The sequence below is a fragment of the Marmota marmota genome, unplaced genomic scaffold (genome assembly GCF_001458135.2).
Source record: "Marmota marmota marmota unplaced genomic scaffold, marMar, whole genome shotgun sequence".
Classification (NCBI taxonomy): Eukaryota; Metazoa; Chordata; class Mammalia; order Rodentia; family Sciuridae; genus Marmota; species Marmota marmota.
In genome coordinates this window covers 26,157,427-26,301,227 of record NW_026000185.1, presented here as the reverse complement: position 1 = coordinate 26,301,227, position 143,801 = coordinate 26,157,427, and the positions used below count along the sequence as shown (strand labels likewise).

General features: G+C 49.7%; 2 long non-coding RNA genes across 2 annotated transcripts; both read left to right on the top strand.

The window, feature by feature from the left end:
* Window positions 1-46,900: 46,900 nt before the first annotated feature.
* Window positions 46,901-99,648, top strand: LOC125612378. The gene is made up of 4 exons (XR_007342744.1): window positions 46,901-47,510; window positions 55,605-55,736; window positions 95,007-98,241; window positions 99,528-99,648. It is a non-coding gene; the product is annotated as an uncharacterized LOC125612378 (long non-coding RNA).
* Window positions 99,649-127,241: 27,593 nt separating this feature from the next.
* Window positions 127,242-131,679, top strand: LOC125612379. The gene is made up of 2 exons (XR_007342745.1): window positions 127,242-131,121; window positions 131,278-131,679. It is a non-coding gene; the product is annotated as an uncharacterized LOC125612379 (long non-coding RNA).
* Window positions 131,680-143,801: the final 12,122 nt, after the last annotated feature.

Here is a 143,801-nt window from a genome sequence, read left to right as displayed (position 1 = left end):
AGGAGGCCATACATCACAGTTTATGCTGTGTTTCTGTGTAATTTTAAACAATGTTCCCTTTTCTTCTTTAAGTGACCCTAGGTAAGGCAATGGACTAAATGGTCACTTAGTAGACATTTTCCAGGTGCCACGCCCTGTGCCAAGCACTTCATATGCACTTCACATTTGAACTTGACAGCGGCCAGTGCTACTTTAATTTTCCTTCCTTTGGAGATGAGGAAATTGAGGCATTAAGAGTCAAGTTCAAGGTCAGTTATGTGTATAAAATCACAGAACTGATTAATGATAGAGCTGGGCTTGAGCCCGGGCAGCACCATCCCTGGTCCATTCTTTTTCTGCTACACTGAGCTGAATATCAATCAATGTTATGATTTCAAAAACCTGGACCAAGAAATTTCCACAAGATGAGTTATTGGGTGAAAATAGCCAAAACACTATTATAACTACAGGAACATTGAATTGTTTTGTTGTTGTGGGAACTTTGTTATCATGAATAAGCTGCAAGAAATCACATTTTTCAGTTGTTAGGTTTTGTAGAGGAAACACCAATTTTTATATTGAATTAGCAAGGAGAACTCTGCTTTGAAAGCCAAGGGGCACCTGAACAGGATGTGTGTAGACCTCTCAGCTTGTAATAGCTCAGTTAGAGAAACTTGTTGATTGTCAACAGCCGTGATTATTCCTGGGAACCCACACAGCCTTAATACAAACAGAGCACCCCAAGAAAGGAAGGCTGAGTCCCCTGGATGCTATGTACAGGCAACCACAACTGGTATGCTGTGTTCATCTTGGGATCCTCACTCTAAAGGAGCCATGGATGAGGTGGAATATGTTTGGGAGAGAGTGACCTGCTTGTGAAGGGGCTAAAAGCCATGTCCCCCTGGAAAGCTTGGGGATTTAGGGCTGTTAGGTTAGGGGAGGAGGAGAATCAGGGCAGGTGGAAACTCAGGAAGTGGAGGGACTTCCTTTGTGTGACCTTGGGGCTATAACTGATGAGGAGATGACAGATGGAGGGAACAGTATCATCTCCATCTCTGCAGATGGGCAGGATAGAGTCTGGATGTCTTCTGGGAAAGGGGTTTGGTGGATAACTGGCTGGATTGAACGACCCATGGTGGCTTGCCTCACCCCCAGATGGTGTAAACATTCATGCCATTAGCCATTGGCAGGAGTCTCCAGCCTTTCAGACTAGAGAAGATTGGTTCAGCCCCCATTTGTCTATTGTGACTGTACATAGTGATTGCTAAGATTTTTGCAAGCTTATAGATGCTTGCATCATTATGCTTTCCTTTGGATGTGACATCTTCTTTCATGCAATGGCTGGGCCACCTTTGGTCTCTCTTGCTCTCTGTTCTGTGTGTACCAGAATTAGCCCCAATCAATAGTTATGTTATTTAAACACACAGATGACCTGTTACTTGCAGAATGAGGCTTATTTTTGTTTCCTTTTTATTTTTATTGTTGCATTATTATTATACAAAATATTGGGATTCATTATGATGTATTTGCATATGCTGGTAACATAATTTGATTGAACAGGGTCTCACCATGTTGCCCAGGCTGCTCTTGAACTCCCGGGCTTCAGCCATCCTCCTGCCCCAGTCTCCCAAGTAGCTTGGACTGTGGTTGTGCTCCATTGCATCCAGCTCAGAAAGGGTTTATGTGTATGCGCTGGTCAAGGAAGGGCTGAGTGTGGTTTAGTGGGCTTTAGAAGTCTTTCTTATTTCTGCAGAACAACCTCAAATTGAGCATCAGGCATCTCATTCTTAAAATGTCCTCAATGACCCACTATGAGGGAACTTTCATAACCTTTGATCCTAGATCACTCACTTTCTTTTTGCTCTCTTCCCCTCCCCACCCAACTTACTTTTTCCGTGTTGATTTTGGGAGCAAATTTCTTATATAGGACACTTTAGCCAACTCCCTCATTGCTTTATTTTGTGCTGAGCTCCAGATTCTAGGACAGCAGCCTTTGAATGCTTTGACAGTGACCCACAGTGAGAAGATGCTGTGGCTCAGACACTCCTATGGGGCTTACTCTTAAACCTCAGAGGGACCGCATCTGTTTTCTATTCTGTATGGTGTCATGCTGTGCAGTGCTGTCCCCTCTCACACCATTCCATTTGTTTCTAAATTTTAGTCACGTTTCACTAAATTGATTACAACCATCCGACATATTAGAACTTGAAAATTTCAAGGCCCTGTTCCTGCCTTTCTAAAGTGATTTGCCACGTACTTTTCTCTCACCATGTTGCTTCTGTGAGTCCTGGACCACAAATGGTTCAAGGGCAAGGTCTTGCTTTTCAGTTCCCCACATCAACTAACTCAGTCCTAAGCACTTAGCTGGGCCAAAGAGATATTGAGGAGAGATGGTACTTATTGATCAATGGAATTATGGGGGCTCTCTGAACTACATTGAAAGCTGAAGGTGGCTGTCTCAGAGCAAGAAACGCTGGGATCAACTCCATCTGTAGCCACATTACAGGATGAGCAGATAAGCCCTTTGTAAATGGTAATGTATTCCTTAGACACCAGTTCATTCAGCCAGGTGCAGTGGTCCACACCTGAAATCCCAGTTGCTCAGGAAGCTGAGGCAGAAGGATTGCATGCTCAAGGCCAGCCTCAGAAATGTAGCAAGGCCCTCAGCAACCTAGAGAAACCCTGTCTCAAAAATAAAATGGGTTGGGGATGTGGCTTAGTGACTAAGTGCCCCTGGGTTCAATCCCTGGTGCCAAAAAACTGGGTCCCCAAAAAACCAAACCAAACCAAACCAAACATACAAACAAAACACACCAGGTCATTTAAAAACATTTGTTACAGAATTTGTGCCAGACTTTTTCCTGTAGTCTTTTCTGTAGAAGTTAGAAACACAAGGCATACTCCTGTCCTTGAGGAGCTCAGGAATTGACAAAGAATGAATTTATAATGCAGTAGATGTGTTTGTAAGGCAATGTGAAACTGGTGTTGTGCTAGAAGCATGAACAGGGTAAAATGGGGACCCAGTGGACGAGGTGTCAGGGAGCAGGTGCTATTTGGACTTGGTTCTGTAGGTGGACTAAGGACTAAAGGGAGGAGCAGAGCCGTGGGACCTGTAAGCAGTGTGTCTGGGGACGGGGATTAGTTCCACACAGCTGCAGTATGGCTCATGATGCACAGTGGTGGAGATGAGCGATGGGGTCCGATTGTCTGGGACTTTGAACTGGGACAGGAAGTCAGCAATAGTTGTAAGCAAAGGGATGTGGAGGATGGACCACAGGCAGAGAGGGGGTCTTGGGAACAGCAGCAGGGTGGGAGGTGAGAGAATTTCACCTTCTCATCTGCTCCAGCGAGGCAGTGACATTGGGGCGTGGCTGTCTTGTTTGCAGAGGGATCAGGTAGTTTCCGTGGTCACACTCAGGGCTGCACCCTTTAACCAGCGAGGCCTTGATCTGGAAGACTCCTCAGAGGTCTCAGCTAGGAGTAGAAGGTCCCTGCCTGGCCTCTGTCAATTCTCCCAAGAGGGAGGAGCAGGGAGAGGCCACGCGGCAAGGTGCTTTGGCTGAGATGGGGCAGACATCAGACTGCGGCTCAGTGTGGAAGGCGTGGCTGACGATACCCCTGCCTTGACCATCAGGGGACACTTACAACAGCCATCTGGACGTGGCCACACGCAGCTTGGTCGTGCCACGTGAGGGATTTGTGGGATCTCAGTGTGACATTGGAGAAACAGGAGGAATCATTAGTCCAATTGTCCTCAACATCCATCACTGGACATTTTTTTAGTTAGTCCACGGAAAGTGAGAAAAAATAACATTCATCAGACATGATACCACATGGTATTATAGGACGTGTTATACACGACATTACCATTAATACGGGCCACCCTTTCCCTCCCGTCCCCACCCTGGCTTTCCTGAGTGGGTCTCAGTCCACGCCAGGGTCTGCGGCTCAGGCTTCCTGCCCCTGATTTCCATAGCAGCAGAGGGAGCATCGGGGCCACACGATGCTGCATCCAAGCCCCTGCTGCGGCATGTCACCAGATTTGGTGGCACTGCCTTGGGATCTCTACTGTGATTCCTGCTGTAGGCACCAGGGTGAGGCTTGTTGAATCACCCCCGTGGTCCAAGGTGATGCAGGAAGTGGGGAGAGGATGGGATGTGACCCTTCACCCAGAGACTTCCCATGCTCTCGGCCCCATGCCGACCTGGGACTTTGCAACCTTAACACACGAGCCAATGGCATACCTCCTCCCCGGCAGGACAGATGCTGTCCCTCTTGAAATCGCCCTTGTTGGTCTGTTAACTGGGAGGGAGGGCAATGGGTGGAAGAGGGAGAGGGGGAGGGGAATGGGGGTGGGGGTGGAGAATGCCCTGGGTGACTGGGTCTCGTTGGGCTTTTCCTTGGGCAGACAAGGGAATTTTCTGGCACCGTTTCCATTAGGAGAGAAGTCTTTTCCTCACTGTCCCCCTCTCCCACAGCTGCCCTGTCCTTGCCACTGGCTCTCACAGGCCCAAACCTCACAGCGCCTCTCTCATGAAGTCCTACCTCAACGTCTGCACGGCCCACCTCAGGCACTGACTAGGGGCTCTGTCTCGGGAAGGAGAACTTAATCCTTCCTACCAGGGAAGGCCTCACTTTGATGAAACGATGGGGCCATGTTCTGCCACATTCTTCCCTCTCTACCTTTAGAGAAGAGGGGACCGACACCAGAAGCTATATGGCTGGTCAGTCCCTGGAGATTGACAGGAAGCTGGCTCACCATGTCTTTATGACTAATGTGAAGAAGCTTGAGTTACTTTGCGTCTCAAACTGCCCTTTCTTGGGTCACTTCTCCCTGGGAGTGGTGAAAAGTGTGGTGCTAACAGTAATCCTCGAATGGCCATTCTCTGCCACCACTCATGGGTGGGACCTTTGATGGCTCCTCAGGAGAATGGTGAGACCACGGAGGGCGTCTTTGTGCACACGAGTACCACGAGCCACCTGCCAATGTCCTTCCTCCTGCTTCTGCAGGCTTGGGAGAGAGGTGGCAGGTATGTGGCTGATGAGGACCCAAGGGTCCTCCTCTCTGGCTACTGCCTAGTGGTCAGTACATCCCATTGCAGTTTAGTGCTCACTCTCAACTCTTCTTGTTGGCACAACATGACCCCCAATAAATCAGGTCTTTTCCCTTGGAAACTTATTTGGAAAATGGATATGTGCAGATGTGATTTAATTAAGGACCTTGGGTGAGACTGTAGTGGATTATCAAGTGGACTCAAGTGTAGATACACGTAACCTCAGAAGAGGGAGGTGAAGGGAAATTTGGCACTCAGAGAAGGCTCTATGAAGAAGGGGCAGTGGAGTCCAAGGAGGCTGGCCTCAAATCCTGGCATGACGCTACTTTTAGCTGAAAAGTGCCATCAGCCAACGCGAGCCAGAGGAGGGGAGGAGGAATATCGATTTTGGACTTCCGGCCTCCAGCACTGTAGGAGAATATGTTTCTTCTATTTGAAACCATCCAGTTTATGTTGATGTGTCACAGTGGGCTTTGGAAACAAATGTCTTAAGAACTCTCTGCCCTGGGGATGCCAAGACCAAAGTCCAGGCTCAGGCTTTAGATGCCTGAGCTAGGGTCTTTCCCAGGCAGCATCCACGGCTCCTGGTTGTCTTGAAGACAGAGGACTCGGATCCTTTGGCTACCAGATTACTAGTAGATTTGACGATCTACAGACCAGGGTAAATATCACGGAAGACAGAGCAGGGCGTGCGGTGAGCATTCTGACCAGGGATGGTGAGAGGAAGAGATGCCCTGCTCCAGCAGGCAACAGCCCGCACCCTCCTGACACCCCCAGCCAAGTAAGGGAGTCCCCCTGATCAGGAGGAGGAGCCGCGTGCCTGCCTTGTAGCACAACCTCACCCAGCAGGTCTGCCCAGGAAGGCTCTCAGTCTCCGGTGTGCCGGATCCTGACACCCAGCCTGACAGTGGCTCAGTTGTGTCCTCCCCCAGGGCCAGCAGCTATCATCAGCAAGGACCCAGCACTATGCAGAACTTGGAGGCCAAATCAGGGAGAGGTGCAGTAGCTTTGGTGATGTGGGTGGAGACGAATGTGCCTTGGTCAGGGAGAAGGGGTCCTTCCTGACTCCAGGTTGGGCTGGCCAGTGTCTATTGGCCTTTCAACTGCAACTCCCTCCCCGCTTAGGACAGAGGCAAGAGCCAGCAGGGCCCTGCGTGGAGGCCCATCAGAGTGACAGACGTCCGGCTCTGCTCAGAAGATCTCCCCACCTCTGAGCCGATCAGTGCCCTGGAGTCGGCTTCTGCAGTCCTCTCCCAGGTGGCTTCTCCTAAGAGCCCTCCACGCGTCGTCCTTGAATGTCCTGGGCTGTGGCTCAAGCTGGGATCCTTCTTTGGCATCTTAGAGATGATTTGAAGTTCTGGCTCTACAAATGGCTGCCACTCCGGTAGTCAACCTGATGCTCAGACCACATTCCAGTTTTACCCATTGTGCCAATCCCATTTTTGAAGCCAGAACCCTGCCTGCACCAACAGGCTGGGTCCTTTAAGTCTCCTTCCGCTCCGGATGGCTCTTTCCAGTCTTTCTGGGACTCCCATGTAAGTTGACACTTTGACCCCATCCCATCCTCAGACTTTGGTTGTGGTGAGAAAATCTGAAACCTTCTCCTCGTGAGCGACAGGGGGAAGCCCTGCTCTGGGAGTCGGGTGCTGGCTTTGGTCACTGGGAATCCAGCAACTTCTTTTGCTCCGTCGGTGGCTCCCTTGTCATGCTGTCCCTACGGATGGCATTTATTCCCAGTGAGATCCCAAGGGTCTCCAGGGCCTGTCTGGAGACCCTGCATCTCCTGGCCTGTCCAGCACAGAGGAGCTGCCAAGGACAAGTCATTAGGGAACGTGGCGTCCGCGTCCCTGTAGTGTCCAGGGACAGTGCATCCTTCCTCGGAGGCTGCTCCCTCTTTTCACATCACAGACACTGGCAGCTGCCTCGGCTTCCTCCTCCTCAATATCATGAAATTTTGGCTCATCGTAGGAGCGTGTGGGCCCTTCTGACCTTTCGATGTTCCATCTGCCGGACTCTCCTTGTTTCTTGTCCTCCCTCATCCGGCATCATCTCTATACTCTGTAGATAGGCCACGCAGGTTTCCAAGATAACGGGCAGATGTGCACGACAAACAGATGAATCCTAACGTATGATATTCTGCACATCAGCTTCTGTATCTGTAAAATTGATCCATTTTGGGTTTTTCCTCTCAAGATGGCCAGTGCTGGCACTTGCCCAGCACACGTCCAGAGGGTGGTCCTGTGCCACTCGACGGCCACAGTGTGGGCCTTCAGCCTCACTTGCCCGATACTCGATACAGCTGGGGAGTCAGTTAGTTGTTCCCCAGCTGAGGCAGGATTGTGATCAAGTGGCCGTCACGAGGGGACTGCAGTATCCCACTGCGTCTTTCCCTTATGGGCATCTGCTCTCAGGGAACCTGCCACCAAGCTGCTCTGCCTGGGGCTCTCGTTTTGTGAGTCTTGTGGGAGGCCAGAGTTTACTCTATGCCCAGTAAGGAGCGGGCGGAGGTGATGGACAGACCACACTGTCTATCAGGTCTGTCTGTCAAACAAGACTGTCACCCAAGCACAGCCATCATTTTCTTCCACAGAATTCCAAATGCCACACATTCTGCTACCCAGGGCCTCCTCTCCAGTGACAGAGATGCAGGGTGCCATCACCATGAACTTGGGATGTCTGCCTTGCTTCTCTCTCACCCTTGAAAGTGTCCGGAGGCAGCTGTCATGGCCAACTCAGAGGCCAGGCCCCGGATGAGCTAAGGTGGATACATCAAAGCTTCATGCTGCGTCCACCTGTGGACTAGGAGTGCCAGGCCAGCTGTCCCCGACCTGCCAACAACACAAGACAGACAGCTGGACATAGCCAGGCAACCAGACCCAGACAGGGGTGGGAGCAGGGTAGTGAGGTAGGGTGTACTAGCTTCTGGTGGCTGCGGTAACAAATCACCCCAACCTGCGTGGTTTAAACAGCAGGTACTTACGCCCTCACAGTTCTGGAGGCTAGGAGTCTGGAGTTGAGGTATCCGTAGGGCCATGCTCCCTCTGGGGTCCTGGAGAGAAGCTGTCCTTGCCTCTCCCAGCTCATGTGGCTCCAGGCAGTCCTGGACATGTGGCCACATCCCTCCATTGACCACCATCTCTGTGCTTGTGGTCACACTGTCTCCCATTCTGCGTTAGTCCCCCAGCCTCTTTGCTTCTTTCTTTTACATGGAGAGATGTTCAGGAAAAGGCATTTAGTGTCTGCATAACCCAGGACGAGGCGCTTTTCAGGTCCTGAACTTAATTAGGTTGTTTTCCACATAAGGTACTATTCACAGTTCTAGGGATCAGGACATGGCTTTATTTTTTTTCGGGGGGGGGGGGCGCACCATGCAGCCCCTATGGAAAGGGAGTCTCAAATCTTGTTGACCAAAGACAATCATGAAGGTAAGAGGATAATGGGGACGAGCATCACTGGTTTAACATGGTCGTATTTCAAGGGTTCCTTTCAGGAAGTGCCTTCGACTCTCCAATATAAATTAATGTTCAGGAAATAAGCAATTGCATTAGATTTGGTAAGGATAGTAGGTGGTGGAAAAACAGTAGAAGCATTCCCCGTGACTTATTGAAGATTCTGACATCCCTAACCATCGTTAAAATCATGCAGTCCGAAATTATAAAGCTCACTATTTTGACCAGTATTTACTGCGTGTGTCTAGCAGTACCACCAGTCACATGATTAAACAATTCTGTTTGTTCTGGACTCATTCAGAGTGGGAATCGGTGTCAGGCTTGCTCTTTGACCACAGCTTGGACTTTTTCTTAGGTATGCCGTAGCCAGCACGGCTTGTCCACCCCCGGGCTGCAGGAGAGCTTGCTTGCTTGCTTTTGTGCAAACCTCACCTCCCAAGTCATCCTGGCTGCTTCTCTCAAAAGAACATTTGGTCATAGGTCCATGACTTGTCCAGTCAGATGGCTTGTATTGAAGTGTTCAGTTTGTCGAAAAATCATGCTTTGTTTTTGCTTCAAACTTTCAGACTTTTTAAAACAGGAAAAGCATGTGTAATTGGTATTTAGTTTCTTAAAAGTACTTGTTGACTGCATTTATTTCATATATGTATACACACATATAACTGTAAATATACATATGTGTGTGTATAGAAACATTTCATATATATATATANATATATATATATATATATATATATATATAGTTTTTTATTTTTTTATTTTTAAGTAGAAGATTCTCAAACTGTGCCAGGGAAGTGGCCAGAGTGGGCAGTATCATCCCACCTTACTGGTGGGAACCTGGTGCTCTAGAAGCTCACGGGCTGGCCCCCACAGGTCAGCAATGGCCTTTAGTGGCTGAGGTGGGCCTGGGATTTGGCCTTCTTGACCTCAATCTCATGTGAGATTCTGAGGGTTTGGGGACACCTCTGAGAGCTCACTCTTAGCTCTTTGCAGGGCTGGACAAAGAGCAGAGAGATCTTCCTGAGCATCCATTGAGAGAGAGAGAGAGAGAGAGAGAGAGAGAGAGAGAGAGAGAGAGAGATTTCCTCTCTGGTCCCAGGACTGACAGGCTCTTTCCTCTCTTGACTCATGTTAATTGATAACATCTGCCCGGCTCCTGCTTCCTGGTACCCTTGGCCTCGGTGTGCGTGCAATGGGGGACATGTGAATAGGTGGATGGAGTGCCCTCTGGGGGACTGGGGAACAGCTCACCCTCTCTCAGGCCAGCTTCACCCTGCTCTGGTCGATGTGGCTGAATTATTAGCTCCGTGCTGACTTGTAAGTGGAAATCCATATCTCGCCCGATTCTGCCTGGGCCACCCTGGTCTTCCCACCTTGTGAATATTGATTGCGTTTAAACAGGCTCTGTGCCCCAGGCCTGGTCACGGCAGCAATTAGAGGCTGGCTCTCCCACGGCTTGTGCAGGGCCACGTGTGGTTGTGAACACGGGCCTGGCTCCAACGGGCAGCCCTTTCTGGAAAGGAAAGATGCTTCCTCCTGAATAATTTATGGGAAACCCATTTCTAACACAGAAACAAGACCTGAGTGAGCTCACCCAGATGAAAAAGCAATTCATCAGAACATCTTAACTTGTCATCCCTGATCCCATTCTGTCTCCTCTCACAGGCCCATTTTTGCTTAATGAAATAAATCACTTTTTTTTGGTTTGTTTGTGGGGAGCTGGGGTGGAGAGGTTTTCTCAGGTGACGCTCCAAGTTCCCAGCAGAAATGTGGAGGCTTTGATTCAGTTGGATGAAATCAATGGCTGAGCAGACATTTGGTGGGCATAGGAGGGCTTCTCTGGCTTGGCTTCTTGTACTTATTCTAAGCTTGTGAACTTTAAAAAGCAAAAATAAAAAAAAAACCCAAAATTTAAAATCAGCAGAGGGCTGGTGTGTGGCTCAGTGGCAGACAGCTTGCCTAGCGTGTGCGAGGGCCTGGGTTCGATACCCAGTACGGCCCTGACCCCAAAAAGCCAAATGTGTTTTTAAAACTTTCCTTTTGGCTATTTTAAAATTCAGAAATATTAAATATTAAAGATTAAGAAAACATAGAGGATAATTTAACAAAGAATGATTCACCCACAACCCATTATCAACAGATCTCACCATAATTTTTTTTTTTTTTTAGATATTAAAACCAGGACAAAAAAAATGTAGATCTGAAGGGCGAGGGTATCAGCATCCCTCCCTGATACCACTGCCCTCCTGGAGCAGGGGTGAGTCCCTTAGAGAATGTCCTCTCACTTCCTGCCCCTCCACAGTCAGGATTCTGTGTCTGCAGATTCTGTACCAGCAGATTCGACCAATCTCGGACCGAAGAATATTGGAAAAAATCATGTCTGTACCGAACATGGGCAGATTTTTTTCTTCTTCTTGTTTTTTTGTCTAACTAATGCAACGTTGCGACTTTTTACATCACAGGGACATTGTATCAGGTGTGATAAGCAGTCTCGAGGTGATTCGAAGTATACCCATTTCTCAGAAGGAGACCCACTGGGAGAGCAGGGTCTGATGACTCTAACCACCAAGGAACTGGACACTTCATAGACCTCCAAGGTGACATTCTCTCCCTGAAAGCAAGCTCTGTGGGAAGCCAGACACTCGTGGTGATGTCTCCAACGGAGCGTAGACTCTGAGCAAAGAGTTTTTAAATTAAGTGATCTTGAGAGTTCAAGGGTCACAGAGTCTCACAGGTTGCTGAGCCCATGTCCGTCACGGGGCTCCTTGGCCAGTGGGACCATCATTCAAAAAGCTCATTGGACTCGGCCTCCCGTGCGGCGGATGGAGCTCGGGTATCATGGCTCCTGTGGGTCCTGCATCGAGGCAGGGGTGTCGCAGGGCCTGGCCCTTATCTTCAGGACACCAGGCCTGTCTCTTAGGCCCCTGGAGCGTGGTTCTCCTGAAGAGAGCCTGGTGGTCCTCTCCGCCCATTGTCCACTGTGCGTGTGGGCAGGGCTGGTCAGTGGTCAGGCTTTGAGGATTGAGACCACCTGCATACACACAGCTCGACTGTGGACGGAGAGCGGAGACCACCTGTGTGTCAATATGACTTTATTAAATTGGTCCAGGAAAATCTTTGCTCAGAAAGATAAGACTGCAAACTGCAAATATCTTCACTGCTCAGATCAGAACGTTTCTAAAAGCCAATTTATTCTGGCTCTCGTTTGCTCCTCTGGGAAAACAGCTCAGTGATCAAACAACCCAATGCTCACCCAGACTGGGTGCGTGGCCCCCACACTATTATAGCATGAATCTAGCCCAGGCCATTCAGAGGGCCACACGGAAGACCTGTTGCCAGAGCCCAGACCCCCAAATTTTATACAGTCAGCCCCTGGAATCTCTTGGTTTCACATCTGCAGATTCAGCCAACCTCAGCACAAAAATAAAATCTTCAGTGGCTGTATCTGCACTCAGACTGGGCAGACCTTTATGTTGTCATTCCTCAAACATTATAAAGGTGACTTAAAGGAGGATGCACATAGGTTACATGCAAATACTATGGCGTTTCCCACAAGGGACTTGAGCATGTTTGGATTTTAGTATCCACCAGGGGTCCTGGAACCAAAGCCCATGGAAACTGAGGACAATTGTGTCTGTCTGGGACGTCCCTCGGTTATGCTTCTGGGATGAGCTCCTGCACTGTGATGTCATTTGTCATATTGCTCTCACCAGAGTTGAGCCAATGCGAGTGCCGAGTCCTTGAACCTTTTGACCTGTTTGCTCAATAAATCTATTTCTTTTAAGCCATAACCTACCTCAGGTGTTTCATTATAGTAACTGTAAATGAATGATCAGGGGCATATTGGACACCCTAGGGGGAGGGACTGGGGGTTGCAGCCTCTGCAGCTCTTCACACTTAGCATTAGTGACTCAGATTTCGAGAGCTGAACTGATGTGGCAGGGTGGTGATTGTCCTGTGAGGGCCTGAAGGTCAGACCAGTCCTTGGATGCTGTTGAGCTCCTTCAGAGGGAATTGATGGCCCCACCTTCAATCATCCTGGGAAGAGATTGGCAGCTCTGGGATGGAAATGCAGAGTTAGAAGACAGACCTGATATCTAAAGGAGAAAGGGTCTTCTTTCATCTAGGGCCAGAAGTAAGCTTGGCCTGACCTCCAGGACATTGAGAGGACTCTGCGCACATTCCACAAATGGGGTGGAGTGTCCCGGTCAGATGTCAGGTAGCAAGCTAGGGACAAGTCAGGGTGGGTCTGGACACTCGCGGTACCTGCTGCTCTCCTTCTGCGTCATCCTGAGTGTCATGAAGCCGAGCCTCAGCTTTACTGTAGCGAGTTCTGCAAGAGCCTCTTCCACATGTGGGAGAAAGTGGCACAGTGGAGGAGGCAGTGTCTCCTGAGGCCACAGCCCCGATGGCAGCCACAGCACTGGTGCAGTCTGCTGTGCCCTGAAACCTTGTAGGAGCTTTGGCAGCTGCAGTGTGGGGGCTCACATGCCCACAGAGGGGTGGCCCCAGGAGGGTAAGAAAGTACATGTGGGGGCTCGAGTAAGGTCCCCAAGCATGTGGTTAAAAGCCCTGTCCCTGTCTGTGTCCCCAATTGCTCCACCCCACTCTTCCTGCTACGCCACAGCTGGACGGATGGCCAGTGGTGAACCTGAAGGTGTTGGTCATCCCTTCTATAGATCTCCTGCATTGGGTGGACTCTTCCTCCTTGGTGGCACCAGGGACCAGGGAAGCTTTCTAGACTATTTTTGCTTTTTGGTATCAAGCCTGGCCATGTCAGAAAAGCCATTGTGGCGGACACCACGGACTGAGTACCAGAGCTCCCTTCATGTCCCCCGCTTCCTGATCCCTGATTGTTTAAGGTGGCATTTTCCTTGGTTGAAACCCAGTAGCCCAGCCTTGCTGTCTGGCCAGTGAGACAGGGTGTGGGGCCTGCTGCTGGGGGTGTCCGTCCTTCTCTTCCCATGATTCTTCTTGCCTTCAAGTGACGGTGTTGGAATTCAGATCAGCATGTTCGCTGTTCTCAGGGGGATCCACTTATTCAACAAATATCCCCTGGGTGCCCAGGAAGCGCCAAGCACCAGACCCCATCTCCACATGCAGCCCTTCTGAGGTGCCAGGAGCCGTGATGGAGTAAGTACCAGGGGCTTTGACAAAATGGAGGGGACAGTGGCTGCATCTGCCTGGGTCATTGGTTTTGAAGGCTCAGGTCTCCTGCGGACCCTTGGACGCTGTTTGTAATAGGCCACGATGGCTGTCCTGCCTCCTTCTTCATTGCACCGAGGAGCTGCTTGTCAGAGGGGCCCGTTCCGGCAAGGTCTCTGCTGGCCTTGTCTACGCGCCCAGCTAGAGAAAGGCTCTCCTTGCTCTCCTCCTCCCCTTCCTAAAGGCTCATGGTCTTATCAGCCTGTGACCGTCAGGGTCCTGTCCAGTGTGTCCCGTAGTCTGACCGCCCTGCACTTTCACCTTTGCAGGACTGATTCTTGCACTTTATTTAATTCCTTCAACCCTAAGTTCCTACGCCCTCCTGACCCTCTGTGTGATACCCCTAGCTACAGCATCTCACGATTTCCACTCTTTCCACTTGGTCAGCTACGTGTACCTTCCATGAGGTCAGTCCCTGTGGAAGGTTTTAGTAATCATGCCCTTGGAGAGGACCTGAGTCCACTGTGGAGTCAGGCAAAACTTCTGGACGCGTGTCTGAGGTCACAGATCCGTATTGTCATTTGGACAAAGATGGAGACACAGAAGTTGAATGATGCAGATGGATCAGGGTCACCTATCCTGGGTTGGGCGCTGGGTTGAGCAGTCACACCAGGGCCAACTTGGATCTGAGGGCAAATCTGTTTCTGTGAATAGTCTGACTGGAGCGTGGCTGCGCCCACCCACGTACCCGTGCTCTGCGGCTGCTTCTACTGCCAGTGTAGCAGCACAAGTTGTCGAGAGCGGATGGTGCATAAAGCCTAGAATATGGTCAGTTCAGCCTTTTGTAGAGAAATCTGTTGATGCCTGGGTTATAGGACTGAACTTCTCGGACCCCACTCACGGCCCCATGGAGTGACAACGTCAGGATATCCACTCTACAGAGAAGGATCAGAGGTTCAGAGATGCATGTGGTCACCCCAGGTCACGTAGCCAGGCTGTGTGACTGGAGCGTTTCCACTGGTGACCTGCAGACAGGACCAGGCACCAGCCTGGGGTTAGGGAAGGTGCCAGGAGTCAGAGGCCTTAGCCGTGGACTCTCTGTCAGGTCTTGGGCCTGGGGTTGCTGGGTAGCGTGACTCTGCTGCCCTCGTCCACACAGGTGGACCTCTACTGTGGTTGGCCTAGGCCTGCCCTTGCCTGCGGGCATGGTTGATGCTCAGTCCAGAACGCATCTACAGATCAAATGACAGCTCCTGTTTGTCTTGGCCAGTGCCCTTCCTGACTGGCCACCAATAATTTCGGGGAGGAAGGGCAAATCCAGGGATGTGTTCTCATTTCCAAGAGATTTCTTAAGACAGGGAAGGGTCAGGCTGGAGGGATCTTCTGAGGTGGTGGGAGCCTCCAGCAGGTCCCCCGAGGTTTCCTTTCTGCACTGGACCCTGGGCTTCTTTTGCAATGATCACCCTTGGGCAAGTCTGAGGCCAGGCTTCTGTCCTGGCCATGCAGGAGAAATGCATGCTACTCCTTGGGCGGAACCTCTGACCCTGGGGTATCACTGGTGAGGACCAGTGGCCACCCCAGTGCACTGGCCACTGGAGAGACCCAGTGAATGAACGAAAGGCCAAGATGCACCAATGACTCTGGATACACCACCCTCCTGGGGGTGAGGGCTGCTGTGGATGCCCTGAGCACCCAGGGCCCAGCCAGGCCGTGACCTCTCCATCACCCCCAGCCCCCTGTGTCCTCCTGAAGCACTGCCCACCACTCCTCCATCCTGCGGAGCCATGTGAGCTGAGTGTATGTGTCCCCAAGGTTCCCGTGTGCTCTTCTCACCCGCTCTGGAAAGCGCCAGTCTTGCCTATGTGGGGGACGTGACCACATATGTGGCTGTCACCCCGAGGTGCTTTCTTATTCTTTTAATTTTTTGAGTGTATTTTTTTTTTAAAAAAAGCTAGAATCTTAGACTTTTCACATGGTATAAAGTTAAATAGGTGCTGTCTCCTTGGATGGGCAGTGGAGGTACCCAGCGTTTATGGGAATCGCACAAACAAGGACATGCTTTGATGAGACATGCTTATTTATTCCAAAACTGGTATTCAGATGGAAACATAAACGTGGTTGTTTTTGGTCTCCTGAAATCTGTTATGACTCTTGGGTGTTTTATCTAAGAATCAAGAGAATGTATTTACCAAGAAAGATGTGATAGAGTCAATAAAATTATTTAAAATTGGGATTTGTTTTTTTTCTCTTACTGATGAGAATTAGTTAACTTCTGTGGAATAAAGTGTACTACCTCAGGTGGGCTGGTCAGAGGTCCTTCAACTCTGAAAGACAAGACAAGAACAACGTAGAGGTAGGAAAGTCTGTTGTGGCTCATGGTTTCAGAGGTCTCAGTCCATGGTCAGCCGACTTCATAGCTCTGGGCCCAGGTGAGGCAGAGCATCATGGCAGAGAGAAGCAGCTCAGGACACGGCACAAAGTCACGCTGCCAGTGACCTCCTCCTCCAGCCACACCCTGCCTGCCTGCAGTCACCACCAGCTAATCCCTATCAGTGGATTAATTCACTGATTGGACCAAGGCTCTCAAAACCCAATCATTTTGCTTCTGAACTTTCTTGCAGTGTCTCACACATGAGCTTTTGGGGGACACCTCACATCTAAAGCATAACAATCAGGTATAGTTGGTTCTAATGTAAATTTCTTCAGGGTGGTGTGGTAGATTTTGCAATCGCAAAAATTGCTGCAAGTTCTTCCCATCCTTGCATCCACTGCTCCCTTGAAGACTCTGTGATTCTCTTTTTGATCAATGGGATATTGGCAAAGGAAAAGAAAACAGAAGCTAGAACAATGTTTTACACCTGGATTTGCCCTCTCTTGGAAAACTGGGACCATCACCTGTAAAGAAGCCCTGGATGAACCATTGAATGTTGAGAGATGGCACATAGTGCTCTTGCTGTGTCACCCTAGCAGATAGCCAGACAGCTGTCAGACATGCTAGTGAGACCATCATTGGCAAATTGAACTCAGAGGCATAAATGAGCTCATGCAAGATTAGCAGAAGAGGAGACTCTTAATGTCTCCTGGAAACTTAGAGGTAATGTAGCAGGTAGAGCAGCCACATTGTGTCCATGAGGCAAGAAGTACTCAGTAAGGGAAAACTGAGAAGAAATAGAAGCAGAAACCGGGTCTCTGATGGCCATGGATTTATAGCACCAGTCCTGGAAAGCTTACCTCTGGATTTCTTCTTTCATGAAAAAAGAAAATTTTATTTTGTTCAGCTGGTGTAGGTTGGGTCTCTGTTTATAGCCAGCCAATATTATTTCTAACTGAAAAATTGGTTGATTAAAAATACAATTTTCCCTGAAGTACTTTATGCTCTTCCTTACCTCCCCCCCCCATTAATCTGGACAAGGAAAAGGAGATTGGGGGCCTTGGGGACTTACAAAAGACAGAGAGGCTTTCTGAGTTGATCAATAAAATCAAAGCAGCTTTCAGGGTTGAGCAGAAATCCAATCATGAGAAAGTGAGTTCCTTTACACTGGTAACCAAAACAAAAACCCAGAATCTGCTAATGCAGATCAGATGCAGAAGCAGAAGCAGGGCCCAGAAAAAGTCAGTGAGAAACACCTGGAAGAGGTATTCTACTAATCAAGGTGTCTTGGTTTGATTTCTATTGCTGTAACAAAGTACCTGAGGCCAAGTGATTTGTAGACAATAAAAGTTTATTTGGTGTATGGTTACAGAGGCAGAGGTGTCCAAGAACATGGTGGAGCCACCTGCTCTGGTGAGGGCCTTCTTGCTCCATCATAACATGGCTGAGGGCATCACATGGAGAGACAGAGTTTGGTCTCTCTCCTCTCCTTCTAAAGCCACTAATGTCACCCTGGGAGAACCCACCCTCTTGATTTCATCGAATCCCAACTACTTCTCAAAGTCCTCACCTCCCAACACCATTAAGTTGACTCTGGGGATTAGTAGCCAACACCTTCATGGGGGGGGGGGCAACTTCAAACCACAGCTCAAGGTGACAGGGCTTTTGAGTGACGAGATAGTAAATGGAGACCTACAGACTGAGGCGGCCGGGGGTCTGCCGGCGGCCTGGGGGTCTGCCGGTGGCCTGGGGGTCCCCCAGCTGGGGAGCTCCTGGCCTGTCCAAGTGGCGCTTGGTTTTCTTGGGACATTTACTGGGAAGACACTGGGGGAGGAACACCCCTTGGTTGCTCAGAATCAGCCTGGGGTCCAGGATGCACGGTCCCCCACACCAGAGCCGCTAGGCTCTGCCTGTCTCCCCTCCTCTCCGTCTGCCTTCGAAGTGGCAGGTGCTTCCCTTCCCACTTTGTTTTGTGACATAGATCTCACTTCACTGCCAAGCCTCTGTGACTTAGTGCATGGGAATGTCACGGTGGGGCAAGAGTGACGTGCTGCGTTTTCAAACCTGGTGCACGAGGAGCCATAAAAGCAAGTCCCCAAAGTCAGACTCGAGCGCCTCTTGACTGAGAGTTAAACTGCGGATAAGACTGTCTCAATTTGAGCTCGTGGAAACAAGGAAGGTTGAATGTGTGTGATCGGCAAACTCATGTTTCCACCTCTCTCGTGTGCACAGGAACCTGCGTGGAGGTGACAGAGGTCTGAACTTGGGGGTGGGTGGAGGGGAGTGGGAGATTCCAGGGTCCGACTCACTGGCAGGTTATCTTTAGGGAAATGGGAGATAGGAAGTTCTTCTGATGTTGCTTCTGATTAAAGGAACTGTCAGCAGGCTAAGGGGTGAGCTTGAAGGTGCTGAAGGAGCATTCTGGAAGGAATGGGAGGGAGTCCAGATTCAAGAGGACTGGTCTTGACGTTGCCACTGATGAGCTGTGGGAATCTTACCTAAGGACATGCATGGTCTCTTGACCTACACAGGGAGGTGGGCTATGGGACATGGAGACCCTTTTCACTCATGTAGGAAAGACGGAGAGGTTAGGAAGAAGAGGCAGTGGGAATAGAAAGTATTTCAGATCCATTTACCATGAAGGGGAGCTGAGAGTGGGCCATGAGATGGAGGGGGATGAGGAGTCAGGAATAGGGTGGCTGAAACACCAGTAAAACCCATGTCCCTGCTTCAGAACTGAGGAATCAGAAACATAGAGGGTGATTGTGGTAGTAAAGTCCCTGAGTGGGAGAAAGGGGACAGAATGGGATGCTCAGGTGGACTTCAATAGGACCAGGGTACTGCATCCCTTGCACCTAGATGGAGGGCTGGGTTCATATACAGGAATGTTGAGGGCAGCTGGGCTTGATGGCTGCTTAGGAAGTACTTCTCACTCCATAAGAGATGCTGTCCACCCCCAAGGTGGGGAGATGCTTTGGGTAGGAAAGAAGTGGTGGCAACTCAGAAAGTGACAGGGCGAAATTGCCAGGGTTAGCAGAAGTTGTTGGCCAGGGTGGAGCACTGATTTGAGACACATGATCACGGATTTGCAGTGAGACCTGGTGGTTTGATTGTGGGACTCCTTTTCTAATGGTGTTCAGCTACCTGGGTACAGGTGCAGAGGAGGTGGATAGTTGGGCTGGGTATGGGATGGAATTTCCCAGATGCACAGCTTGTAGGGAGAAATGGGCAGAAAAGACATTTGTAAAGGGGCCACTAAAGGCTTGTTCCCCAGTGTGATGTTACAGGGAGGGGGTGGGAACATTAGGAGGGGCTAGTGGGAGGTCTTCCGGTTATTAGGTGGTGCCCCTGAAGGGGATGGTGGGACCCCAGCCTGGCCTCTTTCTCTGTTTCTGGGGGCCCTGGCCCTGAGGCACTTCTCCACATAGGTTCTGTCACCATGTGCTGCCTCCCACAGGCCTGGGGCAGTCATGGGCAGAACCTCCACAACTGTGGACAAAAAGGATCCTTTTCTCTTTACAAATACTTAAAAAAAAAAAAAAAGTCTCAGGTACTTGTTACAGGAACAGAAAACTGACTCACACACCCGGCCTGAAGTTACATCCTTCTTTTTTGACTTTTATTTCTCTGATTACTAATAGGTCTAAGTACTTTATTTTTTCATATTTATGTGCCCTTTGATTCTACTTCTTTTGTGAATTATCCATACATGTTTTTGGCTCCTTTTTTCCTACTAGGTTACTTACGTTTTGTCTGCTGATTTTTGGAAATCATTTACATAAGCTTATTGACAGTCTTTTTAATCTACAGAGCTCATTTCTTCTGTCTGGGTGGCTTTAGCTTTGTTTAGAGCGTCTCACAAAACGGTCTGAAACATTAATGAGATCAAATCTCTCCAAGATTTCAGTTGTGATTTTTTTTTTGTTTTGTTTTTGAGACTAATTAAGAAATCCTTTCCTACTCTAAGAACATAGAGTTTTAAAAGAAAACAAAATTTAAATTTCACTGTCATGGGATAACCCATGGGCTGGTGCTATTTATTATGTGGTTCTTTTTCTTATTGCCTTATGATGCAGGCTGTGGCCTGTTTCAAGGTCTTCTTCATACAGAGGTTTGCTTATGAGCTATTTCCCTGCTTATGAATCAATATTTTATATACCAGCAAGCATTCTTTCAACACTTTGGTATCTTGATTTCTCCATCACCGAATATAGTACCTGATTTCCACTGTGTCTCCCCTCCACCACGCTGACACCAAACCCTGAGCCTTGTGCCTGCTCCACCTGCTGCCTCTTGTGTCCCTTCTTAACCTACCAGGAACAAGTGACATGGCAAATTATGAGTCCCCTTTAAAGCCCTTTCCTCAGTGGGATTCCACAGGATGGAGCTCCCCCAAATCTGTCTCAGTGGTTCCCTCTCCTCTGCTTACAGCAGGACTGGGTTCCTTTGCCCAACCGCCTCCTGTTTCAGAGACCCAGGGACCCCTCTTCAGATCTCCTTTTTTATCTGGACTTTCTTGCAGCCTTCTGATCACATTCTGTGCAATGGCTTAGAAATGACACACATGGAATCGAGCAAGGTGACACACGCCTCTGAACTTAGCAACTCAGGAGGCTGAGGCAGGGGGATTGCAAGTTCAAAGCCAGTCTTAGCAACTTAGCCAGACCTTGTCTTAAAATAAGAAATAAAAAGGGCTGGGGATGTGGCTCAGTGGTTAAGCACCCCTGGGTTCAGTCCCTGTTACCAAAAAAGAAACCACACCTAGTTGGCCCCTGTGCACTGACCTCCTTGGGTCTGACCTGCTGGGTGCCTAACACCTTCCTGCAGTTGGCACTGTGGTGGCCTCCTTCCTAATTCTCCTCCTCCCTCCTCCTCCCACTTCCTTCCTCCTCTTCCTACCTCCTTCCTCCTCCTCTCCTCCCCCCTCCTCCTTCCAGTTCCTTCTCTTTCCTCTTGCCCCCTCCTCTCCTTCCTCCCCCTCNGTGCCCCTGAGTTCAATTCCTGGGACAAAGAAAAAAGAAAAAGCCAACCATGATTGCTCTACTCAACAAAACTTTCCCCTCTCCCTCCTCCTCCGGAAGCGGAAGCGGAAGCAGAAGTGCAGGTCCCTCCAGGGAAGACGTTGGCCTGAGGCATGGCGCCCGGCACCTCCCAGCTCGGACTCAAAAGCTCAGCGAGGAGGTGACTGGGGTCCTGGGGACAGTTAACACTGGACTGTGACAGGCGAAAACAACCCGAGCCTATGGTCATCCCGGCGGAGGGAGGAGCGTTCCTGGGGAGGCAGCGAGGGTCTCCCGGAAGGGGCGTCGCTGGTGGGTGGATAGGACCCGCCCTGCCCAGAGAGGCTGCGACGGGAGGGGTGGTGCCCCAAGGGCACCGTGCCACCCCAGCAGGGTTGACCCGAGCCCCACATGGCCATGGCCCCTCCAGCTCGCACCGTGGAGCCCCTGCAGCTGACCGGAATCCCCAGGGGGCGCCTGAACCAGAGGCGGCAGTAGGCACAAAGGCCACGCGCTGGCACTGAGGCCCGCGTCCAGGGAGGAAGCGGCCAGTGGCTGGGGCTGCAGCGGCCGCACAGGACGCCCGAGCTCCTCCTCCTCTGGGCGAGGTGTCCCTGAGGCTCCGCCCCTGGGCCCACGACGAGTCCCGAGGCCCGGTAGAGAGGGCCCCCTGTCCAGCAGGGGTGTGGAGCAGTCTCCAGGCCCACCCCAAGGGCCAAGTTCAGTCCAGACTAGGCCGCAACGCTGGATTCTCTGATGGGAACAATGCAGCCTCTGCCAGAGAAGCACAGTTGGTCTACACCCGCACTGTGCTGCTCCACCGTGTGTGCCCAGACCCGGGCTGAGGTCTGCTGCAACCAGCTGTGTCCCCAGCCAGGAAGGCAGCAGGGGATAAAGGAGTACAATCCCCAACCTGACCCAGGGGCCCCAAGGCCCGACTTGGACACCAGGCCCACGGCCACCCTTGCCAAATGTTGGTCACTCAGTGGAAGTAAGCCCTTTGTTTCTCACCAAGATTTTGATTGTTATTCTAATTACCTTTTGCTTTTTCCCATTGTTCATAATTGTTTTTGGTGCGTGTGTGTGTAAAGGGGTGTGTGTGTACTCACTGTGCAGTTAGGTCTGAAAGATATATATGTGCACTCATATAATTTTACTTTCACCTAATTGCTTTTTTCTGCACCTGTTTGGTACTTAGCCCTGATTGGCCTTGGGTGGGTTTAATTATACATGGGTTTGAGCTGTGTTAACTTTACAGTTGTTGGTTTGTCTATTTTCCCGTTCCCACATCCTCCTTTTGATTACTTCCTGTAAATCTTTTATTCCTTCTACACAGCTGACATCTGCCAACTACCACCTGCCTCTCCTTTGATCACTTTTTAAAAATGCTTCTAACATTCTCTCACCTTCCCACGCTATTTTCTCTTTGCTTAAGAAACTGTAATTCCCCTAACTAAAAGAATGACACAGTTTACGTAATTCATACCCCATCATGTCATGGTTGTTTACACCGTGGGCAGCATAGGAGACACCTGATGTTGGATATCTGAGCTCGTCCATGGTTTGGTATTGCTGATGTGAAGTGCTGACACCACCATTTCTATACAGGTGACAATTAGTGTTACAGATGTCAAAGTAGACATTGGATAGTCATCTCAGACTACATGTCTGCAACTGACATTTGTGCTACTCCTGGCTGGCCCTTCCTCTAAGAGGGGCTGGAGGTGATTGGACACTTCAGGACCCCAGAGTAGAGATCCTGATACTGAGAAATGCTGAAAACTCAGCCAAGCAATAGTGATTCTCACCCTCCACATGATTTAATGCCCCTCCCAGCCCAAACAGTATTTCAACTTACAGAACTGGGGAGACAAAATCCCAAACCAAAAACCAGGCACCCAGGAGGAACAACCAGAGGGGACTTCAGGTTCATCACGACTGTACTCATATACCCCAAACACAGAGAACTTCTGGAATAAAAAGCAACCACACACATAAAGGCACGTTTATAAAATAGGAAGGGAAATCCATCTCAACTCATGCACAAGTCTAGGACCTCTGAAAATGTGGAAACGGGCAAATTAACCTCTCCCCCAAATTCACAATCCCCCAACAAAGGGTCCCACAGATAGAGAAGAGATTGAAATTCCAGAGAAAGATTATAAAAAAAAGATCATTAAAATGTTCAATGAATTAAAGACAATCTAAAGAATGAATTGAGAGCAAATACCGGACACGAAAAGAATATTTCAGTAAAGAAATAGGTATTGAAAAGCAACCAATCAGAATTCCTGGAAGTGAAAGATAACAAACAGTGAATCAAATTAAAAGTTCACTTGGGAGCATCACCAACAGCTTCGATTGCATAGAAAATAGAACTTCAATGCTTGCTTGAAGGCAGAGCCTCAAGTTTGAGTACACAGAATACAATAAAGAAAAAAATGGAACAGGGTTAGGATCTACAAGAACCCTGGGACAACATCAAGAGACCAGACTGAGAATCACTGGGATAGAAGACAATATGGAGATACAAGCTAAAGGGATTGTGAACATTTTCAATGATAAAGTCAGAGAAAACTTTACCTCACATTAGAAATGAGATAGGTATTCACACACAGGAGGTGTATAGGACCTTGTATATACCTAATCAGAAGAGAAGTTCTCAAGACATACGTAATCAAATGCCTAACCTAAAGATAAAGAATATTAAAACCTGCAAGAGAGAAACATCAGGCCATGTTTAGAGGCAAACCAATAAGGCTCACTTTGAATTTCTCAACTCAGACAGCTTTCAAAGTAAAGGGGCTTGGAATGAGATATTTCAAGTTCTAAAAAGAATTGCTGCCAGGCACAGTGGTGTGTGCCTGTAATCCCAGCAGCTCAGGAGGCTGAGATAGGAGAATCGTGAGTTCAAGCCAGCCTCAGCAATGGTGAGGCACTAAGCAATTCAATGAGACCCTGTCTCTAAATATATAGAACATAGGGCTGGGGATGTGGCTCAGTGGTCGAGTGCCCCTGAGTTCAATTCCTGGGACAAAGAAAAAAGAAAAAGCCAACCATGATTGCTCTACTCAACAAAACTTTCCCCTCTCCCTCATATTCAATGGGGGGAATAAAACCCTTCCATTACAGGAATAAACTAAAAGAATTAATGACAACAAATCCAGCACTATAAGGAATTCTCAAAGATGAACTGCACACAAAGGAACCCAAAAGCAAATCCCCAAACTCCCAAATAGATGAAGATCAGTATAAGACTAATTATCTAAAAGAGAATTAAAACATAACAAAATCAAAATGGAAGTAAACCAAAAACCCATTTCAATAATAACACTGAATATTAATGGTCTCAATGCCCCAATTAAAAGACATAAATTAGTAGAATGGATCGAAAACCCATCCAACTGTATGCTATCTGCAAGAGACTCAGCTCCTAGGCAAGGACACAGGCTGAGGGTAAAAGGATGAAAACAATGTTCTATGCAAACAGAGCCCATAACAACCTGGAGAAGCCACAGTGCCTTTGCTCCCCGAGCTCGCTCATCCCAGGCTCTGCCCTGGTTTCTGGGGATTTACTTCCCCAAATCAATTACCTGCGCGTAGGCCCTCACCTCACGCTCTGCCGTCTGGGAGAATCCAGGCTAAGACACCTGTCCAAGTTCATCAGGAGACTGGATTGTTCCACATGAGTAGGTAAGAGCTTAAGTAGATAGATGAAGGTTTAAGTGCTAATGGTGATGGGAGGACATTTGTAGAGATAAGCTAGTGAAACCAAGGCCATTTAGTTTGCAGACCTCTTCATAATTTATACCATATCCTTTCCCAAAGAGGATATGAGATGTCTTTATAGATAAAAAGGATAGTTAAAAATCATTTAAATTACATAAGCTTACAACCAACACCACATATAAAGCCTAGAATTTGCCACGTTGGTTGCGCTGGGATCTACTGAGTGACTAGAAATCTGTAACTGGGGACCCCTTAAAGGAAGGCCTTGAAGAGGCAGCCATGCAGTGTTACAGCACATGATAGATATTAGGAGCGTATCCCCCCACACCCACCCTTCTTGAGCCCCGAGGAAGTATAATTTGAGCTCCCTGCAGTTACCCTGATGTGGTAATGATGAGGACAGTCAGCTGGGGGCTGGCTTTGCAAATTTCTGGTAATCGGAGGAACATTTATCTCACTTGCCTGGGTGACCAATAAGTAAGTGGCCAGGGTGTTCTCCATCTCAGCCCCCACAAAAAAACTGGCTGTAATCGCAACGTTAAAAACCTGGACATTGGGATCTGATAATCACCTTCTGACATTTTGTTCTGGGCTGTGCTGTGCAGATCAGAGGCCAGATGTGTGATGGTTATGCTAAAGCCAGGACAGGGCTGTTCCAGGGTCTCTGAGAGGCTACCCAGCTGTGGGCGACCCCCACACTGCTCCAGTTATAACTGGCTGAACTTGGTGCAGAAGTAATAGCTCTCCTCTTCTTTCAAGGCCCAGTGGGTGGAATTTCCATTTGACAAAAATTATATAAAGGAAGAGTCAATCTGCATGAGCTGGAGGGGAGGAAGGGGGTCGAACACTGACCTGTTTAAATCAGCAGCCCATTTACAGTGCCCCAGTGGACGTGAGCTTGAGCAGACTGCTCGGCACGGGACAAAGTGATCAGAGATGAGAGCCTAGAGTGGCGAGGGCAGCTCTAGGGGAAGACAATGGTGCTTCAGTCCTGCAAAAACCCATGTCACTGAACACGAGATCAGAGCACATAGAACAGGAACAGCAGTCAGAGAAATCACAGGATGAAACACTTCTGTGCTAGAGCAAGACCCACATCTGCAGATCAGAAGTGTCGCCAGGCAGCCGGCGAAGGGAGGAAAACAGATCAACACCGGGAAATTCTCCAGTGAAATTCGAAAACTTCAAGGACAAAGAAATAATCACCCACGCACATTCCCGAAGAACAGACTGAGGACGAAAGATGAGTTCAGCTTACCTCGATGTTGTTCAGCTCTAAACAGGAGTCAACGTAGACAAGAGAGGGCGTTTTATGAAGGGAAAAGGAGTTGGACATGATTCTGCTCACATGGGAAGGCACGAGGAAGGCATCCTTAGGTAAATAACTCAGAAACTCCAGCAATCACTAACCCACGCTCAGGAAGCACACAAAGAGGCTGGGCACAGTAGTGCACACCTGTAACCCCAGGGACTCATGAGGCGGAGGCAGGAGGATTGTAAGTTGGAGGCCAGCCTCAGCAATTTAGTGAGGCCCCAAGTAACCTAGCAAGACCCTATCTCAAACTAAATTGAAAAGGGCTGGGGATGCGCTCAATGTTAGAGCGCCCCTGGGTTCAACTCCAGTACCAAAAACCAAACCAAACCAACCGAACGCTAATAAAGTATCATTTCCAGTCACTCAAAGGATGATTCATGGTAAAGGATCAAATAACAAATAACCAAATTGGACATAAAGAAAATGACAGCAAGCACCGAAGTCATTTAAATAACTATCATAAATGTGTTTTGAAAGCAGAGTGCAAATGTCATCATTAGTTCTGGAACAAGAAGCTGTTAAAAATAAGTGGCCCCAAGTTTCAAGCTGTGCCTATGACAACCAGGAGGTGGGAATGGAGCGCTCGTTTTCCACCTTGGATAGCAGTATTGGTGACCCTTGTGGTGCCTGAGGGAAAGCGAGGAATGAGTGAGGGAGACCAGGCAGAGATACACACTAGAGTTTATTGTCAGAGCTGAGAAATAAAGGCCATCTCTCCACAGGAGAGAGAGGCAGAACAGGCTTGGGGTTCTGGGACTTTTATGGGAGAGGCTCAGAAATGGGAGCTGGAGGGCCCTAATGAGGGTGGTTAAGGGTGGGGTTGGTATGAGGGAGTGGTGAACCTTTCTCAGAAACGCCCTTGGGCAGGAAAGCCATACTTTTTCCTTAAAATGCCAGCTGTCACTTAAGAAGGCCATCCAGACGCTAAGCAAGGATCTCATAGGGCCAGACATCTGTAATGAGGACGAGGGCACCTGCTGTCCTGTTGATGGGGACAGTTCCACTCCTTCCATTTAGGTCTGCCTTGCTCAGTGGCTTGCTATGGTTTGGATATGAGGTGTCCCCCAAAAGCTCATGTGTGAGATAATGCAAAAAAGTTCAGAGGTGAAAAGATCAGTTTATGAGTGTCATAAACTCATCAATGGATTAACCCAGTTGAATGGATTAACTGGGTGGGAACTGGAAGCAGGTAGGGTGTGGCTGGAGGGGGTGAGTCAGAGGCAGCATGCCCTTCAGGGTAAGGGTGTTCACAAGGGATATTTGTCAGGGAAGGCTGTTCCCCAAACATCCACCACATTTACAGTTTGTGACAACCATGATTGTCACACTGGTTTCCATGACCTTTTATACTGTGTAGAGCAGCATACACAATGAAACAGGGACACAAGCAATGGTTTATCACAAAGCCCCCCACTGTATACCCCTGCCTGTGCCCAGAGGAACAGCTTTTTCAGTGCCCAGCGGGCAGCTTGGGTCTCTTCCCAAGACCCACACCCTCCCTCACAGAAGTGCCACCTGACTTTGTTAGGAGTCTCTTACTTGCTTCTCTTCAGAATTTCACTACTTAAACATGCACCATCAAACTTGAGTTTGGCCTTGAACTTTATGTAGCTGAAGCTGTAGTCTGTGTGTTTATTTGAGGGCCCAGCAACTTTGCTCAGTGTGGCCTGTGTGATTCATTCATGCTGAGCACCCGGCTGGAGCTCATCTGCCTGGCTCGCTGTGTGGCACTCCATTGTGCACACTATCATGGGGTTGCCCAGTCCACTGCTGATGGACATGCAGGCTGTGTACAAGTTTTGGTCATTAGAAACAATACTGCTAGGAACAGTTCTGTTCTGGTCTCCTGGTGCTCATACACCTGCACATGTGCTGGATGAGTCTCCTTGTGCAACAGTGCAGCGTACGGAATGGTTTTATTGCCTTTCACTTCTGCAGCTGAGTTGTTGATATGAGGAGGTGTTTTTTAGCCCTGGCACTTGCATCTTGACTTATGAATGCTTGAGTGACATTGTTACAGGACATGAGGCATTTAAAATTGTAACACTAGTAAATGTTGAAATAATATGTTAGGCATCCAACACATGGGTAGCAGTTTTCATGTATACAGATTGTAGCGGGGCTTAAATAGCTTGCCCCATGCACTGGTGATTGTTGCAGTTGACCAGGTGAAGTCAGTGGTCTTGAGGCAACAGTGTGAATGCACTCATCTTCTTGGCATACCAGTTTGAACTTGTGCAGTTTTTAAATTTTCTTTTTGTTTTCAATTTGACCTGATATTTATTTATCTATTTATTGTGCATAAAGTGAGGCTTTATTAAGATCATACATTTAAAGTGATGTTCTAAAAATTTCAAGGCCTGAATAATTCAGAAACGCATTAAAAAACAACTGTGCTATACCTCTGGGTGGCCACTTCCTCAGCCACACAGATACCCAGCAAAAGGTCAAGACTGAATCATGAAGAAACAGTTATGAACACACTAAAGACAAGTAAGGAGATGGGAGGAGCAACTGGAAAACTCTCCCATAAAAAGAAGAGCCCATGTCAAATGTGTTTATGGGTGAATTCTACCAAATGTTTAAAGAAGAATTAATGTCCAAACTTCTTAGACTCTCCCAGAAAGTTGAAGAGGAGGGAACACTTCCAAACTCATTTTACAAGGCCAGCATTTTCTTCATACCATAGCTACAAAATGACACTACAAGAGTAGAAAATGCTGGTCAATATCCCCGATGATCATAGATGCAAAAATTCTAAAAATAAAATAAAATAAAAATAATCTAGCAAACTGAATCCTACATCGCATTAAAAGGATAATGCACTATGATCGAGTAGCCCTTATCCCTGGTATGTAAGGGTGGTTCAGCATGTGCAAATCTGTAAGTATGAAATACCATATTAATAGAAAAATCATACAATTATCCCAATAGATGTAGAAAAAGCTTTAGCAAAATTCAACATCTCTTCTTAGTAAAAGCTCTCTCAACAAATTAGGAATAGAAGGACTATATCTCACTGTAATAAAGGTCATTTATGACAAACCTGTAGCTATCATCCTACTAAATGGTGAAAAGCTGGAAGCTTTTCCTCAAGGATCGGGAGAAAAATGAGGCCCCCCACACTCATCATTTCTAATCGATATATTATTGGCAGTTCTAACCAGAGCAATTAAGCAAGGAAAAGGAGAAGAAAAATAGCATCCAAATAGAAGAGAAAGAAGTCAAATTGTCTCTGCAGATAAAATGATCTTATTATAGAAAATTCCAAAGATCCAACCAGAAAGTGATTAAATTTAATAAATTGATTCAGCAAAGCTGCAGGATACAAAATCAAGACATAATCAATTGCATTTCTATACACTAATGATGAGGTATGTGTAAAAGGAAATAAAGAAACAAATCTCATTTGTATTAGCATTAAAAAACAGTATATAAATGTAGCCAAGGAAATGAAAGATGTGTGTGATGAAAGCCATAAAAACATTGATAAAAGAAATGGAAGAAGACAGTTGTTGGAAAGATATCCTATGTTCATGGATTGAAAGAATTAATAATGTTAAAATGTCCATACTGGGCTGGGCTTGTGGCTCAGTGGTAGAGTGCTTATCTTGCGTGTGTGAGGCACTGGGTTCGATCCTCAGCACCACATAAATAAATAAAAGTATTGTGCCCATCTACAACTTAAAAAAATATTTAAAAAAAAATGTTCATACTACCCCAAATGATCCTTGAGTTCAATGCAATTCCTATCACAATTCCAACAGCATTTTGTAGATAAATAGAAAAGGCATTGCTAAACTTTTTATGAAACTAGACAGATCCAGAATAGTCAAAGCAATCTTGAGAAAGAGCAAAGCAGGAGACATCAGTCTTCCTAATTTCAAAATATATTGTAAAATGATAGTAATCAAGAACTATGGACTGGCATAAAAACAGAGTAGAGATCCCAGAAGTGAACCCACTCATATGAGGCCAGTAATCTTTGACAGGCCACCAAGAATACACAATGGGAAACGACAGTCTCTTCAAGAAATGGCTGGGAAAACTGAAAATCCACATGCAAAAGAATGAAATTGGTCTTTTATACCATACACAAGAATTAATGCAAAGTGGATTCGAAGCTTAAGCTTAGGACTTGAAACTGTGAAACACCTGGAAGAAAACAAAGGGAAGAACCTTCTTGATTATTGGTCTTGAGAATGACTTTTTGGATATGACACAAAATCATAAATAAACAACAAATGGGACTACATCAAACCAAGAAGCTTCTACACAACCCTGGAAATAACCAACAATATTAAAAAGGCAACCTTTTGAATGGGAGGAAATGTTCTGTAAACCATATATTGATAAGTGGTTAATGTAAAAAAAAATATGAAACTCATACAACTTGGTAGCAACACACCAAATATCCCAATTAAGAAATGGAGATTTTCCCAAAGAAGACATATACAAATGGCCAACAGGTACATGAACAGGTGCCCAACATCACCAATGATCAGAGAAACATGAGTCAAAAACCTAATGAGCCTGTAATCCCAGTAGCTTGGGAGGCCGAGGAAGGAAGATCAAGATCAAAGCCAGCCTCAGCAAAAGTGAGGCGCTAAGCAACTCGGTGAGACCCTGTCTCTAAATAAAATACAAAATAGAGCTGGGGATGGGGCTTGGAGGCCAAGTGCCCCCGTTTAGGCCTTGGGATCACCCCTCTAAAAAATAAAAAAGCCTAATGAGATGCCATCTCACTGCTGTTAGGATGGTTACTGCAAGAAGATGGTGTTGGTGTTCCTGTTCCTGTAGGTGTGAAGGTCAGTGTGTACAGTCTCTGTTCTGAGGAACCTCCTGTTCCTCACAGCCTTATTCACAATATCCAAGATATGGAAACAAATAAAATGCCCACAAACAGATGGAAGGGCAAAGAAGTTGTGGTTGTGTACACAATGGATATTATTCAGTCATAGAACAGAAGGAGACCTTGCCCTCTGTGAGAACCCGGGTGAAACTGGAGGGCATTATGCCAGAGACAGAAGACACTGTGTGATCTCACTGAAATCAGAGTCTCAACACAGAAGCCACAGAAGGGAGTGGAATGGGGTTTCCTTGGGGTGGCGGGTTAGGCGAGGAGGAGAGGTTGGTCCAAGGGTTCACAATCAGGCTGTCTAAGGTAAGTAGATTCTGGGACACTGATGTATGGCGTGGTCACTATAGCTAATAATACTGCCTGTAGTTGTTCAGTGTTCTCACTACACACACACACACACACACACACACACACACAAACAGAAGAGAAAATCAAGTGAGGTGACAGACATGCTGATTTGCTGGGTTGTGGTCTGGTCATTTGACAACCTAAACCCAATCATTACACCTTAAATGGGAACAATTTTTATTTTTCAGTTCTATCCTAACAAAGTTGAAAAAGAAATTGCCCTTTGGTAATGACTCAATTACATTTGGATCCAAGGGCCATTTTGGTTCACGATTGATTTTGGAGAACTTGGGTGGTGGGAAAGAAATGGAGGAGATTTTATTCTTTTGGTAAATACATAAATGAAAACACCAATTTAAGCTTTGCTGAATATATTTATATATAATTGGGAATAAATATAATATTGGAAGGAATGGACCAAAATGTTTTCTGGGCTGTTTGGGGGTGAGGGAGAGGTGATATGGTATGAGACTTTTTTTTCTTTACTTTCTGTTGTTTGCCTAAATTTCTGAGTTAAGTATGTCGACTTTCTAACTAGAAAAACACTTCAAAAATATCATCAAAAGATGAAGCCATAAATATAAAAAAGAAACTATAAAAAGGGGAGGACATGGTTTCACTGGAAATACAAGGCTACATGCTTACTGTGGTTGAGCGTGAAATTCAGCTCTCAACTCCGTGGCAGCTGAGGTCACCTGAAAATCTCCAGTAATGTGTGAACCTCGTCATCTGATAGAGGAGACAACCCCTCCTCTAGGAAGCATATGTTTTCTCCCAGTCATGATTTGCCTAGGGATTTTTCAGGCGGTTGGGTATTTTCCCAGAGATATTGAATCGCTAATGGACGGTGCTCAACAGTAGTATTTCATCTCCCAGATGGTGACCCTCACACTCAAAGACCTGGGCATGAAATTTTCTTTCGGGGAACATGTTGGATGAGTGTCAGTTAACCTCATAGGGTTTCCTTATTTCTGTTGCCTCCCTTGGATCAAGGATGGAAATGAGGAACCTTGAAAATGATTGGCATATCCCCAAGCATGGTCAACAGTGTGATTTCTACAGAGTAACTGCTGCTTCTCTATCACATCTAACCCATGGCAGTGCCTTGCTCTGCTTTCTGTGAGGGGAGAATATCTTCTACCCCATCCACATCAAACCTGGCCCTGTACCTGTTAAGGGCAACAAAATGTGACCCAAAGTGGTGAGTGCCATATCCAATTAGAAATGTTAAAGAACATGGTGAGGTTTGGCCCCGCTCTTGCTTCTGCAGTCAGACCAGTATGTCCAGAGAGGGGCCGTGTTCTTGGTGTAGGCCCTGAATGAATAAGGAAAACAGCAGATGAACAGGAAATGCATGAAGGACAAGTAACCCAACCCGAGAAGAGGCCCATGTTGGCAAGAGCCCCAGAGCCACATGGGCCGCTTGTTACCATGTGTGACAGAGCCAGAGCTGACCAAAACATAGGTGGCTCATGTTGACCAGCTCACTGACTGAATCCTTTAGTAAGTTCTTGCAGTGTGGATATAATCAGTTCATTAAAGCAAAATTCATCAAATAATGGCATAGCAGATACTGGATGTGAAAGCTTTGAAACGGATGCTTGTGTTTGGAAGTCCCCTGACTGTGCTCACCCTGAAGGGGTCCTTACAAGAGGGTTTATTTTTCCTTTCAAAGAAGTCTGTCTGTCTTGGGGTCTGGACAAGTGTGTTTCTGACATGGGGAAGCCCCATGGAGTGCTTCTGGCCTGGAAAATTTCAGGGCAGGTGTCGTCATCCACCCAAGTCACAAAGGAATATGACTTCTGCCAAACACGTCACTTTGAGAAAGCTGGCTTCTGGTGGGAATCCCAGAAGGAGTAAGTTGTACGTTTGAGTCTCAGGCAGCCGAGCGCATTGGCTTATCGGATGGAGTTGTTTAGACCAATCCATTTCACTTTGAGGGTTGCCATTAATGATCCTCCAGATGCCAATTTCCCAACAAGTTCAGCTGCTTCCAATGGCCCGTGTCTGCAGTGACACAGCCACATCCTAACGCAGAGAAGGTGCATGTCATTAGTGCTGTGCTAGAGGTCATGCATCTTGGTCACCTGTCACTGCGTAAAGCACGCAGCTCTAAGTCCAGCAGGCCCCCTGCTGGTCCACCTTCACCACCAGGCTTAGTTCCTGTCTGCTGGACTCCAGTGGTGATCTGCAGTCCCCCCAGTGGGACGACAGTGACACTGCACCTTGGTACTCTCTGCTTAGTCTGACCCAAGGGAGACTTTGAGTCAGGAAATGATATGCTAATGACAGATTAATTTAGGGTGCTCAAATTAATAAAAAAAAACCCCACTTAGTTAACTTATTAATAAAAAGAAGTACCACACAGCGAAAAACACTAATGTGACTACCGGACCTATGGCTTGCTCCTCAGGACAGCATGGGACCGGTATCCCAGTCTTGTGATTATTCTGAGATGAACACTAATGGAGTTTTTTGAAGAGGAACACACTAGTTCTGGGCCACTCTGGTAGATCGTGGTCACCCTTGGAAGGACTGTCACTCCATCTTCCCTTCCTCACAAACAGTGGCCCTTGCCCAGTTACTCTAGCGGAGTCTCCGCCCCTCATCCAGGACCCCAGCTGGAAGGAGATATTTGATTGCTGTTAGAGTGAACATGTCTCAGCCATCCAGGTTCAGGTTTATATGGGGAAAGCTAGGTTGTGACAAGGGAAGACCCTTCTAGGCTCATCAGACTCTTTCCACCAAACTGCCCCTTGGGGACTCCCAGGAAATCCCAACCCCTGCCACCCACAGACACTGGTCTCCCACATGCCTTTGTTCTTCAACTCCAGGAGGAGGAAGTTCCTCCAACGCAGGTGGCCGTCACCAACACTCTTCTGCTCAACCTGTGTTCTCACTGGTGTTTCATAAAGGAAGCCAAAATCATCAGATGCCTCCTTCAAACCCCCTCTCCAGCCCCTTCTGGCTCTGTGCTGAGTTCTCCTTCCTTCTTGTTCATGGCTGAGGGCGTCCCCTGTCCAGGCTAAGATCAACACAGCCAGCCTGGATCTCTTCCCCTTATCTGGGACCTTGCTCCTGGGAAACCCTCTCTCTTCCCCTTTCCTTCCGGGAAACCTTATTTAGACATGCCCCCAAATCAGAATGCTCCCTTGACTCCAGCTCCCTATCCTGGATTCCACACATCTTTCTGCTCATCTCCAAAATTCTTGGAAGAATGGTCTGTGCTCATTCTCAGCTCCCTGTTAATCCCCTTTCTCCTCAGATCATTGCTCTCGGGTTCTTGCCCATCACCCAAGAGAAACTGCATGAACTGACACCACTAGTGTCTAGTTTCTTGCTAAGTTCAATGCACTCTTATCAGTCCCTTTTCTTGGAGTTTTCAAATGCATTTGACGTTGTTCACTGACGGCTCAATCTTACTGAAAACAGCCACTTCCAAGTTTTCTGGTTGGTAATTGTGTTACATGTTTGTGAATTGCATACATTCTAGAGACCAATTGCCAGCATTCAAATTATGGCTCCAGTCCTTTCTAGCTGTGTGACCATGGGAAAGTTCCATGACTCTCTGTGCTCTGACTTATAGGTTTGTTATGAGGATTAAATTAATTCAAACATAAACAACTAGAAATAATGTCTGGCTTAAAACGTGCTAAATAACTGCTCACTGTTATTATCCCATTTGTATTCTTGTCTTTTACTGCTTTCTCTATCCAGTTTACCATTATCTTCCCTTATCTGTGATTTGTTTTCTGTGGTTTCAGATATTTGAGGTCTGAAAATGTTAGGTGGAAAATTCTGGAAATAAACAATCCATAAGTTTCCAATTGTTGCTGTTCTGTGTAATGACATAAAATTTTGTGTCATTCTGCTTTATACTCCCCCAACACAAATGATCCCTTTCTATGGTGTATCCATGCTGTATATACTACCTTCCCATTAGTTACTTGGTAGCCATCTTGGTTATGAAATTGGTTATTGCAATGCAGAGTTATATGTGGAATTTGGTACTATCTGGAGTTTCAGGCTCCATGGGTTCTGGGACTGTTATGATTTGGAGGAGAGGTGTCCCCCAAAAGCTCACATGTGACATAATGCAAGAAGGGTCAGAGGAGAAATGATTGGGTTGTGAGAGTCTTAACACAATCAATGATTTAGTTCCCTGATAGGGATTAACTGAAGAGGTGGGGTATGGCTGGGAATTGGGTGCATGGCCTTGGGGTATATATTTGTATCTGGCAAGTAGAGTCTCTCTCTGCTTCCTGATCACCATGTGAATACTTCCCTCTGCCACACTCTGCTGCCATGATGCCCTGCCTCACCCTGAGCCCCGAGGAATGGAGTCAGCCTCTTATGAACTGAGACCTCTGAAACTAGGAGCCCCTAAATAAACCTTTCCTCCTCTATAGTTGTTCTGGTTGGGTCCTTTAGTCACAGCAGTGAAAAAGCTGACTAAAACAGGGACGAAGATCCCCCATGGATAAGGGAGTTCTACTGCATGTGCTTTCCATGGATAATCTCATTCACCCTGCAAACCATCTGATCAGCCTCACGGTGTTCACCCAGCTGTCGCCAAAGCCTCAGATGTATACAGCCAGTCGCCTGCTTCACTCATCTCGGGATGTGTGTAGTTCTATCCCGTTTCCAGATCTAAACTCCATGTTCCTTCTCTTGGCTGTCTTTCTTCCTGTATTCTCTGTTGCAGGAAAGGGAAACACAACCACGACTTTCCAACTGGATTCCGGAAACAAATTGTCCTCTTGCCTTTTCTTTCCCCATCCCATGTCCCATCTGTGCTTGTCTTTGATCTCCGTTGTCACTGGTACAAGGAGGGAACTGTCCCTGTTTGCCTGTAAGACTGCAGCAGCCTTTGCCTGCCCAGCCTCTCTCCGCCACGCCAGGCGTTGCTGTGACTTTAGTGTGGCTCCCCGCACTGTGAGCTGAAGACAAGGCCTTTGCTCTCACCTTCAAGGCCACGGGAGCCTCAAGTCCACAGCTTCATACTTTGTAGCCCTGCCACTCTAATTTCCTATGGATTCTCAACCCTTGTGGGTTCCCTCCTCCTCTGAAGCAGTTAAACATGCAACATAACACAGAGATGAAAAATCTCAATCGAAACCCAGACCACTGGCTTAAAACCCTGGCTCCGCCTTTGCAATGATGTGACCCAGGGCAGGTTGCTTAATCTCACTGAGTCTCTTTCCTCACATGTAAAACAAGCATGGATACAATATTTATCTCATACAGTATTAACAGCGATTTGATGAGATAATATAAATAAAGAGCTATCTAAATGTCTGTTAACTATATTGATTTTCTTCCTACTAGACTGCTTTTTTCCTCTGCTCCTGGTCATATTTCTGTTGTCAGATGAGACTCCGTTTCTTCCAGAAAGTGTTCTCTGACTGTCCACTTCTGAGATAAGGGATCTCCCAGGTATTCCTAGGACACCATCGTTCCTGTTGATCTACTGGTCTATAATGGGTTTGAGGGCGAGGTCTGTGTCTACTCTGCTGGCATCTAACTCTCAGAGCTGGGCCTATCTTGGCACTTAATTAGCAGTTCTGTAATGTTTGACAATGTTGGCAGCAGAAGTGCCTGGTCATGCGTAAGGAGCTCTGGGTACACTAGGAAGGCTGTGGTCATCTCATGGGGCTGCAGGTGAAGGACTGGAGACGGCATCACAGGGCAGGCGCAACAGCAGCCAGTGTTCTGGTGAGGAGTGGGGTTTGGTGAAGCAGAGGTGGGTCTCACAGGGGAAGGGGCAAGTGAAGGGCCAAAGGCCTGGAGAGAAGGCTTCACCAGTGCTCAGATCAGGGCTCATGGAGAGGAGCCTTGGTGGTCGAGTTCCCATGCATAGTGTGGGGCCAGATGCACAAGGGCCTTGCAGGCCATGCTGCGGAGCCTGGCCGTAAGAGCTTGACTCTGAATCCTTGGTCACACTCATACGTCCACGGTGTGCTCTCTCCCACCCTATAACCCACCAACTCCCCACAGGGACCCGTGTGCCAGTCTCTGCAGGTCTACTTCACAGCCATGTGGAGCCCTCGTTGGGTCCCTGCTGTGCATTGCTGGAGCTTCTTAGGTCTCTGATGATTCCCTTATTAGATGCCCAACCGAGGCTGTTCCTACCCTGAAAGCTTTGGTGGAGACTGTGGTCACTGAAGGACGGGGGCATCTGTCGCAGCATGATTCTGGGTCCCCTACTTTGTCTGGGTTTCCCTGGGGGGCGTGGCTGGAAAAGCCCCCACCTTGCCTCCTTCCTATTTCCACAGGTCTCCTTGGAAAAATAAACATCAGGAATGAGAGAAAAAGAAGATGATGTGTTCCCACCCCCCGCCCCAAGAATGGGATTTCTCTTGTCAGGAGAAATCCCTGAAGACCTCTCGAGGTGGCCCTCAGGGTGAGTCCACTGGTTCCCTGTGTGAGCCTGTGGGCTGACAAATGCTCACGAATCAGACTCTAGGGACATCTGCTTCTTCTTCTGGGAGGCTGGATAGGAGTCTGGGAGAACCTGGTGGCTGCGATGGGAGGAACTTTGGGATCGCAGAAGTGTCTTTTATGGAGTAAATGAAGCAATAAGGCATTTAGTCCATATTTTGGTCATGGGTGTTTCTGACTGAAGCTCTTGGTCTGCCTTTTCCTATATCCCATTTAAAAGTGAGAACAGGAAGGACATGATAATAATGAGACTCGGCATGCTATAGATGGAAAATCCACAAAGTGGTAAAATAAATCCCTTGTATAATAATACCTAATGGAGCCCATTTTCTATGGCTCTGGTTTGGATTTTAATTGGTCCCCAAAGGCCATTTGTTGAAAGCTTGGCTGTCAGCCTATGGTGCTCTCTGGAGACGGTGGCTTCTAATGGCAGGAGGTTAGGTCACTGGGGTGTACCCTTGAAGGGGTATTGGGACACCACCACCAAAACCTCCAAAACCATGAGCCAAATATATCCTTCTGTCTTTAAATTGATCATCTCAGGTATTTTGTTACAGCAATGGTAAGCTGACGAGCACACCTATCTACCAATTTGGCAAAGATTAAAGATAAGGTAATGTCAACCACTGAGGAGAAAGCATTGAGGTCATCCACTGCTTGTTGTGGTCCAAAAGAGTCACAGGGAGAGAAATGCACCTCCCCTGCCCTGATGTCCACATGCTAATCTCCAGAGCCTGGGGCACTGGCGAGTTAAGGTTGCAGAGGGAATTAAGCTGCTAAAAAACCTCTTTGGAAGAGCTTAGCTGGACTATCTGAGTGGATCAGTTACAAGGTCCCTACAAGAGGCAGAGGGAGGCACAAGAGAAGGCCAGAGTGATGGGATGGGAGGTGGTCTCAGCCCACCATGGCTGGCTTTGCAGATGGAGGAAGAAACCTAGAGCCAGGGATTGCAGGTGGCCTTGGAGCGCTGAAGGAGGAGGCAAACAGATTCTCCCCGAGAACCTCCAGGAGTGAATGCAGAACTGTGGACGCCCCGAGTCAGCCTAGCAATTTGCATTTTGGACTTTTAATCTGTTGGATTATAAAACAGTAAACTTGCGTGGCTCAGCTTGTGGGATTTGTTAAAGAAGCGGTAGAAGATGAAAGCAATCAATATAATTTTCATGGAATTCATTTCATTTGCATACCTTAAGAATCAGAAAATGTCTGTTATTTGGCCATTAATGCCATCTTTAAGAAACCACCTTGAGGAACAGCGTCTGTGCTCAAAGATGTACATTGCAGTCGTAATCGTAGCAAAGAACAGAACCAATCTAAAAGCCAACAATATGGTGCTCAGAAACCTGTGGTACTTCACAGTATGCAACATTACTCAGGCTGTTTTGAGAGAATAATTGAATAGGAAAAAATCATTCTCAAGATAACGTGAGAAAGCAGGACCCTAAATGTCACATAACATATGATATTCATTTAATAAAAGCAGATCTGTACACACACGTCAACAAGCAAATGCCATGCAGGTATCTGTGGGTACCATGATTATGGATATCTTTCTGTTGATTCTTTTAATCTTTCTGTTTCAAACGATCTAAAACAGACATACCCTATTTTTCATCAAAGAAGATATTTTCAATAAAAATCGATAACCCCAAACAAGACCCAGGGAGGAAACTGGGTGGCTGTAAAAAGAACCTGCAAATAACTCGAGCATTTGGAGGGGGTGGGGGCTTGTGGCTGATGGCGGGGTGAGGAGGTGGGCTGCATGAGATCGGGCTTTGGGATGCAGCCCTGGCTCCTTCGCATGCATTCCTGGACAGAGGTGGCTCTGTGTCCCGAAGAAAACAGTGTCTTGGTATCCCGGGTCTCAGGGTAGAAAGGACTTGGGTTGGTCCCCCAGCTGGTGCCATGCTCCAGCTGGAAGCTCCTTCCTTGGGGACCAACACTTTTCTGTCGGGAGCACTGGGGGTGAGGATCCTATGCTCATCCTTCCCAGACCCAGGGGACTGCAGGTGGGACATGGTGTGGATGCATGGATGTGTGGGGGTGAGACACATCCATGCATCCACGCCATGTCCCCCCCTCCGCCTCCTGTGCCTTTGGTTCTGCGACATGGGGCTCAGGGAGAAGCAGCTAAAGAGGACCAATTAAGCCTCAGAGTGCTTTTAATAATGAACATGGAAATGAGCAAATTAACAGACAATGCCAAAAAGCAGCGTGGCCCATGGGGATTTGGCGCACCGAGGTGACATTAAGGCATGGCCACCATCGGGAGGCAATCGTGGATGATGAGTGATACTCAGTCCCACTACCTCTGAGGTGTCAGGTGGAATAGCAGGAAAATGTCATAAGACGTCAGGAGGCAAAACAAACTGAGGTTAAGAAAGCTCCAGTAGGGGAAGCCGAGCCTGGGAATCAGTGAGAAGGTGCCGTGGAAAAGTGTCGGCTGCACACAGGAGGACATGTCCCCGCAATATGGCCCACCATGGCCGACCAGGCTTGGCTGATGTGTGTGCCATGGAGGAAGGCGGACTCCCGGTGTGGGAGGTCAGGCTCATCCTCAGAAGGCAGCTCATCCTCTCTTGTAGGGTCTCTGAGGTCCCCATAGGGAGCAGCGAGGACACAGGGTCTCAGTGTCACCACCCTCTAGGGATTTCTAAGAAAAACCAATTTTCAGGACCCACCGCAGATCAACTTTGGGGTAGGGGTCCATCCATCTGCATCTCAGCTGGGCTTCCAGGCCGGGTGATTCCAATGCAGGCCCATGTTTGAGCACCCCCGGTCTTGGAATGAGCAGCCTGGGGTCTGGTCCAGACCACATCGCTTACAAGCTGATCTGATCACTTAACCGCCCACCCTGTTGGCAAGGATAAGAGTCCACGCCAAGCCTTCCTCACCCGGCTTCTGTGAGCAGCCCATGAGGTAATTGACATGGTTGGGAACCATGAAGTGACAGGAATGTGATGAATGATGATGACTGCTGCAGAGACAGATTGGCCCTGACCCACCTCACATCCCCATGTGAGGGTGGGAGAGATGGTGCAGGGGTGAAGGAGGATGCTGGCATGAAATTTGACTTCCAAAAGAAGGATCAGTCTTTCCTTCCCAAGCAGAGGGGCTTAAGAAGGTCTGCCGGCTCGGAGACTGCCCTCAGACAGCTCTCCGATGAGGTCAGTGTCAGGTTCCAGCAGCACCTGGCTCTCATTTCCCTTTAAATTCACAGACACATAAAGATGAAATGACCAGGGTTGGACTCAAAAGCTTTGCCAAAGCCCCTCCCAGTTGGAGTGGCCCCAGGTACACTGCCTGGTACATGGGGTTGGGCTCCTCATTCAGGCAAAGGTCAAGTCTGCTGGGAGCCAGCCACAGTAGAAGGTGGTGCCATGTTGGGTCTGCCAAGGTGGTGGCCCTGGGGCTCCTGGGAAGGACGGGATGGGGCCTGGGCAGATGTGAACATGTGCTTCCCTCCCTGCCAGCACGAGCGACTGGAGAGAGGGGAGAAATAAATATCTAAAGTGTTCTTTAAGCGAATGGAAAGCTCAAAAGTAGACTCATAACTTGGTGGCAGGAGGGGAGGAGGACTGGACAGATTGAGTATTACCATGGCTGGGACCTTGACTGTCCCCTACAGGCCCATATGTTAAAGGCTCGTCCCAACCTGTGGCACTATTAGGAGGTGGTGGAACTTTAGGAGGCGGGGCCTATTGGGAGGAAGTTAGATCATTGGGGGCGGGCCCTCCAGGAGGATACTGAGAATCTGGAGTCTGTTTTTCTTCTCTTTTTGCTTCCTGGCTGCACTGAGGTGAGCAGCTTCCTCTCTTGGGTCCCCACCATGGTGTGCTATCTCACCACAGGTCCAAAGGTAGTGGGGCCAATTGGCCATGGGCTGAAACCTCCAAAATTGTGAGCCCAAATAAACGTTCCCTATGTATAGATTGATGATCCCAAATGGTTATGAGCTTCAGAGATTTCTTCATTGACCAACTCATCAAAGGATGGTAGAGCTGAGAGGATTTCCAATCCCTCCTGATCTCACTATCTTCCTCCCCTGCACGTGGGGAGACCAGGTCTAGGGTGAGAAGCTTCCTGACTTAAAACCCCAGTTTTGAAGCTCTTGGCAGAGCTACCTGGAGGTCAGGGGTGAAGGGCTTTCATGCACATTCTCTAATAATGGGCTCTGAAGGGTGGGGCTCGCAGCGGGTCATGTGGTTAGGTCCAAGTGTCTTGTGAGCAGGACGACTCTGGTCAGGGGTGCCAGTTTCACTGCTGGCATTTTACCCATGTACCTCTTGGAGGCATGGAGGGTGTGCCTTGCCAAGAAGCATCAGCCCCTGGAGGGGACTTTCACAAACCCTATGGCTTGCTCACTGCCCCTTCCCTTATCACTCACTTTGCTCTAGATACTAACAAGAGTGCCCCTCGGGTGTGCCAAGGCAGTGTTCCAGTCCATCCCCCAGCACTAAAACAGAACACTACAGCTGTGTCCTTAGAAAGAACCAAAGCTAATTTGGCTCCTAATTATGAAGGCTGGAAAGTCCAAAGACATGGCACCCACAGGGCAGAGGTAGAAGGGCAAGAGAGCACACATGTGGGACAGCCATGGGCTGAACACGTCCTTCTATGTGGAGCCCACACCCCTGTGAGCCAAACCACTCCTACAACCCACGGCATTCATCTGTTCTTGAGGATGGAAACTTGGTAGGCCAGGCACCTCTCCAAGGGCCCCACTCTGAGCTGTTGCACTGGGGTGAAGTCTCCAACACTGGGGGACACATTTAAGTCGCAGCTGGTGGGAAAATTGCAGGAACCTGGAAAGCTTATGCACGAGAGGCCATACCTACATCACCAAGTCATTTTGGCATCAGTACAAGATATAAAACAATCCATATGGAAACATAAAGCAAAAATAAGAGATATTACAACAAAATCTCACACCAAGGGGTCCCTTTCCCTTCCCTTTAAACCATCAGTTCTCAACATGCTGATACCACATCCCCAGCTCCACTCACCTCTCGGTTCCTGATGGGCAGCTCCTGCTGAGGGCTGACGGCTTAGCAACAACCCTGTCCCTGAACAATGTCAAGGGCAGGCGAAAAGAGGGGTTGCAACTTCCAAGCTCAAGGGCTGTGCTGAGGAACAAGCTACTGAGCCCTGTGAGGTACTAGCCGCATGCCAGTGAGGTGAGCCCAGGGGCCACCTTGGGTCGGGAGAGACATTTCCTCTGGACACCCTGTCCTGGAATGGCCAGAGGGCATCAAGGGATTTACCAAACTAAATGTGCCTAGGAGAAAAATTTCTGGCTTCCTTTGTTTCCTGAATGAATTTCCAGGCTTCTTTTCCGACACACAAACACATGCACGTGCCAAGCAGTGTCTTAACCAAGGCCCATCCATCAGAGCTGGGCATGTTCTTGAGGCCTAATGGACTGTACATAAATTTCCTACTGAAAATGAGAGCAAAAAATGTAGAAGAGTTTTTTTTTTTTTTTGCAATGAATAATTAAACCAAAGAATGCCTTTTCAAGGGACGGTAGGCAGCTGGAGGAAGGGCTAACAGTCCTGTTTCCCAGACATTATGAGAGATGGATGCAGAGATGTTAGCTCCGAGCTGCTCCAGGTGGGGAACCAAGATCCCAACCATTGCTCTGGGTGGCTGTTTTCATTGCTGTGACCAAAAGACCTGAGGAGAACAGTGCAGAGGAGGAATTATTTTGGGTCATAACCGCAGAGGGTCAGTCCATGCTGGGCAGACTTCATAGCAACGGGCCCAAGATGCAGCCCGGGCAGAGCATCCTGGGGGAAAGGCATGGTGGAGGAAAGCAGCTCAGGACCCGCAGCCAGGAAGCACGAGGAGCTCTGCTCATCAGGGATGAAATATGAACCCCTAAGACGTGCCCCTAGTGACTCACTCCTCCAGCCACCCGCTACCTGCCTGCTGTTACTGCCCAGGTAATCCCTACCCGGGGATTAATGCACTGATCAGGTCGGGGCCCTCATAGCCCAATCATTTCACCTATAAACGCCCTTGCAGCGTCCCACACATGAGCTTTCAGGGAACACCTCACGTCTAAACCAGAACTTTCTGTTCTGTGGTCCCTAATGTGAGCTCTGGGACCCTGACAAATGGGTTCCACTCTGTGTGGGGCATTCGCCTACCTCCTCTTCCCTCGCCTGTGGTGGGCCTTGGAGCTCTCCTTTGTCCCTGCCTCTGCCCATGCCGAGTCCCCTCCTCAGCCTCTGTGCTCCTCCTTCCTGCTCTAGTTGCATTCTGTCCCTTGCGAGCGTCACACGCTGTGCACCTCCCTTCCCCTCTGACCATGAAGCACTGGATGATGGCTATGATTCCTGGTCTCATTGTGACCTTAAGGACTCCATGAGTGACGTCTCATTTGTCTGAAGGTCGATGCCATTTTGTCACTTCCTGGTTAAATTCAATTGTGAAAACTGGACTGAGGCGTCCTGGTGTCCTGGCCTTTCAAGGACGGCCACCCCTTCATTCTTCCACTGACTTGGAAAAGATTCCTCAGTTGCTGAGTCTCTTCCTGCTTTGTGCTCAGAGCTGGGTGTGAATTTGTTTGCCAGGGCTGCTCTGGCAGAGGTCCACAGATAGCAGACTGGGTGGCTGAGGGGACAGACCTTGGCGGACTCAGAGCTCCGGGAGCCTGAGGCTGAGATCTAGGAGCTGCTGACTTGGTTCCTTCTGAGGGCTCTGGGGAGGGAAGGACCCGCTCCAGGTTTCCCCTTGGGTTGTAGGAGGTCGTCTTCCCACCGTGAGGATGTCAGCGTCTCCGAGGGGCATGCACACTCCAGAAGGCACCATCCAGGAAGTCCCCAGTGCTGTCAGCACCAAGGTCAGCAGAGAACTGATTACAGTGACCCTCCCCTGCCCTCGAGCTCCTTCATCCCTGTTTGAGACGAATGGTGTCGTCCTCCCACCCACATACCAACTTGCATGCTTATTGAGAAATACTTCTTCAGGGATTTCACTGTTGTGCAAACATCATAGAGTGAGCTTAAGCCTAGATGGTTCAGCCTCCTTCACACCTAGGTCATGTGGCATAGCGGCTGTTGCACAAGCAGGCTGTCATTGACCAGAATGTCATTGACCTTCTGATCCCTGGTACCTTATTTGGTGTCATGATCTTCTTAGATATAATCAAAGTAAGATGCGGTCATTAGGGCTAATCCAATATGACTGGTGTACAGATTTTGGATTTGCCAGTCTCTATGATCACATGAGTATATTCCTTCAAATAAATCTTTCTCTGTACGTACATATCCTGCGTTCTCTGCAAAACCCCTATACACCCAGGAAGACTTAGTCCTTCCCTTGAGTCCCACACCCCTCTGCACAATGGCACTGGGGGCTGGTGGAAACCATCCGTGGGCTTGTCATAGGTCCTCAAGGGTGGGGTCGTGCTTTGTCTGTCTTCAAGCCGCAGCGCCTGAGATGGTGTTTGGAATCTCGTGGACACATACTAAATCCTTGCCCAGCGGATAGTTGACCTTCAGCAGCAGGAGTGGGTTCTGCTCCAGGAACACCCATGCTGCCGTCACTGTCCTCCTCTGTGACCCAGGATGGAAGAGGAGGCTCCAACGTTGCTGTCAGGGCCAAGACCTGAGATGGTGCAGGAAGAGGGACACGGGGAGGAGCACCAATCTGGTGAGTGGGGAGCCCTTCCAGCAGGTGGAACCGAGGGGTTCCACGTGTTCATCTTCATGAGGCCAGGCCCAGGGTAGGACAGCCACTCCTGTACTTACGGACCATTCCTGCTATGCTGTGTCCTAGCAGAGAACCAAACAGACCCCGTTCCTGGCTTAAGGCTGGTAGAGCAGTGTATGTTGATAAATAAGCGTACCAACCCATAGGTACTGGTGAATTGCAGAAGACGAAGGAGAGGAGCTGTAAGAATGAATGCAGGGAGGGTTGATTTAGAGCCATCGGTTGCTCTGAGGAGGTGGCAGTTAAGAAAAGACCGTGTGTTAGCTTTTCATGACTGTGACAAAGTGCTTGACTAAAACCAACTTAAAAAAGGAAAGATTTATTTTGGTTCAGGCCTCAGAGGTTTCAGTCCTGCCAGCTGGCTCCATTGCCTTGGGCCTCAGGTGCAGCAGAACATCATGCCAGGGGCCTGTGGTGGGCGAGGCTGCTCATTTCATGGTGGCCAGGAAGCAGAGAGGGAAAGAAAGGGGCGGGGACAAGACATAGTCCCCCAGGGCACACTGTGAAGGACCGGCTCCCTTCAACTAGGCCCCACCTCCTTCAGCTCCCGCCACTTCCTCCAGCCCCTGCCACCCCAGAAGTCCATTCATCTGTGGATCCATCCATAGATTCACCCACTGAGGAAGGGGAACCTTCAGGATCCAGTCGCTTCCCCAGGTCCCCACCTCTGTGTTTTGCTGCACCCGGGACCAAGCCTTCAACACAGGAACCTTTGGGGCACCTTCCAGACCAAACCACAGCTGATGGGAGGGACCATGATGGAGAGGGCATTGCCAGAGAGCCAGCAGGTCATCCCTGAGCCTAAGACTCCACCCAGAGCTTCCAGGCTAAGGCACCCCCGGTCCTTGGGTCTCCACCTCCCCACAACATCCAAGACCCTGGACATGTCCTCAGCCTGCCCAGAGACTCCTGACCAAGGGGAGATGCCTGTTGGAGGGATCCTTGCAAACTGAGTTTGACCACAGTGTGATGCTTTTCATCACAGTGAGAGGACTCTCAGGCCACCAAGAGGCAACACGGGCCCATCTTTTCCTGGATGTTCTATTCCTCATTCCTCCAGTCTTGTTTCCAGATCTCTGGCTGCTGGAGTCAAACTCCAGTCTTTGGAGGGGTCTTGGTCTCCTCTGTGTCTTTTTCTTCTGTTAGAGGTGAGGAAGGGTGGGAGCCACTTGGATAGGAGAAGGGGTGTGTGTGGAGGGGACTCCTGTGTCCCAGGCCTTCTGTGTCAGCCCCTGGCAGCTCCACTTCCCCTTAGATCTTCAGAGAAGAGAGGCGGTGGCCCAAGAGGAGATTCACTCCCAGCCTCCCCACAGCACCCGCTGAAGTTTCTGGCAGATCTTGAAACAAAAGGACTAAATGAAGAGTCAGGAAGGAGGAGGGGGCCAGTAGAGCCCCGAGGAAAAGAACTTCAAGAAGAGGGGTGCACGCACATTATTAATGGTTCTCGCTGGGCCTCGTGGCCTCTGGCTTGTTTTGTTTGGAAGCTGCGAGATGAGCTGCAAGCTCCTTTGCCACAGAGAGGAAAGCCTCCCCAGGGAGGTGCAGGCGCTGCTCCTGGACCTCCCCTGGCGAACCTGGGGCACATCACCTTGGCGAAGACAGGATACAAGAGAACCAGGTGGCCTTCCCTGCTGCTTCCTCCCCCCCCCGCCCCCCCTCTACCATGACCTCCCTCCAGGAGAAGAAAGCTGGGCACTTGTGACAGCAGCTCAGACCCATTCAGAGTCCTGCAGCAGAGGAGAGAGACTTCGGTGTCACCCCCTTCTGCCCACATGGAAGGGACTTCTCAGAGCTGCGAGGTGCCAAAAGGAGAGGAGGGGAAGGGCCTCGGGGTGCTGGTGGTTGTGATAGGCCGCTGAGTTGGCTAACTGGTATTTACCTGGAGGGGAAATGCTGCTGAACTGGTTCTTTTTGTCCTTGGTGCAGTCTGCCAACCACCCAAACAGGGAGTCTTGCAAAAAGGAATGTTTACTCATGAGGCACCAATTTCCTGGAGATGGGAGGCAACCTCAAATCCGCCTCCCTGGGGACAAACAGGGACTTAGAGGGGCTGCCTTCACTGCCAGCCGTGACTCTTCACTGGGGCCTGCGGCTGCCGGGTGGGTAAGGAACAGGGAGAGAAGCCTGGCCTCTCTGCTCGGGGGTCTGTCTCCTCTTCTACCTCAAACCTAGGGTCAGGCTCCTTCTGAGCTTGACACGTAGGCTTGCTAATGCGAAATTCATCAACCCTGGATTTACCTAACCTGTCTTGTCCTCCTTTAAGATGAGGACACCGAGGTAGAGTAATTAAGATTTGCAGGGACATTGACCTGTCAGCTTTTACAATATCCTGCCCCAGAGTCCTGGAGGGGTACCTAGAAGTCTAGTCATTGCCCTGCACCTTCTAGGGACTGCACAGCTGAGTTATGGGCCTTCTAAGGTCACGGTCTGATGGACAGACATCCTGAGCAGCCAAGGAAGATCGCCCCTGCAGTGGTGGGGACCTCTCTGGTCCCTAGAACTGCAGAACCAGAACTGAGATGATGATCAACCAGACACAGTTTGACCAAGAAACTGCTTTATTGTGTAGACCTCCTGATACGGCCCCAGTTCTTCCTCTAGTTGAACCCAAAGCTCAATACCCTGAAGACAGGATGGAGACTCTTGATCTCGCTGGCTTCCCAGTTTGGCCATCTTGATTAAAGTTCCTCTCCTGCTTTTCGCCCTTTCTTTTTTCCCTTTTGGTTTCTGGGGTGAGTGTCCAGAGCTGGTTTGTTGGGACCCCCAGAGTTAGGGATCTGGCCTTGAACCCAGTGAGAGGGATAGAGTTTAGAGGTCTTTGGGGTTAAGGAGGCTGGGTGGTCTAAGGCATGAGGAAAGTGATTGGAGTAATGAATAGGGGAGTCTCTGGTGGTCCGACATGTGTAGTCAAATGGCCTTAGCTGTTCCCAGGACACATGTTCAGCCAATGACATCTTTAGCATTATTTGTGTGGAGCTTTTGACTATCCCCATGGACGTGTCAGTGGCTTCAGCTGGTTTGAGCTGGACAAGGCTTCCTCCAAACTGCCGAGAAACAGCGTTCGCAATTGTGACCGTAGTGACCGGAGCTGTTGTCGGCCGTAAGCTAGTGAGGGGTTTGCTCATCATTTAGCTAAACAACATCTCAACTCAGCAATAAGAGAATTAACCAGAACAAGGGAAGATGAGGTCCTGTTCAAGTTTTCTCTTGTTGTCAGAAACAAGTGTCTCAGGTTGTCTGTGAGAGGAGAGATCTCTGGAAAAGGGTTCTAAGGAGACGGGTGGGGGGCTTGGCTCAGGACCAGAGGGGTCCTCACTTGATGGAAAGGAACTTCAGCCCATGTCAGGAGAGGCACAGGTAGAGACTTAGTTGGAAAAGCAAGGCACACACCTTCAGGGGAGAGCATGCCCTCTGAAGAGTGAGACATGCTTTTGGGATTCTCTTAAAGAAACTTGGTGAAGGGTGGTCATGGGAAGGTGTGTGAGGTGACATCAGTCTGTCATTCTCAGGATCCTTAGGCTGATGAGGTCCCCATTATCTGATCCAGTAGATCACCTTGGAAAGTCCTCTGAGTTCTAGATTCCTTAAAATACCATATCTCTCTTCACTTCATCTATTTATTGGTGGATTAACTAATAGTGCACAAAGCAATTTTTACAATTGGGTAATTTAAAGCGACTTTAAGATTTACAGATTTCCCAGAAATTTGGGATAACAGGCCTGGGAGAGAGACCGACTTGGGGAGTGACAGGCCTGGAAATATACACAGAACTTCAGAGTAACATTGTAAAATTCCTTGTCCTTCCTTTATGTCTCCTTTCTACCTATTTTAAAAAATTTCTTCTATCCTACCTCAACATCTTTAGGACAAGAGATAGCTTTGCATTTGGAGCAAGGTGTCAGGGAGTTAGGTTCTTAGCCTCTCACAGGATCTGGGACACAGAAATACTGTCTCCTTAGATGGTTCCCAGGCTCTTGAGGAGGCACCTTTGCATTGTAGGAGGTTGACACCTTAGAGGGATGGAGAAAGAATCTATAATTTCAAATTTTCTAAAGCAAATGCTCTGAGGAAAGGTAGGCCAGGGCCTGCAGTCTGAATCTGGCTGGAGCAGATGGCGTCTGTCGGCGCTGGTTCTCAGCTTTGCATTGCTAGGACCAGAAGACCCTATGAGAACAACACAGGGGAGGAAAAGGTCATCAGGGGCACACAGTTTCAGAGATCTCAGTGCATAAATAGTTGAGCCCATAGCTGTGGACCCAAAGTGAGGTAGAACATCATGGTGGAGGTTGAGGCAGAGGAGAGCAGTTCAGGATAGGGCAATCAGGAAGCAGAGAGAGCTCCGCTCACCACCGACAAAATATAAACCCCCAAGGGACATCCCCAGTGACCCACCTCCTCCAGCCACCCCACCTGCCTGCGGTTACCACCCAGTTAATCCATATTACAACTCCATAATATCACCAACTCACTCTGAATCCTCTTGCATTGCCTCACATGAACTTTCTGGGGACACCTCGCATCTACACCATGACATATGGGTCTTTCTCAGGCAGGTGCTGAAGGGACTGGGTCATCCCAGGAAGATGCCGTGAGTTGCTAGGATCCCTGCTACTGTTTATTCAGTCCTCTGTGCAGGTTTGTGGGTGGTTGTGGTGTTAAACCAAAAATCTCTCGAGAGCAGGGAGCGCTCTCCTAAATAAGTCTGACTGTGCTTGGACTGGCATGGGCTGAAAATCTTTTCTGTCAGGAAAGCCAAGGGCCCCACATGTTCTGAATTGAGGTCCCCCTCTCCAGGAATTCCTCCAGTGACAAAGCCTCAGTTGAGGGTCCCTAGAGAAGAGAAGCCAGGTCAAGGAGAGATTGGTCAAGGCGAGGCTGTCCCTGTCCATCATGCTCCACCTACAGTTGTGCTCCTGTATCTAGAATGCAAACATGGGCCATGCCATTTATCCTGAACTAGAGAGAAGAAGCAAACCAGATGAGTCTCTCATCTGGAGTCAGAGTAGGGAGAGCTACTGACCAGAGGCCAGACCAGAACATCCTGGAAACATGGTCACATGTCCATGTGGATGAGTTCATCTCACTTTGTGCTTATTGGTGACGTGATTGCTGAGGAAGCCTGAGCACAGGTAGATGTGTGCATGTTTCCCAGGGGTAACTCGCAGACGTCCATGCATGCGTGTTAAATACCTTTATTAGAGGGTATGTTAGCAGTGCACAGAACAGCTTTCATAAGAGGGTGAGTTTCTGGAAGAAGAGGCGCTAAGAGCTGTGGAAGGCTGGTCTTCAGCCATAGCCTGGTGAGGCAGGGCATGGCCTGGCGGAGGGCCTCTTGCTGGCTTGCTGTCCTCGTGTCAAGTTCTCACGTGGTGGAGGGAGAAGAGGGGCCAGCTCTCGGTACCTCTTCTCATGAGGGCCTCCCTCTCATGACCTCATCGAGACCTAATTACCTCCCAAAGGGCCCCGTCTCCGAACACCATTGCACTGGGGTCAGAGTTTCAATCTATGAATGTGGAGGACACAATTCAGTCCATAGGATTCTTCCTCAAAATTCATGTCCTTGCATGCAAAATACATGTATTCCACGCCAACAGTCCCCAAAGTCTCCACTCAAGCCAGCATCAACTCCAAAGTAAAGTCCAAAGTCTTCTAGGTCATCTCAATCAAATGCGGGTGGAGATGGGCTTGGTTCACCTTGAGGTGGGATTCCTCCGCTTAGGAGCCTGGGAAGCTAGACAGTTACCTGCCTCCAATGCCCTGTGGGGCAGGCAGAGGAGAGGCACTCAAGTTCCTATGGGGAAGAAATGGGGCAGGAGCCGGAGGGGGTTGGATCCAGCGTGTCCAAAGCCCTAGCATGAATTCTGCTAAATGTTATTAAAGTTGGATGATAATTTCCTTTGGTTTGATTGTTCCCCAGGGCACTGGGTGGTGTGGCAGGTCTGGAGTCCCCACAGGGATCCTGTCCCATAGCTCTGTCCAGCACCCCCTCCGAGGCTCTTCGGGGTCGTCTTGCCCTCTGAAGCTCTGGCAGAAGCTTTCTGGCTGTTGGAACCCAGGCTGTGGCCGTGGTGGCCTCTGATTTGCCTTTCGGTTGCTTTTCTCCCCCTTAGAGGATGGCCCACCCATGTCTGTAACTGAGCAGGTCCCTAGCATTCCCCTGTCTGTCCTGACAAGCCAGGTAGCTGGTCTGCTGCTTGCCTTCAGTACAAATGGGCAGGGCTTCTTCCTCCACACCCCATAAGCTCTTTGTGGGGCGACGGGCTGGCCGCCCTGGTGTTGTCAGCTTTGTGATTTGTGTAGGCTGAGAATTTTTCAAATCTTCAACTTCTGGTTTCCCTGTGCTTCACAACCCCCCTTTCAGCTCATCTCTCTCCTTTCACAGTTTACTCTAAGCCTCAGGAGGAAGCAAGCCAGTCCTCAGCACTTGGCTTAGAAATCTTCCAGCTAGATACCCAATGGCATCCCTCTCCCTCTCCCTCTCCCTCTCCCTCTCCCTCTCCCTCTCCCCCCCTCCCCCTCCCTTTCCCACAGGCCCTCCCTGCATAGAACACTGCGATAAATTTCAGTCAAGTTCTTTGCCACCTTAAAATGAGGACTGCTCTTCCCCTGTTTCCAATAACATGCTTTTAATTTTTGTCTGAGGATCGCCCTTAGCATTGATATGTCTAGTCTGCACTTTTAAGCCTTCACCTGTGACCCAGTTTCACAGTTGTGTTCACATTTTTAGGTATTTATCACAGCGGCCTTCCACTTCTCTGTTGCCAAAATCAATTTCTGTCTGCTCAGATGCTCATGACAAAATATTAAAGCTTCAACTATGGAAATTTATATGCTCCCTGTTCTGGAAGCTGGAATTCCCAAATCAAGACGTCAACATGGTTGTTTTCAACCATGGCTGGTGAGGCCCTTTTGGGGGGTGGTAGAAAACCACCCTCTCACCGTCTCCACATGACCAGCCAGGTCTCCCATGTCTCAGGAAGGCTGCACCCTCATGACAGCAGCTAAATCTAACCTTCTCCCCCCAACCCTGCCTCCAACACCATCAGGTCATGAGAGGTTGGATCTTCAACATATGAATTTTGGGGGTGCTCTGTTCAGTCCATAGTACCTGGGTAAGGCTGCTTGGGCCCCGAGCTTATGGAACCCTCAGGAAATCCCTCTGAAATGTGATTGCTTCTTGAATAATGAGATGGAAATCAACATTTATTGACATTCTTTTATATGCAAAAATCATCTTTGGGTTCTTTGCCTGTGTCACCCTGTTGACTGACTGAAGTTCTATGTAATGGTACTTGATAATGACAAATGCTAGTGTCTCTCACAGACAGACATACAGCAAGCTCCACCCACCCTCCTAGCTGAAGGCCCATGGCTGCCTCATGGGATGAGGTCTGGGGAGGTCCCTAGAAGGTTCTCGAGGTACACCACAGACACGAATTTCAGGACATGTCCAAAGGCACAGGTCAAGATTCATTTAGGAAGCCAGACTTAGGAAGGCGAATAGGGAGTGTGTGTGCTCAGGGAGGGTCACAGTCTCTCACCAGTGAGACCCACCTCGGGGTCTTCCTCTTCTCCATGGTGAGCACAACAAGCACCAGGGCGGTGTCCACTGATGGGCTGGGTCCCTTTGACTGCGGAGCACAGAGCAGGGCACGGTGGCCTGGCTCCTTTTGACATCCTCAGGTTGACGCTGTCTAGTTAATGTGTACCACCTGGCCTGTCCCCGTCCCGGGGTCTTTCACAATCTCCTCCTCTCCTTTCCATCACTCTAAACATACATTGGTGAATATTGCACAGTTGCATTCCTTTCCCTTCCCTGCCCGCTGCGGCCTGCCGTCCTGTGTCCCCGTCCTGCCGCAGCCTGGCCTCCTGCCCATGCCTGCTGGTCTGCAGCTCCTCACAGCTGCTCCTCCTCAGGCTCGAGCCAGAGCTGCTTTCCTGCTCTGAGGACCATCAGGAAATCTCCCCAAACCAGAAGGCTCTCTGGTGGTCCCCAGGCCTCTTTCAGGGAGGGGAGAAGCACCCTGTTAGCCTTGGGTGCTTCAGAGGCTGGAGGGCGGCCCGCTGCCGAGGCCTGGGCTCTTCATGGGTGCTCTGTGAACACCTGCTTCCCACCACTCAGGGAAGAGGGTAGGGTCGTGGCCCCTCTGTGCTAACTGGAGTCTGTCCTCGGGATCTTATCACCACGCACACCCTGGGTGACCTCTCAGACGTGGTGGCATGGCATTTTGGAAGGAGTAACTGTCCTTCCCCTAAGTCACATTTCCCTGGGCTCCTTGCTCCTTTCCTGTCTGTTCTGCAACATCTGGAGACACAGGACCTGCCTTCCCCTCCAGCTTTGGGCAGGACAATGATCCACATAGGAGGGACAGAGAAGGGAGTCTGATTTGGGGGGTTGTTTTAGGGAAATAGAGTGTCTGGGACCCCAAAGGGAAGGACAGCTGGGCAGGAAGAGGCTCTACTGGCAGATGTCTGGGTGCCGGTGGGCTCTAGGGGTGGGGAGAGGACAGTTGGTGTCCAGTGCTGGGGAGGCCCGTGTTCCGCTTATTTCCCAGAGCAAAGGCTGTGGCACCCTCACCCTGCAGAGGTCCCCTTCCCATCGCTCTGGCTTGTGGTAGGAGATTGTCCCAGCTCTGGGCTGTCACCCCACCGTGGGAGAACCCCTCGTGCAGGAGTGAGGTGAGACACACCTGGGAGGTGTCCGGTTGAACAGTAGAGCGAGGTAGAGTTGGCTTTCCTTATGGGTGACTTGGTGTGACCTGGGGTGACCCTCTGGGAAGGAGACTCTGTGGAAATGGTGGCGAGGAACTGGGAGGACCTGACAGCTTTCCTGGCCACAGCCCAGCTCCTGGCAGGGGGGAGAACGGGCCCTGGGAGTCTCATGGGGTCTTCATAATCACTCCCGAGGACTCACTGATCTCCCCCCGGGCTCCCTCCAGGACCAGGACGCTTTCTCTTTACTCGGGTGCTTTTTGTGTCCACCTCAGAGGCACCTCTGGGCTCAGAGATCCGCAGCAGTTGCCTATCATGAGCAGATGCCGCTTGTTCTGTTTTGTTCGTTTGCTGCTGTTTGTGGCTCTGGGGGAGTGAGCCAAGGTGCTTCCCACAGAACGCCATCCGCAGCCCTTAAAATTAAAAAAAAAAAAAATATATATATATATATATATATATATATATATATNTATATATATATATATTTATTTATTTAGACAGAGTCTCTCTAAGTTGCTTACGGCCTTGCTAAGTTGCCGAGGCTGGCTTTGAACTTGTAATCTTCCTGCCTCAGCCTCGGGATCTCTGGGATGACAGGCGTGAGCCACGGTGCCCAGCTTCACTTGGGCTGTAAAGAGCACCGGGCTGCTGGGATCCTCAACTCCACAAATGATAGCTGTCACACACTATTTTAAATACACTGATTTCCTCCTCAGGAAAATGTGGGGTTTGGGGTTCACCTGACTGAGACCTGGGGTTTGAGTGGAGAAGGAGGTGGCATATAACTTACGAAATGTTGAAAACCACTGAAGAATTTTCAGTGACTCTCTCTCACTGCCTGAGAACACTGCAGGGCTCTGGGGCTGGGATCAGATCCCATCTCTGTCACTCCACGGCTGGCTCCTGGCAGGGGCACAACTCAAGATGCTTAAGTGACGGGACTGAGTCCCCAACTCCAGGCTGGAGCCATGTTTTGGGCAAACCCAGAGAATAGCCTGAAAGCCATCTCCAAGGGGCTGGCAGCCCAAGGCTTGGGTAGACGTGACTGACAGGCCATGCCTGAGCACCCAGCACCCTGGCCTTGTGCTGGGGGACCCGTGGGTGGCTCCTCCCTTCTGAACCTCAGAACCCATTCCTTCCCTTGCTAGTAACTCTTCTCCAAATGCCTGCCTTGGCACATCAGGCTGAGGTCCAGCCTGCCCCTGTCCGGGTCCATCCCAGGGCTTCCTGACTCCCATATCTTGGGGGCCTATTTTGAGTTTGGGGTCCTATTGTTGTGTGTGAAAGTGGCTCAGGAGGATTTTCCCCCAGGAGAGCAGGCAGCAGGTATCAGCAAACTGACAGGGAGCAGAGAAAGGCACAGGTACGTGGAGGAGCAGGTAAGTGTAACTACGGAGAGGCCATTTCATAAAAATACTGCCTTCCTTATTTTTTTTTTAAAGTTACCTATTCTAAAGGTATTAACCTGGGTTTTTTTTAGGCACTGGATATTGAGCCCTAAGTGTGCACTTTGCCACTGCGTTACATATACAGCTTTACCCTGGACGTTCTTGACAGCTTCTTTGCCGGCTTCATGGTCCAATTGAAGAGATCAACTAGGCCAGGGCCAAAGGTATGTTCTTAGCTGGTGTCTGGTGCTATGGCTGGAATGTGGTTTGTGCCCTCCAGAATTTATGTTGAAATAATTTGATTTCTAGCTGACAGTGTTGCGGGGGGACCTTTAAGAAATGTGTTTGGGCCCTCAGTGCCGCTCTTGGAGGACTGGGCTAGTTCTGGAGGGGCCAGGTATGTTCTCGCCCTCGTGGGACTGGATTAGAGACTGCAGGGTGGGTGGGTTATAAAGTGAGCTGTCCCTCCTGTTCTGCCTCTTCTAACCTCTCCGCCATGATTTGACACAGCACATGGCCCTCACCAGAAGCAGCACAGATGCTTTATCCCCCGGCCTCCAGAACTGTGAGCTAAGTCAATCAATGTCTTCCCCTCTGTGTACCCAGTCTCAGGGGGTCAGTGGGTCTTTGTCCTTCTGGCGTTTGCAGCTGTTCCCGTCTGGGAAGCTGCACACTTAACAAGAGCCAATTATGCTTCCCCAAACCTGTTCCTGCAAATATATTTCCTGTGGTAATTACAGAATTAGGTAAATACTTCAGCACTGATGGAAAGTGAGCCCGAAAGTAATGGAGTTGCCATTTCTATGAAAATTAAGTCAAATGCTTGGGAGAGACTTAATAAAGGCAAATTGCTTAACAACTGCTGTCAAATTGAGTGCAGGCAAAGCAACGGTGAAATTTGGGGAATGATTATATAAATCTGGAAGGATTCTGGGCTCGGTTGCTTTTCAGTGTCTTTAAGTCCTTACTGCACTTGGAGTAAATAAAACAGATTTACTCCAAGTAGTAAGCAAGTGCCAAGGGACGGTCAAGTATTTATTCATATTTAAGCTAAAATATGGTGTGGCCAGCCGTGTCTTTATCATCTTTCTTTTTTTATTGTTTTTTTAGTTGTAGTTGGACACAATATCTTTATTCATTTGTTTTTATGTGGTGCTGAGGATTGAACCCAGGGCCTCACAGGTGCGAGGCAAGTGCTCTGCCACTGAACTACAGCCCCAGCCCCCTTTATCATCCTTTTATGGCCTGACACCGTCACCCTCTTTACCCTAATGTGGGCCATTGAATCTCAATCTTGTGGACTGAGGGGCTACTGTAACTGGTGTTGCTGGATCATCTCAGGCATTTATTACTTTGGCCCCAAGTCCAGCCCTATAGTCTGAGCTCCGCCAGCCCGAGTTCTACTTGTTAACTACGCGGTGCATTTTGAGGCCAGCCATACTAGTCAGGGCTGGACGGACAGACAGACCAATAGGTTGTGTGCGTGTGGGTGGGTGGGGATGGATGTTGTCTATCATCTCTCTATCTAGTTATCTATCTAGATTTGCATGTTAATTTCATCTGAAAACTGCCTACACAGCTACATGTAGACTAGTGCTTATTCAACAGCTGTCTGCATGGCCTCGCGAAGTTGGCCCATAATGGTGACCGACATATGGCCGCTCAGCCTTGCCCACTCCTCTTCCCTTCCTTGCCGGCTCCTTCTCCTGCACACCACCCCCCGCCCGTGCCCTTGCTCTTGTGGCTTCCTTCTGCACGGACCTCCTGCCCCGTGCTCCCTGCTGGCCAGCAGCATCCCGCCCACTCTTCCCAGCCACCTGGGCCTTGTTTCCTTCATAAAACTTACCTGGCCCCAGAATGCTGGCTGGCCTTCTCAGATGACCTTATCTGTGTTTTACTAAAGAGACAGGTGATTTCCTAAGGAAAACTCGTGATTTAGATAATAGAATTGGGGATCTGAGGAAATCTTGCTATTCACCACGCTAATTTTACAAATGAGAAAACAGGGGTGTGAAGACTGGCTCGAGGTGACACAGTGACACAGATGCCCCCAGCTTACGGGCAGCAAACAGAGGCTGAGAATGCAGCTAATGCCCCCGACCTGCAGAACACAGCAGGTTGCCTGATCGCCTTAAATAGGACGGAAACGCACATGGTAGGGCAAAGCCATATGGTAAGACCTCCTTTGTGCCAGAGTGTTGAAGATGTCATGTAATTTGTTGAAGACTGCGCTGAAAGTGAGAAACCAATCAGTCATCAGGTACATTTCACACCATCATGAAGTCAAAAAAATCACAAGCTGAGCCACCTTTGGTCACAAGGGTCTGTCTGCGCAGGGTTCTTTGCACGGTGCACAGAACAGGTGAGCACCCCTAGTTTTTTTTTGAAGATCAGATTTACTTTATTAAAAGGCCAAGGCTCTCTTTATCAAATATGTCCAGATTATCAAGAAATATATATGTGTGTGTGTATATATATAATATATATGTATTATATATATATATGTATATAAATTGGATAATAAATATATTAATTGGAGAGGATTTGGAAAAAACAGGACAGAATAAGAAGAAAATACATCAACATTTGTCTTGCAATTCAGAGGTAAGGATTTCCAGCATTTAGAATCATTTCCTTTAGATTGGGTTTAAGGAAGAAGGTGTGCAAGAGATCAGTACCAGGCGTAGAAAAGGTGCCTGGAGGAGGAGTGTTTCCTGACTGAGTGGAAATGAAGCATCCCACAAGGGGTCTCCGACTCCCATCCCACCACCTCTCCACCTGAGAAATACGAGGCTGGTGGGCAGAGCCTGGGCTTGAGCCCAGGGCCACAGAAAGGAAGTGCACATGGCAGGTCACGTGCCCAACACTGCAGAGACCAGCAGAGCAGGCAGAAACGTGGACAGAGCATCACAATGAGGTTGGAGGCAGCATGTAATTACACGCAACATTACGTGACATGGGTTTTATGGCTGCGATGGTGTATCATTTCTGTTATCAAATCAAAGCCACACAACAATGACCAGGGAAACGTTCTTTAAAGGTGATTGTTCATAAAGGGGGAATAATTGGAATTTCACAAACCGGTAATTACAAAAGCAGGAAAGGTTACTATGCTGGGTTTTATAACTGTAATCAAAAAACTACAGGGGGACTTTTAAAATGGGCCTCTAATTAACTCCATTAAAGGTGACCATCTGAGAGGAGAGAGAGATCAGCCAGAAAGCACACCTCGTGAGAAGCCAAAGGGACCTGAAGGCGGGTGTTGGCAAGTCGGGGCACTCTGGCACCCCAGTGCTTCTTTTCTCTGTCCTGCACTTATAGTGTGTGATTTGAGGACAGCATTCCATTGTTACTGTAATGATCATCTGCTGTGGCCTCTTATGACTATCGTGGTATTTTGCATCATTGGGCTACTCTGACGTATCCACAAGACCCCGGCAGTCATTCCACTGTCTTATTTTTACTTCAGCCTGTCGGACCCATTTTTCCTGAACTTGATGGCTTCTATCATAGGGAATGGCTGCCTGTTGTCAGAGGGAGGCAGTCAGTTGATTGAAGGGAGAGGGGCCCTGGACCTGTGCTTGGGGTCTCCCCAGATGGCAGGGAACTTCAAATGCCCAGCAGCTTCTGGGGACGGTAGAGAATAATTGGTCTTGTGGTGATCCCTGGGGCATCAGGTGTATGTTTTGGTGTCAGCGAGGGAGGCCTGGAGTGGCTCCTCATGTGGAGGACAGCAATGGCTTGTTCTTGGAGAAGTGCAGCAAGATGGCGGCCGTTGAACCATGTTGCCTGGGCCTTATGGTGGGAAAGTCACTCCCCTATTCTGGGTCTCAGTTTCCTCAACTGTAAAATGGCAGCATTGGATGAGATGACATCTCTGGCTCTTTCCTACTCTAAAATCTTGAGAAATATCCTCTGGTGTGGACGTGTCTTGGAAAGGGTGTGTGTGTGATTTGAGGACAGCATTCAGAGACAGAGACCACCACGGGGTCTGAGCCCCTCTCCTCGCGCTCCACACCAGGAGTGGGTGCCATTCACTTTCTGACCCCGTTGTCCACGTGAGTCGATCCTCTTGCCCTGTCTTCTGGTCCTCCATGCTGCTTTCCCTTCAGGCTGCACCCTCCACTCCAGGTGTGGCTTCTGGCCTCTCTGCAGACAAGGCCTCATCCATCCGCTCCTGATTTGTTTCCCTCTTCCCCAAAGTGCAGAGGAGAACACTTTCCCAACCTCCCACCTTGCTGATAGATCCAGGTGCCTGAGTCCTGGCTGAATAGGATTGGGAAAGAAGGAAAGTGTTCCCTTTTTTAGTTCTAACTTATAAAAGTCAATGTCACCTTCCTGCTTTCTCTGCCCCTGCTGTGGGGAACTTGAAGCCACTTACTGCTGGGCAGGATCTGGCACTTCACCACACAGAGGCAGAAATATTAGTGAAAAACCCAAGAGGTCCTCTAAAAAAAATCCAGGGTAAGTCTTGGTTTGCTCTCCAAGCTCTGGGCGCTGCCCTTGAACCTGCACACAGGAGGGGATCCTGTGGAATGGCTTGAGCGGGAAAGAACCTACGTATAAATGATCCAGGACAACAGCGTGGCACTCCCCCAATAAGCCAAACACGGAATTCCCGTAAGATACAGCAATTTCAATCCAAAGAAATGAAAACATTTCTCAAAAATGGATGTCCATTGGGACACTCTTCACAATATCCAAAAGGAGGGACAACCCAAATACTTATCAACAAATAAACAGATGAGCAAAACACCTGTGGCCATACAACAGAACACGATTCATCCAAAGAAAGGGATGAAGTCTTAATACCTGCTGCATCCTGAAGAACCAAGAAGACATACTAAGTTAAAGGAGCTGGACACCAGAGGCTTCACATGTGTAATTTCCTTACTATGAAATATGAAAACAGAAACGCAAGCACACTGATGTCTGCAGGGGTTGGAGGAGGGAACGTGGGGGCAGGGTTTCTATGTGGGCTGAGGGGCTAGATAGTGCGGGTGGGCACATGGGCCCTCAGATGTGCTTTTGCCATCGACCTGGACACTTTCCGTTGTCGGAGATGGTAAAAGTTATGTGTGTTTTACTGCAATAAAAATGAAGTAAAAATTAATCCACAAACATTTTGAGTCCAGGAGGAGAGAAAAATACCCAATAAAACTATAGACAAGGTAAGAAGGTTTCAAGGTCCAGGTGAAGAGAAGAGTAGCTCATTATGGGAGAATGAGGAAGATGGAGGCCAGGACCTGGGTGTGCAAGGGGCTGCCACGAGGTGGTCACCCTAGTAGGGAGAGCAGCTGGTTGTGCTCAGATGCTGGGGGGACAGGGAGAGAGTTTCTGAGATCACAGGAGTGCTCTGAGGTCACAGCTGAGGTCAAGGTTTCTGAATCCCCCAAGAACAGAAAGTGAGTGAGACGTGTTCTCTTTGCTGTCTCTGTTTTGATAAAGCCTTATAAGGATTCTCCAAAGGACCCAGGACTGTACCTGTGCCTTGCTATGGAACCTGGTCCGTCCCTCCATCTCCCAGTCCTTCCTCCTCCTCTTCCACCCCACCGTCTGGGTGGGTGCCCTCTCTCTGTCAAGGAACATGCCCAGCCAGTGCCAGCTTTGCTAAACTCAGGGGACCTGGGAGACGACTCCCAGGTCCCCTGAAGCCATGTTGTCTCAGCCGGAGTCGGAGGAGGAGCACAGCTTCTTCACCTGGTGGAGAGGGGAAAGGCCCTTCCAGGGGCAACTGGAAAGGGTACCGGGGAGTTCCCTGGGCAGCACCTCCTCCAGAGGACCCAGGTGGAAGCCTGGTACCCACCTTCCCTGGCCTCATCCTTGAACACAGGATTGGCTGGACTCCGTGGCTTCTGTTCTGGGGATGAGAGTGATGATGCTTCCCATTGTGGTCCTCTGAATTTCAGCCCCGCTCGCCCCAGGCCACCACACACACGACAGCACGGAGGACCAGCACCCCGGTTTCCGGCCACCTTCTCCTCTCCACTGGGCTTTCTCAGTCTCTCAGACCTGAAGAAGCTCACTCAGGATCTTTACCAAACAAAAGCATTTGATTGCCTCTGATGGGGCCGCTGGACCTTCAAACAGGAAGGCCTGTTGGCACTCAGTGGCTTGGGGAAGAGGGTACATCCAGAGGACAGCTCATCTCTTTGATGTTTTAAACCCAAAACTTTTTCTTCCTTTCTTATTGGACAATAGCACTTGATTGGCTGTCCCCAGGGGGGTCTGATACAGCAGAGGCCTGCGACCTGCTTCATGCAGGGATGAGGCAGGCTCCCGAGGGCAGCCGAGGGGCTGCTCCCTGCTACTCCTGTGACTGAAGCAGAGATAAAAGCGCAGTTTACCTTGCAGCAGGAATCCTGCCATCCCAAGGAGTTTCAAGTTTATCCTGTAAAAAAAAAAATAGGAAACCATTGAAGACTTTAAATGACCCAAGTGATGTGACCAGAATTGGACAAGGGAAGTGATTCCAGTGGTCACCTAGAGCAATGGTCAGTGGTCAGTAAACACTTTCTGTAGATGACCTCAGCTTTCCAGGCATAGAGATCGACATAAGCACAACTGCTCTCTGCTGCATGGCACGAAACCAGTGCTGGACAGTGTGGAGCGTGTTCCCTGGTGAGTCAGGAATGCAGGCGGTGGCTGGGCTTGACCTGAAGGCCCTCGTTCGAAAGCCCTGGTAGGAAGCATTTGAGAAGGCTCAGGGACAGGTGGAAAGCCACGCAGAGACAGGGGAAGACACTGTCCTGTTTTGTCATGGTGGTTTGCACTGTTATGCAGATGGCTCACTCTCCCCCAGGTGGACTGTGCGCTGTCCTGTTATAGGACCAGTGTAGCTGACTCCCTGTGGACATCCTGGGCTCCCAAACACTCAGGATGCCCACAGAGGGCCCCTACACCCTGCATGGACAGAGAGGGCTCCATGTCACCCTTACATGGGATTATTGGAAATATGGCCTCAACTTCCAGTTGCAGATTTGGGGGATCTAAACGTATCCATGGGCATGGAAGAAATCACCCAGGAGAGGACGTATTACAGATCTTGAATACATGAACGTGGAGACTGAATCTGAAGGTAATCGGTTTACCCCCCACAGATTGATCTCTGCAAGGCCATGTCAAATAAGTGTTGAAGCACATCCAGCCAGCGTCTGCATTATACAAGTTAGAGAGGGTCTCCTGCCCCTGGTCAACAAAGGGCGCGAGGAAGAGGGAGAAGAGTGAGCCTTCACCAGGTCACCCACGATGCTTTCCCGGATCCTCTCTCCCTCCATCCAGCGGGTACCAATAGGTCTCCAACTGCACCATAAAAACTTCAGTGTGTTGCTCAAAGGGCTTCTAGGAATTTGGTCACGTGATTACCAGGAGAGTAGGGTGGTTCTTTATGGCGCTCTGTTTCCTGGCGTCCTCTCGATTACCTTTGATTACCCTGCAGTGTCATGATGGGGAACAGCAAGGTGCCGTGGGTCGGCAAGACCTTTCAGATGTGGCATTCTGTGCTGGCTTCCTGTTGATGTTCTTTCCTTTTTGGAGGGTGGGGTGATGTGTTTTCACTATCCCACGAGGCCCTGACATCTCTCTTGATTCAGCTCCTCTGAGGGAGCAAGTGAACTTCCAGCAAACCTGGATCTTATTTAGGGTTCGCCTCGGGCCTTTGGCTTTTCTTCCTGCAAACCAAGGGCTGTAGCTTGGAGGGGCTGCTGGGCTCAGAGGCTCCAGGGGGGCACTGGGGCAGCGATGGCTGCACCCAGGGGCTACTTCCTTCTGACTTCCTGTGTGCTGCTCCCGCAACTCCCAGCCCAGCGGTGAGGGAGAAGACCCCGTCCAGGGGCTCCCGGGCTGTGGGCTCAGGAGACCAGCCAGGTGGGAGGTGCTGCATGGCCAACAGCTTAGGCAGCCCCTCCTGCTGCTCCGGGCCTGGGGTGTGGTTGTCTCCTTTTAGCCCCTTGGGTACTCCCACCAAATGTCCTTACCTGTCCAGACCTGAGCTGGGAAGTCTAGGTTACCCAAATAGTGGCCTGCTGCCACCATAGCCTTAGTTCTTGTCTCCTCTAGGCCCCACGTGTCACTGACATCTGTGGGGCTTGCTGAGTCCCCGACCTCGGGTCCCTGTTCACATACCTGCTGTGGGGCTTGGGGGCCTCACTACCTAGAGCTTCTACCATGTCAAAGGTGCTCCCTGGAGACTTGAGGCGCAGATGACCTGGCCAACAGGATGATTTTCGCAAAATCACATCAAGACCTCACGGGGGCTCCCCAGGGTCTGCAGGACTCAGGACCCTCAGCTTGTCACAGGAAGCCTTCTGCTCTGTCCCAAATTCTTTGCAGTTTCTTGGTACTGAGGGCTCTGAAGTCCTTCCCGTCCTCTGTGACTTGGTCGCCTTCCCTCAAGACCAGGGCTCCCCCCTCTTCCCTTTACCATGCCCTGCACCTTCTCCCAAGGCCCGTGCCCCGACTGTCTCTAAACCACGGGTCCCAAGCCATGTGACGGCCACATGTTTACCAGCCATTTTCACTGGACTGTGACGGCCTCGTGGGAGGAATTGGAGACTTGCCGTCACTCCTCCTGTGTCCTGGCACAGCAGCGGCTGGAGTCTGTGCACAGAACAGCTGCAGGCCTCCAGGACCCACGGACGGAAAGGCATCCCAGAGCTGGGCGCAGGGGCGTGAGCAGGGCACTGGGGGCAATTTCCTGTGCCTTCCAGAGCTAAAAGAAACCTCAGCTCCAATGCCCCAGCCCTGAAGAACCCGAGGTTCAGAGAGAAAGTCACCCACTTGAGGTCACGTTGAGAACTGGTGGCACAGTGGGACAATCAGAACACCCAGGTTCCCTGATTTCCAGTGCAAGTTTTTTTTTTTTTTTTTTTTAAGAAAAACTCATTAAGCTGGAACTAACAGGCATTTTGATGTTTTCCCGTAAATAATTTAGGGGGAGGGGGAATAAAACAAAACAGAATTTTTCTGCTAAATATTGACGCGGGAGCTGCTACTTAGAGAAGATTGCTTGTGATGGTTTCAATTAGATTCTCTTTATCTGCCTTTAGAAGTCGGGTTTTTAAAAAGCACGGATTGTCGTGTGTTATTAGCACTGACAGCTCCAGTGTGCACGTTGTGCTTATGAAGGCGTCAGGGGGGAAGACCCATCTATCAATATCATCCTCGCGCCTTGAGCTGTGCTGGTCCAGGGCGGGCCGTGGGCATGGCTGTGGGCAGCTGGCGAAGCCTGCCCCTGTGCTCTCAAGTGGGGGTCAGGCCATCGTGCTTCCTGGGCCTGTGCGCCTTTCAATGCATGGTGCAATGGGGTCGGAGTGGGCAAAGGTCACTGCGATTGGAGGTGGCTTGTCCCTTAGAAGTTCACAGACCAGAAGCCTGGTTTTCAGCATGGTGGTGTTGGGGTGGTGGAACCTCATGGAAGGTAACTAGGTCACGTAGGCTCCATCCTCAGGAAGTGATTAATCCCCTAGCTAGTGAGTTGTTGAAAAGCAAGTCCGCCCCACAAGCTCGGCCCCTCCTTCATACAGTCAGTTGCCTTTCCAGCCTCTTGGCCATGTTCTGAGGCAGCCAGTGAGGCTCTCTGTAAACATAGGTACCATGCTGTTTGTACTTTCCAGTTTCCAGAATCATGATCCAAATAAAGCTTTTTTTCTTTATAAGTTACTCGACATCAGGTATTCTGTTGTAGAACAGACTAAGACAGAGTTGGATTTTAGCTGGATGGGTCCAGCAGAATCTTCTTGAAAGTAATTCCAGGCATCAGGAAATCTTGGACTCCCTGGGCTGCAAACCCAACACACCAAGTGCTTACTATGCGGTGGGCCCCAGGCCTTACCACAGTCGGCTCCCCTGCCATGCCACGTCCACTCTGCTTTCCCCAAGTTGGGTTTCGAAATTGAATGTAGGAGTTAACTTTATTCCTGTCCAATCTCATTACGGTATTATTTATTCATATATCCACCTGCAGCCAATGTGGGAGGGATGGGGCTGTGGTGAGGCTGACCACAGCGTGCACAGGAGCAAAGCACCCAAGAGGCCAGCCAGGGGGTAGAATAAGGTGCTAGGGAAAGGAAGGGGTGGGAGAGCAAGAGGTGGCCCGGGAGCAGCTGCTGCAAGGCGACAGGGTCTGCCATTTCTCACAGGAACTTCCTTGCTCGCTCCTGTTTCTTGAAGAAGCGGCATTACTGGATGACTCTATAGTGCTTGTATACAATAAAACTTCAATTAACCATTGCTCGGGGGAATGGGGGTGTTGTGGTTAATTGAACTATCTGATTAACTGAAAGTTAATTAGCCAGAAACCCTTTGTAATTCGGGGGCTTGCTGTGAATAGTCCAACACACCCAATTTCCCACCAAGGTTAAGAAGGGAAGGAGCTGGCAGAGGGAAGCCAATGAGCCTTAGGGACCATCTACACTGGTGCGCAGCACTTTACATAAACACCGCCGTCTGATTTAATCTCGGTACTATAATGTCAAGCCAGCAGCGCCACCCCATTTTGTAGGTAAGGCAATTGGGGAGCATCTCAGACAATACGGAACATTGATTTGCAGATAGAGAGTACTGAAGAGCCTCAGAGGCATCTCTGGGGAAACCAAGGGTGCAAGCTGGTCGGGCAGTCATCACCCTGTCTCTGCCCCTGATAAGATGTGTGATCTTGACCCAGCTAAGGGCAGCACATCAAGGTCATGAAATGTGTGGCATCTGAATAAATCAAGCTGAGTTCTAAGCTGGGGATCTTCAGTAAGCAATGTTCCCTGTTTATATCTCATCTTCTTTATCTGCAAAACATGCCACCACTTACCTCGAGAAGGTGCTATCTCACAGAGGTGCTGGGGTCAAGGGTGGCCCTGCATGAACTGTGGCTTTATTACATCATCATCACTGCCAGGTCCCTTTAGGGGGGCCAAGACACACGGTGAGAAAGATGTAGCAAAGAGACCTCCATCTTCAGATGGCTCCTGACATTCCCTTTAGATTATATCTTACTTTCCCTTCCTTCCTTCCTTCCCCCCCTCCATCTCCCTCTTTCTCTCTCTCTTTCTTGTTCTTCTCCATGTGTAATGTGGAAAACCTGTTCCAGCAGGTGCAAGCTTGCTAATTTTGTCATCCTCTGGTTTTCTTGAAACTGCACCTCCAACTGCACAGGAGAGACACAAGGAGACCCGTGGGCATTGTTACCTACTAAATCAAGACTTGGTTTGGCTAAGTCACCAGCCTCTGCTGCCGTCGTATTTTTAGTGAATGAAAAGAACAGTTCTTTTTGCTCAGAATGCTAGATTTATATTGCTTTCACTTAGCAAGTGAATAATTGATAAGTTGGGGCATATTAACATTGAACAAAAGAGCCCTGTGGTACAAGGGTCCTGGGAAGGCTGCCTAAATCAATATACACTCATGAATTTTGAGTGCAAGAGGTTGAACAGGGAAAGAACACAGATTTAGACCCCCATGAATATTTAAAACACACTCTGCACATGAGAGGCTTGTTATTGCCCAAATGTTAACTGAAGGGGCTTCAGAGAAATGGCTTCTAAACAAATTTGAAAGCAAGAGATTTTCCCCTCCAAAGATTTCATGAGAAAAATCAATCATCTCTGTTTCTGCTGTCAGAAGCCATCTATTAAAAATCTAATTAGAGTTTTTTTTTTAACCAATTAAACACACCAATGCAACACTTGTCTGACTCAATGTTTGTAATTGCTGGAAAAGCAAACTCTTTGCCCTCTATGACCAACCCAGATAGGGCGAGATATTCCAGCCACTCCTACCAGCTCCGTCCTTCCTGTGCAGAAGCCAGCCTTAGAATTTGATTAATCTAAACATTTTGTAAGGTGTCAAAAGAGGTTTCTTGCCTGATGCCTCATGGTCACCCGAACTGCCAACCTGACTGAGGCCAAAATAACACAATCATTCACAATTTGCTTTGGAAATGCATCCTGCTAGGCCCCCAATTTGAGCTATCAAAGCTGGAAATTTTAAACCAAGTGGGAAAATGCTTTCAATTTTAATGATTCATTGAGCCTGGTTGTCCTGTTGGAAAGTCATACGTAGCATCTGATACAGCACCCTGCCACGGCCATTGAAGGGGTTCAATATCTGAGACCGTGTGCACTGGGATCCTAATCACCTTGTCAAAGGGCTCATCTTTTAGAAGACACTAAATGGCGTCTCCCAGTTGAAAGGGGCATGGATGATCCTTGAAGCCATTGCTCCAGCCTGAGTCCTGCTTGCTTGCACACTGCTGGTGCAGGTGCACTCACGACCTTGTGGAAGCAGTCTGTTCTGTGCCAGGGGCTCTGACTCTCGGAAGGAGGCTTCTCACATTGGGCTATAACCATCTCCCTGCCTCTGAGGCCCAGGAAGAGCTCCCGGGCCTCACAGATGCAGCTCCGAGCGGCGTCTGGCACCTGACTCGATTGCCAGGACTGCTCTTCTCCCATGAAGCCCTTCCCCTGGAGAATAATTCAGAACATGTGCTCATTACTGGGTCTCGGAGGCTAAAAGAAATATTTGGCCCTTCCACAGTCCAGATGGCACTAGTTCTTTCTCCTAGAACTCTCAGGCTGTCTATCTTGATTAATGAATTAATGAAATCTTCAGTGGGGACCTAAGGAGCATTTATTTTTGAAAACTCCCCTTCTGCACATGCTTCCCTGTTTCCCCTCCAAACACCTAAATTAATAAGCAAGGGAAGGTTGAAGTTACAGCCTTTAGACTTTCAGAGATTCTTAAAGGGAAGTCACATTTTAAGATCAACAGCACCTGTCCTATAATCCCAAAAGGCCTCTTAACTAGGTCCCGGAACATTAGTCACAGAGTACGAGTTGTCCTCTAGTGAGGACATTACTCTGGCCTGGCTTCCACAGTGCTTTTGAGTGATCCTCTATTATTCTTATCTGGGGATAGAGAAGCTGCTGTTGTAGGAAGAAAGCCTGTTTATTCCAACAGAACTCATCCCAAATGGCTTTACCAGTTTCCAGCGATGGCAACATGGGCAACTGGTTCAAGACTTATGAATGTGGTTTCCTCTACTGTACAATGGGATAAAAAGTCCTAGCTCACGTAGGTGTTATAAATATAGAATGACAATGTCATCAAGGGCCTTAGTGGTGTTTTGGTTCACTGTTGTGAGCTAACAAAGCACCCCAAACACAAGAAGCTAAAATAACAAAATATTAACGATTGCTCACAGGGTGTGTAGGCTGAGCATTCTGCTAGTCTGGGCCAGGCTGGGCTGCCATTGGCTGGGGCTTGCTCATGGGCTTGTATTGAGCTGAAGGGCTGGCTCAGGATTGGCTGATAGGATGGCCTTATTTGCATGTCTGGCAGTTGGCTGGCAGCTGGAGTTATCGTGTCTCTCAGCCACCAGCAGGCTAGCTTGGGCTTCTGCACAGAGCAGGGACCCAAAGCAACAGCAGAAGCACATGTGGCTTTTAAGACTGGAATCACACCACTTCTGCTGCCTCCTACTGGGAAAAACAGGTCGACTTATTCAAGCAGTGGAAGAACAGGTACCATCTCCTGACAGGAGATGGTGCAAAGCCACCTTTCAAAGCAGCACTTCGCAATGCAGTACCTGGCACAAGTGACTCTAGAAATGATACCTGTTAAAGATGATGCTGTAGACTGCAAATTGCAAAGACTGATTTTGCCTGCAGCCCATTAATGGAAGCACTTACAAATCACCATTCATTATATTGTTCACGTTAGCAATGCCTCATAGCTAAACCTTCACTAGAATCCACAGAGGGGTATCTGTTCCATGGCAGAAGCGGACCCATTTCCAGGTGGTCTTAAGGGCAGAATGGAGGAGGGTCCCAGTCAGATCTGCATCAGCCCTCACAAGGGAACCACTGCAGGAGGTCCTGGGTTTCCTGACGTGGCAGCTGCTAGCCGCGAGGAGCCTGCTCTAACACTGTGGTCTCCTTTGCCCCAGCACGGGCAGGCGGGGTGCACACTGCTGAGCTGCACCCTGCTCCTGGCCTGGCGCCAGGTTACTACCCTTCATCTGTACCTTGGCCCTCTGGTTTCTCCATTTTACTGATGTTGAAGTTGAAACTCTGGAAGTTTCATCCAGAGCTGGAGTTGAACCCAGGTAAATGTGGCTGACAGGTCTGGGCTGATCCTTACCCCTCCGTCCAACACCCTGAGGGCAGCATCAGGGAGAACAGGGTAAAGGAGGAGGAGGATTCATCCTTAGATCGGCTACACGTTAGGCACAGTCTAAGCCTTTCACTTGGTTGTCAGCCTCCAATCCTGACCTTCCTACTACTTTAAGCTCCATTTTACAGAAGAGGAAACATGGGTTCAGAGAGGCTACCAGGAAGTGGTAAAGCTGAGATTAAAGCTGTCTCTCTCTGATTCTTCACTAACACTGTCTTAGAAGATTCCCAAGCTCTGTTGCTGGATAATTTACAAAGAGTAGAGCCTTATTTGGCTCACAGTTCTGGAGGCTGGGAAGTCCAATATCAAGGCGCCAGCCTCTCGCAAGAGCCTTCATACTGAACTGGTGTCTGGCAGAAGGCATCGAATGGTGAGACGACAATGTGCTGGCTCTGGTCTCCTCCTGTCCTTGAATGGCCACTGCCACTATTGTAGAGGTGCCCTACTCATGACTTCATTAATTCTAATCATCTTTCAAAGACCCCACCTTTGAATGCCCATGAATTTGGGAATAAATTTACCAAGACATTAATTTTCAGGGGACACATTCTAACCACCACAACAACGTTGCCGCAAAACCAAATTTACAGCAACAACAGGACAATGTGAGCCAATCCTCTCTTGGGAAAGAGCCCTGCAATGGCCTGACTACCCCCGGTGGGCAGAAGGCCCTCTGAGGTGCGGGAATTGGCCCATAAACACTGTGCTCTGTCTGTGGGGCTCCTGGGCCACCAGGGCTGATTCCAGTTGCCTGGGGTCAGGAGAGGGCAGCTGGATGGAACAAGCCACCCTGTGTTTCCAATCTAGGAGGACTCAGAATAGCAGCACCGAGGACCAATTAAACCAGCCTGCAAAATTGCTCTTGGCTTTGCCGGCCCCGCTCAACACTGCTGCCTTATGGAACTTGTCAGCTCTCAGAAGCAGAGGCTGGGTGGGGGCAGGCACGCCAGGGGGCTCCGCAGGAGCTGTCAGAGGAAGAATGGATTAATTCTGGGGATTCAGTCACGTGCTGTGGGTTTGGTGACAGCAACAAAGGGGGACTGTTGCCTCAAGTCCAAGCTTAATCACACCCGCTGGGCTCCTTGCCACCAGCCCGGCTGCCTCCTGCCGCGTTCCCAGGTGTGGCCACGCCTGGCTCCGTCCAGCTGCTTCCTGCCTCTGCCTCCCGTGGGTCCCTGCCGCTCTGGGCACCTCCTTCCCCAGCTGGGGGCCTCCTACCGCTATTCCCTCTAGTGGTGACGGACACTGCCCTGGGCATCTGAACCAAAGTGCCCTCCCAGTGTGGCTGTCTTCACCCCTGACCCGGAGGCTGCTGCCCAGGGGCTGGGCTGCCCCAGGCTGACCCTGGGCCTCTGGCTGGGATTCTTCTAACCTAGCTCTGGAAGCTGAGGGGAGGCCCCCTGAGTGTGTCCCCTGTCCCCCGGGAAGGGAGCGCTGCAGGATCGTGCCCTCCTCTTCTGCACAGGGTTTCCTCATATGCCTCCCTGCAGGGGAACAGCCAGGATCCTTCCTGCCTTCTCCAGCAACCTGTACCTGTCAGAAGAAGAATGTCCCTGGCCTGTGCACCTCTGGATGCAGGAGCAGTGTCAAGGCTGCTGGCAAGCCCAGTCACCCCCCCTGCTGGCCAAACCTCAGAGAATGGGGTGGAAGGGAGCCCTTCCCATCCCTGCCCGCTCTCCTCGCCCTGCCCTGGGTGTGCACTCACCTGAGCTCTGGTTAGAGCTGTGTAAATAGTGACATTGCAGGAGAATGTGGAAGGAGGAGGTCATGGGGCCCCAGCTGTGAGCAGCTAGCAGGACAACAGTCAGGGATGACTTGAGAAAGGGAGGTTGGGACATCAGGGTTGGTGCATGGGCTTTGCAAAGGATGAAGGCGGGGCCTGGGTGGGCAAAGGGCAGAGGGCGTGCGCCTGCCTGGATGGAGGAGATGCCCCTGTGGGGGTGGGTCTGTGTGCATGGCGGAGCCTGAACAGGGCACGTGTGCGCGTTTGTATGTATGTGTGAGCTTGGGCACGTGTGAGTGTGAACACAGGTGAGTGTGTGAGTGCAGGCTTGTGTGTGTGGCAGGGTCTGTAATGAGAAGCCAGGTTGCTAGGCAGCCAGTTGCCAGAGCTTTGAGTGCCTCTGTGAGCTGCCTTGAGTGGCAGCCGCAAGCCACCAACAAGCTAAGTGAGCAGCTGCCCCTCCGCATCCCTCTGCAGCCTGGCTGTGCTACCAGGGCCCAGAGCGCAGGGCTGGCCATTGAGATCATCTGTGGCCGACTCTTGTGTCCCCACCCGACACCCGCAGGCCAGTGGGAGCCCTGGTAACCTCTGAGTTGCCTCTTGGACCCTTGGGCTCCTCTCCACACGGGTCCTGGCCAGCGGTCCCTCTGCCTTGACCTACACTGCCCTCGCCCTCTCCCCATCCCGCTCTCTGCTGTCTGGCTTTCTTCGGCGGCTGCCCTGCGACCACCCTGAACGGCTGCAGGGAGCAGCCTCCCTCTGTGCTCTTCCGAGCCTTGCTCCCCCATCTCCTGTGCTAGGGACGCTGTCTCCTAGCCCCCTTCCCTGCACCCTCCTGGAATACCCAGGTTCATTCTATGAGATTGTCCCCTGCATTTTCTTTCCTCACCTTGTAAAATCCTATTTCAGCTCAAAAGTCAGTTCTTCTCCAGCCTCCCCCGCCCTGGCAGCTAAGCAGCTCTCCCCGAATCTGGCCTCTGTGGCCAAGGGCAGGTCGACATGGGCTGCGTCTCCCGGCAGGACTGTTGGCTCTGGAAAGCAGGGCCCACCTGCTGATGCCACCACAGTGTCCATGGTGGAGGGAAGGGAGACCCTCCAGTCCAGCAGGGGCCCCTCCTGCGCACATGTCTTCCTGGTGATTGACGGGCACGCAGAGGGCATCCCTTGCTCTTGGCTGGGCTTCCACTTGGTCGCCATGTTCATGTTGCGATGGTGGATTTAGCTCACTTGGGCTGTTCCTGGTCCTGTGGGGCTGCGTGGGACTTGGAAACAGCTCTCTGACTTCTTGCTAACCACAGGCAGTTTCTCCAGGGCGCCTTCGCCCCTGTCTCCAGTCTGCCTCTGAAGCAGTTCAAGACCACGTTGTCCTCTTGTGGGTGGTTTCAGACACAGCAACCCTCTTCTGGTCTCAGGGTGCAGGAAGCCATGCATCTGGATGGTCCCTGGGGACAGGAGCTCTGGGCATGGCGACCCCAGGCAGGTTGGGCTAGTGGGTGTGGCCCAGGGGCAGAGACAGTGGCAGCACCCATGCTGTGAGAACTCGGCAGGCTGTTGGTCCCTGGGTGCCCGTTTCCTTGTGCCTAATGGCATGAACTTGGCATTGGAGGGCCGCAGGGGTGATGTAGGCAGCATGCACAGAGAAGCCACGCTAGCTCTTGTGTGAGTGTTGCTTTAGACTTTCCCTGTTTCATTGCAGGGTGGCATTTCAGAGCTGGATGGGGCCAGCGAGAAGATCTGTTCAAACCCTTAAGTCTTGGGGACTGACATTCACAGGGGAAGGGCCTTCCAAGGCCCAGGACAGGCTGGAAGACCTGGGGGTGGTTCTGGTGTGGGCTGGGGTCTGTGCTGGAGTTCTCCCTTTTCACACAGTGCTGACCCTCTGGACAATGGTGTGCAGAGACCACGGTGGTGGCGTCTGCTCTGCCACGGGGAGGTGGGCACTTGTCACCCTGACTGTCAGTGCTGGGCTGCCTTGCTGCTGCAGCCTGTCCCCGTGAGATGCCCTCCGTGCACGGATTTCAGGTGAGTCTGAGCCCCGCGGGCTCCCTCCTTTCTTCCACTTGTTGTTCTCCTTGATGAGCTTCATCACACTACTTGCTGAGTTCAGGAACTTTAGGAAGACTATTAGAAGACCAGGAAATGGGTGCTCGGGCAAGTTCAAGGACTTGCTCAATGTCACGTAGCTATGGGATTCACGTGTCCTGCCCTTCGGATCAGCCTCTGCCCTCTTACCTCCCAGCCTTGTGTCTGTCTGAGTTGGCACTTGTCACCACTCAGCCAGACCAACCCTTGCAGGTTGTGGATTCATCTCTTCTGGATGGACTCTTGCTGCCATCCCTCTCACCTCCCTCTTCCCTCTCACCTCCCTCTTCCCTCACCTCCTCTTGACATGGCTGGCTCCTATTCCTTCAGGCATCAGCTGGACTCTGCGTCTCCGCCTGGAAGCTTTCACCCCTGCATTCCCGAGGCCCTTCAGGAAGGTGTCTCTCATGACCTGGTTCTGTTGGAGTGACAGCCAGTGGTCCTGGGTCTGGCTCCATGGTGAGGTTGTGTTCAAGGAGAACCAGAACGGGAAGCAACCAGAAGAGTCCACTGGCTACATAGATGGGGCAGAAGGCGGGTGTAGGGGCCGGGTGCACCCATCCCAGCACCTTGGTGTTGCTGGGAGGCTGGCAGGGAGGAGGGAGGTTGTTCCACGGAGGCCTGGAGTTTTGTGGAAGAGTTCTGCAGCCTCAGAGCTCCAGCGAGCTCACCGCGTCTGCTGGCCATGTTCAGACACCCTGAAGGAATGTCTGTAAAGGCTTTGTGCACTGTGAAGTGTGGCTTTATTTAATTTCAACAAAGTTGTAGTTGCAATTAGATCTGTCCAGATAATTAGCTCCAATTGACTAGTTTGCAACTAGTAATTAATTACTAATGTCTCCTGCATGAGCCTGGGAAAGGACGCCTGCTCCTCTGAGAGTGGGGCTTTATTTTGAAGGTGGAAACACGTCCACCTTCCAGAACATGCCTTCCTGTGACCAGGGAGGTCTGTGGATCTCACTCAAGGCTGCTCGGGAAGTCTCTCTATCTTCCTAGCTCTCAATTTTCTCTTCTGGGAATGGGGAGCAGTGTGCTCAAAGGACCAAATATCAAGCCTCAACATGTCAATTCTCCCTACATCAGTCCTCAAAGGTACTGGCACTTTTTCCACTTCAGAAACCTACACCTAATTGCAGTTTTGCTTCACACTTGATAAATATATATATATTTTCATCAAAAGCTTTGACTCTCAACCCTGGAAGCAGGTTACTATCAGGTACCCCTGTTTTAGTCAGCTTTTTTGCTGCTGTGACTAAAGGATCTGGCCAGAACCATTTGAGGGGAGGAAAAGTTTATTTGAGGGCTCACGGTTTAAGAGGTCTTTGTCTATAGACAGCCAGCTCCATACCTTGGGGCTCGAGGTGAGGCTGGACATCATGGCAGAAGAGTGTGGCAGAGGGAACCAGGTGACATGAGGATCAGAAAGCAGAGAGACTCCACTCACCAGATACCAAATACACACCTCAAAGCCATGCCCCCATCCCACTTCCTCCAGCCACACTCTACCCACCTTCAGTCACCACCCAGTTAATCCCATCAGGGATTAATTCACTGATTGGGTTAAGACTCTCACAACCCAATCATTTCTCCTCTGAACCTTCTTGCATTGTCTCACATGTGAGCTTTTGGGGGACACCTCACATCCAAACCATAACAACCCCCATCTGAAACCATGAACAGTTAGAGAAATACTAATCATCACTGCAATGGAGTGGGTAGACAGCTGGTCCTTTCCATTCCACAGTCACCTGGGCCTCCCTATGAAAAGACTGACCCTTGATTCATGCCCCACCCAGTGTCTTCAAATCAGTTCCAATGGGATCATGTACCTAAATAAGGTAGGATAAGCACATAGATTCTGAAAGATAATGTAAAGGATCTTTATGGTGTTGGGTGGGGAAAATTATGTAGGACAAAAAAGTTGGGGGGCTTCCTCTGAATAGGAATAGGAATATAAACTGGAGCTCACTGAAATGAAGACGTTGTATTCATCAAGAGGCAGGAATTGAGAGAGTAAAAAGGCCAACCACAGAAGGGGGAGAGAAATTAGCGAAGCATGCACCACAAAGGACTCCTCTAGCAAACATATAAAGGACCACAAATCCATACCACGACACTGGCCCCCTGATTTAAAAACTGGGCAAAAGAGGCACCTCGCAGAAGAGTCTATCCAAACACCACAAGTGTCCAACAGGATGAGCCATCAGAATAATGCCAATCAGTACCCTGTCTCCCAACATGGATAAAATGGATGACAATGTGGAGCCTTGTGCCGTCAGAATTGCTGAAGGGAAAGTCCTTGGTTCAAGTCCTTGGGAAAGGTGTTTCCACTTTCTACAGAAGAAGAACCAACAGATAAGCTTTGGGATCTACTCTCCCAGTCCTGGATATGTCTAACCAAGAACATGCATCTGCCTGAGCTCCAAATGACACGCGCAGGGACGTCCGCAGTGGCATTATTCATGAAGCCAGAAGGTGCTTCTTAGGATACTGGGTGAACTGTGGGATGCAGAATGGACAGTACTGCTGTTCACAGAGCCTGGGATACATTTCACAGACCCCTACGGAGCAAAAGAAGAAGACAAGCATATACCCCATGATTCCATTCGTACGAAGTTCCGTTACTTGTTGCTTCATGCTGATAGCAGAAGTCAGAATTGTGATGACTCTAGGGTTGGGAACTTAAGAACTGGGTAAATGAGGGAGACTTTTGGAGTGGGGCTGGTCCCCTGTGTATGCACATTTTCTAAAACTTTATACATCGAAGACGTGTGTCATTTTTTTGTATTATGCTTTTCTTAAAAATAAAAGTTTACTGAAAGCAAATATAGGCCACAATCCTCACCTCAGACTAACTGAATGAAAATGTAGGTGGGGGCCTGGGGCTTGAGGAATGGCACTTCTTGGGCTTTTCTGGTGGCTCTTATACACAGCCAGTTGGGGATCAGGGCCCAACACCAAAAGCCAACATCCTCTGTGGAGTGTTTAGCTACTGCTTTGCTCTATATGCCTCTGGTTTGGGAGCTTCAGTCAGTGGTTGGTCCCTGGAGGGAGCATTCCCCGTTTGAGCACTGTGACCTGACCTTGGCACATCCAGGCTTTGATCGGGCAGGCCTTTCTCAGGTCTGGGGTTATTGCTGGGGCCCTTGTACCTGCTTCACCATCTCCACCACCACTGGATGGTTCCTAGTCATCCTTAGTGTCTTGCCTAAGGTCACGGACAAGAGCTAGGATTTGAACCCAAGCTGCTGACCGTTTTGAACCAGAGGATAATAGATCCACAGCTTTATGCAAATGAGAGTCAAAATATTTGAGTAGATAGGAGGGAAAACAATGGGTAAGGAGGGCGTTGAACTCGTCTTTCTTACTTGTATCCAATGCAAGATCTTGCTCTTTCGATTTTGATTAGACATTTGGAATGTATATTACGATCATTATGGCTTTCTTTTTTTCCCTTCTCACCTCAAGCAGGGTCTCCGTATCATAACAGTAATTCGCTGGAGGATGCGTCTTGTCTCGTCCGACGCTCTCTACCACTGTTCTTGATCTGCAGCCTGTATGAGAGCTCCAGACTGGGGATCTTCCTCAGAAAGGTGTTAGGAGTTGAGATTAGTTAGGCAAGTGGCAGAGTGAATGCATAAGTAGTGACTTTGCATAATGAGGCGTGTGAAATCCCACCGGAGGTTGTTAAAACAGCAGACAGACTGCGGTAAACAAGGAGGAAGGTAGGCTTTGAAAACAGATGGCTTTGAAAACCTGGCAAAGCCCTGTTTCAGACTTTTAAAAATTGGTTTCGTTAGTGCAAGCTATTTTTTTAAAATTCTGCATGCATATTTTAAAGTTCTGTTTTAATGATAAAGTTCCTTGGGTAATTGAACATCAGTTTATATCCTGCCGTAAACATGCTAACAGCCAGGTGTGATGGACAGCTTGCACAGAGACCCGGACTGTTCTTGTACATTTGGATTCAAATATATTATTTGCATTTTAGCTGGGGGTAGTTTTTTTGACTCACAAACGGGGTGGGTATATGGCCATGGCCTGTCCCTCCCTGCCAAGGAGGTCACCTGCTGCAAACTCCTTGCCAATATCTGAGCTGCCCTGAAGGCTCTCTCCTACCTCTCCCACATCTGTCCTTATTTTCTCCAGGAAACGGGCCTGACCTCTACTCACCGTCCCCACCGGATCTCTGTTACTCCTGGCCTTTTTCCTCATGTCACCCACAACCTGTCTGACCACTTCTGACCATGGCATTAGACCACGGCCATGTTTCTGGGGTCACCTGACCATAGTGCAGGCTGAACCCTTTGGCCAGTTTCCCCTCTTTTGATCTATCTTAAATTAGTCACCCATCAGAGTCCCGTTTCTAGGTGACTCGGCAGGGGAAGGGCCTCACCCAATCGGAGTTCATACAATCATCTAAGCTCTGAATTCAAGGTGGCCTCTCTGGCCTTTGTGAATTAGCTTCTAGATGACGTAGACACTCTTTGGGGGGCTCATATAGGCAATCTCTTCCCACCAACTCCACCTAGCTGATTCCCTATATTTAAATGCCTTCTTCTTAATAGCAACTATCCTGTGATTATAGCAAAGACCTCATATAGTACTTAACTACATTCCACGCACACTCCGAGAACCTCTGCTAACTCATCTAATCTTCACTACAACTCTGTAAGGCAGACACAGATTTTACAGATGGGAAATTGAGGCACAGTGTGGCTAAGTATTTGCCCAAGTTCATACAGTTATTAAGTGGCAGTGCATGAATTTGAACCCAGCCACCATCTTGGTTTTAGCCCCTGTGATTTACTGTCTCTTGTGCTTGGGGAACATACCATCCATATCCCACTGGTCTTTAATGGCTACTGGGTTAGTTTCTACCATGCCCTGAACTGCTGCTATCAATGGAATAGGATGCCTGTTTATTACCAGTTTTATCTGTGCCAATTTCGCTTATTGTGATACATGATTTAATTATTATGTAAAGAGTTGCAGTATGAGTATAAAAAGAAAGGAAATTTGTATATAAATCTCATTTAATATCTGTGAAAGTTTCAATATCATTAAGTTGTTAAAAATATTGTTTTCCAATTAGGACAGCCATAACAACTTTGGAGGATCTCGGGGTAGTGGGGATGTCTTCTCTGGATGCCTCTGAAGCACTTTAAAGAGACTCTAGGTGGAAATCAGAAGATTGGCCATGAGGAGGCTGACCACGTGGGCTTTTGCTGTGGCCTTGCTAAACTATGAGTGCCGATTTTATACACTGAAGAGCCCCAATCTTCATTAAGAAGTATATATACATTAGTTTAATGCAAAAAATAAAAAAAAATGAGAAGTAGCAAAATATTCTTCTTCAAACAAAACCCTTGACTATTCATGAAGACTCTGCTGTTGGAGGGCTGGTGCCCACCTCTCATAGTGAGGCATGGATTCACCACAGTCCCTGGAGGCGCTGAACTTCGAAGAAGATATGTTCAGGGACTGTGCTTTCTTTCTGATGGGACTGGTCAGGCAGTTCCCTGCTGGTGTGAGGCAAGGAATGAGAGTCTTAAACTTGTTGCACACCGGAGAACATGAGAGGCTTGCATGGAACACAGCCTCAGGACCAAAGGACCCTGTCCTGGATCCAACATGTCATCCACGCTTCCACTAACCTGAGTTCCAGGAACACCACCACGACAAATGCTGCTTTGGCCCAGTGTATACCCTGTCTGTGGCTCAGGTCTAAGGAGTAAGACTTTGGTGTTCATTGACCTGTGGTTTGAACAGGGTGTTATAATGTTCGTGTGTCCCCAGGTTGTACATGTTTAACCCCAAGTGTCCAGTGTGATGGTGTTTAGAGGTAGAGCCCTTGGACCATGACTACACCATGAGCATACATTTCTGTGGTTTGTAAGCCACCCAGTCTGTGATACTCGGCACAGCAGGCAAATGGCCTAAGTCATAGGGTCACTGTGGTCACTATCTTAATTCTCTGGTTCTAATCACTATTGAGTCATTCGATCAAGTGATTGCTTTGGTCAAAAGTGAGGTTTGTCACATTTATTCATTTTGCTGCTCGTCGAGGTTCTTTAAGTTGTGCAAAACAGTTTTTTGCTCAGAGCCGTGACCAGATCCAGATCTTTCTACCCCCAAACCTTATGCTCCTGCTTTTTCTCCCCACTGAGTTGTATGGCCATGAAAAATCCCATTTGTGGTATGTGTCTCTGTCTGGCATCAGAGTTGATCCATCTCTGGGTGGATAGGAGGGAGCTCTGGCTGAGCACCTTCACCTGGCACATGGTCAGACCAACTAGGAGACTTGGCCAGTGCCAGACAATGGAGGCCAGAATGGAGGAGGACTGGGTCTCCATCTTCCCCAGCAGGAAGTCCTCACCCAGACCTGCTTTCTGGGCACCGTGGAAGGCCTCCACTCTGCGTCGTTTTGCTTCCTGAGTTTGTGGCCTGGGATCCCATTCTATGTCTTTATCTTTCAACATTTAAAGCCTTGATTTTCCAGCCAGGTCAATGTCAGATGCTCTTGATACAGGAAGATTGTCCATGGAACTCAGAATCCAAATCCAGAGCCCAGCAGAGAAATCTGCCCTGGTGCCTCTCTGACTCTTATTATCTTGAACAGATCTTTAGATCCCAAGCACAAAACCCCATCAGGCCTTCCCATTCAGCAGGACTGTGGTACGTGACTCTGTCTGGCATCGTAATTTATCCTTGGAAGGAGACTCAGATCAGCTTGCTTTCAATAAATAGATTTTAGACCAAAATGCTGTGTAATTATGTTTCCTAATAGTATTAACTCACTGCCCATGGGCAAAACGCAAAAATCCCTCTGTTGTACCAAAGCAAACCTGTTAAGCTGAACTTCTGGGCAAACAGAATGTGTGGGGTGGATGTCAATTTTGGAAAACAGAGGAGCCCTCCAAAGGGTGATTTGGGGGAGGAGAAAGAATATTTCTGTGATATCTTATAGCTCTGATGTCCTGGACTTCTATTGGCACACTCTTTCCATATATTTGTATGTCTGAGATACTTGTCCTGGCGTGTGATTGGGTCAATATTTGTTCTGTTGGGTGGGTGACGTTCTGAACAGTCTCTGGCCTGTACAGTAAATTTCACTTGTGATATTGGCCTGGCAAACATCACTCGAGAGAATTCATCTTCCAGAAAAACGTGGATTAACTTTAAGATTCCGTTCAAATGTTTTGTGAAGATCTATGTTGGGCTTAACCATGGTGTGAGATCCTAGGTGGGGCTCATGTTGAGGTTTCGGGCTGGTCTTGGGCCTGTGTGGGTAGGATCACACTGCTCCTCTTGTCCCCTGAAACTAGGAGAGGGTCCCTAAGCTCAGTAACCCAGTGAGCACCCTCTGCTGAACCTTAATGTTCCTCAGAATACTCTTCTGTAATTGTCTGTAAGCTCACAGAGTTCATTTCTCCAGATCTCACCAGGCCAGACTCTTCCTTGGAGACCCATAAGCACTTATGAACTTAGGTTAGAGGAACCCCCCTTCTGGAAAAAATAAAACAAAACAAAACAGGAGGCAAAGATTTGTTTGGATGCTTTATTTCTCAGAGTTAGGTTGTTCGTCTAGATGCCGCATCTCTGGATGGCCTGTCCTGTCGCTTTGTTTTAACTGACCTCCCAACACATGAAGGCTCACTTAAGACAGGAATTCTCCTCCTCTTGTTTTCAGACTTAGTTCTGAACGCTTCATGCCTTCACTGCCGGCCGTTGTACCATCTCTTCTCTATCCTCTGACTTCCATTTGGAAGTTCACTCCCTGGTTTTGGTCTTTCTCTTCCCCTTAGGTCTGGGACTTAGCACCCACTTAGCAGCTTTGACCTTGTCCCTTCCTCTCCCATGATTCCTTGCTCCCCTCCAGCCAGCATGCTTCAGTTTTCCAAGGTGAACACTTTTGGGTCTCAATCTCGTGCCTCAACCTTCCACCTCTTCTTCCTCCTTGGACCTGCCCTTTGGGTAGCTCTCCTTCTGGGCTAACCCAGGCCTCTGGGCCTGACCTGGGTGTTAAAAACTCATTTTGGAAATGCTCCTTGTTGATAATCTCTGAGTCAAAGGAGATTCGACCCTGGAGAGAGGTCTGCGGCGATATCCACCAAGAACGCTGGGATTCAATGGCTGTGTGCGTTGGCGATGTCCCCAACAGTACTTGGAGCCTCTGGATGAACCTCTGCGTGCTTGGAAGGGCTGCTGCTTGCATTGACTTTTTCTGGTTGACTCGATCTTCAGTCTGAGAGAAATCATTCGGGACCCCATCAGTGGTCAGAGTGATACATACAAGGATCAGCACCAGAGAAGCTGGGTGTGGCTCAGGATGGTGATCATGGGCAGACTTTTATCTTATAGGAAGAATGAATATTGAAGTACTATATAATTTCATGAAGTACTATATAATTTCACAAACTGGCCACACTCACATAATTCACATCCAGGTCAAGAGGAAGAAGAGCACCAGGTCCCTGAAGCTCCTTTCTCCCTCTTCTAGTCATTGCCCTTATTTCCAGAATAACCACTCTCCTAATTTCTAGTGGCACTGATTGCTTCTGCCTGTATTGGGACTTTATATGGACAGGACTGTGTAGTATATACCTTTGTATTTATTTTCTTTCACTTGACATTATGTTTGTAAAACCCATCCATGTTGTTGAGAATAACAGTAAATAATCCATTTTTTAACCACTTAAACCCAATTCTCTCCTTGGTGATCCACACCCAGTGGATATATGCACTTTCATCTGGAAGCTACCATTTTCTTGGTTGCACAGATTCTGGTTGTAGGAAAATTAGGAAAGATATTTGGGTATTTTCAAATGGTCACACAGTGGTTAAAGTGTACCGGAGGATCAACCAACTGGAGGTTTTCCCCTTAGGAGTGGAAAGGGACAGGACTCCCCAGTCTCAGATTCCATGAAGTTCCACTTAGAAGGAAGCAATCAGAATCACCCACTGGATGGTTTGAACTTGGGGCCTCTTTCCTGACAGAGGCCCCAGAATGACACTATATTGCCATCCCAATGGACAGATGGGAACACTGAGGACCTGGGAGAGAAGTGGCTTGTCCACAGTATACACGTAGCACTCAGTCTAACTCTTCACTCCCAGACATGACACCTCCCAGCATCCCCCAAACAGATTGCTGATAAGACCCAAGGATACTGAGCAGGAAGACTCAACATCCCACAGAGCAGTCAGCTGGTGATGACCCAGGCCCAGGTAGGCACTGGACCCATGGCCAGGTTGAACAGGTGGGCTCTGGACCCATGGCCGAGTTGAGCAGGTGAGCATGGGGCCCATGGTTGGGTTGAGCAGGTGGACATGGGGCCTAGGGCCAGGTTGAGCAGTGGGCACAGGGCCTATGGCCAGGTTGTGCAGGTGGGCACGGGGCCTAAGGCCAGATTGACCAGGTGGGCACAGGGCCTATGGCCAGGTTGTGCAGGTGGGCACGGGGCCCATGGCCAGGTTGAGCAGGTGAGCTCTGGACCCATGGCCAGTTGAGCAGGTGGGCACCGGGCACAGGGCCCGTGGCTAGGTTGAGCAGGTGAGCTCTGGACCCATGGCCATATTGGACAGGTGGGCTCTGGACCCATGGCCAAGTTGAGCAGGTGGGCATGGGGCCTTGTGGCCAGATTGAACAGGTGGGCTCTGGACCATGGCCAGGTTGAGCAGGTGGGCATAGGGCCTTTGGCCAGGTTGAGCAGGTGAGCTCTGGACCCATGGCCAGGTTGAACAGGTGGGCTTTGGACCTGTGGCCATGTTGAGCAGGTGGGCTCTGGACCTGTGGCCATGTTGAATAGGTGGGCTCTGGACCCAGGGCCAGGTTGAGCCAGCTGCTGTTGTGCTGCAAAGCCTCACAGTTCCTCACCTCTGAGTGTCCAGGTGACCATACACTGGTGAAATGCTCACTGCCTAGGACTTGGAACTGTTACACTTCTGGCAATGGGTTGGAATCCTCTAGAAACATGCAAAGATGGGAAGAGCAGAGACCTTCTGGTCACCTGTCCTCAGAGGCAAGAGACAGAGCAAAGCCGCAGGAGGACCATTATTGGCAACTGGGAGCCAGACAACCCCAGAATGCAGAAGCCCTGCAGTATCATCTTCCCCTGGGGCTCCTGGGAGGAGGATGGTGGCAGCTACACCATCCCTAAGACCTAATGATTTTCATTGTGATAATTCTCCAGTCACCTCTTCTCAGCTTTCATTCCAACATGGTCTCTCCTGCCCAACCCCACACCAGCCTGCGGCTGGGCTCTCTGCTTCCAGTCCCCTCCCTCAGATGTACCTGCCCCAGTTGCCCTGGTAAATGTCAGGGCCCTTGTAGCCCCTGTGATCCATCCTTCCTGGACATGTCTGTTGGCAGGCATGCAATGTCCTCTGCAATCCAATCCCTGGTCACCGGGTGACACCTGTCTTTGCCCAAACCCTCCTGATGTCCTGCTGAACTCCATCCTGCTCCCCGAGGTGTGTGAGTTCTGCCTGGGGCTCCCAGCTACCTGCTTCTTGGCTGAGTTGCTGACACCTCTTTAAAGGTTCAGCTCAGCTGTCACTCTTCCGGGAGGCATTTCCCAACTTTCCTTTGGGTTGGGAGCGGGCCCTCTCTGCGTCCTGCAGTACCTGAGCTTCCTTCTGTCCAGTTCTCTGTGTGCTGTCAGTTAACCCATGGATTCCTTTCTCCCTCTAGATTGTATGATGCTGAAGTCTCAGGCTCCTAGCAGAGACCCCGGGGAAAAGCCATCGGTCATCACAAAGGACAGAGGGGAAGACCCAGGCCCCCAGAAGGAAGAGGCTTGTTTGGATTGTACAGTTAGTACTCAATTTTAACTCTCTCCTGGCCTGAGCAGAGGGGTTGGGAGTCTCCTAGTGGCCAGGGAACAGAATTCAGACCAACTGCCCCACTGCCCCAGAGACTGCTCTGGGCAGAGTCTAGATTCCTAGCAATCTCTCACCAGGCTTCAAGATGGCTATCTGGAGGCACGCACGAGCCCTGTGCCTCATCCTGGGATTTTTTCCTGTCTCTAGGGTTAATGGATCTATTTCCTGTAAATGGAGCTGGGTCTCACATTGGGGAGAGAAAGAGCCCGTGGGGAGGGAGGGGGAGGATGTGCCATTTGGGTTGGTTAAACAGCCGACAGCTGCACTGACTTAATTGGGTTTTATTCTATTTGATCTTGGATAAAGAGGATTTTTGAGAGTCCATTTTCTTCTTCTTAAGTGTTCTTGCTAAAAAAAAAAAAAAAAAAAAAAATTGCCAAAGCCTGCTGGGTTGCTTCCGGATCTTGCTGGCCAGGCTTGCACACAAGGGGGCAGTAGCACACCACCAACCTGCTCAGAAGCACCCACGGGAGCCCATGTTCAGATCTGGAGCATTCACCGGGAATTTTAACTCTAGTTAGATATTTTCCATCTCATATATATTGGCGAGAAATATCACTTAAGACAAAGTTGGAAATAAATTAACCGGGGAACCACATAAAGAGGTTTATATTTGCTTTTCTGCCATCATCTGTGAATTTTTATACTTTGAATATTTTCAGTCTGGATCACAAACCCCCAATCTGAATTTGATGGTGCCATAAGGTGATTCCCCTCCACTTGAGGGTGTTCCTGGGAATCCCAGTTCACGACGGGAAAGCTGTACGTGTCCGCTAATGGCTTCTGAATGCCTTGGAAGTGCTAGGCACCGTACCATGGGTGGCTGCATCTGTTCCTCAGGTTAACATTCCAGAAAGTTCACACCATGATCTTTACATACCAGGAGAGGAAGCAGGCTCAGAGGGATAAAGCACATTGCCCAAGGTCATGCGCTCAAGGACATAAAGGAATTTTCCTGTGCACTCTGACAGATGCTACCTGTCTCGTCACTGACCGTCCATCCTCGGCACCCAGGGCAGTGCCAGGCTGTGTGGTTAGTAAACATGTGAGGATTGAGGCCTGGCTGAGCGCTTGCCAACCCCAGGAGCACCGCACTCTGTGCACCACTCTCTGCTTTCAGAAGGGAGCTGGCCGTCCTTCAAGGGCTTTTGCTGAGGCAGCCCCTGGATTCCAGAGGAAAGCCCCTCCCTGCAGGGAATTCTGCAGAAGCAGGAGATCCTGGAGCGAGACCAACACATCCTGCAGGATGACGGCTTGCTGAACACATCTGCTACAGGGCAAAGGAAAGAATATGTCCCAGGCTTCAGGTTTCACCCTGAGTAAGTCGTGGGAAACTGGAAGACGGGGTGCTATTAGGTTACCTATGGTTCCAGCCCCTCTAGACCACAGAAGCACATTGTGAGATGGGCAGGGTGAGGAGAGAACCCCAAGGGACATTCCTGTGTGAGGCAAGGTCCAGGATGATGGGGTGGGGGTCTCTAAAGAGCCAATGAGCTCCACAAGAATGGGGGTCCCACCGTGGCCTCTGGCTGGCCCACCCTGTTCCATCCTGCCTGCCTCTGTCCCCACTGAGGTTGGAAACCTTGCTGGAGGAGACAGTGTTGCTGGGTGGTCTTCCGAGTGGCAGGTCTGAGGGCTGGGGGCATCTGTCAGTGGGGGGAAAGCCCCCAGCGCTGGGGATGCTGGGAAGAGTCCCGGAAGGCAGGCTGGGAGCAGGGTCAAGGACTGCAAGGCTGGGGTCCTCGAAGGGTGTGTGAATTCAACATGTCTGTCATTCCCCCTGCTGGGCTGTACCACAGAAAAAGGCTCCAGAGAGGGGCCAGTGGGCTTGTCTTGGGGGAGCTGGGCGGACTCTGTCCTGACCACAGGCAGGCTTGGGAAGGACGGGGCTTCCTGGGACAGACAGTGCTGGCAGGAGGGGCAGGGCCAGCCCAGGGAAGAGAGGGAACAGTTCCTCTGGGTACCTTCAGCAGGTAGGCACAGGGCTCAGAGTCCCAGCCTGGGTAAGAGACTGGGCTCCTCACCTCCCTCATGGGTGGGCAGACTCGTGTCTCCAGGGGCCACAGTGTCTGTCCCCGGTTCTCAGATGAAGCCGAGCTCTTGTAACGCCGCAGGTTTCTGGCCATCCCCGTGGATTCCTGGCACATTGACAGGAAACAGACCCTCACTCAGGTTTCCTCAGAAGTGGGGTGTGTGGCAGTGTTGGGAAGCTCTGTGGGGCCAGCCCTGGGGCAGAGTGGGAAACGGCCACACCCTGGATCTTTCTGGTTTCTTCTGTTACCGGTGGGGTTGATTCAGGGTCTCTGCTCTTAAACGTCTGCTGCACCCAGCATCGGGTTCCAGGGCTCATCTCTGCATCATGCCATTTTCCACTTGGCCTGCAGCGTCTGTGGGTCTAGCTCACAGCGTTCCCATGAGCAGGGATATCACTGCCTCGGGTCATCTTTGTGTATCAAGCCCTCTTCCAGACACCTGAATGGGTGGCCCTGTGCAGGTGGCTCCTCTGGCCTCACACAGCGTGGAGAGGACGTGGACCTCACTCTGCCTCTACTCCTCCCGCACATCAGGCTTCTTCTCTCTCTCCAGGCCCCGTCGACTCCTAGTTCCCGCCCACAACACACTTGTGCTGCCCACGATTTCTACCCCTGGCGCACAGCGTGGTTGCCCAGGCCTTCTGTGAAAGACGATGGAAAGCATCTCCCAGCCAGGCTGAGAATGTGCTTTTGAAGTGACTGAGAAATTTGCCATCTGTCAATCCTGGACATGACATCACTGTGAAGATCTTATATGGAAGTGCACCCAACAGAGAAAAGTCAAGGTTCAGAGAAACCAGCCACTAGACTCAGGGAAGGGCTTCGGCAACTGGTTGCAGATTCACACAATGCCCTTCTTCCTAAGCCCATTCTACACACACGGTTAGTTGCCTGATCTGCAAACCTTAGACTCAATCTCAACTCACTCCCAACAGCCACCAAGTTGCACTAATTCCAAGAGGATGCATAACTTATGAGTCAACTTGACTGGGCTATGGCATGCCCAGATATTTAATTAAGTGTTATTCTGGCTGAGTCTGTGAGGGTGTTTTTCAGTGAGGTTGACTTCTGACTCAGTAGACTGCGAGAAGCAGATGGCTCTCCTTGATATGGGTGGCCCTCGTCCAATGGGCTAAAGGCCTGAAGATATCAAAAAGACTGACCCTCTGCCTGATGACTTGGGCTGGGACAAGTCTCTTTCTGCCTTGGGACTCAGAATGAAGCATCAGTTTTCGGGTCTGTAGGCTGCCAGCTCCCTACCGGCACTTCCACCCCAGCTCTGTCCATCTCCAGTTTGCTGCCTATAGGGGTTGGCACTGCTCAGCCTCTAGGACCACAGGAGCCATTCCTGATAATAAGTCTCTATATGTCGACATCCTTATCTGTCTACCACTGGTCTGTTTCTCTGGAGAACTTTGACGGTGTCCAGTTTTCAAATGCTTCTTGACAACCTCTTCTTCCTCATCCCCATGTCGTAGGCCTCCTGTGAGCAAAAGTGCTTTCCCTCCAGTGGGATGAGGAGCTCATCATCCCACCTGCTGTCCAGCACATGTTAATGTGTTTGGCCTCAATTTATTCCCTGTGCTGCACAGTCCTGGAGAGCCAGGATTCTATTTCTCCAGTGCCTACAGCATTCCTAACATTTTGCACACATCACAATTTGAACAATGAATACACTGTGTGTGCTTGGGTGTAACTAGATTTTCAAAATATTGGTCAGCAAGACAACCACAGATCCTTTAATCCCAAAGGTTGATCCAGATTATTTGACCTAATTCTTTAATACCCCATCATCAGATAATTCCGTGTGAGCCGACCACCGTAATGTCAGCAAGTACAAGGCTGAATCTCATCTCCACCGCAGTGTGGAGGGCTTGGTGTCCTTTAATGAATGTACATAGAGAGGGATGTCAGAAGATTAGCATTCTTGTAATGAGAAAGAGAGAAACATTCATCAAAATTGCCCACATGGTATCGGTGGAGCATCTTCCAGCTAAGACCTGCAGTAAATGGCAGTGAGAGATGGCAGATTTCACAGGTTGGTCATGGGGAGGCTTGTTAATTTCACAGTTTATAAAAGATTAATGGTAAAGGAAATAAGCCACAGCTACAGCTATCTAATTGCAGAAAATGCTTTGCGTAAAATACAACCCAGAAGAAAATAGAAAGGAGAATGTGACATTTTCTTTGGAAATGGGCCTTGACCTTTACATTGACTTTAGAAGTGATGGGAATTCCTAACCAGGGGGACTTTAGCTCCAAGTCAGCAGACCAACGGCTCTCCAAATTATGGGGGTCCCAGGGAGATCCTGCCCTTGAGAGAGTTCTGAACTGAGAAGATATGAAGTTGACCCCATTCCCTGAAACTGAGGGATGAATTTGGTCACCCTGCTGGTTGTTTATAGATCTGAGCCCTGGGGACTGGCTCCAAGGCGGATACTGAGCCTTTTACTTTCCCATTAAAATCGATGGATGACTCCCTCAGTGATGCAGAGAATTCCGGTGCCTCCTGGAGATATCAGCTGAACTCTGTCACCTCCCCTCCCATCCAAAGGACATGTTAGAGTGCTAATCCTTGGTGCTACTCAATGTGACCTGACTTGGGGACAGGGTCTTCATAGGAATAATCAAGTGAAAACGAGGTCCTCAGGGTGGGTTGCTGCAATTGAGTGCCACCGGTGACCTTGTAAAGACAGCAAGCCCTGGTTCAGGGACACCCCTGCAGGAAGGGCCCCCACTCCCTGGTTCCCAGTACGGTGGGAACTGCTGCTCCGCTGACCCACCGACAGACTTGGCGTGGACATCCCTCTGCTGGGACTCGCAGCCCTTCTCAAGTCAAAGGTAAAGGACAAGCCCAATTTCCACTCCCCTGACTATTTTCTTCCGGGTTGTACTTTAGACAAAGCGCTTTCTGCAACTAGATCCACGCAGGTAGGGGCTGGAGCCACGCATCTCCAAGGTGAGGTGCCAGGTCGTCAGCAGCCCCCTAGAAGTGAGGAGAGAGGCACTGAAGGACTCCCCTCCACAGCCCTCAGTGGCCAGGCCTGCTGACCCCATGACTGCGGCCTTTCAGCCCCAGGTCTCTGAGCCAGGACATTGCTATTGTTCAAGCCGCCAGTCTGAGGGATTTTGCTGAGTCCTTGCAGATTAACACACTGCATGCTCTGCCTCTTGATCTGGCTTCTCCGGAGGGTTTTACAGCCTAGAAACAAAGACGGAATGATTCAGTCTTCGACACTGTTTCTAAGTATAAACCATAAAAGTTAAGAACCTAAGAACTCGTGGTCCCCCTGTGCTACGCTGAGGTAGCGTGACTGGGGTGTAAGGAAGACACAAGGAGAATGGATCTAGGCTCAGATCCAAAAGATGTGGGTTGAAATCCTGACACCTCCATCAGCTGTGTGATCTCAGGCAAACCACTTGATTCTGTAATGCCAGATTCGTGGGACCCCAGTAGACCTCCAGGAGCTGAATCCGAGGCAATCACACAAGAGTCTTTATTGCAAGCTCGAGCCTGGACTCACAACCGTTTCTGATGCAGCGGTCCTAGGGAATGAGTCCCAGTCCTTTGTTCAGTGAGATTTTATAGGTTTTGGGGGGATACTCTATGTGTCACAACATCACACAGCAAATCATTCCATACCGCGGGAACATTGATTAGCACATTCACTGGCGGGAACAAGTTGGGTAGGGGTGATTGGTTAGTCCAAGAGGGGGATTCCTTTGAACTTATTGGTTTAGGCCATGAGGGGTGTACGTGCTAAACTACATGGTTTTCCCTGTCTCATGCTGATTGGAGGTTGCTAGGGGGTTGCTATGGGTCCTCACCGAGCCTAACTGAGTCAGGGACACCTGGCGCCACAGATCTCTCCTGTTATTTGCAGACAAACAACTCAGCAGGGTGGGTATGTGCCTAGGAGTGCTCTGTGGGTTTTTCCCAGGACAAGGGTCATGCCCCCTTCCTTAGGACAGGCCTTGAGGTAGAAGCTGGTTTCTCAAAAATGGAGTCACATCAGTTTCTCAGTTCCATGGGCCTCGGTTTCCCCATCCATAGGGCTGGGGTACAAGAACACCTTACAAAGGAATTGCCACGAGGAATGAAGGGCTGGGCTAACCACATGGCTCAGAACTGGGCCTCTTTCTGACCTTTTAGCAGACTCCAACTTCTCTCTTCAAATAGATCCTGGATCCCTCCAGGGAAGGGGAACACTCGCTCTCCTTTGAATTCAGTTTGGACTGGTGCATATGTGGGGTGCTGAATATACTCCCATATGAACCCCTTCTTCAGTTCTACAGGATGGATTAGGGTCCCCCTTTCTCTGATTCTTATGTTGAGGTCCTAACTCCCAGTGCTCAGATTGCAGATGTAATCAGGTATTTTAAGATGAGGTCATACTGGAGTGGGGGCCCCCTAAACGACATTACTTGTGTCCTAATAAATGAGGAGATCTGGAGACAGATATGCACACAGCAAGAACAGCAACTGGAGTCAGCGACTGGCGTTGCGCTGCCATGGCCAGTGACTGTCTGGGAATGCAGGACAGGTCCTTGCTGGTGCCTTGAGAAGGTGCCTGACCCGACCAATGCCTTTGAGGAGGCCGGCCAAGCTTTCCACAAAACTGCTTGAGCAGAGTGACCCCCAAGTCTGCACCTGGGGAAAGGCAGACACAGAGCCCTGGAGCTCCTTCATGGTGACAGGGTCCTCAAGGGTGGAACTGACTGGCCAAAAGGCAGGAGGTGACAATGCGGGGTCAGTTTCCTTGGCCGCTGTCTTGGTGTGTTTGGGCAACTGTGACAAACTACCACAGACGGGGTGCTTTATTAACCAAAGAGACTTACTTCTCAGTTCGGAAGCCTGGGACGTCCAAGGGGAGGACCGGCAGATTCTGTGAGTGCAGGGTGCTTCCTGCTTCACAGACAGCCATCTTTTTGCTTCTCTTCACACGGTGAGGAAGCTCTGTTCTTGGGGAGCTAATCCCGTTCATGATGGCTCCACCCTCATGGTCTGATCACGTTCCGAGAGCCCCACCTCTTCCTACCTCACACTGGGGTTAGGGTCTCAATATATGGATTTTTTTGGCAGGGGGGGCGGAGGCACACACATTCCCAACATGCTAGTGAACCCAATATGCATTTTACAATATAAGATAAATGTTTTACAAATTATGATGTATATTCTATATCTTAAAATACACCACTGACTCATTAGTAAGGAGAAGCGTGCTTACTAAAATTGAGTGTATCCTTTGTGTCTCTGGAGTGGTCTGAAATCACATGCAGAAAAATCCACAGTGCTCATGCCGTATGAGCTTGTGGACTTTATAAAATCTGCAACAAAGAATCTCTATGGTGATGGCTACAGGCTGACACCATCAGCCAGGGAACCCAACTCCCTTGAAGAGGGAAGAGCAGAACATAACAAGGGGGGCAGGAGCCCGGACTCTGGTGCCCTCTGGCTGTGTCTGATCCTAGCTCTGCAGCCACTTGGCTGTGAGACCTCCAGAAACTCTCCGCCTGTTGCCTGGTCTCCTCGTCTGTAAAATGAGAATAATGATCCTGTCCACAGCCTAAGACTGCTGTGAAGTTCCGTGACAATCTCGTCAAGGTCCTAGGAGAGGCCCCTACACGGAGTCATTGCTCTGTAGGTGTCGGCTGTCACTGGTGCAGGGGCCTCCACTCCCCGCCCCCAGAGCAGGGGCGTCCTCCTCTCACCTTCTCCACCTGTTAAGGGAGGGGGCTGGTGGATCTGATGGCTGAGACCCAGCTATCTTTGGGGCCATGTCTTTACCAATGGAGGGAATTTATGCAAAGAGTGGACGCTGTCTGTCCTACATGTCTGGAGCCGTCCCCAGCCTTCCTTGGAGTCAGCGATGGCCAACATGCAGACCAACATGGAGAGCCGAGTCACATGTTAAAGATGGCAGAACTTTGACACAAAAGGCATTTGGGTCTCTGAGTAACTGTGGGGAAGGCAGCCTGGAGCCCACAATCTGAGAAAGAGATTTTATTAGCTTCTAAAATAACAAGAACTTGCTGAACCAATCCAGTGCTGTTTTGGCCCACAATCAGGAAAGACCTTTAATCCTTCCCTTTTCCATCCGTAAGAGGAGTCATAGATCCTTTCCTGCCCCTATACCCAGGGTCAGGCCCTGAGGTGTCCTCTGAAGGGAGAGGAATATTTAATTCAGTGCCTGTGTGTTGCTGGCACCTGCGTTGAAGGGGGAAGCTGCCAACTCCTGTGCTATTCTCCCATTCAGTTTTGGTCACAGCTGTGGAGGGACATTCTTGGTCCAATAGCAGCTTCTCTCAAGAGCCCACGGTGCTCTTCCATTTCCCATCCCCTGTGTATCCTTGACATTCCTGACATTGGTGGGAGACCATTCATCAAGCAGGTATGCTGTGTTAGTCAGCTTTCCATTACTGTAACAAAATAACTGAGGTCATTAACTTACAAAGAGGAAAGGTGTATTTTGGTTTACTTTTAGTTTGGGAGATTTCAGTCCATGATCCAATGGACCCATTGCTTTTGGGTCTGTGGTGAGGCAGCTCATCATGGCAGGAGGACACGGCAGAGCAAACTTGTTCACCCCATGGTGGTGAAGTGAAAAATAGAAATAGAGACTTGGTCTCATGATCTCTGTTGAGAATATGCTCCCAGTGACCTAAAACCTGCCATTAGGCCCCTACTTCCTAAAGGCCACAACTGAGAGCACCCCCAATTCCTAAAGTCCCTACTACCTCCCAAGAGCACCACCTGGGGAAAAAGCCACGAGCACGTAGGCCTTTGGGGACCATTTGACATTCAACCGTGCACATGGCTGTCCTGGAGGTGGGTGCTCCCCTCCACCAGGGGCGGTGGGAGTGAGTGGATGCACACTTGCTGATGGGCTGGGGTGGAAATTCGGAGAGCCCAGATGCACAGAGCAGGGAACTCGATTATGTGCCCAGTGTGGGTTTCTCCTTCTCCCTCCCATCACCTGCTTCTCGCTGCTGCTTCTGGAGGTCTGCCCACGAACAGGCTGCCCACACCCCAGACTTGCATTTGGAGAGAATTCAAGTGAAGACAGGCGGGGACAGCACGTCCTCACTCTGGCCTCCTATCTAAACCTTGTCTCAAGTTCAAATGGACCTCGTCCTTTGGCAATCCTCGAGGACTTCAATAAAGTGGGTTGCTTGCTTCTGTTTGCAGTTCCTCGTGTTTCTTCCCCATCGCTTAGACTCTGGTGGAGATGGATGGCGAGTTTGTATGCCTCATAATCTCTAACAGATCTTACACCCAAGAAAACCCAACGATCACAGCCAAGAGCACCCCGTAAAGAGTTCTAACTCAGTGGTATTTACTTCATTTGAAGGATTTTTGCTATACACTATAAGTGAACCCAAAGAGGTATTCAAATGCATTAAGACACCTCATTGGACTTGAGAATATGACATCTTGACATGCTAATAGGCCAGAGTACCTCATCTCCCTCAGGTCTTTGCAAGATGGCGGCATGGTGTCCCATTGTGCCAGAGAGGTGCTTGTCAATCTAGGTGCTCAGGGTCCATATGGTGTATGTGGGAGTTTGTTCCTTCATTTAAAAAATCCTCTTTTGTAATTAATTGGAATAAGAAGTGAACCTTTACCCCATTATTGTCTGTCATGTGCCTCTTGCCAATTAGCATGGTTGCACTTCACAGCTTAATTTAGTATCAGTTGTGAAACTTGAAGAAAGATTGCACCATCTTTGAATATTAATGCGATTTTGTTTCCCGAGGGCATTAAGCTTTCTGACACGCTGGACTCTCTCCACTTGGTAGAGAGTTTTTGGATTCTCAACTCAAATAAAGCTTCACTTACTTGTACCATCTTCCAATTTTATGGTGAAAAAGAGTCTCCATTCTTAACATTGGCCTACTTCTCGTTGAGGAGTAGAGGGACTGCCAAAAATCCTGAGATAAAAATTCTGGGCTGGCTTAACAGCCCTTGGAGTCTTTCCCAGACAGTGCTTCCTGAGATTTCCTGTAAGGTGGACTGATGCATTTTAGAAACTCCTCAGAGTAGAAAGGCCTTAGTGAGATGAAGGCTTTGGCACCGGGTCTGGTACCTGGGAGGGGATCAATGAATTTCTCTTTGGATGTAACGGGTATACCCATCGTCATCGGGCAAGGAACTTTTGTGCAAATCTCTGAGAACTGATTGTGTGACCCCAGAACTTGCGAGGGCTGGGTTATGGGACCTCCCACCTCTTTGCACCCTGGGAAATCTGTTGACATGGTCCAGTGTTCCTTCATGGGTAGGATGTGGAGGCTCCAAGTGTGCTTGGCAAAGAACCGGAAGTTTCCCAGGAGGCCTGACAATTCACTGACACAAGTTTGCTCTCCTTCAACAAGACACCCCACATTTCCCAAAATAGGAGGGGCCAACCCATCGAAAAGGGCCCTGCGTGATATCCAAGGGGACTTGGTTCTCTCTCCTTGATCACTGGGCTGCTTCTTGCCCATTGGAACCTTCTGGAATGTGCATTCTGGAGATGGTTCCTGTTTGTCTGAGCCCACCCTTTTCAACTCTCCCTCATGCGCCGTTTGAGCTGAGCGTGGGTGGTAACCATTCCATATTCTTCCAGGCAATGTCTTCTGCCAGCATCAGTAGGAATCTCTGGACCTGGCAGCCGGAGTCTCACCGTTGCCTGTTTCTCTCTACCACCTCCTTCTAAACATCCCTCGTCCACACCAAGTCCACTCACTGGGGGACGTCCACTGCGTTGGAAAGCCCCGCAGGCCACACCAGATGCATCCATAAGCTAGGTCTCCATTTGTTACTGTGACCGAATCCCCAGCCTCCCTTCCTACTGACTTCTCAGTCTCTCCCCTGATCCCCTGATCCCCCTCCCACGAGGGCTTATTCACTTGTTTGTTCATCAAACATTTATGGACCACTGGGTTTTGTAGAGTCTGAGATGAATCAGGCAAACATCATGCCCTCAGGAGGTTCATAGACCAGGGAATAAGAAAGGTGCATGAACTGAAAATCATCATCTGTGTGATAAGAGCTATAAAAGTGGGAACCCCAGGAGTTATGGGAGGGAAGAGGGGCTCTGGCCAGGGGTTCAGGGAAGGTCCCCACAGCAAGTGTGATTTTAAGGGCAGAGTATTCAGGGATAACTAGCAGCAACGGTGGGGTGGGGGGAGTGAGTTCCTAGAGCATTTTGTGCCTGTGAGATATAAGGCTGGGAGATAAGGATTATTCAGATTTGGAGAGTTTGAACTTCATGAAAAGTGTCTGCACAGCAGAAAGAACTTGGACAGAACTTTAGCCATTCAAAAGCCCTAGAAAACTCCTTCGCCAAGGGGAAATTTTCTCCTCTGGTCTTTGGTCTCTGTTTTGGAGGCCTGATTGGAGGATGTCTTAGTATATTTTGTGTTGCTGTAACAAAATACCTGAGGATATTTGGTTGGCCCATGATTCTCTCAGCTGGAAAATCCCAACATCCTGGTGCCAGTCTTGGTGAGGGCTCCCTGGCTGTGTCACAGCATGGTGGAGAGGCAGAAAGAGAACTGGCCCCACATACCGAGACAGGAAGCACCAGAGCTGGCAGGGGCCAGGATCATCATTTTTATAAACATCCTACTCTTGTGGGAAATAATCCACTTCTGCAGGACCCAACCCATCCCATGAGACTAGCATTAATCCACTCATGAAGGTGGAGCCCACGTGACCTAATGATCTCCCACTGGTTCCCTGCCACCACACTGGGGACCAAGCTTCTCACACACGAACATGTTGAGGGACAAGGCAGATCCAAACCTTAGCCAATGGGCTAAGCCTGGATATGGGTCAGAAGGTCTCGTGATGATGAGAATGTAAACCTAAGCAGGGGCAGGAAGCCCAACCCAGAAGGTGCTGGCTGAGGATTGATTGGTTGGTCAGATCAGGGGGGACGTAGGGAGCAGCTGAACATGGGGGTGAAGACAACAGCAGACTCTTCGTTGGCTCTAAATTGATGTTGGTGGTTGAGCCTTAGAGAGCTCTGTACCTCAGGTTCCTCCGCACGTTCCCTTTCTGCCTTCGAGGGCAGTTCTCCTCCTCTTCCTCCCACCCCACCGTCAATAAAGCTCGCACCGAGCCCCTTTCCCAGGTGAGCCCACCGTCTCCTTGGGCCAGGTTCTGGACTCCTGGGAGCCACCAATGTTACCGTGTCCTTTCTCTAAGGCTCTGGGGCTCACCTCCTGCACAAATATTGATTCTTGGCCTGATTAATACTGCTATTTATATTAACAATGCATTTGTTCACCAAAAAAATAATTAGCACAAGAAAGCTGAATATTATTAGGGGCCTCATTAATTTCACCAAGTTTATTTAAGTGACAGCAGGATGTCAAGTCAATAATGAGTACTAATTAATAAACACATCTGAACACCTTGAAGCACACTTGAGTAGGGCCACAGAAACCTAAGTGGGGTGGGGGCTGGTTTCTGAGGAGCACAGGGGATACCTCCTCTTTTGAATGGAGGGTCCCAAGTGTGATGACCTAAGGTCTGATGTGCAAGACGGTGGCCAGTCTGGGGTCTGAAGAGCTAGCATAAGGCCATTAGTGGCCTGAGACTCTGCCTCATGACAAGATGTCCCCTCCTCTCACTGAGGAAGCATCGAGGACATGGGTGGCTTTTGGAACCAGACCCTGTTTTGACACCAACCTCACCTTCTGGAGAGGCTGTGGATTGGGCATGAGGGGCTCTATTGGAAGAGCTCGGTGACCTGCTACGTCGGGGAACCTAGAAGTGCCCCCTCTGCTCCCTTTGTGGCCACCTCTGGATAGAGACCAAGTGCGTGGATTCAGTGTGGCACGACCGCGGCCATCCTGAGTCTTGGCCACCGTGACTGCCCTGGCATAGCCCTGGCTCTTTCTTCCTGCATAGTCCCCGACAAATTATAAATAGGCAAACTGTAGGCGTGGCATACTGCGCTTTAGAACATGGCTCTGACTCAGGGATGAGCCTGCCTCTTAGATGGTAGCTCAAGATGAAGCCATTTCCGCCCTGGCCCACACCCACACTGTCTTTCTGACCCGAATGGCAGGATCCATCTGTTCCTGCTGCCGCCCAGGACCTGCTCTGCCAGTCAGTCTGCGCTCCTGGGCCTGTCTGCCCCTCTCCTGGGTCTCAGACCACCCGGGGCCAGTCCCCACACACTGGGACCAGGCTTTTGCAGAACACCCAGGGCCCCTTTGCTTCCTTGGCTCAGCAGGGACAGGCCTTGAGCCCTCCGAGGCGCCGAGTCTTCCCTGTATGTGCCTCTCACGTTAAAGCTGCTGTTCAGAAGCCCTGGGAACCTGTAATTGCCTCTCAGAGGTGGTTTTATTCCTTTAACCTCCTCCCCGCTCCCTACTTAGAGCTAACACGATTGGCATGTTTAGGCAGAATCCGCTGGCTTCAAACAAAGCAAGCTGTTCTGAGTACACAGCCCGGAGCCACCGCAGAGGACACCGGAGCTCCAGCTATAAAGGAGCAGGGCTCTGGGGCATCCCGCCTCTGAGAGCCAGGGGCAGCGGGAGCGCTGGGTCTGGGGCAGCTCCAGCCAGTGGCCCCAGGAAGTGCGAACCTGGCTTTCTAGTGCCGCCTCCGCCTTCTGTTTGGTTGTTGGGGAAATTGATCTTTCAGATATTTTAACTGCATGGGTGGAAATCCGCATGTGCAGTATTTTGCTAAGACCCAAAGCCTTCAGGGACTGTTTTGGGAGCAAGTCAGAGGCAGACTCCACCCTCCCCAAGGGGCTTCATCTCTGGGCCAGACCTGGGCTGGTGAGGTCTCCTGGACTCCTTGCAGTCACTCTGGGAATTGAGAGCACCCCCATTGTCAGGGTGAGTAAACTGAGACTCCGGTGAGTCTTAGTGGGCGTGCCTGGGACGAGTCAGTGGCAGGGGACACTTGTGAGACCCTGATGGTACGCAGGCAGGGTGGTGGCTGCCACGTAGCTTCTGTGCTGGCCTTTCCTGGTTCCGTTTGAGAATTAGCAGAACAACATGCTCACTCAGGGGGCCCTGGTGACAAATTACGAGCCTTGGCATAGAGTGGGGGCCAGTCAGTGCTGCTGATTGGATCAAAGAACAATGACCACAGGGGTCCCAAGGTCCAGATGTGTCTTTCTAACAGTAGCCCAGAGGCGACTACTGCCTAAGGACAGCAAGGGCAGCCTGGCAGCCCACAAGTGAGCGTGGGTTGCTGCCCCCCCGACCCCCACATTGCTGAGCACCTCTGCCCGCAGGCCTGTGCTGGGCTCTGGATGCCTGTGGCCTCCGTCTCCCTCACAGCGGGCATGCAGGGAGGGCAGGTTATCAGTGTTTTCAACAAGAGGAACCTGAGACCCTGACAGGTCTTGCTGAAATTTATATAGGGAGTGAAAAATGAAGCCATATGTCTTCCCCCAATCCCAAAAGCCAACAAGCCGACTGTAGGCTGAAAAAATCCCAAGTGGAAAGAAAATGAATGTCACACACCTAACCTACCAGGCCCTGGAGCTCAGCAGCACAGAACTCGGTGGAGTGTGTGTGGTTTCCCTGTGACCATGGGGTGGACGGGGGCTACAGCTGCCTGTCATCTCTATAGTATCATTCCCTATACAAATACCCCGGGGAAGCAGCCAGGTTCAAAATTCAGAGTCCTGATGCCACTGAACGGGGCTGGCTTGCAAACCATCGGGAAGTGGAAAAATACTGTGAAACCATTGTGAGTTGTAGACTGCTTGTGCCACAGGGAAGGGACAAGTGATGGGACAGAAAGGACCAGAGGACAGGAAGGCAGATTCGGGACCTCGTGGGAAAAGAGACGTCTCTCGGGGAAAGGTGGGGCGGAGTGTTTCTAGCCCGGAGGCCTGGATCAAAGCTGGGTGCTGGATCAGACAGGGGGCTGGCAGCTCCTGACGATTTATGAAAAGAGAAGGAATCATGGATTTCTACTGGGAAATACTGGGCTGAGAAGCGAGGTCAGGCTGGAAATAAGTCAGGATGAGTTGAGGGCTCGCGTGGCAGCCAAGCTGGGGAGTGTGGTTGGGTTGGTTGGAAGTTAGCAAGATGGCAGGATCCATCCAGCTCAGGAATGAGTGTGGGGGGATCTGCTCTCTGTCTGTGATGTCCTTCTCTTTCCACAGGGCTCAGTCCAAAGGTCTGGACGAAAGGCAGACAGCACACTGCTTGGACCCCTCTCTCCCTGGTTTCTCTGGCTGTCCCAGGCACCTGGGCTTCAGGCTTCTGCACAGACAAATCACACAAGGAGGCACTTGTGTTGTGACATCTCCCACAACCTCATACTGGCACCAGACACTCCCCCGTCTGAGGGTCTTTTGAGCATGGGAAGATCTTCATTTACACTCAGGATGAGCTAAGGGACACATGGAGTTTTGCACCTGGGTAGAAAGAAAGCCAGTGGCATATTCAGGGCAGGATAGTGGGAGGACCCACCTTGGATGACAGTGATAAGGGAATTCATTTTTAAATTCATAGAGAATTAAAAAAAAAACAACAATAAAATTTACAGGAAGTTGGCCAACTTTTTATTATCACCTTGCACCGGCAATGGTAAATCAGTTGTAAAACTTCTGTTGGTCTAATTTCCAGGTCATTGTTCCAGTAACTTCTGAGCTTTAATAATGTGATATGTCAATATGTAATCTGCATATTATTATAATTATCATTATCTAATGCTAAACATTGCTTTCTATGAGGAAGTCACATTAGAGAACTCCCGGCTTTGGAGTTTGTTGTGGTTAAGATATGACCTGTTCCCCCAAAAGCTCATGTGGCAAGGCAGGAAAGTTCAGAGGTGAAACTGTACAAGAGCCACAACCTAATCAGTGGAGTAATCCATTTGCTGGATTAATAATCTGAATGGATTACTTAGAGTACTGTAGGTGGGGTGTGGCTGGAGGAAACAGGTGAGGTCGCATGTCCTTGGATTATGTCTTGTCCCGGCTTCTCTCCCCCTCTCTCTGTTTCCCGGCTGCCATGAGCTGAGTAGCTTTCTTCACCATGATGTTGGGCCTCACCTCAGGCCCAGAGCAATGGAGTCAGCCAGCCACGGACTGAGCCTCTGAAACCGTGAGACAAAATGAGCTTTTCCTCCTCTGAGTTGTTCTTGCTGGGTATTTTGGTCAGTGATGAAAGGCTGACTCACTCTGAGGTGGTCTCAACATAGGTAAACTCAGCCATCTAATGTTTCTGGGCGTTAAGTCCCCAGGCAAGGAGAGAGGGAGGCCTCAGGGGAACCCAGCGCAGCCCCTGCCTTGCTCCTGGACTTCCAGCCTCCAGAACCGTGAGAAAATAATCACGTGGTGTTTGCTCCTCCCAGTCGTGGATGTTTTGTTACGGCAGCCCGAGCTGACTGTTGCAAGGTTCCAGGAGCCATTGGAGGCAGCTGCCAGCTCTGTCAGCTCTGAGCCTGTGGGCAGCTGGCAGGGCTGGGTCCCTGCTGGAATATCAGCTCCAGGAGCACACGCTGGGCCCTCTTTTACCTGATGCCGCTCTACCGGCTCCTCGAGGGCTGTGGGGCTTCTTCAGCAGACCCTCTTCCCGCTTAGGGGCTGGGGAGGTCAGTGAGGGTGAGGAGAGAGAACAGGGCGAGGTCAGGGCGTGGGAGGAAACCTGAGGGCATCGCAGGGGAGTGTTTAAGAGCCTGGACGGGCCAGAGCCCGGCTCTCACAGTGAATCCCGGGCCTCCTGTGGGTGCCCAAGAGCCCTTCGGAGTCCCACAGGGGCCTCCCCTTTCCACCTGCAAATCTGCGTGAGGCTGGGTTTTCTAAAGACAATTTAACCAAAATAATGTTTTGCAGATTGAGTCAAGAAACAGAGAATATGGAACCCGGCTGCCCTTCACCAAGCCAGACACCAGAGACTCTCAAAACCCAAGCAAGGCTGCTCCTCTCACCCAGTTTCTGTTTGGAAAACATGGCTGGTCTGTAGGGAATGCATTATTGATGTGATCATGCCATGGCTCATTGCTATTGAGTTAATAAATACCCTTCAAATGTCTGTCTTGATCTATAGTGTGGTATACATCCAAGTTATCACCCACAAAAACAGGAGCGTCTTGGGGTCTTTGATAATTTTTAAAGGTATAAAGAGACCAAAGAAGTCTGAGGACTGTTCAGATGAAATACAGATGATATGTTGCTAGGGGACCAAGGGAGGTTCTGAAACGTGAGTTGGGTTCACGCAGCCGGCTGCGTGGACGCCACAGCGATCCTGCACTGCTTTGGGTGGGTAGGAAGGGGTCACCCAGAGTTTCCACACAAGGAAAAGATTTGAAGGGAGCCGAGTTTCAGGAAAAAGTGGTGGGGACACAAGCAGAGAGAGAGGCCAGCTCCTTACTACAGGCAGGATGGGAAGAGACCAGGGCCCACCAGGACGTGTCCATTTGGTGGCTCCAGGGCAGCAGAGCTCAACGCCAGGAAGTCTGTGGGGGTCTGAGAGGGCAGGCCCCTGTCACCAGCTCGTGGCTCTAAGCTCGAGTTTTGAGGATTCCTGAAGGGAATCCTGGGAAGAAGTTCCCATGAAGAGTCGCTGCCTGATGTCCCCTAGTTTAGGGACAGAAGTCCAGCTCTCAGGAAAGGGAAGTTCTAGGCCTGGAAGGAACAGAGTCATTGAGAACAGGAAAGAGAAGGAATGAAGGTGTGTTCTGTGTCTGTTAGCACTGACCTGTTGGATTGCCGAGAGAGTACCGTCCAGTCGCACGCAAGAGTTTAGAGTGATTGCTTTTGGCCCGAAGTCAGTTATTGAGTGACCAAGAGAAGATTTAAGTCCCGACTCTTGGTTATTGAAGTCGAGAGGTTTTGCCCTGGGACGCCTTTCTCTCTGCTCTCAGGGAGATGAGCCGAACAGGAACCCAGGACAAAACCAGGCAGATCTTGTGGCAAATCCAGTGGCGACCTACTTACTGTAGGTCGACCCCAAGGTGACAGGAGGGTGCTCCAATCTGTCTCTGCTCAGGAGGTGGCAGGGGAACCTAACCAGCCGGGTAAGGAGGGCTGACTGGCTGTCCCAGGGCACGCCTGGTGTTCTGGACTGAGCGCAGTTCCCCACGATTCTGGCCTGCCCTGCAGCCGAGGCCGTCCTCCCTCACTCTTCCTCTAGGCCGCCAGGCCCTGTTCTCATTCTTCAGGCTCTGCTGTGGGAGACTTGATGGCACCAGGTTCTCAAGGTCCGTTTAGGTCAGGCCCAGGGTTCTGTACATGCATCCTGATAATCAGCTTGTGCAGAGACAGGGAGGTTGCTGTCTCATGGCTTGATCAGGAATGAGGTGCCACCCTGGACATCCACCACCGTGAGCAGAGGTGCACGTCCGGCTGCCTGCTGGACATTGTGTCCGGGTGTCTCATGGCTCAGATTGCACACGTCTAAAGGGAAGCCCTGACCACCCCATTCTGTTCACCTCCACTGCCCTCTGTGAACACCCAAGTCCGTTGGCTATCTGCCCAGCCCTCCCCATCTCCATGCACCTACTGCTTGAAGCCAACTTATCCTTCCCTCATGGCCATACCCCTCAGCAGTGGGTCCTGCAGGATCTGTCTCCATGGGCAGCTCCTCATGCCTCTGTCTCCCCCATGGCTGCCATCGCACTCATCTAGATTCCGTCATGTCTCAGTTACTTCACAACAATGGCACCCCCACTGGTTTTCCTGTCTCTGATCCTGTCCCTCTCAGACCTGTTTTGTCACACGGATGAGCCTCTTAGAATAGGAATTAGATTGCGCCAGTGCTTTGCTTCAAACCATTCTAAGGCACTTATAGCATCGTGTCAAACAGCTTGCCCAGCCTGTGGGCACTTGAGGCCTCCTTCGGTGCAGCCTCCCTGCTCTCCTGGCCTTGCTCCCTTTTCTCCCGCCCTGGGGGGAGGCTCCTGGTGTTGACCCCTCCACATTCCTTACACACACACGTGCAGAGCTCCCTGACTTACAGGGGTTTGACTTAATGGTTTTTCAACTCTTCAATGTTGCAAAAGCAACACACAAATAGAAACCGCACTTGGAGCCTTGGATTTGATCTTTCACGGGGCTGACCACGTGGCACGAGGCTCTCTGGCAGTGTGAGCCATGGCTCCAGTTGGCTGCGGTGGAGATCAGACTTCCAAAGCTCCAGGGCTGCTGTGTGGCTCTGCCTCGGGGCTCAGTAGGTTGGTGTCTCCGGGGCGTGCCCAGCTTGCAGTGGGTTCACCAGGCTTCGTGCCAACGTGAGCTGAAGAGCACCTGCATCTGAATCTGTGGTTCTCTTTGCCTAGAACCTTCTCACCTTCATTTTTTAAAATGGCGACTTCTTCTTCACATCTTAGGACTCAGTTCCAATATTCCTTCCTCAAGGTGGTCTTCTGACCAACATTCTCAAAATGCCCATGCCCCCCTCAGTTATTCCCTATCATCCTACCAAAGCCATTTCTTTCTAGTTTTTCATTACCTGGAATTATCTATTTATTTTGCAGGGTCTATTTTCCACCCCAACTGGAGTGTACGTTCTTTGACTGGAAGGACTTTTCACGTGTCTGATGCCCTCCATGGTCTCCGACACACAGCCAACAGTGCCATGAATACTTGTGGAAATAATGAATCCGTAGAAGAATGAATCAGAGGTAACTAGCTTGCCGTGAGTTGTCGGGAGTGGTGAATTGAGTGGCAGTCTCTGATTGTCCGGTGTCAGGACCACACCTGGGCTGGGAACTCCTTGTGCAAAGGCAGGAGGTGAGACTGCCCAGTTGCTACGGTGATGCCCTGTTCAAAGGAGGTTTTGTCCTTGCCCCAGGACTGTCAGTCTTGACCCTGAGTTCAGACACCAGCTGCCAGGGGTAGAGAATTATGAACACAGAAAGATAATTATAACTGGGCTTTGTCCTTCAGCCTGCTTGATTTGAAGAAACCTTTCACAGAAAACCCTTTTGATGCTAAAGCCTATACAGTGATGTGCTGATCTGACTCTGGGTGGTTCATCCCTCATCAGGGGATGAAGAACCACCGGGCCCCAGCTTTTTCTCTCTTTCTGTGTCTGTTTGTCTCTTCTTCATCCCCCGTCGCCCCCTGCTGGTTTCTGCAGGTTGCAGCAGGGCAGAGGAGGGCACTGCAGGGGTCTAGAGGGACTTGGGAAGCTGAGCATCCAGGCTGTTCTGCAGGAGCTGGGAGCCTCAGGCTGCCCACCAGTCCTTCTGGGCAAGTTTCACTGGGTCTGAAACCTGGAGAGGGCAGGCCCAGCTCAGAGCTCAGAGCACAGGCAGGCAGGGGCAGCAGTTTGATCTGCACCATTTTTCCGGTAGCTTCTCTGCTTCGTGTCAGTCCTGGTGGACAGCTTGGTGGCCAACCGGCCCCTTCTTCCTTCATTCTCAATCTGTCTCCCCCCCCCACCCGAAGCACCTCCAGCTGTTAGTTCGTGAGAAGCTCAGAGGGAAGTACCTTCTGGAGGATTCTCTGGGGTCAGACACCAGGCTCTGCTTCCTGCTCCAGGTTCTGACAGAACTTTCCTCCAATGTGACGTCAGACACCCCTCACCAGTTTTAGGAACCAAAACACCTTCAAGGGGCATCTGTCGGACCAAAGGGATTGCAAGAGCACCTGGAAAGTTGTTTTCCAGATCATCTGAGTCTAGAAACCCCTGACAATGACCTTGGGGAGACCCAGGATCTGGCCTCCAAGGGCAAAGCTTGCCTGACCCCCCTGGGGTGAGCACCCTTCCACCGTGCGTGGCAAGTGTGAAGTCGGGGCTCCCAGGAAGGCAGAGCAGGGCAGGTGGAGGGCCTGGCCTCTCCTCTCGGTGGCTTTTCTCTGGCTCTGTTCTTAGCTGTCCTTCAGAATCTGCCCAGAGCCCACTTAATGAGCAGCAGACGGCCTCCCCAGCCTGAGCTCAAGTTTCCTTTCGCCTCTGGCAATTTCACCTGCTGGGTTCCCCTGGCTGGAGCCCAGGTAGAAACTAGTGTAAGTCAGAAAAGTTTAATTGGGCCCCAAATGTGATTAACCAAGACCCGCTTAAATATGCTGTGCTGGTGTTTGGCATGCCACAAATTCTAGCATTACCCAGGGGGTCCTAAAAACCATTCAGCTTTTAATGTTCCTTGCCTGGTTTACTCGAGTTGGAATTTAAATCAAAGGGTAACATCTATATTGGGGATAACTTCATAGTTTATCTTAATATAATGGTTAATAAATGTCATGTTTTAAAGGGACATTTTAAAAACAATGGTTTTAACAGTGTTATATACTTTTAAGGGGATCTGGGAAGCAGTTGACTAAATCTGATACAATGTAATTTTAGACATTATAAAAATAGAGCTGCAAGAATGGGAAAGATAAGACTCAAGGGCCCTGAACCAGAGCCCATTCAAATACTGGGAGGTTTGCAGAAATCAAAACAGAGCCTCCAGGTCCTCTCACTGAGCTCCTCACACAACCCATTGACAACAGGGCCCATCACCTTTAAACTGGAGAGAAGTGGAAGACAGGCTCAGTAGCCTTCAATAAACCAAAATATCTAGTGTAGCTTTTGGGACAAGACCCTTTTCTGACTTGGTTACATGACACGGAGGGAGACTCCAGCAGCCAGAACAAGGGAAACAGCATGTGGAGGTGTCTTAGTCAGTTTTCTATTCCTATAACAAAATGCCTGTGGCTGGGTAATTTATACCAATCAAAGTTTATTTGGTTTATGATTTGGAGGCTGGGAAGTCCAAAAACATGGCTCTGAGCCTGGCGAGGGCCTTTGTATGGCATTATGGTGGGGGGGGCGTCTCATGGAGAGACAGGGCACGGGTGCCAGGTTGGGTCTCTCTTTTCCTACAGAGGGTGTCATGCGGGCTCCACCCTCATGACCTCATCTGATCCTAAGTACCTTCCAAAGACCCCACCTCCAAAGGCAATAAACATATGCATTTGGAGATGAATGTCTAGTATGTGAGTCTTGGAGGACAGGTTCAGGCCACAGCATTGGCCGCAATCCCTGATCCTGCCTGTGCCTCTGACGTGACCCCACAGGGCTTGCTGTTCTTCATCTGTGAAAGGAGGGGTTGTGCTGAGACAGCCTCTTGTGATTTCTGGCTTTGAGATTTCACTTCCTTGACCTCCCATGGCGCCTTGTCCTTGCGGGGCCTGCGGTGCTCAGTCTGGGCAGGAAAGCCGCTGAGTCAGGTGAAGAGACTCCACCTGCTCTTGAAGAGTTCCCGTCCCGGTCTGTAGGAAGAACCCTGGAGTTTAGTGAGACTCTCCCATCCTTGATTTCTCCTGCTAGTAATTTCCCATCCATTGGCTGTCACCCCCGAGGTCTTGCAGTGTTTGGAGTTGACAAAGGTCTCTGATCCCTACTCAGTGCCCCATTGCAGGGGACTTGGGTGAAGTCTTCCTGGGCATTTTAACCATTGTGAATCATCTCTGTGGTTAACAGTTTAGGTGTCTGTGACTTGGATCGCATCAGATTCAGCTCTGGACCCCTGACTGTCTCACTGGGGCCCCAGGCACGCACCGAGGCCTTTGTGTTCACCCTCGACTGGTGGATTGGCCATCCGTGGCTGAGGCCAGCTCCCGGCAGCGTCCATTTCTCTGGACAGCCGTCTGCTGAAGCAAGGGAAGGCGTCGTTCCTAAATCTGAGCGCAGAGGCTAGGTTGCAAACGCCAGGCAGGCAGAGGCAGGGCTGGAGCCTCAGGTCTGTCTGTGTGGAAGGGCCCGTGGTTAAGATCCTGGGGTCTTCCGCTGGCCGAAGACCCTTCCTTGCCGTCGCCGTGAACTCACTAAGGAGGGCTGGACACTTCAGTGGCTTCTTTGGAAAAACCTAGATCTCCCTAAATTGGCTCCTCTAAAACCTCTCTCTACCCTTCACTTGGGTTTCTTCCTTTCTTATCACCTCAGTCTTCCCTTCAGTCCTCTTGAATCCTGATGTCACCCTTCAAACCTCTACTTCCCCCCTTTTGCCCCCACAAGACCTTTCTCTCCAAGCCCTGCAGCCCCTAGAACTTTTGCCCCACCCCCTCCCCGCCACTGAGGCCTCTTAAAGGACTCAGGAAACCCCAAATCCCACCCCAAAACAACTAAAATCAGGCAAATGAAAATCTCAAAAGCTTCCTCCAGCCCAGTGCTGTGGCGCATGCCTGTGATCCCAGCTACTCGGGAGGCTGAGGTAGGAGGATCGCAAGGTCAGGGCCAGCCTCTGCTGGCCTATCTCAAATAAAAAGCCCTATCTCAAAATAAAAAGTAAAAAGGGCTGGGGATGTGGCTCAGTGGTAAAGCACCCCTGAGGTTCAAGCCCTGGTGCAAAAAACAAAACAAAAACAAAAAAACCCCAAATCCCCCAAACCCAAAAATCCTCCTCAGCAAATGTTGATAAAACCCTCTATCCTCCCTGGCCCAGGTGAACTATGCACCAGTCAGGAACACGATTTGGACAACATAGGAAGGGGACCAGGGAGGAACCCTGTCACTCATGTAACCAGTGAGTTTTGTGTTACTGTGTTTACCCAACTCCTGGCTGAAGTCCTGTGGGCTGTGCAGGTGGGAACTGTGTGTCCTCCGTCGCTGTCTGTCCTGCACTCACACGTGTCCTGCTCTGCACCACGCCCACGGCATCCTTCTGTCTTGATTCCCTGTGTGGCCCCTCGCGGACCCAGGTTCTGTGTGAGCTCCGTCCTGAGGAACAGGGAGTTAGGGCCCAGCCTGTCTCTTTTGGTGGGGGACACAGTTTGACCCCTAACACCCCGACTCTTGGTACCCCCTCTGGGTCATTGTGCCCACTTCCTCTGGCTGGTCACAGGATGAGGTCCGTTTCAGCCTCGCTCATCTCTGCCCCTCACGTTGAAGGTCGTGTTGACCCCCGCTGGCTCCTGACTGCGCTCCCCAGTGCAGCCCTGGAGTCCCTGGGCGGGGCTAGCTTCTCCTCCAGGGCCTGGAGGGAGTCACGAAGGTAAGATTCTCAGCTTGTTCCCACGAACAGTATTTTGCGAATCCTGCAGAAGCAGCCACCTCGTGGTCATCGATGCATGTAATTGCTCCTCCCTGCGGTGAGGGTACAAGCCACATCGTCCCCTCTGGAGCTCGAGGCTGTGTAGGTGGCGCAGTGTAGGGTGACGTACACTCTATGGCACTAGGGAGGACATGGACATCCCACAACACCCAGCTGGTAAGGGTCATGTAGGTCCGGCATTAAAGAGGAACACTTTCTCAGTCGCAGGGTGCTGAGGATGGACACGGGAAGCCCCGATAGCTGTGGAAATACTGGACCGTCTTTCCAGGGACACTCCTCAGATCTCTGGTGCCCAAGAATGTGCTGAAACTCTCTCTAGAGATCCGCTGCCGCTAGAGTTGGTCACGACGCTCATGGCTTCTGTTTCTAAGAGCTGGGACAGTGGGGGTGGGGTTGTGGCCAATGAGAGGGACTTGGGGGCCTTTCCAAAGCCAGCCTCTGTTTCCATAAGAGAACAAAACTCTGGCCAGAAAGCACGTGCCACTGGCTGGCTGGACACCAGGTGCTGGGTGTGTGGGTTGTGTCCCAGCCTCTTTGCTAAATGTCATCTCAGAGGGGGTGGCACAGGTGTTCAGTCTTCCTTCCTGCAAATGCGACAGGAGACGCCAACTCTTCATCATGCTAGAGGCACACAGAGGCCCAGGAGCAGAATATGAGTCCAGAATTCGGGAGCTGGGCACGCAAAAGGACCAAGAAAGAGGAGAGACAAGATGTGGGCGAGGTGAAGATGGGCACAGATTTTGGAAGGGACGTGGCTGCTGCTTTGCCCCTGGGTGCTCACTGCACGTGGAGGGAATGGGCAAGATACCCCGCAGCTGTCTGCTTCTGACCGGAAGAGCCGTCATCGGGACCCAGATGAGCTGGAGCATCTATTGCTATAGCACACGAGGCGGCCACATTTGCTCATCAGGGAAAGGATGGAAAGAGGTGGCCTTTCCTGCAAGTCAGAGGTGTCAATGAAGAACTCTAGGGAAGCTGCGTTTCCATGCGCTGCTGCAATACACCTGCACAGGGGCCATCCTCCTGCGGAGCATGCTCAGTGGCACTACCCCTAAAGCTGAGTGCCGATGCGAACCTCCTTAGCCTCCTGACTGGAGCTCACCTGCGCTGACTTCTCACCTGATCCTACCCTCTGCTCCAGCTGCAGACCCCACTGGACGTTCATGGTCAAGACTTTGATGGATCCCTTTGGCTCTGGGGGGTTCATTTTCAAATTTGGCATCTGTGTTAGCTTTCCATCGCTATCATGAATACCTGAAAGAAATCAGCTGTTAAAGATCCGGGGTTTGTTTTGGCTCAGTCTCCAAGGTGTTGGGCCATGGTGACTTGGGCTTCTGTGGACAACACGTGGTGGCAGGAAGCTCTTGGCAGAGGAGGGCTGCTTGCTTCATGGTGGCTGAGAAGCAGAGAGAGGGGAAAGGGCTGAGGTCCCAACATCCATAAGCACACACCTGTGGACCTAACTTTCTCCAACGAAGTCCCACCTCTTAAAAAGTCACACCACCTCCCAGCAGGGCCATAGGCTGGGGACCAAGCCTGTAATGCATGCGACTTTGGCAGACATTTCAGATCCAGACTATGCAGCATCCACTGGGCTTTTATTTCCAATCCTTGGTCTGTAGCTTTAAGAACACTCAGGACTATACTGCTGGCGGCCCCAAGACCCCCCTTCCTGTGTAACCCCACCCTGCCCCACCCAGCTGCCCTGTCTGCCCTTGGAAAGAGTCAACACTGACTGCAGCAGAGAGGAGGGTTGGGAGGAACTTGGGCCCTTCATTCCATTGTTGAACCTCTGGTCAGACTTGCAGATTTATTTCTGAGCACAGTAATAAATTTCCTCATTTTATGAAGGCAGTTTAAATCAGGCCTGTCTGTTATGTATGCGCTGCCCAAGTCCTCGGGTCTGAATCCTAGGAGGAGTGTGGTGCTAACTGAGTCCTAAGTCTGACTCCCAGGGAAGAGTGGTGGTTGGTCAGCTCCCACAGCCCCACCTGCTCGTCCCACATGGGACTGGCTTGGAAAGGTGTTGAGGAAGAAGGGAGGAGAAGGGGGGAGCAAGTTCAGGGAACAGCCTATGGTTTCTCACTCTAGGGAGGTGACAGCAGGTCACAATGCTATCACCCAGGACAAGCTGCCTAGGAGACATGCATCCCAGGTTATGGTTTAGATATTAGGTGCCCCACAGAAGCTCACAAGTGCAAGAAGTTTTGGAGGTGAAATGATTGGGTATGAGAGTCTCAGCCCAGTCACTGAATTATCCCCAGATAGGGATTAACGGGGTGGTGACTGTAGGCGGGTGGGGAGTGGCTGGAGGAGCTGAGTCACTGGGGATGTGCCCTTGGGGTACACAGTTTGGCAGTTTGTCTCTGCCTCCTGGCAATGTCCCGAGCACTTTCCCCCAATACACCCTTCCGCCATGTTCTGCCTCACCTTGAGCCCAAGGAAGGGAGCCAACTGTTCACGGACTGAGATCTCTGAAACCATGAGCCCAAATAAACTTTTCCTCCTATAATTGCTCTTGGCAGGCCTTTTGGTGACAGTGGCAAAAGGCCGACTGAAAGACCCCACCAGGATGAGGGTATAAAGGAAGAGCAAGCAAGGGAGACCTGGGAATCGCCTGGGAAGCTGTTAGGCTTCTCCTTCTGCTCTCTGGGAGATGCCAGTTGGATCTATGCCTCCACTGGGGTCTTAATAAGAGAGACAATCAAGGCTGAACAAGAGCGGACTTGTTGTTTTAAAAGGGAATAAAACTGGCATCTCCATCACCTGTCCTGTTGGATGGTGTACCGTTCACCAGACCTGCTCTTTGCAGAAGCTGTTAGCCTGAGGCATTGTTCCATGGGACACTATACGGCAGGGTGTTTTGTGCATACAGGCCACACCAAGATATAAGTTAAGCGAATGAGTAAGTGAAACTCTGAATAGAAAGGTATCTGTTCATTTCCTGTAGTTGCTATTGTGAAAGAAAATGATCCTGACGCTTGTTTAGAATGGCTAGGAAGACATCCAAAGATGACGGCCACCAGGATCAGGTCAACTCTGAATTCAACAAGGCTGAATGGATGTCACCTTCAAGGAGCAGGGTGACGCATCAGTGCATGGACATTATCAAGAGGAGGCATCCAGGATTGGGAATTCTTGCTAAACACAGGCCAAGGTCTTAACCACCAAAGGTGGAGGATAAGAAACTTGATCAAATATCAAGAGTGGTCAGACAGGAAGGGTCGGGGGAGCCTCACTAATGTGACTTAGCAGAATTCTTCACTCTGCTAACAGGGCAGGACAGACATGGATGGCCAAGGTGAGGGCCAGTTAAGAAAAGAGCTGGTCAGTCCTTCTTGCTCAAGAAGGAAGAAAGCTTTTTCTTTCTTCTGAAGAATTCAAATCCTTGTCTTCTTTGGCTGTCTCTCACTCCTTCAGGACCAGCTGAACCATCTGCTGGGACTTGTGGGTAGAGGACATTTGCTGATTTGCTGGGTGATGAAAACCATCAGGTCTTTAATGATGGGGCCTTTTCAGTTGGGCTTTCCAGGTCAAGGTCACTTCCTAGAGCAGGCTGTGGAAGACGCCCACCCAGCATAGGTCCAGGTGAGTGGGTGGCCCACATGGGATCTGCTGGGTTGGTCCCTCCTTTGACTTCAAGTTACCCATGTTCCCCTTGCAGAGTTTCTTTAGATCTCAGTGGAAAAGTCAACTGCAGGACAAGCTTCCTAGGAAGGACTGCAGGCCACATTTCAGTTGTGGGCAGTGGCAAATCAGGAGAGGAGGAGAAAAGTCGAGAACGTTAATTCAGAGAGCTGTGGCCAGATACTGAAGGTAATTCGAAGGACAGAAAATTGATTTGGTAAAAATTATCCAAATGTGCCTGAGGGAAGCACCCCCTTGGAGAGGCAAGAAGACTCAGTCCTCCTAGATAATCAAGGACGTGATGAAGTCCAAGAACAGGAAATGATTCTGAGAAGTCACAGAAACTTTGTTTCTTAAGCAGATTAATCAAAGGTGGAAAAAAAAAAACTTAAAATCTGTTATCAAGAGTAGATCAGGGGGGCTGGAGATGTGGCTCAAGCGGTAGCGCGCTCGCCTGGCATGCGTGCGGCCCGGGTTCGATCCTCAGCACCACATACAAACAAAGATGATGTGTCCGCCGAAAACTAAAAAAAATAAATATTTAAAAAAAAAAAAAAAAGAGTAGATCAGGGGCCCAAGAGAACTTTGTCATTTTAACGGAAAGAAAATAAAAATCCAGTTTTGTATCAGTATTGACAGTACAACTCATTAAAAAAACAACAAATCCGTCTGCTTTTAGAGAGCTTTGAGAAGTAGGATTCACTTTTCAAGGTTTTTGGCAAACCTTCTTACATCTTTCTATATGCTCCAAAATGGCAAATTTTCATAAAGGTTTTGGGATTTGGTAATTACGGTTGAAAAGTCCATCATAAAACTTTTATCCCGCCTACATCAACCTGCTACACGTGGTGACTTAGAAGACGGCTGTTTTACTTAACCAACATTCAGCTGATTGTAGTTATTAAAGATTCACCCAAATTATTGAACTCAAAAAGAGTTGGGGTTGGTTTCTACGTATCTGAGAGTTTTAGGCATAAGCACTTGTTTGGCTCTAATCCGTTAGCTGGTGTCCTTGTGAAAAGGGACAGATGGCATCAAGACCCCAAGAGAGGACGACCCCGGGGCCAAAGTGAGGCAGATACAAGTCAAGGAAGGTCCACCACGGATGGCAAATATCAGAAGCCAGAAGAGGCAAGGAGGTGTTGTCCCCTGGGACCATCGGGGAGCACTGTCCTCACAAAACCTCAGTTCTGGGCTGCCGGCCTCCAGGGCTGTGGGACGAGACATTTTTATTGCTCTAAGTCCCCTGGTTCATGGACTTCTCTTACAGCCACCTTGGAAATGAACGCAGGCCAGCCAGGGAGGAGAGAGGGTGACTGCGTGGACCAAGGGGCCCAAGTGGCTGGCTGAGGAGAGCAAGGGTGGCCAGGGCAGGAAAGTGGGGTGACCCATCTCAGAGAGGCCCAGCGAAGGAGCAGGACAAGATTCGAGGAATTTCTGCACATGGGGAAAGACGCTGGAGAGGGAGAGTGGGATGTGGAAACCAGGGCAGTGCCAGGGCCTCATGGAGGAGCAACACCCACAGAGGACAAGTGTGAGCCTGGCTTCAGCTCCCTGCCCCTCCCCACAGCCCCCTCCTGGGCGGGGACACTCACTCACCAGGAGCGCTGAGGACCAGACTGCTTTAGATCTGCTGCTGAGCTGCTCCTTTAATCAAGGATATGAAATAAAACAAAAAAAAACATTTCTTACCGAGAGAAAAAAAAAAAGTGTTTCACAGCAGCTTGGGGAATAGGATGTTTATTAAAAAGAAGGATAATGCAAAGCAGAGAATAAATGTAACGAAATTACTCAACACAGCAGAGCTCTCCATGAACACAAGAAACCAATGTTTGGCTTCGCTTGGGCTCAAGGGAATGCAAAGCAGAGACTCGCTCCTTGTCTGCTCTGACTCGGTGGACTTTGAACCACACCTGTAATGGCCGGGGGGTGGCCAGGTGTGGATGTGAGTGGGCGGCCTATACCATGGCTGAGAACAACTGTCTTTCTGGGTGATCACCTGATGGTATAGCAAAGTAGCCTTAAAATATGCACAGATGTTGATCCAGACATCAAGGTCTAGATTATCCTTCTAAGGACATTACTAAGACAATTCACAACACTTTTGTTATAAGACTGTGTGTTTCCAGCTGGGTGCTCTGGAGCATGACTGTAAATCCCAGTGACTTGGGAGGCTGAGGCAAGAGGATCAAAAGTTTGAGGCCAGTCTCAGCAACTTAGCGAGGCTCTGCTCAAAATAAAAAATAAAAAGTAAAAAGGGCTGGTAGAGATGTGGATCAGTGGTAAAATGCCTCCAGCTTCAGTCTTTTTTTATTTTTATTATTTTTTGTTGTTGTTGTCAATGGACTTTATTTTGTTTGTTTATATGTGGTGCTAAGAATTGAACCCAGGGTCTCACACATGCTAGGCAAGTGTTCTACCACTGAGCCACAACCCCAGCCCCTCTAGCTTCAATCTTTAGTACATAATAATAATAATAATAATAATAATAATAATAATAATAGAAAAAGGAAAGACTATGCATTTCAACATTATTAACATTACCCAAAATGAAAATAAATGGATATTCAATAGTACAGAACTGATTCAGTTAGTGATAATGTAACTAAAAATTAAAACAATAATTTAGGCAGCATTTGTAGACAACAAAGATATCCAGGATATGCTAATTAGAAATAAAAAGGTATCAGGACAATTTTTATAGAAGCAATCAATCAAACATTTTTGAAGAGCCTGAAAGAAAACCACACCAAATAATCACCGGGATTTAATCTGGAACAGTGAATTAAAGAGTGATTTTAAAGTTTCTTTTTCTTTAATTTTCTTTTTCTCCCCTCAATAAGCATGCTTTGGTTATACAGATGTGAGGAGTAGGTGTTATAAACAAGAAGTGGGTCTACTCAAGGTCGCCTCTGAGAAAGAAATGTTTGGTTCTTTGGAATTTGACCCAGGCATGGGCAGGGAGAGCCCCTCTGCCCACCCACTTTACTGACGAAGAAATTCGTGGAGGTGAAGAAATCAAGACCCCCTAAGGAAGAGCCAGGCCACACGTGGGACTCCAGTGATGTTCCAGGAACGGGGGCAGCCCTCCTGGGCTCTGAAGATGGCCACATGCTGCTTCCTGATGCAGCGGGACAGGTAAAAATCAAGTTGACTCATGGGATGCCACCGTCTAGACACCGCAGCCCCTCTGTCCTGATTTCTGTCCCACGCGGGGGATCTTTATTTTGAAGGAAGAATTCTCCATTTCCCAGTCATCATTTCCATTTGGTCCAAAACCCATCTCTCAGAGATTTTGAAGAATTATCCTTCCGGACAAATCCAGTATCACAGGTTGAGTGCTACCTGCTTCCTTCTATGACCAGCTGGTCATCGCCACTTGGGGGACAAAGGTCTGACCAGGTTCTTTCAACCCAGCCAGCTCTGCCCCACCAGAGAGATGGAGCCCAGGAGGAGCTTGAAGGATACTGGGCGAAGAAGCAGATTCAAGTGCTTCACAAAGGCACTTGGTGACTGTAACAATAAGGAGGAGACCAGGAAGGACTGGAGAGTACTGGCCCACGCCAGGCAAGGCTGCCCCCAGCTCCACCCCCAGCCCCCATGGGAGGCTGGGTACCTGGCCTGTTTCATCTTATCAAAGAGAGCTCCAAAGAGGGGAATGCACACAGGGCAGAGTGCTTACATCAATCTTTGGGTTGGTTAATGTGCAATTAGGGTCGCCTCATGATCTATGGGTGCTTGATGCAGTTCCAACTGGCCGCCTCATCTTCCGAACATGATTGCTTGATTATAACTCTGTGAACATGAGCTTCCCTTTAGATCACTATAATCAAATGCAGGAGAAACTCTGAATTATGTTCTCTTCTTTCAGCTGCTTATTAAAAATGTTCACTCTACTTCTTTCACTCCCAGAGGTAGAACTTCGTAAGAATTGCTGTGGTTTGAGAGACAAATATTTTAGGTCCTATAAAAAGAGATTTTTTCCCCCTCTTACCAGATAAGACAAACCACTCTATTTTCTTTTTTTTTGTTTGTTTGAAATATGTGTTGTAAATATTAGCATCTGCCCAATGATGAATTGCCTCTCCTCTCTGAGTTCAATTGTAAAAAAAACAAAAAACAACAAACAAAAAACCTCTTTAAAAAAATGGAAATAGTCTAGGATCATAAGAAACAGATCTATCAAAAGTGTTTTTGTTCTCTTCATTTTCTAAATATTGTACTGTCGTGTTATATCTGGGTGTTATCTACATACTAACCCCATCCCTGCGCCTCAAGATGAATGAGTGTCATCCATGGTCTGAATGGCCCAGGGCACAAGAGTGGCCTTTAGGAGAGGGTAGCAGAAGCAGGGCCACCGTCTGGAGCCAGGTCTGAACCAGCTCTGGGGTGGCTTTGTGTCGTGATCCTTGCTGCTGATGCTGTCCTGGTGGAAACAGGGGCCTCTTGTAACCTGCACGTCCATCTCTCTTGCCCAGGGCTTCCATACACAAGTGTGCAGGTTGTATACTGCATAAGGGCATCTGGCTGAGGGTATGCATAGGAGCTAAAATCCAAGCCAGGATCTTTTCCTCCCTCTGGGGAAGGCACTGCCCACTGAGAGGTAAGCCATGTGTCCACGGGACTGCGTCTTCCTAGAGGGGTCACCTTTATCAGGCTCATGGTAAGACAGCAATTGGGATAAAGGGGTCTGTCTTTATCCTTTTGAATCTTTTTTTCATTTTAAAAGTTCACACAAAATTTGCATGCAATGAAACACTAAGAGTACTCTTGCGTGAGCTTTGCAATCGAATATGCCAATAGCTAACACGAAAGAACACAACTGTCCCCCTAGCAAACTCCCCTGTCCTTCCAGTGAATCCTCAACCCCCAAAGTGACCACTAGTCTGATTGTCATCACTGTAGATGAGGCTTACTGATTCTTGAAATCTGTATACAGTTGTCCCTCAGGATTGACAGGGAATGGGTTCCAGGACTTCCCAAGGACATCAAAATCTTCAGATCCACAATTTCTCATGCAAAATGGTCTAGTATCTGCATATGAAAACCACGCCCACCCTCCAGTGTCATTAAATCAGCTCTGGATTAGGACACTGTCTAATACAATGTAAATGTTTTCTGTAGTTGTTACATTGTATGGTTCAGGGAATAATGGCAAGGAAAAAAGTGTGCAAGTTCACCTTAGATGTGTTGTTTTTCCCAATAGTTTTGATCTGGGGTTGGTTGAATCCGCAGATGCAGAATCATGGACGTAGAGGCCTGCCTGTACATCCTACGAAATGTGATCTCCAGTTTATTTTATAAACTTAACGTTAATATTCACCCACGTAGTTATATGTATCAGGAGCGCATTCTTTATTGTTGAATAATGTACGAAAACCACAATTTTATAACAGTTTTCCTTTTGCTGAACACTTGTGTTTGGATGCTGTCCTGAAGGGAGGGACAGTTTCTAGGGACTGGGGTTTCTTTGTGTCATGACACACCTGTGTTGTTCTGTTATTAGTCCTAGGCCCCAGGCCGGGCTGCAGGTTCCACTATTTACCCCTGAAATAAACAAGAAAGGCAACAATGAGAAGCAGGAAAGCAACTCTAGTCCGTGTGGCCATACTGGGAAGGCACAGCGAGTCCCAGCGTCTCAGCCCTGTCTTGGGGTGCTGGCAGGAGATTTAGGTTGAAACAGGAAGAATTGAGGTGGGGGCAAGAGGCCCACATGACCAGGAGGCCTCGGTCGAGCTGTGCGCTGGTCAATTGCTCTCTCCAATGACGTGACTTCCAGGCACGTCCCCAGGGGCTGAGGCCATACAAGATGACTGTTGGATGTCCCTGAAAACCTCATCTCAGTCTTGAAGCAGGATGAGATGGGTTGGGTGAATTTAGGGCTAACCAACCTTCTGTTAGTTGTTTTTAGACGAACGCTCCTTAAGTGGTTAACGGTCTACCTGCAGAGCTGAGCTGGTCACACAGTTTAAAGTGACAAAGAACACAGGGACTAAGGGAAGGCAGAGATGCCAAACTCTGTCCTGCTTCGTTACCTTGGGCATCCGCAGGCCCCAGTCAAGGACTCAGCTTTCAGCTAATGCAGCTTCTCTAAGTCCTTGTTAGACTTCTAGATTTCTATTATCATGAAAAAAAAATCTGCTGTGAGCATTCTTGTACACAACTTTAGTCTTATGTGCTTTTAGAGTAAGTGCCTTTTGCGGGGGTAAGTACCCAAGAGTAGGATTGCTGGGTTGGCGCATGGGTGCATGCTGGCTTCAGAACCTGAACCATCAGGGTTCCCAGCCAGCTGCACCCTATCAGCAACACAATCTCAGTAATGTCTGGGTTGTCCGTCTTCATAATTTAACTTTGAATGAGTGTCTAATGGTACCTTCTTTCCATCCTGCGGTTCTATGGTTCTATGTTCTATGGTCTTTCATAGAACCTTTCTTTGCAAAATGTCTGTTCAAGGTTTTTTTGTTTAAAAAATTTTTTTTTGCCTATTTTTTTTATTGGGTTGTTTTCCTTTTTATGGTTAAGTTCAAAATCACGAGGCAGCAAAGTACAATCTGTCCAATGATGAGGTCATGACAAGGGAATGGCTCTAAAATTCTATTCCAAGGGAGTGAATAATGGGGACTAGTCACTAGATTATTTTAATGTTTTCATGTAAACTACACTAAGTAGAGAATTCCTGATACAGGGAATGAATATTTATATGATAAGAAGAAAGAAATGCAGGCCCCTGGGATTCCCTTCCTTCCAGGGCAGCAAATCACAGGCAGCATCCTCACCCTGGGGAGGGGCAAAGATCACCGCCACCACAAGACACTCATCCTTGCACAGCCACGGAATTGTTCTCTGTGCCCCTTACAGAATGTGGACAAACCTTGAAGAATGAGGGAGGTTCAACTTAAACACCAATTAGAAACCCCAATTAAGACTCTTCTCCCCTCTAGAGCAGCTTTTCCAGAGCAAACCAGCAGCTGGTAGGTAGCTGTTGACCAACAACATTTTCTTTTTTCCTATCTGTGCTGGTAAAAATGATGAGCAGATTGCTTTACGTGGCAGGGTCCCCAGTACACCCTCACGTATTTGCCTCAGGCCTGTTTGACTTGCGTGATCCAGGACACATCAGAGTGGAGAGCTCCTGATTGTCCTGACTATCCCAGAGCACCACGTTCCTCTTTTACATTGATGAGGTTGTGCTAACTGGATGGTATGAGGAAGAATCAGCAGGGGTGCAGTCATGTTCAAAGTGTCTCCTAGTATTACCTGGGAATGTGTTAGAAATGCAAATTATCAGACCCCTCCTCAGACTTGCTGCAGGAAACACTCTTGAGCAGTTGTGGAATCTGGTTCTTCAGGAGAATAATGCATGCATGATGCATGGCCACGTCTGGGGACCACTTTTCCTGCCCTGAGATTGTCCCTGGAGCACAAGAGGGAGCCGAGGTTGGGCGGTCATCAGAAAATGTACCTGTGTTGGTCCTTCTCTGCTCCTCTCCCGATTGTCCTTCTGCCCTTGTCTGCCCAGCTCTGTGTCCTGGGAGGATGATCTCCTGGGAGGTGTCACCTGGTTCTCCAGCTTCTGGGGCTGCCAGTGGATTTGGCAGGGGGAAGATGGACAGGTGGGAGCAGTGAGGGGACAGGGGTTACCTCCCTTTTCCTGTTCCCCACTATTGTCCTCCCTGGTCACTCCTCGAGTCTCAGGGTGACTTCTGCCCATGCCTCTGTAATCAGGTTCTTCACTAAACAGTCCTCTCCAGATCCCGGCTGAGTTTTCCATCTCATTCCGGCCGGATCCTGGGGACTCGGACTGTGGTGCAGCCTACCAAGCGTTATTTGTATTGGGGGCGATATTCATCCATGCATTAATTCGTTTAAGGAATCTATGCCTACTGTCTACAGTGTGCCAAGTCCTGGAAGCGTACGCAGCTGAGCAGCCGCTCCGCTGGAGAGGGTCAGCCCTTGCGAAGCACCTGGTCCACTGTGGCCACCGTGTGGACCTCCCCTCCGGGAGCTGCACCCGGACCGGCTGTGCGCGTGCGCAGGAGGCGAGGTGGTGCCCCGAGCGGACCCCGCGCCTTCTGTGGCTGGTTGGTCCTTCTGCTTGTGTTAGTTTCCCTTGCAGGAATATTTCTTCATGTTTTGCTCCTCGCTCTTCATCTCAGGAAGCTGAACCCGATTTGGAAGAGGTTTCCTTCTGAGTTTTTAGCCCTTGTATGAGGAATTTTGACTTTTAAATGTGAGTGTGCCCATGTCCATGTCTCTGCCTTTCCTTGGCTGTACCAGGATGGACTCGGCCTGAGGTCAGTAGGACTGAGATGGAAAGAGGAGGCACAGAGGGGTCCCAGATGGGAGGAGACTTAGGAATGTTTTTTTTTTTTTCTGTCCTGGGGATTGAACCCAGGGTGCGCTACCACTGAGCTGAGTCACCCCAACCTTTTCCGCTTTTCATTTTGAGACAGGATCCAAGTTGCTGAGGCTGGCTTTGAACTTGGAATCCTCATGCCTCAGTCTCCAGAGTCACTGGGATTACAGTCGTGGGCCACTGCCTCCTGGTGAATGTGGGAGCTATGTATGAGGGGGACCTGAGGCCCAGGGAGGGATGGATATGTTGGCGGATGCTAAAGCCTGGCGGTGAACAAACTGGGAATGCGATTTGCTAATCTAGTACAGTGACCTCGGGTCTGCTGTGACTGCTTTCAGGGGGTCAGTGAGTCAGGCAGTGACCTTTGTTTCTGCACAACAAAGGGCTTCTTGGAGAACAGGCCATGCATATTCCAAATCCTGCTCCCCCCAACCCCAAGCCCAGAGAGTTCTCACATTTCCTAGGCTCCATGATTGGGGCTGGGGACCTTTGGTGATTTAATTCATTAGTTTGTGGTGGCTCAGAGCTGTAACCTAAGTCTCTAAAGGGACCAGTCTCATCTCTGCTTTATTAAAAGGAAATCTTCCCTTGGTGTCTCCTCAGCGACTTCTCCAGGTGGAAGAGAGGGACAAAGAGAAAGGGGAGAGGGCGGGGCTTAAATGCCAGCAACCCAATTAAGGAATGTTTAACCTTTGTAAATAAAGAGGCTACTGGGCTGCGCCTAGCGTGGGAAGCCCCACACTGAGCCCAGAGGACTGTGTTCCTTCCTGGCAGAGGGAGCTCAGCCTGCTGTTAAAAATGCTTCTCTCCATGAGGCCAACTGGCAGCGGATGCAGGAAAACACGCCTGCAAGGTGCGCCTCCTCCTCCACGCCTGTTTACCTAAGTGCTGAGGCCAAAGGGACCTTGGAGATCCCAGCCAGCTGCTTGACTTCCATTAAGAGCAAGAGAAATAAGTTTTAGAGGAGAACAGCTAACAGTGGGGAAAGGAGAATCAAGAAAATAGAATCAAGTCTTCCCCAGACCCTTGGATGGGGGAGACTCCAAGGGTTTAGACTGAAAATTACTTGCCACCCATAGGGCACCAAAAGGTGCTGTTGTTACTGGTAATTAATTCATTCATTTAACATTTATGGGGCTGGCAGCTAGAGATACAGGGATCGAAGGCCCAGCCCTGTGGTTGACATGGAATCCATCACCCTCTTCATAACTGGCTGTTTATGTATCTGTGATTGTCGTGGGTCAAGGGCTTCTGTATCCATTTTTGTACATAGTGGTCATTAGGTAAGTGGACAAAGCACTCAGGCACCAATTTACAGAAGAGGAAAACAAATTGGATAGAAATTAGCATATACAACCCCTCAATCTTGTTAGTCAGGATTGAAGTGCAGATGAACATGGGGTTGTTTTGTACTATTGAGTGAGCAAATTTATTTTTTTAATGTTAATCCCCAAAGCTGGCACAGTTGCAGAGAAATAAGTAATGTCACGCTCTCATCAATAAATAAAAGGCCTTTGGACGGGATTTTGGCCAATATTTACCAAGAGTCTTTAACATGTCCACATTATTTTACAGCAACGACACAGTTAGGAATCTATATAAAGGAAAATATCAAAGATGCAGGCAAAGATTCAGATATAAGAATATTCATATATGTTCTCCTGAAAAAATTCTCTTAATGCCCAACCAGAGAGAAGTCAGCACTTAAGACACATGTGCACAATGATTCATGGGCACATTTTGACCAATACGCAGGACATCAAAACTTTGAAGAATACTTAATGATAATAAAAATGCTCAGGATATAATAATAAATAAAAATGTGGGATACAAACTTTGTAAGCAGGATGATCCCAATTTTGGGGGGGGGGAGAGGATAAACAACATTTATTCAAAAGTATTTTATTAGACTTACTCTAAAATTCCTCCAGTACTGATAAGATATTGATTTTAAATATCATAATACCTATAAAATATGTAATGTAACTATTGAAAGCGATTTGATGATGTTAAAGCCCGTATAGATCAATTAAACACACATCTGAATTTTACATCTGTTAAAGTTATAAAAAGAGGAAAATAATGCATATTCTGGGGCAGAAGAAACAGGACATCCTCACATATGCAGCTCAAGAAAGAAAGAGGGGGATGTTGTTCGGGGGGGGGGGGTTCCTTATCCGTGGGTGGGGGCGAGTGTGCTCTGTTTCACAAATCCCTGGGTTTTTTCCTCTCTGCTAGAGGGGGATGTCAACACACTGCTCACACCTGGTGGCCACCAGGAGGCTATAAGCACCTTAGTTTCACTTCAGGCTTCTCAGGATTGAACCCAGGGATTCCTGCATGCTAGGCAAACCATTCCACCACTGAGTTACACCCCACCTCTGAGATTCTGTTATCAATCAGGAAAGAAAAGCAATGAGAGCCTTATTTATGGTGTGATTGTGGAGTGGGAGCACCCATTATTTTACAATTAACATATAATGTTTTATAGAAGGAAAAAGAATAAACCTTAAACAATACCCCCCCACAGGCCAGGTTAAGCAACCTGGTTAAGCATGGGGCTCTCCCGTGGGAGACAAGCTTGGGGGCTGGGATTTCCACCTGCCTGGACACTCAGGTAATCCAGGAGGGGGTGGGGATGCACCTGCAGGGCCCTGCCCTTCTACAGACCCTCCCATTAATTACTTGACAGTGATGGTAGCTGGCGCGTCAGCCCCTCCCCCTATCCCTGCAGCTGCCCCCAGGCCTCGGTGGGCATGTCAGCTCCTCTGTCTCATGTGGCAGGTCTGTCACACATCTTCTCCCACCAGGAGACTCAGAGACTGAGTGTTCCTGACACCGACGGGCTGTCCCTGAGCTTCTGGATGGCTTTGAGCACAGAAATCTTAATCCCAGAGCAACAGACACCCTTCTGCACCCCAGGCACTGAATAAATCAGGAGAGAGCTCAGCTCCATAATTCTCACAGAGCCATCTCTGATGGCTGTGGCAATTTGCTCTAGTGGGTTAGCGACCAGCTGTAATTGATGAGAAGACTGACAGCTCTTTGTCCTCCTCGGCTACATCTGTCACTTGGCAGCTGGTTTATTCTTTATCTATTGCCTGGGACTCTCTCTCTCTCCTTTTCTCTCTCTCTCTCTCTCTCTCTCTCTCTCTCTCTCTCCTTTCTCTCCTCTCTCTCTGGGCACTTGTGGAGCAGATGTGTCTCCTTCTCTCCCTACAGACAAAATCTATAAAGCCATAACATGTTTTTAATGCAATTCAGCTTTTTGAAAAATGCATAATTGGAGAGTTCCAAAATAATTAGTTTATTATAGTGGGTCTGTAGAAATGAACTTGCATCTCATTTACGAGCCATTAGATCCCAAGTTCCACAAGCCTGATTGCTATTAATGTCACTGGCATATCATTTAGCATTCTTTATAAAAATGTGTCACAATTGAGCTTATCTCACTCCCAGCCCCCATGGCGGGGGCAGGGCTGAGGTTTGGTGCTCAGAATTGTTCCTGGGACGAGATCTCCAGCGTGGGCTGTGCCATCCCCGTCCCCACCCCATGCAGCCTGGTGAGTCACGTTGCGAGGTGCCCCTTCCCTGACAGCATCTGACATTCGTCCCATTCCTTCCAGAAGCCGTTGTGCAAAAGAAAAAGCCAAAGCATCACTATGGCTTGGAAGTCCCACCTCAACTCATGCTGAAGTTGGAGTGCCACTGCAGCGGGGCCCAGAAGTGGGACCTCTAGGAGGAAATCAGGCCCACGAGGACTCTGCCCGCTTCCGAGGGTCAGTGCCTCGCTGCCAGCGTGGGCTGGTTATTGAGAGTGCGACTGTTAGTGGAGTGAGCTTGGCCCTGTTCCTTTCACCATGTGACCTCTGCCACAGCTGGAGGCTCTTGCCAGGTGCCCGTGCCCTGTTGTTGGACTTCCCAGCCTTCAGAACTGAGCCCAGTCGGTCTCTGCTCTTGATAACTCCGTCTCAGGTGTCATGGCGCCAGGAAAGGGACCAAGCCATGCACAGATGGGAGAATGAGGAAGAAAGAGGGAAAAATCCAGAATGTGGCACAGTCCAAAGGGCTTGGCCATTGTTCCAGGGTAAGAATCCTTTGTACCTTTGTAGGAACGTCCTGAATGTGTTTTAGATAATAGGATAAGATTGAAATACCCGCTCATTGTAGGTGTGGGGCGCTCCTTCCACGTGTCTGTTCAGGGCCCAGAGGGGGGAAGGAGGAGCAAGGCACCCAGTTCACTCAAGGCACCCAGTCTGGGAAAGAGGACGAGGATCCTGGAACTTGAGGCAATTGGTTCTTAATAATGATTTTGTAGCAAAAACTTAAGGAGGAGCCAGAACCTGCTGCTGCCTGGAGTGCGGGGGGCTGTGCTCAGAGGAGGGCAGCACCGTCCTGGGAGGAGGTGGAGCAGAAGGAGCCCAGCAGCAGGACCATGTGCCAGAGTCCCGCCTGCCATCTGCCTGTCCCCACCACGGCCCAGCAGGGGCTGGGCATCAGCATTTAGCCATCTTCTTTTCTCCTTGTCAGGATGCCACCAAGAGGGTGGCAGGGAGGTGGCCGAACCTGTCCCCACAACAAGGTGGTCAGCTTGCCCTCTTTCTTGTGGGCATGTGAAGAGTGAGATATCACTGCAGAGTGAGGGGGTTTGATCTGCCTGGTCCTCATAAAGGGGCAGGTTGGGCTTCGGGATTTGTTGGTCTGGGCTGAACACACAGGAGAGAGAGGAGGTTCCCGTGTTTTGGAGAAGCAGGTTTCAGAGATGAGAGAACTGGGTCATCATAAAGGAGGTCTGCCGGGTGCCCTGGATGTGGGGCCAGAGTGATTCCAGAGGCCAGCAGATGGTTTGTTTGGAGGAACCCGATGGTCTGCTCTCCCGTGACACCCAAGATGGGCAGGATCCCTGAGAGGCATGCCGCAGGGACGCTTGGGGGCTGAATCTTGAGCACCATGGTGGAGGATGCTCCAAGACAGGTGGGATGTGCTCTGTCAGCTGCAAAATCTTCTGGGCTGGGAAATCCACGTGAACTTGAACCAGGAAGGTCCCAGAGTCAGCCAGGGAGGCAGGAGGTCAGAACCCGGGCTTGAGTCTTCTTCTCTGCCATGCCCCTGGAGAACAGGAGGGCGGGTCTACCAAGGGCTGCCATCACCATGGACACTGTCTTGCCAACCTGACTCCATCAGGAAAAGAAAACCATAGAAGGCATTTACTCTGAGCATTGTGGTGTAGACTCCATGGTGCAGACAGATCTCTAAGGGAAGGTGGCTCCTGAGATTCTAGTGGGAGGTGACCAGGGAACAGGGAACATCTCTAGCCCAGGACACTATTGGGGAATGCTCATTATACTGGACTTCGTGTACTTAAAAATTTTAAATTTTCTCCAAGTGATTTTTTTTTTTTTGAGATGGGGTCTTACTGTGTTGTCCAGGCTGACTTGAACCCCTGGGCTCAAGGGATCCTCCTGCCTCCAGAGTTGCTTTACCTTGAATCAATAACAACGGTTTATGTGAAAACAAGTTATTAAGCATTATAGTATATTTAAAGGATATTAGGAGTGAGAATGAGGAGGATGAGGAGACCAGGGGAGGAGAGAGCAGGCGTCACCTGCTGGTGTTGTCCCTTTGTGAAGACACATGATTTCGGAGTCCCTACTTTCCACATCTGTAACACAAGCAGCGGGGTTGTGCTGTCTTCACTTCCCACAAAATTCTACCCAGAAGCCCAGATAACGCAACAGAGAACAGCATGTGTGCGTGTGTGTGTATGTGCATGTGCATGTATGCAGGTATGTGCATGTGTGCATGTGTGTATGTGCATGTCTGCATGTGTGTGTGTGCGTGCATGTGCGTGAGTGTGTGTGCATGTGTGTGTGTATGTGCATGTGTGCAAAGACATTCACTCTGTTTTGGGGCCACTTGGAGCAGCCTGTGTGTCTAGGGGACCTCTCTCCTCTGCATGTTCCAGAAGGGGACTGGTGAGAGGAGAGCATGGAGAGGAAGCAGAGGGACTTGGGGTGGACTGCAGGCGGTTAGGAATTGCCCAGCCGGCCTGGAGCTAGGGTGAAGCAGAAGTGACCAAAACACTGTCCACCCTTCATGCTGACATCAGGAGGAAAGTCCTGTTTGATGGAATCCAAAGTGTCTGGTGCATTTCCGACTGGGCTGCCAAGATCATTCCCCAGAGGGCAGAAGGCACGGGAGGAAAGTACTGCTCGGGTTCAGCACCAGCCATGAGCATGGTGAACTGAGAATAAGGGAGTCTGGGGTCCATGGAAGCTGAGATGGGGATGGGCCTCACCACAGCGAGGGACCTGGTGTCGGCTCTCCTGGGTGTCTGGATGTGCAGGGCAGCCTTGCTGGACACTGAGCGGCTCAGCATGGTGCCTGGCCCTGGCTGCACCATTTTCTGAGACCCTGAAGAGGAAGGAAGGGGGAAATTCCTGAGAAGACTGTGCTGAGCCCAGGTGCAAGAGCAGCCTCCCTGGGGTGAGCTGAGGCCCGTGGGGAGGGTGCATCTCCCAGAGGAGGGGCAGGAAGGTTCCAGCACCACACATCTGCAGGTGGGGGGAAAGAGAAGAGGGCTTTCCTGCTGTATCGGCAGCAGATGAAGCATCAGGTATGTGCAGGGCCCCTGCCTAAGGATGGGCGGGAAGGATTCTCCAAGTGTGATTCTCAGACACCTCAAAACATCACTGGGGGGTGGAGGTGCAAATCAGACACACATTCTGGGCCCCCACTCCAGACCTCCGCATCAGGGAAATCCAAGGGTAAGATCCAGCAAGCCCCATGAACAGCCTTGCAGAGAATCTGATGCCTGCTGTGGTTTGGGAAGCCTGGTCTGTATCCCGTGGCTGTTGGGATGTTGAAATCGGGGGTGTGGGGGGGTGGGGGGTGGTATGGAAACATCTTTGCAAACGGGAAGCCTTCTCGAAACTCTTTGCATTTTAGTGCATGAGTGTAAATGTCCTGGCTTAGACGAATCCCATCCCCAGCTTGGATGAGACTACAAATGAGAGCACAGGTCTGCAGCTGGCAGAACTCTTGCAGACAGGGGCACGTCAGACAATCTCCAGCCCAGCCAGATGGCAGGACTGCAGGAGGAGGCTCTCAGAGCAGTTAGAGTAACCAGAATAGTTCTCTCCCTCTCCAAGTCTTCCCCTAAGCACCTTCTCCTTTCATTTAGCCTGTGTAATAAATATAATTGGAAACGTCCAGCGCTCCCCCATGCAGGGAAGCATCAATTACTCCTCCAGCTCTGGAGTTCTAATTTGTAACATAGATTAAATTCAGCTCCGGACTGGGGAGAGATTGCACCTTTAAGATTTGCCACGTTGTTTAGGGAAATCACTCACAATGCACATTAGGATGGATTTAAACGTGTCAGTATTAATACCGGCCATTTCCCTGTTGTCACATGTTGTTAGAAGAACAATTATTTCACGTCTGAGAAGAAATCTTACTCGGAGGCTAAAGTTAATGTAGCATATGGAGCGGCGAGGAAGCAGGCTTGGGCGTCTTGTGCACGCGGGCCGTCGCCCATTACGGTGCTGGTTAGCATACTCCTTCCTCCCCATCTGTTTTCCTACAGAGGAGACGATTATTGTTTTGCTTAGAACAGGCTTTGGCCCCTCTGCACTCGGAATGATGGAACGTGGACTCGCAGTTTAGAGGGCGAAAGAGGATTGATCTGTGAGCCCTCTCCAATCCCCGGCTCGGCCTCCTGCTCTCCCAAGGATAAATCTCGTTTTCAGATAAATCCAGATTGCTTTTCCAATAGATTGGCTTTTGGCCTCCCCCGCTGAACCGTACTTTGACATAACCCGACAGCCTCCCTGTGGCTGTGAAGAAATCATTCCTAACATTGGAGGTTAATTTGCTAAATGAAGCGTTGGGTTTTCTTTCATGGAAACAAGAAAAATTGTTTGGATGAGGTTAGAAAAGGCAAAGCGGCTCGGAGAACATTCCCTGGGGCTTCATCCCAGCACGAACCTCGATTGGACATTTATTCCAGGGTTAAATGAATAAATAATGGAAAGCAGCCCTGTCATTTCTGCATTGGCCTTTACACATGGAGCGATGGTGAGGGACGGACACAGGCTGGAATTGGCCCCCATTGGGCAGATGGGTAAACCGAGGCCCACAGAGCTGAACCTGGTCTGCCCCCGTCATGCCTCAAGGTTGCCCTTCAGGGAGGGACCCTGGTCTCTCTTCCTGTGCTGTGTCCCTTTACCCTTTAGTAGATCAGAATCCAAGTGCTTGCAAGGGAAAGGGAAAAGAAAGAGAGTTGGGATGGGATCATTTTCACATTTTTCTCTGCACAGAGGATCCCAGCTGTGGAGACTGGGGGATGTCATCAATCTCTGGTCTCAGGATCCCTGTCAATATCATGTTCTGTAGCCAGGGAACCTCAGGTTGTTTTGTGAGGCTCACCCAGTGGCCAGGACAGACGGAATTGATTGGACTTGTTATTTCATGGTAGGATCTGATGAGAGGTCAGGTCCCTGAGATCTGGGAGGGAGAGGTCAAGGGTGTGGGGCATGTGCAAGGGTCCTGGGACTGAGAGGCTGCTGTGGGCATCCTGGCCAAGCTGCAGCCTCCAGAGGAGGGTATCTGTGGGCAAGGAAAGGGCACACAAGAGTCTTGTCAGGAAATTCCTGGGAAGGAGGCCTTCAGGGAGAAAAATGTGATCTGAAAGAGGCCACAAGGAGGGGATCAGAGACGGACTTCAAGAACACAGGAGATCAGAGAAGCACTCAGGGTTGTGGGCTTCTGAAAACCATCAAGTTCAAGTTCAAGCAATTAGAGGGTACAGAGCTGTTGGACTTGTCTCTGATGGCAATATCTCGGGAGCTTTTACTTGTTTCCCCTGATCTTTAGTGGAAAAATATGTGTTTTGGGTCACATTGTGTGACCCTAACATTCCTGTGTTGAAGAAGTCCTGAGCTCTCATAGCTCAGAATGCAAGCTTCTTTGGAGACGGGGTTTTTACACAGTTATCAAGTAAAATGAGGTGCTGCAGTGAGCCCTGGTCCAACATGACGGGTGTCCACGTGCAGAGGGAAAGTCTGGACCCAGGTAGAAATGGAGGACGAGGTGAGGGGCACAGGGAGAAGAGACCCTCGAGAAGCCACGGAGGAAGCCCGACGAAGGCAGCCTCGCCGCACACTGGACCCTGGACTTATGGCCTCCAGACCCCAGAAAAAGTGCATGTCCCTCGGTGGGAGGTGTCCGGTGTGGCAGCCCTCGCAGGTGAACACAGTAGGTGAAAATAAAAATAGCCGCTGCAGCAGGAGAGGGCTGGACGTCGTGCTCCGTGGGAAAGCCAGACAGGACGGTCACGGCCGGACAGACCTGTTTACATGAAGCCTCAGAACGGTGAGTCCATCGCGACAGGAAGCGGGTCGAGGGCTGCCAGGGCCTGGGAGAGGGGGACCGGGCTGTGCTTGCTGGATGGACAGGGGTCCCTGAGGAGAGATAATAGTGCCCCATGACCAGATGGCGGTGAGGGTGGGGACAGTGAGGGGCTCAGTGCTAGTGCCCTGCCTGCTCGAAAGTGGTGGATTTTGTTATGGGACTTTTATCTCAATTAAAACAAATGAAAAAGGCAGCCCCCTGTGTGTCACTGGGGAGATGGGGACCCTGGTAGGGAAAGAGGAGACCCGCGGATGCCCTGTCCCGTTCCGAAGCTCGCCTCGAGGGAGCCGTAGAGATGAGCATGGAAAGGGAGCAACTCGGGGCCACGGGACTCCCAGGGCTGCGGAGGAGGGAGGAGAGGTGCTGGCGCTGGTCTGCCCAAGTGGCCACGGGCCTTGCACAGGGCCCTTCAGAACACAGGGGACAGGAGGGTCCCCAGTGGCTTCCTGTGCTGTGACTGTGCTGAGCTCACATGAAGATCCTCCACCCCGTCTGGTGAGTCCCTGTGGACATGTGTGCTGGGCTTCGGGGGCATGTTGGAATACCTCTCCTTCCTTGGGAAACTTGCAAGCTTTTGAGACTTGCCTCCCCAAACAGAAGACTCTCCCGAAAACGTCCTTGCCTCTAGGGCACAGTGTGACCGCCCGAGAACAATCTAGAAGGTGGTGACGTCAGCATGAGATTCTTTGTCCTTTGCTCCCTGTGAGAGTGGGAAAGGGCATCCAGCACTCAGGAGCTGTTGACGGAGCCCAGGGTTGGGGTCCTGCACCCCACTATGGAGGGGTGATCTATGGCGTTCCACGTGGCTCTCTGGGATGGAGATGGCCTGTGGCTTGGCTGTAGAGCCTCCAGCCTTGATTCTCCAGGCGATTCTCAGATGACCTTTATACCTGAGCAGACTGGGGCTTTGCAGGAGGGACCTTGGCTGAGAACCTGCCAGCCCCATGCTGGACAGCCCGCCGGCCTTGGACACAAGGTCACAGGGGCTCCACGGGGGACTGTTTGTGGGAGAGGTGGCGAGCTCCCCTGCAGCAGCCAGCACTTCCCTTTTCCCCTGAGTTTTCCTTCTCCCTGGAAAACTTTAGGCTCCTCACACCAGGCCCCTCCTGCACAGCATGGAGGGCGACGGGCTCCCTAGAGCAGAGGGGACCGCACCTCTCAGTGACATGAGTGGTGGAACCCGAGAGCCCAGATGGCAGTCAGGGCGAATCTGCCCTCCTCACCGTGCTCATGAATTCAAAGTGCATCTTGGAGTGGATGTCATCTGGGCTACTTCGTTTGCTCCACAGAATGTCATATGAATGAAGCAAAGACGTTCTACCGCCAAGGCTGATGCTGTGGTTGGATCAGAAGTGTCCCCCAAGAGTCATATGTAATGTCTTGGTCCCCAGCCTGGTGCTCTTGGGAGATGGTGGGACCTTCATGAGCTGGCCTGGTGGGAGGTCTTTAGGTCACTGTGGGGTGCGCTCAAAGGGGGTGGGGAGACCCAGTCTCTTCTCTCTCTTACTTCTGGTTTCTTCCTGGCCAGGAGGTACATGGTCTTGCCAGATGCTCCTGTCATGAAGTGCTGCCTCTCTCAGGCCCAGGGGCAGCAAGGCCAACTGATCGTGGACCCCAACCTCCACAATTGCGAGCCGAAGTGACCTTCCACACCTACCAGATCACCACGGGGAGGTGTCCAGACTCATACAGGCAGAGGCAGGAGCCACAGAGGTTTCGTCACCTTCCCCGTCCAGAGCTCTTCCCACAGAGACGAGTGTGCGTGTCCATGGGTATGGGTGCAGCGTGCCTGGGGAGCCCGGCCACAAGGCCCTCCCTCACCTGCCATTTCATGTTCCTTGGCAACAGTTACCCAGGATCTGAAAATATCACTGTAAATGTTACCAAACCACAATAAGAAATGAAGACTTTCCTTTTTCTGCAGAGAGAGGTCATGCACACAGTGCTCACCCTGGCGTATTGTCGTACTCTTTCGATTGTATCATTGTTATTATTAACCTCTTACTGTGCCTAATTTATCAATGAAACCATCAATGGAATCATAGGATGTGTAGACACAGGAAAACCAGAGTGTGTCCCGGGCTTGGTGTGTCTGTGGTTCTAGGTGTCCAGTGGGGATCTCAGCACGTGGCCCCCGTGGACAGGGGGCACCACTGCACTGTATGCATTTGAAACAGGCTGAAACCAGCTTGTCACGGACTCCTCAAGCTCCCCCACCCCTGAGGTGCCTTCTCCTCTTTATATAAATCATAGCCAATTTAGGTTTTTTTTTGGGGGGGTGGGGGGAGAGGGCAGTGAATGGATAAATTTCCCTATTTTTTTTTCTTTTGAAAAATTCATTTTTAATTGACAAATGGCGACGTGCATATTTATGGGCTGTGATGTGGTGTCCTGATCGACGTGCTCATGAAAGTGAAATCAGCCAGGCACGGGAAGACAGATGTGACATGATCTTGGCTTGTGTGTGGAATCTAAAGAAGTCGGTCCCACCCAATGGAGCACAAAGGTGGTTACCAGATGCGGGAGCGGGGAGCAGGCCGGGGAGGGGAGGACGCTGATCAAAGGGCGTGAAGTTGAGGTGAGGAATATGTTGATCGGTGGCGGGGACATTCTGACTGGAGATATCTTTGTTCTCATCTCTGTGTCCCCAGCAGTGACAGCTGTTTCCCCTCAACCCCACCTGCATTCAAGATGGCGTCTCTCTGGCACATAAGGGACCAGAGGTCACAGAGGCTAGGCCGGCGTCTAAGCTTTGTAGGTTGGTGACAACATGGAGGAGGCAGAGGCGGGCCCCACGTGGAGCTCTGTGGGCTGATGGTTGAGGACTTTCTGTGGGGGAATGAGCTGCCATGTTGTTCCTCCACCATGCTCACCCTGTCCCTGCTCCCTAGCGACAGTGTGCCTGCCCACCCAGGCAGGATCGTGGTTTCCTTCCCTGAAACACCTGGCTTTGTGTGTCTGTCCCCAGCTGTCCTCGACAGAAACAGGCACCAGCATTTGGGGAACTGTTGCCTCTGGGTTCAGACCACGGGTAGAATCCAGGTGGCTGGGCCCGTGGCTGAAATAAAATGCAGGGGAAGAGAGGGGACCAGGCCCTGGTTCTGGGGAATTCTGAGGCCCATCTCCCTTTTATTCCAGGCTGGTCCATCCGACTGTCCCTTCCTTTCCTGAGCTGGGATACGCAGGGTTCCCAGGTGCTGTGGCCTGGCTTGTGTCTCATGATGTGACTTCCAGGGGGCCCTGAAGGCAGAGCACCTTCTCAAGAGCTCCCAGGCCAAGTCCTCCTTGTAGCCACGCGGCTGAGACCTCCAGCTCTCTGCTTGCCCAGTCCTGGCCTTCCGGCTGGTCCCTGTGCCATATATCATATGGTGACGTCCCCTCCAACCCCCTCCCTGGGACATTAGTGATAATCCATCGTGGGTGGGGAAGCATGGGCTAACTTCTCACTAAATATTCCCTTTAGAAAAGCAGCAGAAAACTGTCCTGGGCAGAGTGATTCAGCGACTGATCCTGGGAGAGAATCTCCCACGTTCAGTACGGTGGGGGGGGGGGCGGGGTGTTCAGTGTTTAATTCCGCCTGAGCCCCTTCTGCTGCCACTGTTTTCACTTTACAATTACACAAACAGGAGAGGCCTGTGACAGGATCATCCCAAGAGACATTTCTTTATGGCCACCAGGGTCTGCTTAGCCACCAGAGGGCAAAGGTGGCATCCATCGCCGGGCTTTGCACAGAAGTGGTGAAGGTGTCCAAGGTACACTCGCCGCTGGCTTTGTGCGCAAGACCATGTAGCTTTCGCACCCATTCTCCAGTTAAATGTGGGGGATATTCTCCAAAGTGGCTGGTTCCTAATATGGCCAGAAAGTGTTATTTACATAAATAAAATGAAGCTAATAAATAGATAAAATTAAACTTTAAAATGAAATATTCTTAAGACCAGATAGTGGGTTGAGACCCGTTACTGAGCAGTTTAGGTTTGGCAGCTGATTGGAATGGATAATTGTAAATGATCTTGTGGGATCAAGATCCCGATTCAGCCCTGTACCAAGCATCCGAAGCACAACTGTCATAGCCTCCTGTCAACTTTGGGATGGTCTCAGCTTGGTACTCAGGCCCTCCCTCAGCCTGTCCATAAGGACCAGGAGGGCGGGCGGGAGGTCATTCTGTGTTCCCGCAAAGCTCCCCAGTCCTGAGATCCAGGAGGCCCTGCTTGATCTCAAAATGAGCTCTCCAGAGATGTATTGCAAAGCCCAAGAGCTGATGACCCTCTGCGCCAGTCCCCACTGCAGGGGAGTGGACAGCCCCTGCTGTGTGTGAGGTCGGCAGGACTCCCTGGGGGCCTCGGGTGTATGTGATGGGGACTAAGAAGCACCTGCCGCTCTCCTCCTGCTGTTCCTCATCTCCAAGATCCTGGAGCAGCTTCATTCTACGAGGCTATGTAGTGTAGAATCCATCTAACTCCATCTAACCCTAACCAAGTCCCAAAGACCCCACCTCCAATTACCACCGGGCTCCGACTTCAAGGATTATGATTCCAATACATGGACTTTTGGGGGCACATTCAAACCGTAGCACCTTCCCCATGTGGATGGGCCTCATCTACTCAGTCAGAGGCCTTCAGATAAAGACCAACCTCCTGCAAGGAAGAAGTCATTCTGCCAAAAGCAACTCTTGCTCTCAAACTGCAGCGTGGACACTTCTCGGGGTCTCCAACTGCCAGCCTCCTCTGCAGGACATGAACTCGCCAACTCTACAATTGCACAAGCCTATTCCTCAAACTCCGTTGCCCCTTCTGCACTCTATGTATATGTGTGTGTGTGTGCACGTGTGTGCATGTGTGTGCACGTGTGCACAGAATCTTCTTGTGGGTCTGTGTCTTTGGAGATCCTGAATAATATACTATTTAAGTCTGGGGCCTCATTTTTCCCAATTGAGTGACTCGAGGGAGGCCCATGGGACTCCACCTCCTGAACCTACCAGCCAGATGACCTGTCTACCATCCTTAGTCACCAAGGAGACACCAGCCACACTAGAGTCAATGGCTTCCTTAGTCATCCTGAGTGGGAAGAGAAGGGGTTTCTTGGAACCACATAATGGACACTACAGATTCTTCCCATGAGCATGACTGGGTCCCCTATGGTCCCATGTCTCCCCTGGCATTACCAGGAGAACACCATGCCCAGAATGACTCCAGCTAAGGGTCAGCAAACTCCTACTGTGGACCAAGTGCATGTCCCCAATTAGCCATAAGCAAATGGACTTCACATTTCAAGTTGTTGAAAATAATCACAAGAAGAATATTTCATGACACAGTTTTTTCATAATGATTACTTTTATTTTTTAAAAATATTGAATTTGTTTTAATTAGTTATACATGATAGTAGAATGTACTTTTGTACACCATATATAATGAAGTATAATCTCTCATTCTTCTGGTTATACATGATGTGGAATCAAACTGGTCACATTGTTACATATGTACGCAGGTAATAATGCCTGATTCATTCTACTACTTTTCCTACTCCTATACACCCTCCCCTCCCTTCACTCCCATCTACCTAATCTAAAGTAACTCTATTCTTCCCTAGTCCCCATCTCCTACCCATTGTGAGTTAGCACCCACATATTAGAGAAACATTCAGCCTTTGTTTTTTTTAAATATTTTTTAGTTGTTGATGGACTTTTATTTCATTCAATTTGTATGTGGTGCTGAGAATCAAACCCAGTGCCTCACACATGTAAGGAAGTGCTGTACCACTGAGCTACAACCCCAGCCCTCAGCCTTTGCTTTTCTGGGATTTGCTTATTTCATTTAGCATAATATTCTCCAGCTCCATCCATTACTGGCAAATGCCATAATTTAATTCTTCTTTAAGGCTGAGTAATATTCCATTGTGTGTGTGTGTGTGTGTGTGTGTGTATCATATTTTCTTTATCCATGCATATGTTGAAGGGCACCTAGGTTGGTTCCATAGTTTAGCTATTGTGAATTGAGCTACTATAAACATTGATGTGGCTGTGTCCCTGTAGTAGGCTGATTTTAAGCCCTTTGAGCATAAACCGAGAAGTAAGAGAGATGGGATAAATGGTGGTTCCATTCCATGTTTTCTAAGGAGTCTCCATACCACTATCCAGATTGGTTTCACCAATTTGCAGTCCCACCATCAACGTAGGAGTGAACCTTTTCCCCCACATCCTCACCTACATTTATTGTTGTTTGTGTTGGGAGTTGCCCTGGCTTCAAAGACTAACCTCCCCATTCCCCAAGAAGAGCCGTCCAATGGTGAGCCCTGCTGACTCTCATGATCTTTACCCACCAATCAGACTAGCCCTGCTGGCCCACATGATCCTTACCCACCAATCAGACTAGCCCTGCTGGCTCACATGATCCTTATCCACCAATCAGAAAGCACCCCATGCCAACTGTCAAACCCTTCAACCATTAAACTGTCATAACTGTCAAACCACCCCCGGCTCTATAAATATGCAGAGCTGTTTCTCAATAATCGGGCATTTTCTCCGACGACAAGCCTTGTTAGTTCTTTCATTGGTGCTGAAACCTGGAAGGGGAAATGCCTTGCTGCTCGAGGGCCCCCTTTCTCAAGGCTTGCTGTCCTTGTCCACTCTTTTGAGCGCTGCTACTACTCACACAACACCGGCTCTTCAGAGGTGAGTTCCCCTATTGGGTATCCAACTTCAGATGGGCTACTCAGGGGTTTTGATCATGATCGTCCGGCAAACCTCTGATGCCCAATCTGGAGGAGAGAACGCACCCCACCACGACCTTCACGGTCACAGTGGACACTCTGGAACCTGGTTCATGAGCGGGAGGTACTGAGGGGTGGAAGAACAGGCACTCCCCCCCCTTTCTCTTTAACCACCCTTGTCCCTCTCCTGACCTAAAAAAACCGAAAATCCTGGTGCCAGGTGGTCCGTGACTTCTGGCCTTTCTGGGCCTGCCGACTGGACTCTTGGATGACAACTCGACTGTCCTCCCAGGCCTGACTCTCCCGAGTCATATTGGTTGAGCTCCCTTTGCAGGGACGCCTGTGAGGAGGCTCATCCGATTCTGTTCTGGTCCGGACCCTTCCCACCTTCCTGCTTCCTTCTTAGGGACCATTATGGGGACCTCTTTTTCCCTCCCTGCAGACTCCCCCTTAAATGCCTCCTGGCTAATCTGAATCGGCTATCCCTCACTCCTGATATAAATCCCAAGACTCTCATGAAATTCTGCACACAAGATTGGCCTTACTATCAATTGGACAATCAAAGTCAATGGCCCCCAGGACGATCCCTAGATCCCACAATTCTCAGAGATCTGTTTAACTTCTGCGAGCGCTCAAAAAAAGTGGAAGGAGATCCCCTGTGCTAAGGCTTTTTCTCTTCTTCGTTTTTACCCCGACCTATGCTCTTACCTTAACGACCCTACTGACCCCTCTTTCGATCTGAACAGATGAATCCCCCTCCCTACAGACCTCCCCCGTCAGATCTCCCTGCTCCCCCTGACACCTTTTGTCCCCCCCCCAAACTAGGTCCCGCTCCCTAGTCCCTAGTCCATGGCCCCCTTAAGAGAGATTGCTGGACCTGAAGGCATTATCCGGGTACATGTCCCATTCTCTATGAATGACCTCATGCAACTGGAGTGAAGGTTGGGCTCATTCACCACAGATCCCACCACTTACATTAGAGAGTTTCAATGGGTCCTCCAGGTTTATAGCCTCACTCACCATGATATATATACATATATGTTATTGGCTAACACTCTCCTTCTTGAGGAACGTACCAGAGTCTGGGAACTTGCCAGAGCCCATGCGGATGAAACTCACCGAGTTAATCCCAATCACCTTCCGGGGCCACTTGCTGCCCCAGATCAAACTCCCAACTGGGATTATACACAAGCTGGCGTATACAGTAGGGACCAATTCTCCATATGTATTTTTGCTGGGCTCAAAAAAGCGGCACGTAAGGCTGTCAATTTCCAAAAATTACAAGAGATTATTCAAAAGTGAGAGGAGACCCCATCAGAATTTCTGGATCAGCTTACAAAAGCCCTTCAGCAGTATACTAACCTAGATCCTGAAATCCCAGTTGTCCGTCATGTCCTTATGACATATTTCCTCTCGCAGAGCTACCCCAACATCCGGGCCAAACTATAAAAGCTCGAACAAGGCCCTGCCACCCTCAAGACTGAGATCTTGGTGGTAGCCTTTAAGGTTTTTCACAATCGGGATGAGGAAATCGAGTGCCGCAAGCACAGGGCCAAACACAATAAATTTCAAATGCTCACCCAGGTCCTGCAGGGTGCTTCCTCGGGTCACTGCCCATCACCAACCCCCCCCCCCCCCCGGGGCGCCTGCTTCAAGTGTGGCAAGGAGGGACATTGGGCCAAGGCATGCCCCGCACCACGCACTCCGTGTACCCCATGCCCTAAATGTCAACAACAAGGTCATTGGGGCTCTGACTGTCCTAGATCCTGTAGGAGGCCTATGGTCAGGGAACCCTCCGACCTTCTGGGCATAGCAATCGAAGATTTATGGAGACTTGGGTCCTTGTCCCTGGCCATAACGATCAATAGAAAGGAACCCAGGGTGAGGATTCAGGTGGATAGGTGCAAGGTTGACTTTCTCCTTGACACCGGGGCTACCTTCTCAGTCCTGACAGAATTCTGGGGGCAAACAGTGCCGTCCACCTCTCCTATTGTCGGGGTAGGAGGAAAGACCATCTATCCAAGAAAGACTCCCCTATTACTGTGTTCCATAGACAACTTCCCATTATCTCAGACATTCCTAGTTATGCCCCAATGTCCAGTTCCTTTGCTCGGCCGAGATATTCTCTCTAAATTCAATACAACAATCAACATCCGGGCTCCTGGACTCAGGCCCCAGAATCAGCCTGTTCATCTTTTCTGGCCCTTTTGGCAGAAGACTGGCCATTCTGCCCCACTTGTGAGGTTGACATGAAACACCATACTAAAAAAGACCCCTTACTTATGAACCTGGTTGACCCGATTGTATGGGATACCCACACCCCCTCTGCCATTTCCTGCCCACCAGTAAAGATCCTAACACCTTCCCCAATCAGGCTCAATACCCCCTGTCCACAAAAGCTCTTCTGGGCCTACAACCTATTATTCAGGACCTTCTTACCAAGGGGTACCTCCATCCTGCTCATTCCCCTTACTCCCATACTAGCAGTAAAAAAGCCTAATGGGTCCTATCGCTTAGTTCAGGACATTAGGACCATACATCCTTTGGTTCCCAGCCCATACACCCTGCTGTCTCAGATCCCCCACTCTGCCACCCACTTTTCAGTCATAGATTTAAAGGATGCTTTCTTCTCCATCCCCCTTGCCCCGAATCACAAGATCTTTTTGCCTTTACCTGGACAGATCCCACCACCAGACATTCTCGACAACTAACCTGGACTGTCCTTCCTCAGGGATTTTGAGATAGTCCACACCTCTTTGGACAAACCTTGGCCTCCGACCTACAATCTTTTCACCCACAGTGCCCCAAATCCACTCTCTTGCAATATGTTGATGATCTTCTCCTCTGTAGCCCGTCCAAAGGGCACTCAACAGATGACACGGTTCTCCTACTTAATTTCTTGGCCTTAAAGGAATATCAGGCCTCTCCACAAAAGGCCCAAATAGCATGTAAAGAGGTCACATATCTCTCAAGGGAAAAAGGCCATTACAGTAGACAGAAAACAGCTTATTGTGTCCATACCTACACCAAAGACCAAAGATGACATACTCTCCTTCTTGGGTTTGGCTGGGTACTTCAGGGCCTGGATTCCTAATTTCTCCCTTCTCACCAGGCTGCTATATAATCTGGCCAAGGGCCCCCAAGATGAACCCCTACCCTCAGTGGCAGGGAAGCCCTTTATAATCCTTAAAAAGGCCCTCCTCTGGGCACCTGCTCTGCATCTCCCCGTCCTCTCCTGACCCTTCACCCTCTATGTACATGAAAAACAGGGACAAAGTCTGGGCATTCTGGGTCAGGAAAATGGCCCCACATTTGCACCAGTGGCCTACCTATCCAACCCCACCGTCAGGAGCTGACCCCCATGCCTCAGAGCCCTAGCAGTGGCCCATGACCTCCAGAAAGAAGCACACAAGCTTACCTTTGGCTCCTCGCTAACCATCTCATCTCCTCACCATCTGAAGGATTTCCTCACTTACAAGGGGCTACAGTCACTTCCTCCTTCCAGGGTTCTATCCCTCCTTGTCTCTCCTTGAAAATCCCTCCATCTCTTTTCAGCCCTGCTCTCCATTAAACCCTGCCTCCCTCCTCCCGTCTTCTCTCTCACAAGATCCCATCCACAAGTGCCTGGAGGTATTAGAGATGATTTTACCCTGCCCTACACCATTTTTGAGGGAGCCCTGCCCTCTTCAGACCTGGTCTGGTTCTCAGATGGTAGCTCCTTTATACCTGAAGGGGTTAAAGTGGCAGGGTATGCTGTCGTTTCCCTCTCATCCATCATAGAGGCAAAACCTCTCCCACCCAATACCACCAACCAACAAGCTGAACTCATAGCTGCCACAAGGGCATGCGAGCTAGCGGAGGGAAAAATCCTCTCCCTATATACAGATTCCAAATATGTCTTCCATATCCTGATCTCCCACGCAGCCATTTGGAAAGAAAAGGGGCTATTGACCACCAGAGGGATGGCAGTCATTAATTCCACACTTATTTCTGGCCTACTACGAGCTTCCAGGCTGCCTTCCCAACTGGGGATAATCCATTGCAAGGCCCACCAAACTGACTCCTCCCTTACTACTATGGGGAATTCCAAGGCCGATCAAGGGGCTCGATCAGCTGCCCTGCAGAGCTTTACCTCTTCTCCACTAGCCTTTGTTATCACCGGGGATGGGCCCAAAGATCCTCAGCAACTCTTCCTGTTTCTTCACTCTTTATTCATTCTAGTCCACAGAGTCTCACTACTTTCCTTCACTCCCTTTTCACCCTTTCCTCACGCAATAAGACCCTTCTACAACAGATCACTTCCGCTTGTCAGATCTGCCAGAGAACCAATACCAATACTCCATTAAAACCTAAACCTTTCCCTTCTCATCAGGCCTGTGGTCATACTCCGGCTGCAGACTGGCAGATTGATTTCACCAACATGCCAGGAGTAAAAAACATAAAATATCTTCTTGTATTGGTAGATACATTTTCAGGATGGGTTGAAGTCTTTCCCACTTCTAACAAACTGGCCTCTACGGTAGTTGATCTATTGCTTACTCACATAATCCCCCCCTTTGGGATGCCCACTTCTATCCAATAAGACAATGGCTCAGAATTCACCTCGCAGATAACTCAGGGACTGGCTCACGTGCTATCACTCCCTTGGCATTTCCATTGCCCTTACCGTCCCCAGGCTTCTGGAAAGGTTGAAAGGACCAATTGGTCCCTTAAAGAGACCCTCACCAAGCTCACCATGGAATTAAGCCTGGACTGGGTAAAGGTGCTCCCCTTGGCTTTATTGCACATTAGTGCCTTGACAAAAAAGCCTTCTAATCTCTCACTTTATGAAGTCATGTATGGCCGTCCCCTCGCTCCTCCCGGACTGCCTACAGAACCCCTACACTCTCCGAAACCTATACCCTGCCCCTCCTCTTCCATCTACGCTCTGAACTCTGACGCTATCAAGACTGCCTCCTTCCTGACCCTAGTCTCTCTCAAAACCCTACCTCCTTAACACCTGGTCAACTTGTTTACTATTGCCCACTGGGGAAAAGCCCCCTTTAAAGCTAAAATGGAAGGGCCCTGCTCAGGTGATTATGTGCACACCCTCAGCGGCCAAACTCAAACTACCTAATAACCAACTTACCCCGTAGACTCATATTTCCAGGCTTAAGCCTGGCGCTCCTACACCTTCATCAGAAGAGCCAGTGATCGTCACCTGTCATTAAGTACTCTTGTTAATGCTCCCCCTCATTTCTGGCCCCTCTTGGGTCCTCTCTTCGCCCTATGTCTGAAGATTCAAGACAAGTGACCCTAAGGGCTCCCTCCAGCCAGACCCTCCCCCCCCACTTGCTTGGATCTGGCCAGTGGTGGGACCGTTGTGTGTTGTCCTTCTGACAACCACTTAGGTGTCCGGAGCATGGTGACCCCTGAATAAGTGTGAACTACCTTTATCATAAGTGAGCACTTTACCAGTTGCCTTCTGTGCCTAAGGAGGAACATGTGTGTTTTGTTTGCCCTCCCAGTTTCATAAGAATTTCAAGTATCAGTATTTAAGGTTGAGGTGTTTCTCATAAAACCTGGAGAGATCTGACTGCTCTCAAAGGGAAATATGGTAACAATGGGCCACCGTCCACCCTTGGCCTCCTTCGTTCAGAGCGTGGGAGAAGCTGCCTCCTTGGTGTGAAGAGAGACAAGACTAAGGAAAGCTGGGAACAGTGATAGAAGTCAGAGAAGCAAGCTGGTTTGGAAAGCTGGGATATTTTGAGAAAGGTAAAGGGAGAAGCAAGCTGGTTTCAGAGACACCCAGGTAGGAGAGAGTTTGAAGAGCAGCCTTAATAGTTTGTGTTATTGATAATTGCCATTGTGACTGGGGTGAGACAAAATCTTATCACGACACATTTAATTATATGAGATTCAGATTGCTGTGGTCATCTATAAAGCTTTACTGAAACACAGCCACACTCTGTTCTTCATGCAGTCTGTTGGTTACTTTCTTGATACGATGTCGGAGTTGATTGGTTGTAATAGAGGCCAGATAAACTACCACCCTGAAATATTGACTCTCTTGGTGCCCACTCATTAGCCTCTCCCCGTCATCTTCTCCCCTGCCCTCCAGTAACCACTTCTCTATATTTTATATTCCATGAGCTCAGCTTTGCTGTTTTAGATTCTTCATAGGAATGAAACCACAAAGTGTGTGTTTTTCTGTTCCATTTCACCTAACATTGCTGACCTCCAGGCCCCTCCATGTGGCTGTGGATAATTGGATTTCATTCTTTTTACATAGGAGATACGAGGTCTGGTATACAATTGTGCCAAGGTGATTATAGTTAACGGTATCATATTGTGTAACTCAGGGTGGCTAGGAAAGAGGATTTTGATGTTCTCATCACAGGGGAATGATTAAGGCAGGAGATGAGGCATGAACTATAGATTCTGAGTCCTTGATTTCACAGAGTACACAAGTACCAAATACCACTTGGTGCTATTAATATGTACAATTATCATCTGTCAATTAAAACATAAATCAATTAAAATACTTACTATGTAGCCTTTTATAGAAAAAGACTATATATGCTTAGAGCTGGGAGTGGGGGGCTGGATGGGTCCAGTGCAGACAGTTTAACAGGATTAAGATTTTTGTCAGGAAGAAAGAAAGGGAGGATTAACACAGTGTAAGAAATCAACACAACAGTGTTCATGACACGTGAGCAAGTCACTCAGCTTCTCAGAGACTCCGTTTCTCCATCCACAGGTCTGGCACCTAGAAAAAACCATTTGGGAAGAATGGTTGAAACTCCAGGAGAAGGTAGGGGGCTGTGTCTGACTGGCAGATTCTGGAGTGGGTGGACGGGAGAAGTCAAAGGTGAGGCTGGGGATGAGGTGGCCCCCACAGGGACAGAGTTTTGGCTTTGTTCTGCAGCCATGCAGGAGCCTTGGAAATGCTTTGAGCAAGGAGCGACAAGGTGACATTTGCATTTGAGAGAGATAACATGGCATTTTGTGGCTGGCAAGAGCAGAAAGGTCATTTGGTCGGAGAGCAAAAGGAAGGTATTGCCTCGTGGAGGGAAGAGAGAAACAGACTGAGAAATCACCAGGCTGTTCCCCTTCAGAGACCAGCAGAGACAACTCTGGGGACGGGCACAGGATGGCGGGAGATGCAGGCTCAGGTTGACCTTATGGAAGCCACTGGAAACCCAGCTGTGTCCTGCAGGGTCCTGGCTGGGAAGCGGATGGGGGAGAACACAGGACATAGGCAACCCCAGGAGAGAACTTGGAGAACTCCCTCCAGGGACGGTGGGCCCGATCTGACCACACCACTGACTTGCTGTGTGACCCGGGGCCAATAGATTCACCTTTCAT